At 38.6% G+C, this 144,179-nt stretch overlaps 6 protein-coding genes across 12 annotated transcripts; 3 read left to right on the plus strand and 3 right to left on the minus strand.

Annotated features, from left to right (window-relative positions):
* Nucleotides 1–55,784: 55,784 nt before the first annotated feature.
* Nucleotides 55,785–60,089, plus strand: LOC110606653 (uncharacterized protein At1g76660). Its single transcript, XM_021745565.2, has 3 exons — nucleotides 55,785–56,193; nucleotides 57,871–59,038; nucleotides 59,554–60,089. Exons 1-3 carry the CDS (start codon nucleotides 56,155–56,157, stop codon nucleotides 59,766–59,768), a joined length of 1,422 nt encoding a protein of 473 aa, XP_021601257.1. The 5' UTR covers nucleotides 55,785–56,154; the 3' UTR covers nucleotides 59,769–60,089.
* A 9,910-nt stretch (nucleotides 60,090–69,999) lies between these two features.
* On the plus strand, nucleotides 70,000–102,275 carry LOC110606404 (tetratricopeptide repeat protein SKI3). 4 transcript variants are annotated; one of them, XM_021745197.2, is made up of 20 exons: nucleotides 70,000–70,193; nucleotides 70,275–70,373; nucleotides 70,464–70,883; nucleotides 71,041–71,091; nucleotides 71,416–71,508; nucleotides 72,369–72,509; nucleotides 72,617–72,697; nucleotides 73,354–73,601; nucleotides 73,684–73,855; nucleotides 82,914–83,029; nucleotides 83,126–83,183; nucleotides 97,284–97,349; nucleotides 97,488–97,700; nucleotides 97,848–97,899; nucleotides 98,217–98,590; nucleotides 98,706–98,800; nucleotides 99,346–99,588; nucleotides 99,920–100,563; nucleotides 101,041–101,244; nucleotides 101,797–102,275. In XM_021745197.2, exons 1-20 carry the CDS (start codon nucleotides 70,182–70,184, stop codon nucleotides 101,976–101,978), a joined length of 3,564 nt encoding a protein of 1,187 aa, XP_021600889.2. In that variant the 5' UTR covers nucleotides 70,000–70,181; the 3' UTR covers nucleotides 101,979–102,275. The 4 variants fall into 4 exon arrangements, with proteins under 4 accessions (XP_021600889.2, XP_021600890.2, XP_021600887.2 ...); XM_021745198.2 differs by having other exon boundaries at nucleotides 70,278–70,373; XM_021745195.2 differs by lacking the exon at nucleotides 70,000–70,193 and having other exon boundaries at nucleotides 70,200–70,373.
* A 5,179-nt stretch (nucleotides 102,276–107,454) lies between these two features.
* On the minus strand, nucleotides 107,455–111,875 carry LOC110605802. Of its 2 annotated transcripts, none has more exons than XM_021744440.2 (9): nucleotides 111,386–111,875; nucleotides 110,882–111,109; nucleotides 110,690–110,811; nucleotides 110,496–110,556; nucleotides 110,140–110,280; nucleotides 108,883–108,990; nucleotides 108,523–108,751; nucleotides 108,191–108,442; nucleotides 107,455–107,886 (listed from the first exon to the last, which is right to left on the minus strand). In XM_021744440.2, the coding sequence occupies exons 1-9, from the start codon at nucleotides 111,521–111,523 to the stop codon at nucleotides 107,804–107,806; spliced, it is 1,362 nt and encodes a 453-aa protein (XP_021600132.2). In that variant the 5' UTR covers nucleotides 111,524–111,875; the 3' UTR covers nucleotides 107,455–107,803. The 2 variants fall into 2 exon arrangements, with proteins under 2 accessions (XP_021600132.2, XP_021600133.2); XM_021744441.2 differs by having other exon boundaries at nucleotides 107,455–107,841; nucleotides 111,386–111,874.
* A 4,339-nt stretch (nucleotides 111,876–116,214) lies between these two features.
* On the plus strand, nucleotides 116,215–119,443 carry LOC110606032 (UPF0047 protein YjbQ). The gene is made up of 7 exons (XM_043953545.1): nucleotides 116,215–116,518; nucleotides 116,658–116,718; nucleotides 116,825–116,919; nucleotides 116,997–117,030; nucleotides 118,419–118,473; nucleotides 118,558–118,600; nucleotides 119,132–119,443. Exons 1-7 carry the CDS (start codon nucleotides 116,294–116,296, stop codon nucleotides 119,201–119,203), a joined length of 585 nt encoding a protein of 194 aa, XP_043809480.1. The 5' UTR covers nucleotides 116,215–116,293; the 3' UTR covers nucleotides 119,204–119,443.
* Nucleotides 119,444–122,735: 3,292 nt separating this feature from the next.
* LOC110606350 lies at nucleotides 122,736–123,973 on the minus strand. The gene has a single exon (XM_021745118.2). It carries the CDS (start codon nucleotides 123,941–123,943, stop codon nucleotides 123,140–123,142), a length of 804 nt encoding a protein of 267 aa, XP_021600810.2. The 5' UTR covers nucleotides 123,944–123,973; the 3' UTR covers nucleotides 122,736–123,139.
* Nucleotides 123,974–127,877: 3,904 nt separating this feature from the next.
* LOC110605905 (protein RGF1 INDUCIBLE TRANSCRIPTION FACTOR 1) lies at nucleotides 127,878–130,053 on the minus strand. 3 transcript variants are annotated; one of them, XM_021744586.2, is made up of 5 exons: nucleotides 129,894–130,053; nucleotides 129,706–129,806; nucleotides 129,416–129,616; nucleotides 129,091–129,306; nucleotides 127,878–128,562 (listed from the first exon to the last, which is right to left on the minus strand). In XM_021744586.2, the coding sequence occupies exons 2-5, from the start codon at nucleotides 129,706–129,708 to the stop codon at nucleotides 128,263–128,265; spliced, it is 720 nt and encodes a 239-aa protein (XP_021600278.1). In that variant the 5' UTR covers nucleotides 129,709–129,806; nucleotides 129,894–130,053; the 3' UTR covers nucleotides 127,878–128,262. The 3 variants fall into 3 exon arrangements, with proteins under 3 accessions (XP_021600278.1, XP_021600277.1, XP_021600279.1); XM_021744585.2 differs by having other exon boundaries at nucleotides 129,706–130,053; XM_021744587.2 differs by lacking the exons at nucleotides 129,706–129,806; nucleotides 129,894–130,053 and having other exon boundaries at nucleotides 129,091–129,366; nucleotides 129,499–129,616.
* Between the last annotated feature and the right edge of the window lie 14,126 nt (nucleotides 130,054–144,179).

A 144,179-nucleotide genomic window follows, 5' to 3' on the forward strand; every position in this document is an offset into this window, starting at 1 on the left:
GATCCCGTAGCTGCTCCTTTGTTTTTAATTTTTCGAATCTTCACTCAAGACAGGGCAGGCATGAGGGGTTTGGCCGGCTATATCTGTCCCTAAAGGCTTGTTAACTCTTAATGTGTTACTGTCGATAAGTCAATATCTGTACATAGTCTTATGCAGTGAAGATGTCACGCACAAGGATATTCACATTTGTGATCTCCAAGTGTTTTCTTTCTGTAGCTCCTGTGATTACCCAATCTTGTGTAAGCCGTACGCTGTTCCTTTGATTACATCTCACTGAGGAGGAAGTCAAACAATGGCATTAATTGTTTTGCTTACATCTGAACTGCAATGGTTTTGGAGTATTGTGTTTGGAATCAACTACAAAGCCCAAGCATCCTTCTTCGTGCATATATATTATAGCCGTACACCATACCCACGGTAGCATTCAATTCCGCAAAGAGTTGGCTGGGACTGTGGGAGGCGGTAACCACCCATCCGAAGGCGGGGGTTCAAGGGTCGAATGCAAATTTTTTGAAAACTATTTTGTCTATTTTATGTTTTTTATGAACATATAAATGTAATATTATCATATTAGTGTATTTTGTTTAAAAATTTAAAAAAAATAAAAAAAAAATAGCCGCAATAAATAGCTAAATTGATAAATTATATTAAATTTATATTATTTTTTATATTTATCTTTTTTATTATGCGATTATTTAATTCTTAATACTTTTATTTTTATGGGTAGACAATGAGAATAATACAAAATGTGTATTTCTACATTTATTTTATTTGTTCTGTTAATGATTAAACTAATTACAGAATACTAAATTTCCTAACACAATTTAATTTTTTCAAAAAAATATATTTTCAGTAAACACAATTTAACTTTTTCGGAAAGATATATTAAATAAAAGAGTCGAATTTTTTTTTCTAATTATTTTATATTTATATATATATATATATATATATATATATATACCTACCTTACTAGTTTAGGATCAATGAATATTTCGTTCATTAATATCAAAGCAATCAAAGCATCCATCATTGAAGAGCACACTATCCTTCCCCTTGGGACAATGTTCTCCATCTGTGGAAGTTCCTCGATTTAGATGCTGGTTGATGTTCAAAAATTTTAATATTTTCCTAGTGCGGTTCTGTGGTTTGTTCGATTCCTCACTTTAAATATACTTTTAGTCTGAAGTTGACCTGCTTTTTTCTCTCTTCATGGACGTTGTTATAGTGATAATAGGACATTGTGGCCACTGTCCAAGGAGTTGCAGATACCACCATTTTCATTTCTAATAACCAGAGATCTGGAATATGAGACAGTTCTGAATTAATAAATTTTATTTTTTTAAATTAAAATTAAATAATAAAAAATAAATTATTTTATTTAAAAATATTTTTTATAAAAAATGTGCTTCATAGAAAATATTTTCTATAAAAAATATTTTTTAAAAAATATTTTTCAAATATAAATTAAAGTTCTTAATATATACTTCATTTGTCTTACTATATTATTAAAATATTTTTAAAAGAGCTGTTAACACTAAAAAATTGAAATTTGTGCCATTTTAATACAATAAATCAATTTTTCAAAACTTCCAAAAAATTTTATTTTGATTTCAAATTGGAATTGAGTGTGTCCTTATCTACGCGATGTAGAATAATTTATTATTATTTCAAATGGCCCTTTTTAAGATATCACTCCAATTATAGTAGAACATATAATTAATTAGTTTTTATACAAAATATTAAAACCCCTAATCTTGAAAATTAAAAACCTCAATCTAAATTTGAAATTAGTATAAAATTTTAAAAAATAAAAAAACTATTATCCGCTCAATAATTTTTAAAAAATTTATTAATTTATCCTATTTTAAAATTATTCAATTAAAATGGTCTTATATTCTATAAAATTAAATTTAATTATTTTTTTTAAAAGTAGTAATTTTATTTTGTCTAAATAATATAAATATTTTAAATTATAAAAATTACATAATATGTATATTAAAACTATTGAAAATAAATAATATAAGCAATTTAATAAAAAGGTTCAAAAAAATTGAATTTTGTAAAATATATGAACATTTGTATTGAGTAATGATGAAATAGAGATGATTTAGTTAATTTCTCAAAAATGTCAAGACTTGAAATTAAATGACAAAAGGATGGAAACATTATAATTTTTTTAGACCCTTTTTTTTTTTTCGCATAGCATTTAAAGCGAGAATCCAGTGGCCGTGTCTTACTAAACAGTTATGGTACGGTCAATGAATCGAAATCATTTGTGATTGCCAATCGGGATCTAGCAAGCAGAAAAAGTAAAGCAGAAAAAAGAAAAAAGAAAAAAGAAAAATTGCAATTGCCTATAGGGAAGTGTTAGGGTTTTAGAATTTTAGAGGTCAAAATTATAATTTTTTAATAATAGAGTTTTTAAAAAATGATATTGAAATAAATTAGTATAAAATAAAAATAAATTAAGAGTTATATCAGATATCTGTGATTCTCTTTAAATTATTTATTTAGAGATGTGTCGTTTAAAACATATTAATGTCTTCTCCTGTTACAAGCCACATTGTTTCTAAACCTCTTTGGAGAATAGTGACTAATCGACCACCAGTAAGGGTTAAGCCCAATTAGTCTACGGAGTTTCTGAATTTTTCACTCTTTGTAGACTGTCCCCTTATCTACTAGGGAGGTGAAAATTATTATAACGATTATATCGATGATGATGTATAATTACTATTTTACCCCTATAATAAAATAAATAGCATGTTCATGAATTTTCATGTTCAGTTCTTATCTCTTATACTTATTATGAGACTTCTGATTGAATGATGCATGTTGGCTTCATTGTTCGCTTATATAACTTTAAGAAATTATGTTGTTTATGTTCACAGAGTATCAGGTGATTCTTAAAGCTAACTTGGCTTGAATGTGTTCAAATCAAGTGTCGCATCGTCCAATATATATGACACTCAAGAGGAGATGGCACTAGAGATTGATAATATGTACAACTATGTAGTTTTAATATTCTAAAATATTTAGATATTGAGTTTGATTTTAGGTTGATTCGTTTAAATTTTGTTATCTTGGTAGGATTGGAGAATAATAAGAGAAAAATCCAATTTGGACTCTATATTCTGAGATCAAGCGTGGTCACACCAAATTCATGGAAGAATAAAGAACAGAGTCATACTTGAACTCTAATTTCTAGACGAGCTGTAATACTCGACTAGACCCCGGCATCGGAATTCCTACCTTCTGGCGGAATCTCCGTTGGAATCCGGAATTCTCGGATGTCAGAGTCTTCTAAAAGGGTAAAATAAGGTTTTCATAAAATGTTTTTAATGCTTTTATGGTTTTAATGAAGAAAGAAATTGAGTTTTGAAAGAAAAAGACCAAGGAGGGAAAAGTCAGGTTCGACCGCCGAACCTCATGTTCGGCCGCCGAACCTCATGTTCGGCCGCCGAACATTGGGCTCTTGCGGAAGCACCTTTGGCCCCCGAAGGTGGTCTGGCCAACCACCTGTAAAAGGCCCCTTGTCCTAAAATGGGCGAGTTTTCTCTCTCTATTTTCGGGCATAGGTGAGATTTCACCCTCCTTTGGTTGATTTTATGTTTTCCTTCATTTCTTTCAAGTTTTGATGAGTTTTTACCTTTGTTTTGAAGATTTTAAGCTAAGATCAAAGTTTTGAATCTTGGAGACCCCCGGAGCTCGATTTCTCCCAATCTCCAAGTTTGGATCACCTCTCCTCTCGATCTTCAAGAGGTAAGCGTAGATCCTCACCTTCTTTTATGTTTTAAGTAAGTTTTGAGGGGTTTTTAAGGGTGGTTAATGCATGTCTAGAGTAGATCTAGAATGTTAGGATTTATGTTAGTTTAATGATAAATGTGATGTATGTTGGGGTATAGGCTAGTTTTATGCCCCTATATGCTTGATGATGTATTTATGCATGCTTTTGAGTGTTGAGTATGAGTTTGGAGGGTTTTGGGAGGCTAGATGAGAGAGGCGAATCGGGTTCTGCCATTCTGGAAAATCCAGGTTCGGCTGCCGAAGCCATGTTCGGCCACCGAACTTGCCTGTGGAGGCAGTTTTGGCCGCCTAAACTCGCCCCCGAAAGTTGGACTTTCGGCTCTGGAGGGGAGTTTCGGCCGCCGAACCTGCCCCCGAAGGTTAGTGACTTTCAGATCTGTGAAGGCTTTCGGCCGCCGAACCTACCGCCGAAAGTCCCCTGTCCAGCCTTCCTTTGTTAGTTTTCTATGCATGTTTTGATGATGTTTTAGGGGGTTTTTGGGGAGTTGTTTAGAGTCATGTTAGAGTTTGTTTGGTCCCTCATTTGAGTCCACCTGTGTAGGATCGGACCCAAGGAGCCGAGGAGGCCAGCAGAGTTAGCTGTTTCAGAGTCAGTCTAGCGTCAGCCAGAGGTGAGTAGAACTAAACTATGTTTTAAAGTAAATGAAATTTTTAGCACGTTCATGCATCATGAATGCCATGATATGTACTAGGTTGTTTTGCATTAGAATTCACGAATATGATGCATTGCATAATATGATGTTAATGTGGATGGATATTGGATGACCCACTAGCCCTCGATATGATATGTTATGATATGGTATGAAAGTCCAGTGAGGCCCATTCTACGCCCCTGGCACGATGTGAGAGAAAGACCAGTAAGGCTCTGTAATACCCGGCTAGACCCCGGCATCAGAATTCCTACCTTCCGGCGGAATCTCCGTTGGAATCCGGAATCTCCGTTGGAATTCAGAATTTCTCGGACGTCGGAGCCTTCTAGAAGGGTAAAATAAAGGTTTTCTAAAATGTTTTTATATGTTTTATGGTTTTAAATGAAGAAACAAATTGAGTTTTGAAAAAGAAAAGAAAGTTTTGAAGGGAAATGCCAGGTTCGGCCGCCGAACCTCACGTTCGGCCGCCGAAGATGGCTCCCTTTTGTTGCCGTCGAACCTCAAGTTCGGCCGCCGAACATGGTGGAGTTGTGGAAGCACCTTTGGCCCCCGAAGGTGGTCTGGCTAGCCACCTATAAAAGGCCCCCTGTCCGAAAATGGGCGAGTTTTTCTCTCCATTTTCGGGCAAAGGTGAGTTCTTGACCCTCCATGGTTGATTTTATATTTTCCTTCAAATCCTTCAAGATTTTTATGAGTTTTTACCATGTTTTGAAGATTTTAAGCTTAGATCAAAGTTTTGGAGTTTGGAGACCTTCGGAGCTCGTTTCTCCTCATCTCCAAGTTGGGTCACGCCTACCCTCGATCTTCAAGAGGTAAAGGTAGATCCTCATCTTTCTATATATTTTAAGTAAGTTTTAAAAAGGGGTTAAGGGTATATGATGCATGTTTTAGAGTAGATCTAAAATGTTAGGGTTTATGTTAGTTTAATATTAAATGTGATGCTATGTTGATGTTTGTTGGGGTATAGGCTAGTTTTATGCCCTTATATGCTTGAGAATGTGTTTATGCATGTTTTAGAATAGGTATATGTGTGTTGGGAAGTTTGGATGGCTGAATGTGGGATGGCAGAATTGGGTTCTGCCCTTCGGGAGGACCCAGTTTCGGCCGCCGAAGCCAGTTTCGGCCACCGAACCTGCCTGGGAGGCAGTTTTGGCCGCCTAAACTCGCCCCCGAAAGTTGGGACTTTCGGCTCCGGAAGGGAGTTTCGGCCGCCGAACCTGTCCCCGAAGGTTGTGACTTTCGGCTCTGGAAGGTCTTTCGGTCGTTGAACCCTGCCCCCGAAAGTGCCTGACTTTCGGCTTTGAAGGGACCTTCGGCTGCCGAACCTGCCGCCGAAAGTCCCCTGTCCAGCCTTCCTTTGCCTGTTTTCAATGCCTATTTTATGGTGTTTTAGGGGGGTTTTGGGGAGTTGTTTAGAGTCATGTTAGAGTATGTTTGGTCCCTCATTTGAGTCCACCTGTGTATGATCGGACCTGAGGAACCGAGGTGACCAGCAGTGAGATAGCTGCTTCAGAGTCAGTAAAGCGTCAGCCAGAGGTGAGTAGAACTAAACTAATCTTTTATTTTTAAAGCAATCAAATGCTTTAAGCATGTTCATGCATCATGATATGTAATAGGTTGTTTGCATTAGAATTCACGAATATGACGCATTGCATTATTTATTGTGGGTGTGGATGGACAACAGGACGACCCATTAGCTCTCTAGATGCTATTTTTATGTAATAGAAGTCCTGAGGAGCTCCACCGAGGGCCGGGCACAGAGCACATGAAAGACCAGGTGTGGCCTGCACTACGCCCCTGGCACAGAGTTTATGTTATGTAATAGAAGTCCTGAGGATCTCTACTGATAGAGCATAAATTAGTCCATTTTATATTAATATTATTGATGAATATTTACATGATTTCTGCTTAATTTATTGCTTTTAATATTATTTTGCAGAAAATGGTGTTAAAGGACATTTTGGAGAAAATCCCCCTAAAACTGCCTTATTTGGGGCAAAAGAGAGCAAGCCTGCCAAATTGAATCCAAATCAAGCTAAATGAGGAAAAGACTTTGAACTTTAAAGCAACTTGGCACTTGAGCCCATATCCGCACCATGAACCAGTGCTCCTCATCAACTCACGCTCTTGCACATGGACCAGCGCAATGGACCTGCCACTCACGCAGCCCACTCACGCAATGGACCCGCCAAGGCGCTTCAATGGGCTAAGCACATGGACTCCACCTTGCACTCATGACCATTCCCACTCACGTAATGGGCCCGCCCAAGGCCAGCTCCCGCACATCAATGCGCAAATGGCCCGCACGTTCACTTGAAACCAAGGACCCGCAACCTTCACGCACGTGGGCCCGCTTCAAAGCTCTTCACGCGAACCAAGCTCCCGCCAAACCACTTCAAAGCTCTCTTCACGTGGATCAAGACCGCACCGTTCACTTGCAACATGGCCCACACCACTCACGCTTCACGTCAATGGGCTAAGCGCATTCTCACACGACGGACCCACCAACGCACATGGGCCAAACAGCTTGCACGCTCCCACTTCAGCTCAAGCGGACCGCACTTCAATTCCAACTTCACGTGGACCACTCGCGCACTCGATCCACTCCCACACGTGGCCAGCAATTCCAAATTAGGGCGCATGCCCAGCTCTATTTAAGGAGCCTTAGTGGCCGAAGAACCGGAGACATTCAAATTCAATTTGGCAATTTTCGCAGCCTGGCTCAAGAAGCTCCCCGCCTCCATCCTTCGGTTCCTTCTTTCTTTTCTTTTCCCTTTTTATTTTTCTGCTTTTAATTCAGCCATGAGTGGCTGAATTATTTTAATCTAGTTGAATATTGGTTGAAGTTTTAGTTGTTTAATGGGTTGTGAGACTTGATCAAATATTGTTTAATTTTTGGGAGTTCAATATTTATGCAATTTCATACTTAATTTTCATATTATTTTGTTATTGAGATCTACGTTGATTTTTAATTGCAAAATAATTATTTGTTAGTTTGAATGATTTAAGTCCGTAATTGCTTAGATTATTCTTACATAAGAGCACTTGGCATAAAAACCAAGAAAGTTGCATGATCTAGCGTTATCTCCATACGTTTGGGTAGCTAGGATTGGATCTCTCTATTTCTTAATGCAATTGATAGTTGTTTGTTGCCTGAGGCCCAAGGACGTTCCTTGGCAACTTATTGATTAGTAATTAATTAGAGGACGTTCCCTAATTAATTTAATAATAAAGAGAGATAATGGTGGTGAGAAGCGTCTTCTATCTCTATAACTAATCTATTGAATCAACCCAAAAGAGCAAAGTGTTTGTGATCAATCCCAACAACTAAAGTGGATCCAATACTTCAACTAGAGCTTTCTCATTATTGATTACTTTTTATTTAATTATTTGCTTTCCATTATTATTCTCATTATTAGTTTACTATAATCAATCTCAACCCCCCTGTTATTTTGTTGATAGTTTTGATCCCAATTTTCAGTTTATCTTATTTGATCCCACTTTCAGTCTTTTATCTCATTTTTAGTTTATTATCGTTTCAGTTTATTTTCTTGGTCATAAAAAGAGAAATAGGTGAGTTCTCAATTTCCTGTGGATTCGATCCTTTCACCACTATCTGCAGTTGTAAATTGTTGATAACCATAAAGGTTATTTTTGACCAGCTTCGACAACCGCGAGTCATCCACCTAGGGCCGGGCACAGAGTAGAGGGATTTTTGGGTCAGTCCATCCGTGATGTGAATTGTTTGTGTTGTGATGCATTTCATAAAAGTATATGTTTATTAAATTGTTTTTATTATTCTGCTCACTGGGCTCTTGTAGCTCATCCCTTTCCCCTAACCCCCAGGTTTGCAGGGTCAGAGGTAGCTGGAAGTCAGCAAGGGTAAAGGCTATGTTTATGTAATAGATTAGTAGTGGACATGAAATGACATGTACTGTAATGTAAGGTATTGTACAAAGATGTAATAAGGATTAGTATTGTGCTTGACCTTAATGTATGGTTAATCCCTTCGGTACATGATCTTTATGTAAATATTTTTAATGATGATACCTATTGTAACATCCTCTGGGCCCACACCAGTGAATATTGTCCGCTTTGGGTCAAGGGATTGAAACCCTGTCTTCCCTCACGGGTTTGTTTCTGGGTCAAGGGATTTAGTACCCTGTCTTCCCAAAATGCGTCCACTGGGGTCTCTTGGGCATAGGCTTATAAGGCCCTCTCCCTTTTAACCTCTTTCCGATGTGGGATACCTTTTGACTGGTGTGGTGCGGCTACTGGTACAGCTTCTGTCGTGGATGAGTGATGATCCAAAGATCCAAAGATGATTCTTCTGTTGGTTTCCTGGTCCTTTTATAGGCTGGAGTGGCTGTCCTAGGGTTTCCTTGTTGAGTTGGGACTCCTTTTCCTATTTGGACTTGGATTCTTGGAGGGCATTTTTGTCTTTTTTATTTTTGGCTTCCCAAATATATAAGAGAGAGTGCTGAGGTGGAATTATATGTTGCTGAGCTGTCCCACGTGATTGGAGTGTAAAAAGACTCGTGTTGACTTGGTCCCCAAGTTTGGCAGATTTGCTAATTTTCTGGTTGCTGGTGCTATTTGCCCGGTGTTGTTTGGGCAAACAGGCTGTCTGTCGTGACTGCTGTCTACGTGCCTGGTCTTTGTCTCTGTCTTGCTCCGCTGTTTGCCCAAACAGTCTGGTCAGTCAGTTATCACTTTTCCTCTTTATTTCAGCTTCACTTTGGTTTGGGTAAACAAGTTGGGCAAACCATGCTTGTGCAGTTTTGCTCTCTTTTGGGCAGATTTAAGGCCATTTTTGCCAAATTACCATTTTACTCCATTTTCTGCAAAATAAGATCAAAACCACAAAATTAATCAGAAAATGTGTAAATTAACATAAATATCAATATGGAAAATGGGTCTAAATTTGGCTCTATCAAATACCCCCACACCTAGTGTAATACCCGGCTAGACTCTGGTATCGGAATTCCTACCGTCCGGTGGAATCTCGAATGTCGGAAGCCTCTAGTAGGGTAGAAACATGTTTTCATAAAATATTTTAAGGTATTTCATGGTTTTAAGTAAAATGGAAATGAGTTTTTGCATAAAAACAACCTTGGAGGAAAACTCAAGTTCGGCCGCCGAACATGCATGCCTTCGGGAGTGCCTTTAGGCCCCCGAAAGCATAAGTGAGGAAAGTCTAGGTTCGGCTGCCGAACCTCAAGTTCAGCAGCCGAACATGGCATGCATGCGGAGGCACGTTCGGCCCCCGAACGTGGCCTGGCCAGCCACTATAAAAGGGTCCCTTAGCCCAAAACGGGCGAGCTTTTTCCCCATTTTCGGCCAAGGTGAGCTCTCTGCCGTCCCTCACCGATCTTGAGTTCTTTCCTTCCAATCCTACTCAATTTTCATGAGTTTTTACTTTGTTTTAAAGATTTTCAAGCTTTGAGCAAAGTTTTGGAGCTTTGAGGTTCAAGGGAACTCAACCCCTCCCATCTCCGAGTTTAGGTCGTCTCTCTCTCGATCTCCACGAGGTAAGAGCCGATCTTAAGCTCATTGCATGTTTTAACGAAAGTTTTAAGTAGATTTATGGGGTAGAATGCATGTTTAGCTCATGGTTAGGTTTATGGGTTTTACATGTGTTTATGAACAATGTGAGTTGCTTGTTGTGTTGTAGTTGGGATTTTTGTTGGTTTGATGCCCCTAGGAACTTGTATGCTTGTTTGTGTATGTTTGGGAATGTTGTAGAATAGGTTTAGGCATGATTGGGTAGTTTTGGAGGCAATGTGTGTAGAAGAGCTGAGTTTCTGCCACTAAGGGAGAAACCAGGTTCGGCAGCCGAAGGAACTTTCGGCCGCCGAACATGCTTGTGGAGGTAGCCTTCGGCTGCCGAAGCTTGCCCCCGAAAGGAGACTTTCGTCTCTGTCTGGGAGTTTCGACCGCCGAAAGTGCCGCCGAACATGCATGAGTTTCGCCTCTGTCTGGGAGTTTCGGCCGCCGAAGGTGCCGCCGAACCTACCTGACTTTCGGCTCTGGAGGGACTTTCGGCCGCCGAACCTGCCGCCGAAAGTGCCCTGTCCAGCCCTCTTGTAACGACCCGGAAACCGATACCCCTCTGTAACGGCCCGAACCGCCACCGGCGCTAGGATCCAGATCGGCTTAAGGCCGCCGGGACCTGTAGCAAGCCAAACATACCTCCTATCACCTGGTCAAATCCCATACATGATCAAAACTTTAACATAAAAACTGGAACATCTGATGTAATTACCGAGCTCGACCTGTATACAACATAACTGAAACATAAAAGGACCCCCTACTAGAGCCCTCATCAAAACTCTAGCTGGGTCAACATAACATACATCAAGCTGGGATTACATCCAAAGAACTAGAACCTAACCTGTGCATGCCTCAAACCACAAACATCAGACCTCCTCTAGGGTCCTCATCCATTACATAACGTGGTAAACAACACATGCCACAAGATTAGTTCAAAACATAACTCAACATTTAGCATAACATACATCATGTATTAAACAGGGACTAACCAAGTCTCAGGGCCAAGCACAGTACTAATCCAATAAACATAACTCTACTAGCTGTTACATACATTATCTCAATTTACATTACTTCAACTTATATTACATGTCCACTTCTAAAACTACTAAACTGAAACATAAACATAAACTACCACATTACAAACACACGTCACTATATCTTTACCCTGCTAACTTCTGAGCTCTGACTTAAACCTGCAACACTGGGGTTAGGGGAGAGGGGTGAGCTAAAAAGCCCAGTGAGTAGAAACATAGAAAACAGTTCATTAATTACATGCTTTCATGAAATGCATCATAACACAGAAAAATCACATAATCTTGTCCGCCTCGGGGCTTATGCAATATTTATTCCCCACGGACCCTGGTTTCTGAGAGTCTGTCTTTTTGCATGCATCTTTCCTCTCAGAGGATGGACATGACATCAAAAATCCCTCTGTCGGTGCCCGGCTCCCCCATAGGAGCTCACAAAGGCCTGTAACATACATGACATGGTGTCTGGTCCACAGAGAGCTCACATGGACTTTCCTACATGTACTTGTCCGACTCTCAAAGGACTAAGACAAGACTCGTGACAGATATGGGCTATTGAAGTCGCCTCGGTCCACCCTTCCTCCATCAACATCAAATAATGCAATGCGTCATATTCGTGAAACTAGTGCAATCAACCTACTACATATAATCATGATGCATGAACATGCTTTAGGCATTAGAGTTTGTGCATAAAAGATTAAGTTTAGTTCTACTCACCTCCTGGCAGACGCTGACTGACTCTGCAACTGCTAGCACTACTGTCCTCCTCGGTCCCTCGGGTCCGATCCTACACAGGTGGACTCGAATAAGGTGCCAAACACATCCTAACAACTTATAAACAACTCCCCAAAAACCCCTCTAATCATCACTTAAACATGCATGGAAAACACCCAAGAAACGGCTGGACAGGGCACTTTCGGCGGCACCTTCGGCGGCCGAAAGTCCCTTCCAGAGACGAAACTCGGGTAGGTTCGGCGGCAGGTTCGGCGGCCGAAACCCTTGGACAGAAACGAAAGTCCCTCCTTCGGGGGCACATTCGGCAGCCTAAAGACTGCCTCCCATGCAGGTTCGGCGGCCGAAACTCCTTTCGGCGGCCGAACCTAGTCCCCTCTGGACGACAGGTTCGATTCTGCCAAGCCAAAAACCAAACTCAAATATACCCAAATCCTCACATACTCTCTCCCAATCATGCATACTCACTCCCACAAGCATAAAGGAGCATAAACTAACATAAACTCCTCAACACAAACATCACATAACATACATTGGGTATAAAAACCCACATAAACCTAAACATGCATATCTACCCATACTCAACCATCAAAAACTTCATAGAACTTCATGAAAACACTAGGGAAGCAAGGATCTACACTTACCTCTTGAAGATCGAGGGTTGGTGTGACCCGAACCTTGGAGATGTGGAGAATCCAAGCTCCAAAAGCTCCAAGCTCCCAAAACTCCTTTTAAGCTTTAAATCTTCAAACACAAGGGTAGAAATCATGAAAAACTTGAGAGATGGGTAGAGAAAACACGAAAACGACCAAAGGAAGGCATAAACTCACCTGAGCTCGAGAATGGGGAGAAAACTCACCCATTTCCGATCTGAGGGCCCTTTATAGGTGGCCTGGTCAAAGACCTTCGGTAGCCTAACGTGCCCCCTAAACTCATGCATGTTCGGCGGCCGAACTTGACTTTCGGCGGCCGAACCTTGGCTCGTTTAAACAAGACTTTAGGAGGCCAAGGGCACACCCGAAACCAAACCATGTTCGGCGGCCGAACATCACTTTCGGCGGCCGAACCTGGCAGACTCCTCCTTGGTCGTTTCTCTTCAAAACTCGATTCATTTTCATTTAAAACCATTGAAATCATTATAAAAACATTTAGAAAATACATTTTACCCTTCTAGAGAGATCCAACACCCTAGATTCCGCCGGAGGGCAGGAATTCCGATGCCGGATTCTAGCCGGGTATTACATTCTTCCCCCCTTACAGAACATTCGTCCCCGAATGTTCCTCAACTACTCATGCATAAAAACATAACATAAGAACATATCATCGTACATACACATCAAACAAGCAATCAAGCAAGCAAGACCTCTAAACTTTCTCCTACAAGAGACACGGCATTGCCGGAGTCAAAACTCCCGGTTCTCCTAAGAACACTCCTCAAACTGGGGTGATTCTACAGGACCTCTCCATCTGAATCTCCTTGTTCCAAAACTAACTAACTGATGTGTCCATGATCCACAATAGCTGCTCAACTCAGGTGAGATCCCTTGGGACCTCCACCTCTAGTTCCTCAAGAACCCTACTTGGATCTGACACGAACTTTCATAAAGTGGAACGTGGAAATCTGAATGGATTCTCTCCCTCATGAATCACCCTTCACAAAGGAGACACCTCAAGCAATACCTCAACCTCCTCCTGAAACTCCTCCTGCTTCCACTGCGCTACTCTGATCTTCTCTTCTGATCCGCAAGGATCCATCCTTCTTTTCCACAAAAACCGGCACTAGAACACCCCAAGGAGAGTGACTAGGTCGGATGAAACTTCCATCTACTAACTCCTGCAGTTGCTCCTCCAACTCAAAACTCTGCAGGTGCCAACCTGTAGGGAAGGATAGAAATGGTTCTGGGTCCAGACACCACTCCTATTCCAAGCTCTAACTCCCTAACAGATGGTAAACCTGACAGCTCGTCTAGGCAGACATCTAAGAACTCTCTAACTACTACTATCACTGAGGCTGGTTCCCGACCCAACTACTAACTCTCCAGCAAGAACTAGAACCCTTTGACAACCCCTCCTACGCACCCTATGAGCCTGACAGGCTGACATCAAACTTCTAGGCAACCTACACCGTCCCCTCAAAAGACTACCTCTGACCCATCCTGTCCTCTGAACCTGGCCACCTAGTCTCTACGGACCAAGATAGCAGCACAAGTAGAAACCCAATCCATTCCGAGAGTGACGTCTGAACATTTAAGTCCAAGACCTCAAAATCGGGTGGATGGATTCTACCCTCAGTTGACACCTGAACTGAACCGGCAGACTGACTCTGCCTCAGATGGATCACACTTGGGTCCACTGACCCTGAGAGAACACTCTAGCCTAGAAGTTATCAACCAAACCCCTCGACGACTCTTTAGAGTAACTAAGGAAAGAGAAACACCAAGGTTCACAAAAGCATGCACATCAGAACATCAAAGTGAGCGTACCTGACACCACCGTGTTCGATGTGTCTGCCTCCTGCTGAGCCTGGACGAAGATCCGAGCCGGAGCTGACGGACCTCCTCTAAGGGAACCTGCTGAAGAAGAGGCTGCCCCTCTCCCTCTGCCTCGACCACTAGCCTGAAACATGGTTGAAGCTGCTGGCTGAGACGCTCTACCTGCATCTGTCCGCTGGGACTGAGCCAACCAGGGCGCAGTAGGACACTCACGTGCTATGTGCCCCTCCTGTCCGCACCTGTAACATAGATTAGTCCCATAACGGCAGACTCCCATGTGCGGCCTTCCGCACCTCACGCATCTTGAACTGCCTGAGCCAGAGCTCGAACCACCAAAACCCAAACTAGCCTTCAGATTCTGCCAAAACTTCTTCTTCGACTTTCTGAGGCCTCTGCCCCACTTCTTACTTCTCGTGGCAGCTGTACTCAGAGTGGAGGGATCAATCCCTCCTGAACCCGAGATTCTAGAATCCTGGGTCTGAGCATCTTCCTGAGAATCTCCCATACCTTCTTCAGGTACTCTGACTCCCATACTGACATCCCTTCTCTGAACATCTGACTCTACTTCTCTCATACTAGCTGACATCCTTCTTGGAGCCATTGCTTCTCTGCTTACATCAAAAGACCTTCCAGGGTCCCTTGATGTTCCCCATCTGCTGACTCCCCACGACTGCGCTCTTGGCAGAGCAGGGGGAAAGGTGTCCAAACCTTCCCTCTCAGATGGAACTCCAGTCGATTCCACAGATCGACGAGCATCTCGCATTCTGGCTCCTCTGAAGAACAACACACAAGCATACAATCAATCATGAGCATCATACGGTTCATATGAAAACACATGAACCTACATACATGTCATACATACATAACATTAATGCACATGCATAAAATCATGGCATTCCACGTCAGCATTACAAGACAGGACTCTACATCCTATCCTAGTGGACATGATTTTACTCTTGATCTTTCTTATTGTGCTTGCCCTTTTACGACCTCTAAGCCAACCTCTTTCCGATGTGCAACACACCGTACTCTCGAGGCCCAAAGCTCTGATACCATTCTGTAATGACCCGGAAACCGATACCCCTCTGTAACGGCCCGAACCGCCACCGGCGCTAGGATCCAGATCGGCTTAAGGCCGCCGGGACCCGTAGCAAGCCAAACATACCTCCTATCACCTGGTCAAATCCCATACATGATCAAAACTTTAACATAAAAACTGGAACATCTGATGTAATTACCGAGCTCGACCTGTATACAACATAACTGAAACATAAAAGGACCCCCTACTAGAGCCCTCATCAAAACTCTAGCTGGGTCAACATAACATACATCAAGCTGGGATTACATCCAAAGAACTAGAACCTAACCTGTGCATGCCTCAAACCACAAACATCAGACCTCCTCTAGGGTCCTCATCCATTACATAACGTGGTAAACAACACATGCCACAAGATTAGTTCAAAACATAACTCAACATTTAGCATAACATACATCATGTATTAAACAGGGACTAACCAAGTCTCAGGGCCAAGCACAGTACTAATCCAATAAACATAACTCTACTAGCTGTTACATACATTATCTCAATTTACATTACTTCAACTTATATTACATGTCCACTTCTAAAACTACTAAACTGAAACATAAACATAAACTACCACATTACAAACACACGTCACTATATCTTTACCCTGCTAACTTCTGAGCTCTGACTTAAACCTGCAACACTGGGGTTAGGGGAGAGGGGTGAGCTAAAAAGCCCAGTGAGTAGAAACATAGAAAACAGTTCATTAATTACATGCTTTCATGAAATGCATCATAACACAGAGAAATCACATAATCTTGTCCGCCTCGGGGCTTATGCAATATTTATTCCCCACGGACCCTGGTTTCTGAGAGTCTGTCTTTTTGCATGCATCTTTCCTCTCAGAGGATGGACATGACATCAAAAATCCCTCTGTCGGTGCCCGGCTCCCCCATAGGAGCTCACAAAGGCCTGTAACATACATGACATGGTGTCTGGTCCACAGAGAGCTCACATGGACTTTCCTACATGTACTTGTCCGACTCTCAAAGGACTAAGACAAGACTCGTGACAGATATGGGCTATTGAAGTCGCCTCGGTCCACCCTTCCTCCATCAACATCAAATAATGCAATGCGTCATATTCGTGAAACTAGTGCAATCAACCTACTACATATAATCATGATGCATGAACATGCTTTAGGCATTAGAGTTTGTGCATAAAAGATTAAGTTTAGTTCTACTCACCTCCTGGCAGACGCTGACTGACTCTGCAACTGCTAGCACTACTGGCCTCCTCGGTCCCTCGGGTCCGATCCTACACAGGTGGACTCGAATGAGGTGCCAAACACATCCTAACAACTTATAAACAACTCCCCAAAACCCCCTCTAATCATCACTTAAACATGCATGGAAAACACCCAAGAAACGGCTGGACAGGGCACTTTCGGCGGCACCTTCGGCGGCCGAAAGTCCCTTCCAGAGACGAAACTCGGGTAGGTTCGGCGGCAGGTTCGGCGGCCGAAACCCTTGGACAGAAACGAAAGTCCCTCATTCGGGGGCACATTCGGCAGCCTAAAGACTGCCTCCCATGCAGGTTCGGCGGCCGAAACTCCTTTCGGCGGCCGAACCTGGTCCCCTCTGGACGACAGGTCCGATTCTGCCAAGCCAAAAACCAAACTCAAATATACCCAAATCCTCACATACTCTCTCCCAATCATGCATACTCACTCCCACAAGCATAAAGGAGCATAAACTAACATAAACTCCTCAACACAAACATCACATAACATACATTGGGTATAAAAACCCACATAAACCTAAACATGCATATCTACCCATACTCAACCATCAAAAACTTCATAGAACTTCATGAAAACACTAGGGAAGCAAGGATCTACACTTACCTCTTGAAGATCGAGGGTTGGTGTGACCCGAACCTTGGAGATGTGGAGAATCCAAGCTCCAAAAGCTCCAAGCTCCCAAAACTCCTTTTAAGCTTTAAATCTTCAAACACAAGGGTAGAAATCATGAAAAACTTGAGAGATGGGTAGAGAAAACACGAAAACGACCAAAGGAAGGCATAAACTCACCTGAGCTCGAGAATGGGGAGAAAACTCACCCATTTCCGATCTGAGGGCCCTTTATAGGTGGCCTGGTCAAAGACCTTCGGCAGCCTAACGTGCCCCCTAAACTCATGCATGTTCGGCGGCCGAACTTGACTTTCGGCGGCCGAACCTTGGCTCGTTTAAACAAGACTTTCGGAGGCCAAGGGCACACCCGAAACCAAACCATGTTCGGCGGCCGAACATCACTTTCGGCGGCCGAACCTGGCAGACTCCTCCTTGGTCGTTTCTCTTCAAAACTCGATTCATTTTCATTTAAAACCATTGAAATCATTATAAAAACATTTAGAAAATACATTTTACCCTTCTAGAGAGATCCAACACCCTAGATTTCGCCGGAGGGCAGGAATTCCGATGCCAGATTCTAGCCGGGTATTACACCTCTCTTGCATGTTTTTCTATGATTGTTTCATGATGTTTTAGGGGGTTTTTGGGGAGTAGTTTAGAGTTATGTTCATGTTTGTTTGGTCCCTCATTTGAGTCCACCTGTGTAGGTTCGGACCCGAGGAACCGAGGACCTCAGCAGTGAGTCAGCTGCTCCAGTGTCTGGTCAGAGCTATCCAGAGGTGAGTGGAATAACTCATTATGTTTTAAAGCAAATAATGGACTTTTTAGCATGTTCCACGCATCATGAATGCCATGAGATGTACTAGGTTGTTTGCATTAGAATTCACGAATATGTTGCATTGCATACTTTATTATTGATTGATGTGGATGAACGTTGGATGATCCAAAGCCCTCGATCTATGATATGACGATGTGATATGTACAGTACGGAATGTAAGACCAGTGGGACCCATTCTACGTTCGCTGGCACCATGTAAGGGAAAGACCAGGACCCATTCTACGTTCTGGCATAGTTGGACTATGTAGAGGGCTATTGGTGACAAGTTCATCCTTGATGTGATTAGCTGTGATGTGATGCATTGCATGATGCCATATGATTTAAATGTTTTATTATTCTGCTCACTGGGCTTTAGTAGCTCACCCCTCTCCCATTTTCCCTAGGATTGCAGGTACAGGGTAGACCAGGAGGTCCGTAAGAGTAATGAAGTCATGTGTATGTAATAGATAGTGTGGACATGATAAATGTATTAATGTTATGTAAAAGTACAGTTTTAGTTATGTAATGACTTTGAGGATTAGAGGTTGTGCTTGACTATATGTATAAGATATCCCTTTTAATACATGATCTTAGATATTTTATGATGATTATGCAAACCAACTCAACTCATGATGTATCGCCCATTGGGGCATTGATGAGATCCCACTGAGGGGTCATGATTATGATTATGCTTATGTATAGTGCATGCACAGGTTGAGTTTGGTGTATGAACGAAAGAAAAGTTTTAAATTTTTATGTATTCTCTTGATCATGTATGGGATTAAACAGGTTTTCAGGTTGAAATGTTAGGCTTGCTACGGGTCCCGGCGGCCTTAAGCCGACCTGGATCCTAGCGCCGGTAGCGGTCCGATTTTCGGGTCGTTACAGAATGGTATCAGAGCCCTAGGTTCATAGGATCGGACCTAGAGTGTCGGGCTCATAGATGCTATAGAAGGTCAAGCACAATAGGAAAGATCATATCCACTAGGATAGGATGTGGAGTCCTGTCTTGTATGATGATGTGAAATGCCATGATTATATACATGTGCATTGGTGCTATGATATGAATGATGTATATGTGATGAGGGTTCATGTGTGCCCACATGAACCATATGATGCTAATGTTTGTGTGATGTGTACTGTTTTTCAGAAAACAGGATGAGAGGAACTCGTCGATCTGCACGATTGACTGGAGTGCCACCTGAGGATGAGGGCACGAGCGCCCGTCCTCCTACATTGCCTAGGGCAATGTTCTGTAGAGCAAACAGAGAAAGAGTGTCAAGGGACCCTAGAAGGTCTTTTGATGCTAGCAGAAGGGGGACAGATAGAGGAGGAAGTTCTTCAGATGTGAGGGAGGTTATGGAAGAGGATCAGAGGAGGGATGGGAATCTGGATGTTAGCATGGAGGAAGAGGGGACAGGGGAGTCACAAGGAGGCGCTCAGGCCTCGGGGTATGGTTTTCCACCCCATTATCCACCCTTCCCATAGGGTTCAGGGTATCCGATGGGAGGTACATCGGATTATTCCAGCTTTAACCCCTACCCTACCTACATGCCTTATCCACCTTTCTATTCACCTTACACACAGTACCCAGCTTATCCACCCTCACCCTTCTATCCAAACCCGGCAAACCCCACCTCGGGGAATGCTGCACCCCCACCTCCACCACCTACAGAACCAACAGCCCCAGTTACTCAACCTTCTAGACCTAGCTCCGCCGGTGGGAGCAAGGTAAAGATGACAGATTACCTTAATCTGGATGCTCCCAAATACAAGTCAGGGGATGACCCCTTTGAGTATCTGAGAGTAGTGAAGACAATAACTGATGAGCTGGGAGCGGATGATAGCAGGGCCATTCAGATGGTAGGGTTCACCTTAAAGTGCAAGAAGGCACGGGAATGGTTCAAGTGTTATGTGGATCCGAGACTAGACGGCATGACATGGGAAGAATTTGCGAATGAGTTCGCTGGATGGGCTTGTCCAGACAGTTCCAGAGAACTGAAGATGATTGAGTTTGAACAGCTGAGGCAGACAGAGCACATGAGTGTAGAGGAGTTTACGGATAAATTCTTGGAGCTATTGCCTTTTTCAGGGCAAGCTCTAGATACCGATTCGAAGAAAGCCAAGAGATATGTTATGAAGCTGCATTCCAGGTACTCCTCTTTGATTCAGTCAGTTGAGAGGGAAAGTTTCCACACTGTGGTGGATATGGCTCGAAGAATGGAGGCGAGTGCTATAGTTGAGGGGTCAGTGAAGCAGTCAGTGACCCAGTCTTCAGGGGTTAAGACCCCAGGCAGAGGAGGGCCAGGTCTCTCTTCTCAGGGATCAAGTAGCAAGAGGTGGAATAACACCACCAAGAAACCGAAGAAGAATAAGTTTTGGAGTAAGTTGAAATTCGGTCTGGGATTCGGCGGTGGCTCGAGCTCAGGTTTAGACGGTACAGAATGCCAAAGGTGTGGGAGGCCGCACAAAGGAATGTGTCGAGCTGGGACTAATTCATGTTTCAGATGTGGACAGGAGGGACACATGGCTCGGGAGTGTCCTAGAGCACCTTTTATAGGTCAGCCCCAGCAGACAGCTTCTGGTAGTGTGGCACAGCCAGCAGCTCCAGCCACAACTCAGGGCAGTGGCAGAGGTAGAGGGAGAGGGGCAGCCTCTTCTTCTGGTTCCCGAGGTGAAGGTCCATCAGCTCCAGCCAGGATCTTCACCATGACTCAGCAGGAGGCTAACACATCCAACACCGTGGTGTCAGGTAATCTCGTCATTGGGTTTTCTGATGTGTATGCATTAATGGACCCGGGTGCATCTCATTCATTTATTGCTTCGAGAGCCGTTGAGAGGTTGGGTCTGATAGTCTCTAGGTTAGAGTGTCCCCTATGGGTCAGTGGACCCAAGTGTGACCCGTCAGTGGCAGAGTCAGTCTGCCAGTACAGTCCAGTTTTTGTTGAGGGAAGATGCCTCTCCGCCGACCTTGTGGTTCTAGATTTGACAGACTTTGACGTCATTCAAGGGATGGATTGGCTATCTACCCATGGTGCTACCTTGGACTGCAGGGACAAGGTAGTCAGGTTCAGAGATCAGAACGGGTCAGAGGTCGTCTTCAGAGGAGACAAGAGGGGTACACCTAGAGGTCTGATATCAGCTCTTCAGGCTCGTAGGTTGCTTAGGAAGGGATGTCAGGGGTATTTGGCTCATGTGAGAGAGCTTAGTAGTCAGGTCAGGGAGCCAGCCTCGGTGCCAGTTGTCAGAGAGTTTCAGGATGTCTTTCCAGACGAGCTTCCAGGTTTACCACCTACTAGAGAGATAGAATTCGAGATAGAGTTGGTGCCTGGAACTAGACCGATCTCTATCCCTCCCTACAGGATGGCCCCAGCTGAGTTGAAGGAGTTGAAAGAGCAGTTGCAGGAGCTGGTAGAAAAGGGCTTCATCCGACAGAGTACCTCACCTTGGAGTGCTCCAGTCTTGTTTGTAAAGAAGAAGGATGGGTCCCTCAGACTTTGTATCGACTACAGGCAGTTGAACAAAGTCACTACCAAAAATAGGTACCCTCTGCCAAGGATCGATGATCTATTCGACCAGCTAGCAGGAGCGGGTTGTTTCTTCAAAATAGATCTAAGATCGGGGTACCATCAGCTAAGGATAAGGGATGAAGATGTGCCAAAGACAGCTTTCAGGACCAGATATGGGCATTTTGAGTTCCTTGTGATGCCGTTCGGGTTAACCAACGCCCCTGCAGCATTCATGGATCTCATGAACAGAGTATTTAGCCAATACCTGGATCACTTTGTTATTGTCTTCATAGATGATATCTTAGTGTATTCCAGGAACGCAGAGGAGCATGCCCATCATCTGAGGTTGGTTCTGCAGACCTTGAGGGAACATGGCTTGTATGCCAAGTTCTCCAAGTGTGAGTTCTGGCTGAGGAGCATTTCATTCTTGGGGCATGTAGTGTCAGAGAATGGGATAGAGGTGGACCCCAAGAAGGTAGAAGCTGTGGCTAACTGGCCTAGACCCACGACAGTGACAGAAATCAGGAGTTTCTTGGGTTTGGCAGGTTACTACAGGAGGTTCGTTCAGGACTTCTCAAAGATTGCAGCTCCTCTGACTAGGTTAACCAAGAAGAATCAGAAGTTTGTGTGGACCGACCAGTGCGAAGAGAGTTTTGAAGAGCTTAAGAGGAGGTTGACTTTGGCACCAGTGTTAGCTTTGCCAGCTAGCAGTGAAGACTTCACGGTCTTCTGTGATGCATCCCGAGTGGGTTTGGGTTGTGTGTTAATGCAGAATGAGAGGGTGATTGCTTATGCTTCTAGGCAGCTGAAGAAGCATGAGTTGAATTACCCCACACATGACCTGGAGATGGCAGCAGTAATCTTTGCACTCAAGATGTGGAGGCACTACCTCTATGGGGTTAAATGTGAGATCTTTACAGATCATAAGAGCCTGCAGTACATCCTGAGTCAAAGAGATTTGAACTTGAGACAGAGAAGATGGGTGGAGCTGCTGAGTGACTATGATTGCAAGATTCAGTACCATCCGGGTAAGGCGAATGTTGTGGCAGACGCCTTAAGCCGGAAATCACTCGGCAGTTTATCCCACATATCGGCAGAGAGGAGACCAGTGGTGAAGGAGTTTTACAAGCTCGTTGAGGAGGGTCTTCAGTTGGAGTTGTCTGGTACAGGTGCTTTGGTAGCCCAGATGAGAGTGGCACCCGTGTTTCTGGAGCAGGTGGCTCAGAAACAGCATGAGGACCCAGAGTTAGTGAAGATTGCCAGGACTGTTCAGTCAGGCAAAGATAGTGAGTTCAGATTCGACAGCAAAGGGATCCTCCGCTATGGGAGCAGACTATGTGTACCAGATGACATAGGGCTAAAAGGAGACATTATGAGAGAGGCTCATAATGCAAGATACAGCGTTCACCCCGGGGCCACCAAGATGTATCAAGATCTGAAGAAGGTTTATTGGTGGCCAGCTATGAAGAAAGAAGTGGCACAGTTTGTGTCAGCCTGCGAAGTGTGTCAGAGGGTGAAGCTGGAACATCAGAAGCCGGCTGGAATGCTTAACCCGCTACCTATTCCAGAGTGGAAATGGGAAAATATAGCTATGGACTTCGTAGTGGGGTTACCGGTGACATCCAACAGATTGGACTCCATATGGGTGATTGTGGACAGACTCACCAAATCTGCTCACTTCATCCCTGTCAGGAGTGGATATTCTGTGGACAAGTTGGCGCAGGTGTATGTCGATGAGATCGTCAGGCTGCATGGGGTTCCTGTTTCGATAGTGTCCGATAGAGGGCCCAAGTTCACCTCCAGGTTTTGGCGGAGTCTGCAGAATGCCATGGGTACTAGGTTGGATTTTAGCACTGCTTTCCATCCACAGACGGACGGACAATCAGAAAGGACCATCCAGACCATAGAGGATATGCTCAGAATGTGTGTGCTGGACTTTGGCGGTTCTTGGAGGCAGCATCTACCTTTGGTGGAGTTTGCCTACAATAACAGCCATCATGCTAGCATCGGGATGGCTCCATATGAAGCTTTATATGGAAGGAAGTGCAGATCACCTGTTTGCTGGGAAGAGGTTGGAGAAAAGGCCTTGGCAGGGCCTGAACTAGTAGAGATTACCAGCAGGGTAGTACCCATAATCAGAGAAAGGATCAAAACTGCTACAAGCAGACAGAAGAGCTATGCAGACATCCGCAGAAGACAGTTAGAGTTTCAGGAGGGGGATCTGGTATTGCTCAAGGTGTCTCCTATGAAGGGAGTGGTTCGCTTCGGGAAGAAAGGTAAACTAGCCCCACGATACATCGGACCCTTTGAAATCTTGCAAAAGATTGGGAATGTGTCGTACAAGCTGGATTTACCTGCTTCAATGGAAAGAATCCATCCGGTTTTCCGTGTTTCGATGTTAAGGAAGTTTGTGTCAGATCCGAGCAAGGTTCTTAGTGAGCCTGATGTGGAGGTCCAAGAGGATCTCACCTATGTTGAACAGCCAGTACGGATCATAGACACCCAGATCAGAAAGCTAAGAAACAAGGAAATCCCGATGGTGAAAGTCCTGTGGAACCACCATAATTTGGAAGAATGCACTTGGGAGACACGGGAGTCTATGCTCCAGCAGTACCCTCATCTCTTTTAAGGTTAGATCTCTATGTGTTTGTGTGCTATGTATGAATGTTTTGTTTTTATGCCATGCTATGTGCTAGTTGACGAACATTCAGGGACGAATGTTCTTAAGGGGGGGAGAATGTAATACCCGGCTAGACTCCGGTATCGGAATTCCTACCGTCCGGTGGAATCTCGAATGTCGGAAGCCTCTAGTAGGGTAGAAACATGTTTTCATAAAATGTTTTAAGGTATTTCATGGTTTTAAGTAAAATGGAAATGAGTTTTTGCATAAAAACAACCTTGGAGGAAAACTCAGGTTCGGCCGCCGAGCATGCATGCCTTCGGGAGCGCCTTTAGGCCCCCGAAAGCGTAAGTGAGGAAAGTCCAGGTTCGGCTGCCGAACCTCAAGTTCGGCCGCCGAACATGGCATGCATGCGGAGGCATGTTCGGCCCCCGAACGTGGCCTGGCCAGCCACTATAAAAGGGTCCCTTAGCCGAAAACGGGCGAGCTTTTTCCCCATTTTCGGCCAAGGTGAGCTCTCCGACGTCCCTCACCGATCTTGAGTTCTTTCCTTCCAATCCTACTCGATTTTCATGAGTTTTTACTTTGTTTTGAAGATTTTCAAGCTTTGAGCAAAGTTTTGGAGCTTTGAGGTTCAAGGGAACTCAACCCCTCCCATCTTCGAGTTTAGGTCGTCTCTCTCTCGATCTCCACGAGGTAAGAGCCGATCTTAAGCTCATTGCATGTTTTAAGTAAGTTTTAAGTAGATTTATGGGGTAGAATGCATGTTTAGCTCATGGTTAGGTTTATGGGTTTTACATGTGTTTATGAACAATATGAGTTGCTTGTTGTGTTGTAGTTGGGGTTTTTCTTGGTTTGATGCCCCTAGGAACTTGTATGCTTGTTTGTGTATGTTTGGGAATGTTGTAGAATAGGTTTAGGCATGATTGGGTAGTTTTGGAGGCAATGTGTGTAGAAGAGCTGAGTTTCTACCACTAAGGGAGAAACCAGGTTCGGCAGCCGAAGGAACTTTCGGCCGCCGAACATGCTTGTGGAGGCAGCCTTCGGCTGCCGAAGCTTGCCCCCGAAAGGAGACTTTCGTCTCTGTCTGGGAGTTTCGGCCGTCGAAAGTGCCGCCGAACATGCATGAGTTTCGCCTCTATTTGGGAGTTTCGGCCGCCGAAGGTGCCACCGAACCTGCCTGACTTTCGGCTCTGGAGGGACTTTCGGCCGCCAAACCTGCCGCCGAAAGTGCCCTGTCCAGCCCTCTCTTGCATGTTTTTCTATGATTGTTTCATGATGTTTTAGGGGGTTTTTGGGGAGTAGTTTAGAGTTATGTTCATGTTTGTTTGGTCCCTCATTTGAGTCCACCTGTGTAGGTTCGGACCCGAGGAACCGAGGACCCCAGCAGTGAGTCAGCTGCTCCAGTGTCTGGTCAGAGCTATCCAAAGGTGAGTGGAATAACTCATTATGTTTTAAAGCAAATAATGGACTTTTTAGCATGTTCCACGCATCATGAATGCCATGAGATGTACTAGGTTGTTTGCATTAGAATTCACGAATATATTGCATTGCATACTTTATTGTTGATTGATGTGGATGAACGTTGGATTATCCAAAGCCCTCGATCTATGATATGACGATGTGATATGTATAGTACGGAATGTAAGACCAGTGGGACCCATTCTACGTTCGCTGGCACCATGTAAGGGAAAGACCAGGACCCATTCTACGTTCTGGCACAGTTGGACTGTTATGTTATGCTATGTTATGTAAGAGAAAGACCAGGACCCATTCTACGTTCTGGCACAGTTGGTGTAATACCCGGCTGGAGTCCGGCATCGGAATTCTACTTTCCGGTGGAGTCCGGGATGTCGGAAGTCTCTAGAAGGGTTAGATTTATATTTTTCTATTATGTTTTGCTCTGTTTATCAAGTTTTAAGCATAAGGAAATGAGTTTTTGAGTGAAATGAACCAAGGCAGAAAAGCCAGGTTCGGCCGCCGAAGTTGAGGTTCGGCAGCCGAACATGCATGGCTTTCGGTTTCACGTGTGGCCGCCGAAGGTGGTCTGGCCAGCCACCTATAAATAGCCCTCAGTCGGTTGAAGCGGTGCAAGCACCGTTTCTTTTGTCTTCTGAGGTGAAACCCTGTCCTTTGTGAGTATTTCTTCAAGTTTTTATTGAATCATACAACGATTTGATTAGTTTTTATGGTCTTTTGAAGGTTTTAAGCTAAACACTCAAAATTTTGAAGTTTGGAGAGTTTGAAGGCAAGTTGCTCCAACACTCCACGTTAGGATCCTTCATCTACTTGTTTTCACGAGGTAAGTGAAGATCCTGAGCTTGTTTTTATGTTTTCTGAAGGTTTTATGGGGTTTGATGGAGAAAGTTGCATGAATAGGTTTTTTTTTTAGAGTTTTTGATGATTTATGTGTACAGCTTGTTTTTGTGTTGTTTGTGTTGTGTGTTTGGGGTTGTTAGCTAGTTTTTGACCCCTTTGAGCATATACATGAGTGTATGCAAGTGGAGGAAGTGAGGTGTTTGAGTTGGAGAGGGTTTTGTGCATTTGGCGAGAGGCAGGGCAAGTTTTTGCCCTGCTGATGAACTCAGGTTCGGCAGCCGAAGGTACATTCGGCCGCCGAACCCCTGAAGAGGTGTGAGGAGGTGGCTTCGGCTGCCCAAGCTTGCCCCCGAGCTTTTGGACTTTCGGCTCTGGAGGGAAGTTCGGCCGCCGAAGGTGCCGCCGAATGGTAGAGACTTTCGTCTCTGGAGTGCCTTTTGGCCCCCGAAACTTGCCCCCGAAAGGGTTCGGCAGCCGAAAGTGGAAGTTCGGCCGCCGAAGGTGCTTGAGTTTCATCTCTGGAGAGGACTTTCGGCCGCCGAACCTGCCGCCGAAAGTGTTCTGTCCAGCTTTCCTTTGCATGCTTTGCATGAGGTTTAGAGTGAGTATAAGGGGATTCTTGGGAAGTGTAATAGCGTTATGCATAAGTTAGTTTGGTCCCTCATTTGAGTTTATCTGTACCTATACAGACCAGAGGAACCAGAGAGAGCTGCAGTGAGTACTGCTCCAGAGATTCAGAGCCTGCAGAGTCAGTCAGTCCAGATAGCCAGAGGTGAGTGGAACTAAACTTAACTCTTTTAATTGCACAATGGAATGTTTTAGCATATCTCATGCATCATGATTATGCAATAGGTTGAGTGCATTAGTATCCACAAATATGTTGCATTGCATAGGTAGTTGTTGATGTGGGTAAATGCTGAATGATCCAATATTCTCAGACAGGAAGTCCAGGAGCCTTTGACTACGCCCTGGCAGGTATAGAGAAGTCCAGGAGCCTTTGACTACGCCCTGGCAGGTATAGCAAAGTCCAGGAGCCTTTGACTACGCCCTGGCAATGGTAAGTACAGAGGTGTTATATACACACATATACATATATGACAGGAAGACCAGGTGCTCGATTCTACGCCCTGGCATAGAGTTACTGGGACTATGTGGTGACAGGTTTACTCTTGATGTGGTTTGTCTGTGTTATGACGCATTCCATGATAGCATATTTTATTGAATTGTTTTACTGTTCTACTCACTGGGCTATAGAGCTCATCCCACTCCCTTAACCCCAGTTTTGCAGGTTCAGTGTACAGTGTACAGGGACAGTCCAGCAAAGTACAGAAAGAGTAAAGAGATTTGTAAGAGCTTAGAGTGGACATGTAATATTCAAGAGCTGTAATAGTTGTGTATAAAGTTAGAAATGTGCTTGACTTAGTGATGTATGTGTTGTACATGATCTGGATATGTATATAAACCAGGCTTAACAGGTATGAGTTAACCCATCTAGAGCAAGCTCTAGTCAGGGGTACAGAGTACAGAGTACAGAGTACAGAGTACAGAGTACAGAGATAGTGCATGCACAGGTTAAGCCTTGGTACAGAGAAAAGAATTTTTATTTTTCACAGAAAATGTATGATCATGTATGAGGCTTACAGGTACACAGAGAGTATAGCAGGCTTGCTACGAGTTCTGGCGGCCTTAAGCCGACCTGAATCCTAGCGCTGGTGACGGTCCATTTTAGGGTCGTTACAGATTGGTATCAGAGCCCTAGGTTCACATGATCGGACCTATAGAGACAGTGTCGGGCTCATAGAAGGTAGAAGTGGTCAAGCACAATAGGAAATCATGTCCACTAGGATAGGGTCTTGCGTCCTATCTGTGATATGTCATGAATTATGCATGTGCCTTATTGCTATGTGTTGTTTATGTGCTAAAGTGCTATGTTATGTGTTGTTTGCCAGAGAGTAAAGATGAGAGGAACTCGTCGATCAGCTCGATTGACTGGAGTCCCACCAAATAGTGAGAGACCAGCTGCTCGTCCTCCTGCATTGCCAAGGGCAAGGTCTCAGAGATCTAGCAGGGAAGGTACGTCAATAGACCCTAGAAGGTCTGTCGACGAGAGCAGAAGAGGTACAGCTAGGGGAGAAAGATCAGAGGAAGCTATGGAGATTGACCAATCTAGAGATGACAGCATGGGTATAGGCAGATTTGAGGAAGGTATGGGAGAGTCGCAGGGAGGCGCTCAGACCTCAGGTTTTGGCTATCCAGAGTATCCGATGGAAGGTATGTCGGAGTACTCTAGTTTTGTCCCATATCCTCCTTACATGCCATATATGCCTTATCCTTACTATCCACTATATCCTATGTATCCACCCTCCCCTACCCATCCAAGTGCAGCACACCCAGAGCCAAATGAACCAGTACCACCACCAGAACCAGTAGCCCCTGTTGTTGACAGACATCAACCTAGCTCATCTGGAGGTAAAGTGCAAATGACGGAGTACTTGAAATTGGATGCGCCTAAATACAACACGGGAGATGATCCATTTGATTACCTCAGAGCAGTTAGGATGATAACCAGTGAATTGGGAGCAGACGATAGGAGAGCCATTGAGATGACAGGTTTCACATTAAAATGCAAGAAAGCCAGAGAATGGTTTAAAAACTATGTGGAGCCCAGAATGGACAGCATGTCATGGGGAGAGTTCGCCAATGAGTTTGCAGGGTGGGCTTTTCCTGACAGTTCTCGGGAGATGAAAGTCATAGAGTTCGAACAGTTGCGACAGACAGATGAGATGAGTGTTGATGAATTCACCGATAAGTTCCTGGATTTGCTTTAGTACGTGGGTCAAGCCTATGATACTGATCAGAAGAAGGCAAGGAGATATACTATGAGATTGCATCCCAGGTATTCTTCCTTGATTCTTCCAGCAGAAAAGGAGAGTTTCCACACCATAGTGGACGCAGCCAAGAAAATGGAAGCTAGTGCCAATATTCAGAAATAGTCAAAGGCACAGGCTTCGGGTTCTAAGGCCCCCAGTGCAGGCACTACAGGCAGCAAGAGATGGGATAGAGCAAAAGGAACAAAGAGTAAGTTTTGGAGTAAAGTGAAGTCAGGTCTGGGAATAGGTAGTGGCTCTAGCTCTGGCACAGCTCCAGTCTGTAGAAGATGCAGAAAACCACATGGAGGAGTTTGTCGGTTGGGATCTACAGCTTGTTTTAGATGTGGACAGGAAGGGCATATTGCTCGGGATTGTCCGCAGGTGACATTTGCACCATCCCAGCAGATGAGTTCAGGCAGTGTGGTACAGCCAGTTGTACGGCCAGCAGCTCCAGTCATGCCTCAGATTAGTGGCAGAGGTAGAGGGAGAGGGGTAGCCTCTACTTCAGCAGCAGGTTCCCGAGGTGGAAATCCGGTAGCCCCAGCACGGATTTTCACAGTGACACAGGAGGAGGCTAACACGTCGAACACAGTGGTGTCAGGTAATCTCATCATTGGGTGTTCAGATGTGTATGCTTTGATGGACCCCGGTGCTTCTCATTCCTTTATTGCGTCGAGAGCCATAGAGAGATTGGGTTTGATCAGTTCTGAGGTAGAGTATCCTCTCTGGGTCAGTGGACCTAAATGTGACCCATCAGTGGCAGTGTCAGTCTGTCGTTTCAGTCCAGTGTTTATAGAGGGTAGATACCTTCCAGCTGACCTTGTGGTTCTAGATTTGACGGATTTTGATGTCATTCTAGGGATGGATTGGTTATCTACATATAGTGCTACTTTGGACTGTAGAGAGAAGCTAGTGAGTCTCAGAGACCAGGATGGGTCAGAGTGTGTCTTCAGAGGAGACAGGAAAGGTACACCCAGAGGTTTGATTTCAGCCCTTCAGGCTCGTCGTTTGCTTAGGAGGGGTTGTCAGGGGTTTCTAGCTCATGTGAGAGAGCTAGATAGTCAGGTTAGGGAACCAGCCACAGTACCAATAGTCTGAGAGTTTCTCGATGTGTTCCCAGACGATTTGCCAGGACTACCACCTGATAGGGAGATAGGGTTTGAAATCGAATTGCTGCCAGGTACCAGACCTATCTCTATTCCTCCCTACAGGATGGCGCCAGCAGAGTTAAAAGAGTTAAAAGAACAGTTGCAGGACTTGGTAGATAAGGGTTTCATCCGCCCCAGTACCTCACCTTGGGGTGCTCCAGTGCTTTTTGTTAAAAAGAAGGATGGATCCCTCAGACTTTGTATTGACTACAGACAGTTGAACAAGGTCACTACCAAGAATAGGTATCCTCTACCTAGGATTGATGATCTATTTGACCAGCTAGCTGGAGCAGGTTGTTTCTCGAAAATAGATCTGAGATCCGGGTATCATCAGTTGAGAGTCAGAGAGGCAGATGTGCCTAAGACAGCTTTCAGGACCAGATATGGGCATTATGAGTTCTTAGTGATGCCGTTCGGGTTGACTAATGCCCCTGCAGCATTCATGGATCTCATGAACAGAGTTTTCAGTGAGTTTCTGGATCACTTTGTTATTGTTTTCATCGATGATATTTTAGTGTATTTCAGAGATGCAGAGGAGCATGCCCAGCATCTGAGGATAGTTCTGCAGACACTGAGAGAGCATGGTTTGTATGCCAAGTTCTCAAAGTGTGAGTTTTGGTTGAGGAGCATTTCCTTCTTGGGACATGTGGTATCAACAGAGGGTATTGAGGTAGACCCCAAGAAGATAGAGGCTGTAGCTAACTGGCCCAGACCCACGATAGTGACTGAGATTAAAAGCTTTCTGGGACTGGCAGGTTACTACAGGAGGTTCGTTCAGAACTTCTCAAAGATAGCAGCTCCGATGACCAAACTAACTCAGAAGAACCAGAAGTTTGTCTGGTTAGACCAGTGTGAAGAGAGCTTTGAGGAGCTCAAGCGAAAATTGACCACAGCACCAGTGTTAGCTCTGCCTGTGAGTAATGAGGATTTCACCGTGTTCTGTGATGCATCTCGAGTGGGATTGGGTTGTGTATTGATGCAGAGTGATCGGGTGATAGCTTATGCTTCGAGACAGTTGAAGAAGCACGAGTTGAATTACCCCACCCATGACCTAGAGATGGCAGCAGTTATCTTTGCACTTAAGATGTGGCGGCATTACCTCTACGGGGTTAAATGCGAGATCTTCACTGATCATAAAAGTTTACAATACATCTTGAGTCAGAGAGAGCTGAATTTGAGGCAGAGAAGATGGGTCGAATTGCTCAGTGATTATGATTGTAAGATCCAGTATCATCCGGGTAAGGCAAATGTTGTGGCAGACGCCCTCAGCCGGAAGTCACTAGGCAGTTTATCCCATATAGCAGCAGAGCGGAGACCAGTTGTGATGGAGCTTTATAAGCTCTTAGACGAAGGATTACAGCTAGAGTTGTCTAGTACAGGTGCGTTGATAGCACATATGAGAGTGACACCTGTGTTTCTGGAGCAGATAGCTCAGAGACAGCATGAGGACCCTGAGTTGATGAAAATTGCCAGGACTGTTCAGTCAGGCAACAGTGCAGAGTTCAGATTTGACAGCAAAGGGATCCTCCGTTATGGAAGTCGACTTTGTGTACCAGATAGTAGCAGTGTGAAGGAAGACATTATGAGGGAAGCTCATAATGCGAGGTATAGTGTTCACCCAGAAGCCACCAAGATGTATCAGGATCTGAAAAGGGTCTATTGGTGGCCAGCCATGAAGAAAGAAGTGGCGCAGTTTGTGCAAGCTTGTGAAGCTTGCCAGAGGGTGAAACTAGAGCATCAGAAACCAGCTGGAATGCTTAACCCCTTACCGATTCCAGAGTGGAAATGGGAGAACATAGCCATAGATTGTGTAGTGGGTTTACCAGCAGCGTCCAACAGGATAGACTCTATATGGGTGATTGTGGACAGACTCACGAAATATGCTCATTTTCTTCCAGTTCGGAGTAACTATTCTGTGGATAAGTTGGCACAGGTATATCTGGATGAGATAGTGAGATTACATGGTGTTCCAGTGTCGATCGTCTCAGATAGAGGACCTCAGTTTACCTCCCGCTTTTGGCGAAGTCTGCAGAGTGCATTGGGCACGCGATTAGAATTTAGCACTGCTTTCCACCCACAGACTGATGGACAGTCAGAGAGGACCATCCAGACCATAAAGGATATGCTTCGTCTGTGTGTGTTAGACTTTGGCGGTTCTTGGAGGCAGCATCTACCTTTGGTGGAGTTTGCCTACAATAACAACCATCATGCTAGCATTGGGATGGTTCCTTATGAAGCTTTATATGGGAGGAAGTGCAGATCCCCTGTTTGCTGGGAAGAGATAGGAGAAAAGGCTCTTGCAGGGCCAGAGTTAGTAGAACTGACCAGTAGAATGGTGCCCATGATCAGAGAGAGAATCAGAACAGCTCAGAGTAGACAGAAAAGTTATGCAGACGTTCGTAGAAAGCAGTTAGAGTTTCAGGAGGGTAATTGGGTATTGCTAAAAGTGTCGCCAATGAAAGGAGTGGTTCGGTTTGGGAAGAAGGGTAAGTTAGCTCCACAGTACATTGGACCCTTTGAGATTGTGCAGAGGATCGGAAATGTGTCGTATAAGCTAGATTTACCTGCTTCTATGGAAAGAATTCACCCGGTTTTTCATGTTTCTATGCTACGGCAGTTTGTGTCAGATCCGAATCAGGTTCTGAGTGAGCCTGAGGTGGAGATTCGTACAAATCTCACCTATATAGAGCAGCCAGTGCGGATTCTGGACACACAGATCAGACAGCTAAGGAACAAGGAAATTCCGATGGTGAAAGTTCTGTGGAACCACCATAATCTCGAAGAGTGCACCTGGGAGACGCGAGAGTCGATGCTCCAGCAGTATCCATATTTGTTTTGAGGTTAGTTTCCTCCTTTTCTATATCTGCTTTGTTTGTTTTCGGACATTCGAGGACGAATGTTCTTAAGGGGGGAGAATGTAATACCCGGCTGGAGTCCGGCATCGGAATTCTACTTTCCGGTGGAGTCCGGGATGTCGAAAGTCTCTAGAAGGGTTAGATTTATATTTTTCTATTATGTTTTGCTCTGTTTATCAAGTTTTAAGCATAAGGAAATGAGTTTTTGAGTGAAATGAACCAAGGCAGAAAAGCCAGGTTCGGCCGCCGAAGTTGAGGTTCGGCCGCCGAACATGCATGGCTTTCGGTTTCACGTGTGGCCGCCGAAGGTGGTCTGGCCAGCCACCTATAAATGGCCCTCAGTTGGTTGAAGCGGTGCAAGCACCGTTTCTTTTGTCTTCTGAGGTGAAACCCTGTCCTTTGTGAGTATTTCTTCAAGTTTTTATTGAATCATACAACGATTTGATTAGTTTTTATGGTCTTTTGAAGGTTTTAAGCTAAACACTCAAAGTTTTGAAGTTTGCAGAGTTTGAAGGCAAGTTGCTCCAACACTCCACGTTAGGATCCTTCATCTACTTGTTTTCACGAGGTAAGTGAAGATCCTGAGCTTGTTTTTATGTTTTCTGAAGGTTTTATGGGGTTTGATGGAGAAAGTTGCATGAATAGGGTTTTTTTTTAGAGTTTTTGATGATTTATGTGTACAGCTTGTTTTTGTGTTGTTTGTGTTGTGTGTTTGGGGTTGTTAGCTAGTTTTTGACCCCTTTGAGCATATACATGAGTGTATGCAAGTGGAGGAAGTGAGGTGTTTGAGTTGGAGAGGGTTTTGTGCATTTGGCGAGAGGCAGGGCAAGTTTCTGCCCTGCTGATGAACTCAAGTTCGGCAGCCGAAGGTACATTCGGCCGCCGAACCCCTGAAGAGGTGTGAGGAGGTGGCTTCGGCTGCCCAAGCTTGCCCCCGAGCTTTTGGACTTTCGGCTCTGGAGGGAAGTTCGGCCGCCGAAGGTGCCGCCGAAGGGTAGAGACTTTCATCTCTGGAGTGCCTTTTGGCCCCCGAAACTTGCCCCCGAAAGGGTTCGGCAGCCGAAAGTGGAAGTTCGGCCGCCGAAGGTGCTTGAGTTTCGTCTCTGGAGAGGACTTTCGGCCGCCGAACCTGCCGCCGAAAGTGTTCTGTCCAGCTTTCCTTTGCATGCTTTGCATGAGGTTTAGAGTGAGTATAAGGGGATTCTTGGGAAGTGTAATAGCGTTATGCATAAGTTAGTTTGGTCCCTCATTTGAGTTTATCTGTACCTATACAGACCAGAGGAACCAGAGAGAGCAGCAGTGAGTACTGCTCCAGAGATTCAGAGCCTGCAGAGTCAGTCAGTCTAGATAGCCAGAGGTGAGTGGAACTAAACTTAACTCTTTTAATTGTACAATGGAATGTTTTAGAATATCTCATGCATCATGATTATGCAATAGGTTGAGTGCATTAGTATCCACGAATATGTTGCATTGCATAGGTAGTTGTTGATGTGGGTAAATGCTGAATGATCCAATAGTCTCAGACAGGAAGTCCAGGAGCCTTTGACTATGCCCTGGCAGGTATAGAGAAGTCCAGGAGCCTTTGACTACGCCCTGGCAGGTATAGCAAAGTCCAGGAGCCTTTGACTACGCCCTGGCAATGGTAAGTACAGAGGTGTTATATACACACCTATACATATATGATAGGAAGACCAGGTGCTCGATTCTACGCCCTGGCACAGAGTTACTGGGACTATGTGGTGACAGGTTTACTCTTGATGTGGTTTGTCTGTGTTATGACGCATTCCATGAGAGCATATTTTACTGAATTGTTATACTGTTCTACTTACTGGGCTATAGAGCTCATCCCACTCCCTTAACCCCAGTTTTGCAGGTTCAGTGTACAGTGTACAGGGACAGTCCAGCAAAGTACAGAAAGAGTAAAGAGATTTGTAAGAGCTTAGAGTGGACATGTAATATTCAAGAGCTGTAATAGTTGTGTATAAAGTTAGAAATGTGCTTGACTTAGTGATGTATGTGTTGTACATGATCTGGATATGTATATAAACCAGGCTTAACAGGTATGAGTTAACCCATCTAGAGCAAGCTCTAGTCAGGGGTACATAGTACAGAGTACAGAGTACAGAGTACAGAGTACAGAGATAGTGCATGCACAGGTTAAGCCTTGGTACAGAGAAAAGAATTTTTATTTTTCACAGAAAATGTATGATCATGTATGAGGTTTACAGGTACACAGAGAGTATAGCAGGCTTGCTACGGGTTCTGGCGGCCTTAAGCCGACCTAAATCCTAGCGCCGGTGACGGTCCATTTTGGGGTCGTTACAGTTGGACTATGTAGAGGGCTATTGGTGACAAGTTCATCCTTGATGTGATTAGCTGTGATGTGATGCATTGCATGATGCCATATGATTTAAATGTTTTATTATTCTGCTCACTGGGCTCTAGTAGCTCACCCCTCTCCCATTTTTCCCAGGATTGCAGGTACAGGGTAGACCAGGAGGTCCGTAAGAGTAATGAAGTCATGTGTATGTAATAGATAGTGTGGACATGATAAATGTATTAATGTTATGTAAAAGTACAGTTTTAGTTATGTAATGACTTTGAGGATTAGAGGTTGTGCTTGACTATATGTATAAGATATCCCTTTTAATACATGATCTTAGATATTTTATGATGATTATGCAAACCAACTCAACTCATGATGTATCGCCCATTGGGGCATTGATGAGATCCCACTGAGGGGTCATGATTATGATTATGCTTATGTATAGTGCATGCACAGGTTGAGTTTGGTGTATGAACGAAAGAAAAGTTTTAAATTTTTATGTATTCTCTTGATCATGTATGGGATTAAACAGGTTTTCAGGTTGAAATGTTAGGCTTGCTACGGGTCCCGGCAGCCTTAAGCCGACCTGGATCCTAGCGCCGGTAGCGGTCCGATTTTCGGGTCGTTACACCTAGCCCTTTGCTTGTCCTCAAGCAAATAGACTTAGTCCAACAAGCTTTCTTTACTACTTGATCCTTATTTCCACTTAAGCTCTTACTCTAGACCCCTACTTTGAAGCATTGTAGTGAAGAGTGTATGCACCAAGGTTACTTTCCTCTTTTTCTTGTCTCTTTTTACCTACCATGGTTAGGATTTATTTTTCTCAAATAGAGAGATCATACATGCATATATTCTTGTTTATTTAGACTCTTTCTAGCTTTCGGAGTGATTTGCCCTTTACTTGAAGTACTTTTATTTTTTTATTCAGCTTTTTGCACTTTAATTCTTACCTGAAAAAGTCACCAACCTTTTGACGTGAAGGTACATATTTGTGATACCCACCCTCAGTTACTCAGTTGGTCACTTGTCCAAGTGGCTACTAGCTCTGTTCATAGTCTTTGACCATTGGAACAGTTTTTACTTTGTGCTTTTTGAGGTCTTTGCCTTTGCTGAATTTTCTTTTTTTTTTTTCTTAATGATCGGGGCAAATCAACACCAATTGCTAAAACAAGTCATGTTTATTTCATTCACACAACTTTTCAATTTATTCTCTCTAATGCGGGTCATCAATATATTTTTCACCATGACAAGCTCAAAGATTTAATTCAAAAGGAAATTCTCAAAAATGAATACAACTTACTACAAGTGATTCAACTTAGTTTTAAAGAGTTATCACATTACTGGGGTCATGGAAAGAAAGCTCATTCAACATAGCCTATGTGTTTGAGTAAAGCAAACCAAAATAGAAAAACTATGGCTACATGTGTGTGAAGATTGTGGCTATGTAAATGTGTGTGTGTGTGTGTGAATTTAAAGCAAAAATTGAAAAAGAAAAAAAACTACCTAATATGTGTTAACTAAAATTAAAGCATAAAAGAAATAAAAAAGAATGCATGAAGTATCAAAATTCAAAGATATGCAACCCCACACCTAACTCATGCATTGTCCTCAATGTATGGAAAAATCAAAGTTCAAGTGAAAAACTGATACTTCCCTGGTGTGGTTGTTTGCCCAGTCTTTTTGGGCAAACAGCTGGATGCGTCAGGTATTTCTGTGTGCAGGTGGCAGGATGAGCTGGTCTGGTGGTTGGTGGCTGGTTGGTAGGCCTGCTGGTCTAGGCTGCCTGCTGATCTGCTGCAGTTGTTTGCCCAGTGTTGTTGGGCAAATAGCTTGGTATGCTGCTGATTGGGCTGCTGGTGCTGTTGTGTGATGTTCAGTCATGCTGTCATGCTGTGGGACAGCAGAAAAATGCAAAAGGTGCTACCCATTTTGTGCAGCAGCAAGAAGTTTTGAGAAGAAGAAGAGTTGTCATGGAAAGGGCATAAGATAATACTGAATATAGAGGAAATAGGTACTGCCCTGTTTTAATTTCTTCTTTGTCACTTTCTCTATCTGGGTTGTTTGTTCAGCTACGTGGGCAAACAGGCTTTGTCGAATAGGTGGGAATGCTGCAGCATTCTGCGTGAAGGCCTATTGTTTGCCCAGCTGCGTGGTCAAACAAGCTGGTCAAACAGGTAGCTTGCTATGTGGGCAGACGATATGCCAACCTCTTTCTGAGTTATCTCCGCTGTTTGCCCAATTTGTTTGGGCAAACAGATTGGCCAAGCAACTTCAACCTGCAAAAGAACTGAAGTTTGGAGGTGGGCTAAGGCACTTGCTCCTGTACATCTGGTTTTGTTTGCCCAGGTTTGTTTGGGCAAACGGTCACATATCTCTGTTTTTTTTTTTTTTTTAGGAATTAGATCAGCTCCTATGGTGGATGATTTAGTGGAACTTCTTCCACTACTCCCATCATAGGAGGTTTTAGCCTCCTTTGTGCATGGAATGAATATTCATTGAAGTCACTCACATATTCTGGAAGTTTCTGTATGAAGATTTGCTGTTTGGGCAAACAACAATCTTCTTGTACAATCTGCATAGCTTGTTTGGGCAAACAAGCTTCTGCCTTCTTTTCCTCTGCTGGTGGTTTGGTGAAACAGCAGCTCACCTGTTCTAGCAATCTGGTTGTGCTGGATTCTGCCCTTTCTTGCTGGAGTGACTTGGGCAGTCTGCCATTATTCTCAACTGGCTGCTGGACTTGTTTGGGCAAACAGTAATCTACCTGTTCTGCCTTTGCTGGCTGTTTGGGCAAACAGTAATCTGCCTATTCTGCCTTCTGTCTGCTTGTTTGCCCAGTTTGTTTGGTCAAACAGTAATCTGTCTTCTGAATGCAGCAGTCCATTGCTATCCGTTTCAGCTCTACTTGGCTTCTTTCATCTTCTTGGTTGTCCTCCCTACAAAAATCATTGGTTAGCATATCATTTTGATCCATGTCAAAAATTTCTTGGCTCATACAATCAATGATGTCTAAACCATAAACGGGGGACATGTCATGGGGGTATTTCATAGCATCATAAACATTGAATTTTATTACTTCCCCTTCAAATTCCATGGTTAATGTGCCATCATGAACCTCAATCTTAGTTCTGGCCGTGCTCAAGAAGGGTCGTCCAAGCAATATGTCTGAAGTGGTGTTGCTATTGTCTTCCTCTATGTCAATCACATAGAAATCAGCTGGAAAGACAAGTTGGTCTACTTAGACTAGAACGTCTTCGAGAACGCCTTTGGAATATACCACGGATCTATCAGCCAATTGAATAACCACTCTTGTGTCCTTAAGTGCACCTGCATTCAAAGAGTTATAAATGGAAAGAGGCATAACGTTAATTGATGCACCTAAGTCGCACATGGCCTTCTTTATGCCAACATTGCCAATTTTGCAAGATACCGCAAACATTCCTCGATGTTTGCACTTGGCTGGTATTTTTCTCTTTATGACAGCAGTAACTACCTCTCCCACGCTTACTTTCTCTTTCTCAGCAAGCTTCCTTCGGTTGGTGCACAACTCTTTTAAGAATTTTGCATACCTTGGTATTTGTTTAACCGCATCAAGCAAGGGTATGTTAATCTCCACCTTCCTAAAGATTTCAAGGATCTCTCTTTCTTCTTTTTCTTTTTGTGATTTTTCAAACATTTTTGGAAAGGGAGGAGGAATCTTGAAGCTTGGTTGCTGTTTCGCATTCTGCTACTGGTATGTTGGTGTTGTTTGCCCAGTCTATTTGGGCAAACAATGCTCTGTCTGCTTAGGCAGACTGTTTCTGCCTTCATGCTGTCTACTTGTTTGCCCAGTCTGTTTGGGCAAACAGCAGTCTGTTTCAGTTTCTGGCAGTTTTTCTTCAACTAGATGTCTTTGCAATTCCGAACTTCCATCATCAGCCTTGACTTCTTGAAGTTCTTTTCCACTTCTCAACATTATGGCACTTACATTCTGTTTGAGATTTGCCTCGGTTTGGGATGGCAACTTTCCTTGAGCTTCGAGCCTGTTTATGGAGGTGGCCATTTGTCCCATCTGTTGTTGCATCATTTGCATAGTCTTCACTACCTCATCAAGAGTGTCGTTGAAATTTGGAGGTGCTGGTTGAGCTTGATTTCTTTGGTAGTTCTGATGGTTGTTAGCTCTCCCATAGCTGAAATTGGGGTGGTCTCTCCAACCTGGATTATAGGTGTTAGAATATGGATCACGTCTTACCTGGTTGTTGTATCCTCCCATGGCATTGACTTGCTGGTAGTCTTCTTGAAGAGTAGGACATTGATCAGCCGGGTGTCCCACATATGAACATATCCCACATATGAACATATCCCACATATGAACATATCCCACATGGCCGAGGTGGCTGGGATGCTTAAACCTGTTGAACTAGTCCTATGGCAAAATCTTTCATAAAAGATGTTAGTTTAGAAAGCTGAGAAGAAATGGGAGGTGAACTTACCTCATGGACTCCTCTCTGCAGTTGCTTTTCTTCTCCATATTGCCTAGATGAAGCTGCAAGTGTTGAGATCAACTCTCTCATCTCCCTAGGTGTCTTGTCTGTAATGGATCCTCCACAAGCTACATCAATGAATCTTCTTTCTGATGATAGCAATCCTCCATAGAAGAACTCTATGAGTGCCTTATCTGAAATATCATGTTGAGGACAACATGTACACAGTCTTTTAAACCTTTCCCAATAGTCATATAAATCCTCAGTTGGTTTCTGTCTAATGCTACTGATTTCTCTTCTTATTCCAATGGCCTTAGAAAATAGGAAATATTTGTTTAAGAAGGTGACTTGAGGTCTCATAGATGAGCAGACAATGTTAAACTCTTTCAAGTGCTTGTATGGATTTTCATTTTCTAATCCTCTAAATTTAGGAAGAAGATGGATCAATCCTATTTTTAGTTCAAAGGGAACAGTCAGAGGTGGGTAGGTGATGCAAAGAGGTGCTTGATCACCTATAGGCGCTGCCAATTCTCTCATGGTTCTTTCTCTTGGCATTGGTGGTCTAATGGCTTGATTTTCTAGTTGAATTGCAGCATATACAGCAGGTTCTGCTGGTCTTGGGTAAGGTGTAGCATGTTGCATGTTGTAATCTGCCATATCAGCAGTTGTTTGGGCAAACACAGCAGTGGGCTATGCTGTTTGGGTAATTTCAGCAGGTTCTGCTTCAGATGGGGTAATTTCTGAGGTTACTGGTTTTTGGACAGCAGGTGCTGTTTCTGCAGTGTATATTTTAGGTTTTGTTGGTTCAACAACAGGCTGGGCTGGGAATGTTGTTGGTTCAGCAAGTTCAGCAGCTAGGACAGCAGCGGTTGCGGCAGGTGGACAGCGGTTGCGGCAGGTGGACAGCAGTTGCTGTCTCTATTTTCAGCAACTTGGACAGTAGGTGCAGAAGGTGTTTCAGCAAAAAATTATGGGTTTATGACAGTAGTTGCTGTTTCTTGAATAGTAGAAGCTTCAACGGGTGCTGTTTGGACTGCAGCTGTTGATGTGGGTGGCTTTGAGGCTTGGTTTCTCTTTCTTAGTTGCCTTGATGTGCGCTCAATTTCTGGATCGTAAGGTAGAGTTTCCTTGCGTCCAGATCTGGTCATGAAAGAAAACAAATTAGTTAAATCAACTCCCCGGCAACGGCGCCAATTTTTTACTCGCGGTTGTCGAAGCCGGTCAAAAATAACCTTTTTGGTTATCAACAATTTTACAACTGTAGATAGTGGCAAAAAGATCGAATCCATAGGGAATTGATACTTATTTTTCTTGTCAAGACCAAGTAAATAAAAAGACAATAATATAAAAAGGGAGTTTTGAGATTGTTGAGTTAAACTAGAATTGAAAGCAAGTAAGTAAAGTAAAGAGAAATCAATAAAGAGAAAAGCCTAGTTGAAGATTTGGGTCCCCTTTAGTTGTTGGGATTGATCATTGACACAAAAATTCTTTTATTTGATTCAATAAATTAGTTATGGAGGTGGAAGACGCTTCTCACCAACCAAATCCCTCCTTAAGCATAAATCAATTAGGAAACGTCCTCTAATTAATCACTAATCAACAAGTTGTCAAGGAACGTCCTTGGGCCTTAGGCAACAAACAACTGTCAATTGCATTAAGAGATAGAAAGACCTAATTCTAACTACCCAAACGCATGGTGATATTGCTAGATTATGCAATTTCCTTAGTTTTTACACCAAGTGTTCTTGTGTTTGAATAATTCCAGCAATTACGGACTAAAAACTATCCAAACTAACAAATTATTACCTTGCAATCAAGATTAAATGGGCCCTATTGATCTAAAATAACAAAGCAACAATGACGTTAAGCATGAAATTGCATAAATATTGATAAATAAAAGAAGGACAAATAGGTTCAGGTCTCCCAATCCATAAACAACTAAAGTTTCACCTTATTCTTCAACTAGAAAAAGGGTTTCAGCCACTCATGGCTGAAACTAACATGAAAGAAAAGAAAGAAAGCAAAAAGAAGGAGAAAAAGGGCCAATCGGCCTGCTGGTGTGGTGCGGCTACTGGTGCAGCTTCTGCCGTGGATGAGTGATGATCCAAAGAACTAAAGATGATTCTTCTGCTGGTTTGCTAGTCCTTTTATAGGCTGGAGTGGCTGCCCTAGGGTTTCCTTGTTGAGTTGGGACTCCTTTTCCTATTTGGACTTGGATTCTTATAAGGCATTTTTGTCTTTTTGATTTTTGACTTCCCAAATATGTAGGAGAGAGTGCTGAGGTGGAATTATGTATTGCTGAGCTGTCCCACGTGATTGGAGTGTAAAAAGACTCGTGTTGACTTGGTCCCCAAGTTTGGCAGATTTGCTGGTTTTCTGGTTGCTGGTGCTGTTTGCCCGGTGTTGTTTAGGCAAACAGGTTGTCTGTCGTGACTGCTGTCTGCGTGCCTGGTCCTTGTCTCTGTCTTGCTCCGCTGTTTACCCAAACAGTCTTGGGCAAACAGTCTAGTCAATCAGTTATCACTTTTCCTCTTTATTTCAGCTTCATTTTGGTTTGGGCAAACCATGCTTGTGCAGTTTTGCTCTCTTTTGGGCAGATTTAAGGCCATTTTTGCCAAATTACCATTTTACTCCATTTTCTGCAAAATAAGATCAAAACCACAAAATTAAGTAGAAAATGTGTAAATTAACATAAATATCAATATGGAAAATGGGTTTAAATTTGGCTCTATCAGGTCTCCAAACTTCAAAACTTCGGTTTTGAGCTTAAAAACTTCAAAACAAGATAAAAGCTTATAAAAAACTTGTAAGATTTGAAGGAAATCATAAAATTAACCAAAAGAGGGCGAAATCTCACCTATGCCCGAAAATAGAGAGAGAGAACTCGCCCATTTTCGGACAAAGGGCCTTTTAGAGGTGGCTGGCCAGACCACCTTCGGGGGCCAAAGGTGCTCCCGCAAAAGGGCCATGTTCGGCGGCCGAACCTGGGCTCTTTTTCCATGGTGTTTTCTTTCAAAACTCAATTTTCTTTCTTCATTAAAACCATAAAAGCATTAAAAACATTTTATGAAAACCTTATTTTACCCTTCTAGAAGGCTTCGACGTCCGAGAAATTCTGGATTCCAACGGAGATTCCGCCAGAAGGTAGGAATTCCGATGCCGGGGTCTAGCCGGGTATTACACTTTAAATGTTGACCCTTTGAAAGAAATTGGTGTGGTGATACAATTAGCTGATAGATCAATTATATACCCCGAGGGAGTTTTAGAGGATGTGCTTGTACAAGTTGGTAATTTAGTGTTCCCTGCTGATTTTTACATAGTCTATATGGATGATGATAAGTCCTCTAATACATCTGATCTTCTGTTAGGTAGACCTTTTTTTACAACTGCTAGAACAAAAATAGATATTTTTTATGGCACACTTACCATGGAGTTCGATAGGGAAATTATAAATTTTAATGTGTATGACAGTATGAAATACCCAAATGACTTTTCTAATGTGTGTGGTGTGGATATCATCGAGCTTTTATTTCAACAAGTATTTGAGTTGAAAGGTGAGGATGAACTAAGAACTGTTATGTGTGAGAACCTGAATAAAGCTAAATTAGCAACCAAAAGTACTAATTGTGTCTTACAGGGAAGGCTAGAAGATGTTGTCCATGAACTTGAAGCTAATAAAATTAAATGTAATGTCTCTACTTTAGAATTACCTACTGCTCATTCTAAACTTTTACCATCTATCGTGTAGGCCCCATAACTAGTGTTGAAACCACTACCTGCTCACCTCAAGTATGCATACCTTGGGGCTAAAATTTCTCTACCCGTAATTATCTCGAACAAGCTGACACCATATGAGGAAGAGGAGCTAATCTAAGTCCTAAAAGAAAATAAAGGTGCAATCGACTGGACTATAGCCGATATAAAAGGAATTAGTCCTTTCATATGTATGCACAAAATTTTGTTGGAAGAAGACAGCAAGCCCACCAGGAAAGCTCAACATCGTCTGAATCCTCCTATGATGGAGGTGGTAAAAAAAAAGTTCTGAAATTACTTGATGCAGGTGTGATCTACCCCATTTTCGATAGTAAATGGGTGAGCCTAGTCCAGGTTGTCCCTAAGAAAACAGGCATTGCTGTGGTAAAAAATGAAGATGGGGAATCAATACCCACCCACGTCCAAAACGAGTGGAGGGTTTGTATAGATTATCGTAAATTAAATACGTCCCCCAAAAAAGATCACTTCCCACTTCCTTTTATTGATCAGATGCTTGAGCTTCTAGTTGAGAAATCTCATTATTGTTGTCTTTATAGATATTCAGGCTGTCATCAAATTCCTGTGGCACCTTAAGACCAAGAGAAGACTACCTTTACCTGTCCATTTGGCACATTTGCCTATCAACGAATGCTATTTGGGCTTTGCAATACACCAGCCACATTTCAGCAATATATTGTTAGTATATTTTCAGATTTTGTAGAATAAATCATAGAAGTTTTCATGGACGATTTCACCGTATATGGTAACTCCTTTGATGAATGCTTAGCTAACCTTTAAAAAGTCCTTAAAAGGTATCTAGAATATGATTTGGTGTTAAATTATGAGAAATGTCATTTCATAGTAGATCAAGGGTTAATACTAGGACACATTGTGTCAAAAAGGGGAATTGAGGTTGACAAATGTAAGATAGATATTATTAAGTCACTACCTTACCCCGTTAATGTGCAGAAAATTCATTCTTTCCTTAGGCATGCAGGTTTTTACCGACGATTTATTAAAAATTTCTCAAAAATAGCTCAGTCACTCTGCAGGTTATTGCAACAGGATGTTGAGTTTACTTTTGATAATTCTTGCAAAGAAGCTTTTGATGCACTCAAGGAGGTATTAATCACTGCACCAGTAATACAGCCCCCTGATTGGAATCAACCTTTTGAAATTATGTGTGATGCTAGTAACCGGGCTATGGGCGAGGTCTAAGACAGAGAAAGGGAAAATATCCTCGCGTTACATGCTATGCATCCAGAACACTTGATAGTGCCCAGTGCAATTACTCAACCACATAAAAAGAACTGTTACCTATAGTTTTTGCTTTAGAAAAATTTTGTTCATATTTACTTGGCACTAGAGTAATTATTTATTCTGACCATGCAGCTCTAAAATACCTTTTCAAGAAGAAAGATGTAGAGCCTAAATTGATTCGATGGATCCTTTTGCTTCAAGAGTTCGATGTTGAGATTCGAGACAAGAAGGGAACTGAGAACTTAGTCGTTGATCATCTTAGCCGGCTGCCATTATTGGTTGAAGAAACCGCACCACTTAATGATGACTTCCCAAATGAATACCTATTCTCTACCTCAGAGCAAGTTCTATGCAAACAACCTATGGCTCCCAAACGATGATCTGCTTCCACCACTGATGGCTGGCGAGCTCGCACCTTCACCGATCGCAACCCGCCAGCACCAGCAGCCGCCATTGCTACCTCTCCATCGCCACAGCCAGCCATGGCCGATGCATGTGATGCCACAGCTGATTCTCCCATCGCCGCTGCTCACGTCTCACCGGATCACGACGTCCCTCTTGCTGCAGGTCCCTCTCGCTGTGGGTCCCTCATGCGAAGCCATCGCCTCTGCTCACGTCTCACCACTGCTCCGCCCGATGCCAACAACCTCCTCTCGCGACCACCACAGTAGTCTCACCCTCCGTCGGTCCATCCCCCTCAGCCACCATCGACGATGAGCATATTTCTAATGGGTTGCATCACTCTACCTCTACTTCTTCAGAAGATCATTCTCCTACCTATCCAGTAGATAACCCTGCCGCAATAAATGCGTTTATTGCTGGTACATGAAAATGCCTTGGGAGGGGCAGGCATCACCTACCTCCGGCTCCATTACAGTTAAATGGTAACCTTCATTTTACAAATGCAAAAGACAAAGCAAGGTATGCCTTAGCTACAACTTTTCCTATTGTACAAGGAAAAGTCTTACATGATCCTACTGTATAGGAATTACATTTAAATGTTAATATGTTGATTGCGAATATTGGTTGGGAAAATTTCTTTGCCATTAACTGTCCCATCTACTATGAACTTATTTGGGAATTTTATTCCACCTTCTCTGTTCATTCACTGACTGAGTGCATACTAGATACTGTTAGGGTTGTCAAATTTATATTATTGGGTTAAAGATTTGCATATTCACTTACTGAGTTTAATAGGATACTTGGATTAATCAATGATGAATCTGCACATTCAGAAGCTTATTTGCATGCATACACTGATATATGCGATGACTTTAACCCACAGGCAGTACATGAACTACTCACACACTAACCACCAGTATCTTTTAATCCTGCAAAATCTAGTGATTCATATTTACATTCACTTGCACTGGTCTATTTGCATCGTCTGCTTGCATATTCTTTCTCAAGAAGGAAGGATTCTCCTGGAATCCTATCTAAGATTGAATTTTTTTTTTTTTTATGGTGCATGACTAAGAGTAAAATGGTCAATTTGAGTTGTTTTATTGCTTCATAGATATGCACTGTTTTTAGTCGTCGTAGACCCTTAATTCTAGGACACATAGTCACCCATATTGCTTTACATGAAGGATCAATTGACTTAACAAACAATAATTTGCATAAAGCTTGTGACACGTCACCCTTAAATTTAATGAGTCTCGATGAAATGGGTCTACTATGCAAAAATGGTGTTGCATTTTCTCTTTATCCTCTAAGTCCCATCGTCCCGCGACTCGACTGAGTGTTCAAAAGGGGATGTGTTGTACGCATGGCTCCTATTGCCCCTGCTGTTAGTGCATTTCCTCTAGAACATTATCTTGGACCTTTTTGTATGTCATTTTGTTTATTAATAAAAGAGATTTTATTATCATTATTATTTGTTTGTATATTACATAATAATGATTAACATCCCTGGTTACTTATTATTATGATGATAATAATGACTAGTATGATTATTGATTGATAATCATAAGTGGTTATGAACATAACTCCTTTACGAAAAAAAGTATGGGAAAATGAAAAAAAATTGAGAAAAATGAGTGGACATAAAAGACCTTCTTTGAATTGCGGGAGCAAATTTTTTTTTTTTACGTAATCATTTTTCAGGGTTGCAGATTGGGATCACATAGCTAATTCATTCGTTCAGAGAACTAGCACTCCAGACGAGAACATTCGTGTGGATACCATTGAAGGTGTTCATTTCAGAAGCAGCACCATCAGTCCGGAACAGTTTCTTTTCGTCAAGTCTAAAATGTTAGTCTCTTATCCTTCCTTTTGAATTAAATGAAGCACTCGGATCCTAAAAAGAGAAAACATAGTTTTTTTCCACTGTGTAATTTTGGGTTGCAGTAATCTCTGGGTTTCCTTACACCTGCTCCATTTGTGACTAATCTTCCATTTGATGCCCAGCAAGCTTTTCAAGCCCTCAACACCAGAATTGATCAGATGGAGATTCGCTTCGAAAATATCTTAGAGTGTCTTGCTACTCATCTAGTACGCCTAGCGAATAACGTCAATGATATGCGGGTTACAATTCATTCTCAACATCGGCAGCGGTAGTAGGAGGCCATGAAATCCTTCTGGGTCATATTCTAAACTCTCTTCTTGCTTTTTGTTATGATCCAGGTATAGGAGAAAAGCTAAACATATACCTGCTTTAGTTGTCTTGTATTTTTTATCACATTGAGGATATTGTGATCCAAGTGTGGGGGAGAGTCTGTTCATATATATGTTGTTCATTTGTTTTTAGTTTTAATTATTTTTTTGTTTTGTTTGATTTGTTTATTCTCTTTTAAAAAAATGACTTTCAGAGTTAAATTAAATTATTTTAAATAACTAGCACAAATGACATTCTCTTATCTTTTTATACAAATCACTAGGAGATTCTAGCATTTTTCTTTATGAGTTGAAATGTGCAAACTTATATTTAAGTGAATTGATATTACTTGATAAAAAAATCAATAGTGCATTTTGGAACTCTACTTTAATCTACTACAGTGAGTCTTAACACTATCCCAAGAAACTAAGCTTTCAGTAAAAAAATAAAAAATAAAAGATTTGTTAATAATATTGAGTGGTTTACCAACATTGATTGGTTCAAATGGTACGGCATTTGTTCCCCTTAAACAAGGGATGTGCCTTGTGAATGGAGAAAGCTGGTGATTGGGAGAATTCTACCCTGTAGGGACCGTCAATAGTTTGAAACATACTACTAATAATATGGTTTACCATCACCTATTGGTTTGGGTGGTTTGGGCCTAATAACCGCCGGGCTTCACTACCCTGGAGAAAGGCTGGGCCCAAGGAGATAATGCTGACCCAAAGCCTTGGAAGCCTTCTCTTAGCAGCCGGCCCATAATTTTAGCCCTGATCCAGGCATGCCGAATAGGCCGGGTCATGTATGAGCCTGGGACTAGTAGAGAGAAATCCAGCCCGGTAATGTGACATGATGAGAACTCGCAGGCCCAGTCATTTCGCAGCCCTACCCGCATGCGCGCCGGAGGAAATCAAATGGCCGCCTGACATGGAAGGAGACTCTGAAATATCCGTACATACAGGCCCTCGTGATAGGACGGGTGGCACTATAGCAGAGGGTCCGTTATACGTCACTAGTAGACAAAAGGAAAGGGGATAAAAGAGGAGGCACGCCTTCCTCACAGATCAGGGCCCATTCCTTTTAAGTAAGGAATGTTCCTTGTGAATGGAGAAAACCAGTGCTAGGAGAAAACCAGTGCTAGGAGAGTATATCCTCATAGGAGCTGAAAAAAATCTTGAATCAAGACCATAAAAATAAAAATGATAAAATAAACAAAAATTGGATTTCTGGTTCCTTGGTGAAAATTATAACTTTAAAAAATTTTCTTGGTTAGTTGGGTATATGTTTTTTTATGCACTAACTCAAGAATTTGATTGAACTTAATTGCATAGTCACATATTAAGAATGAGTTTGCTGTATTTCAGCTTTGAAGATTGTATTGGTATTTCTTTTATGATTTGTATACATTGATGAGATTTTATAGTGATATGTTGGTTGCTTAAAGTAAGTTAAGTTAATTTTGTGAGCCATTGATTATGGGTAGCTTTTGTGAGTCTTTTCTGATTAATGAGTATATACTTGAGGACAAGTCTGATCTAAGTGTGGGGAAATTGATAATATGCACAATTATGTGGTTTTAATATTCTAAAATACTTAGATATTGACTTTTATTTTGTTTAAAACAGGTTGATTCGTTTAAATTTTGCTATCTTGGTAGGATTGAAAAATAAAAAGAGAAAAATCTAATTTGGACTTACATTTTGAGATCAAATATGGTCACAACCAAATTCATAGAAGGATAAGGAACATTTCTAGACGAGCTGTGTTATGGACTACGTTATGGGCATAACATACTTGACGAACATAGTCCAACTTCAAATCTGAAGAATAAACATATAACTCTCATCTGCCAAGATGTACTCAACTTTGATTTTAGCTACTTGTATTTAGGTTAAATTATGATTCTTACCACTATAAAAAAGAAGACATTATGATGTATCTGACATCTCATCTCATCTTTCATCTCCCATTCTTAGCCATGTATATGTGTGGCTAAGTTTCTTCTTTTCAGTTAAAGGATAATTAAAGTTTCAGTTCAATTGTTTGTGAAATTTGTGTGATTCTATTGTTTCCTTAATTATTCTTGGTATTTATATTATTCCTATGTTTATTGATTACTATTATTTTGTTGGTTGTTGCATTAAAGCGCCATTGCTCAATTGATAGAATGATATATTGCTATTCAAGTTAATTAAATCCGTAATGATTTAGTTAAATTGAAATAAGTAGTGAATTAGGTTGCGTAAGGCCTTCCTAAGGAATAGTATAATCTAACTTAAATGAACCGAGCGTCTCGTATTTGTTAGTTAGAATCAAGTCTTTTTAATTCTTAACACAATAATTGGATTAAATCCTAGGAGCGTCTCCTACGGTTGTCCAAGAGTTAGAGCTAGTTAACGAACGTCTCTTAACTAGTTTAAAATCTAAGAAAGAATTGGATACCTAAAGCGTCTTCGATATCTATAACTGGTTTATCAATAATTAAATTGAAATTATTTTATATCTATGATCAACCAACAAAGACTGAAACTAAAATTATTACTTTAATTGAATATTTCTCATCTTGATTCTTTCTCTTCAATTTAATTGCTCCTTTCTTTGAATTTATTTTATTTTATTTCTATTTTTGTTCATTCAATAGCATTAATTTACTTACCAGTCTCTGTGGGATCAATCCTGCGTATCATTATCACAAGTTTTTTTTTTTAAGTAGAAATTTATTTTTGGTGGTTTCGACACCCATCAGAGATTGATACTGTTTACTAGCGCATGATGGTGCTAGAAGAGAAAATGGAGCAATTATTGCCTGTGATAGCCAAATTGTCCAGAAGTGAGAGGGAGCCTACGGTAGTGGAGCCAACCCAAAATCCTTCTTTTGGGAATAACATCCGGTGGGGTGATCTTGAGACAAAAGTGAATAAAAGTGAGGCAGTGGCCTCCTGAGGTAAAATTGAAATAGTGGCTTTCTTGAATAAAAAGTGAAGCAGTGGCCTCTTGAGATAAAATTAAGGCGATGGCCTCCTTGAATAAAATTGAGCCAGTGGTCTCTTGTATATTCTGTTAGAATTGTGCAGTAAGCCTGTGGGGATTACTCTGAAAATGAACTAGAGGATCAAATAGCATTGACGAGAGTTGCAGGCTAGTTGCTACGAGAGGGCCAATGAAGCAGGCCAGGCTGAAACCAATGGTGAAAGTTGCTAGCCAATACTAAGGTGGACTCCTATGAGGTAGGCAATATTGAAAGCCTAGAAAAATAAATCTTAGCGCGATGCAAGTGATGTGTTGGAGGTAAATGATTTTCTCTCCATTACAAATTTATTTCTTGGTGCTATTGAAAATTGTTATTGTGTAGACAGATTGAAAGTTGTGTCCATGTATTGGATCAACAAGGCTTACCGATATGGGAAGCTGAAAGGGAGATTCTATGGAATGGGATGTATAACTCACATCCACAAGATAGTGAAAAAGGACATGCAGATGCAATTTTACTCTAAGAATGTGACATTTAATTCTCGAGGGAGTTGGTAAACTCCAATATTGAGTTCATAAAGAAAGTATGCAAGTGACATTTTCACCTCTCATTGATAACATAAAGATGTGTTGGAGCTTATTGGGTTAGATGATTTTTAGAGATGGTTGAAATCTGAGACAAGGAATGAGTGTTAAATAAATGTGAAGAAGGGTTGTACAGTGGGGGCGATAGCCAAGAGTTAGTCAGTTAGGCTAACACCGAGTTGAAGAAAAGTTCAATTCTCAGTATCTCATTATGAGCAACCCAAATAGAATTGTCAAAGCGATAAGTGGGGGAGCCACCAAAAGTGTCAAACATGATATAAAGCAAGATGTGTGTTAATCAAAACAAACTAGAGCGAAGGTGACAAAGAAAAATTTGGTAAATAGAACATTATGAAGGTAAAACCGTTAAGCATTATGAAATGCTCTCCATAGAGAAAGCTGCATTAGACTACAAATTGCCTATGCAGAAGTGCTTCAAGAGGATGAAAGGACCTTGTGGAGAAATATAGGAAAATCAGATAGGAGGAGAACATATAATAAGAATCAAAAAGTTATCCAATATGGATGGCTTATGCATTCTTCTTTTCCCAAAGTAATATTATTCGCATGTAAGACTATATCGAGCTGCTAATATTAACGAAGGTGAAGTAGTAAAGGCTTTCACGAACGTTGTAATTATAGATAATTTGATGAGTGATACGATAGCTATAATGCTGATACAAAAAGGGATGCAATAAAAAAAAGAGTTGAAACGAGCTTGCAAGAAGATCGAGTCATATAGATATGAGTATCAAGGTAAAAGTAATAGAGATAGTTGTAGGTACTAGGGTTGTTGACCAATGTGTCATTGGTACAATCACATCGAAGCTAAGATTAAAGGTGTAATAAGACAAAACAAGAGAAAATGAAGTAGTCAAACTCAATACATGAAACATTATTATAGGTTCTTGAGGTATCCATTCAATTGGGGACTTAGAAAGGTGAAATAGAATCGATGAAAACCCTCTTAATGATTTAAGGTGTTAACAACGATGGATTTTCACAAAAACTACAAAAGTGATCTCCATTTCAATTGGTGAATACCTTTGTTAATGGAGAGAGGACTTGGCATGGAATAAGAAGAGTCTAGTGGTTACCCAATACAAGTGGGTTAGGAGTAAGCTTAACACCGATTATCAATGTGTAAGGCTGAACATTGGTATTATTAGTTTCTGAGTAAGTTTGTTATTTTCCTATTATAATTTCTTTTTGTAAACAATACAAGCTTGATACTTGTAAACAAAGTTGTTTTCTTATGGTTGGCATATCTAGCTATAAAGTGATATTGGTGTTAAAGTGAAAAAAGAGTTCGAATTACTGATTTTACAGAAAGCAAAAAATAAATGCTAAAAAAAGAAGAATGGTGTTATACAATGACAATCAGAAATAGAATTTTCTTGAATTGAGAATCAGAACAAGTACGAAATTCTAGAAGTGGAATCGATATAATAAAAATATATAATTTAATTTCTCTAAAATTAACTATAGTAATTATTTAATTAATTTATTAATATTTGCCGATCTAATTATGAATTGAGAAATTAAAAGGCAATAAATGAGAAATAAATATATAGTAGTACTAAAATTTTTATATAAAAATGTTTATAATTAATAGTAAAAGTTGAAAAATAAAGATAGATTTTAACCTTAGTGTCTAATTAATGCCTTCTCTAGTAAGTACCAAGCCTAAATAATAATTTTTCCACAAGGAGATGCTGAGATTATTGTGATAAGATGATGAAAAATATACATAGGAAGACCAGGGGCCAACGGAAGCGAGCAATATAATAATTTTCAATTGGCCATTTTATATTCTAAATATTTAAATGAGTTTTATTTAATGAAATTAATTTAATTACTAATTATTAAATAAAAATTTCTCAACCCAAAACACAAGTAATGATTTTTAAATTGAAAATTGAAAATTTTCATTCCTATAATGTCCTTTAAATTAATAAAACAATTGTGGAATCATATGAAAGAATGTTAAATTTGCTTGTATTACATTTTTATAAAAAAAATATCGATAAAAATAATGTGAAGCAATTAATTTTAAATTTTATTTAGATTGAATTTAACTTTAATTTATAATATAAAATTTTGAGATAAATGATTTTGAAAAAAGAAATTTTAATTTTTAATTTTTTTTAAATTTTATTTTAATAAAATAATATTAATTAAAATTTTTTAACAGAATTTAAATATTCCTGTTTATACATAATAGGAATTGCTTAAATTTGAAGGGAAAATCATTATCATGGAGGGATAAAATAAACATATCATTGATATTCAGTTTAAGTGAGCTTCTCATAAAGATTAGTAAAGTTGTCTAAAAAACAAAAAGGGGAGATTTACAATTTAGTCTCTAGGTATTGTCATTATTAATAAGTCAGTCCCTATATTTTTAAAAATCTATTAAAACATCCTTATGTTTTCTTTCCATCAACGAAATAGTCTTTCCGTCCTCTTTTCCATTAAAATTAGATAAAGAAGGAGAGAGAAAATTTTTAAAATCTAATTTTACCCTCAAATAAAATTCTTTATTTAGTCCTTGTATATTGTTATTATTAACAAGTTAGTCCTTATATTTTCAAAAATTTATTAAAACGTTTTTATCTTTTTCCATATCTATTAAAACGTCTATATCATTTTTTTTGTTAATAAAATAGTCCCTATCTTTTCTCATATGTATTAAAACGTCCTTATCGTTTCTTTCCATCAACGAAATAGTCATTTCTCATCGTTCCTTTCTCATCGTTCCTTTCCGTCAACGAAATCGTCCCTCCCTATATTTTTAGAAATCTATTAAAACGTCCTTATCGTTTCTGTTTATCAACAAAATAGTCCTTATTTTTTCTCACATCTATTAAAATGTCCTTATCATTTTTTTTCAACGAAATAGTCCCTATCTTTTCTTTTCTCCTCCTCCTCCTCCTCCGAAAAAGAAGAAGAAGAAGAAGAAAAGGGAGAAGAAGCAGAAGGAGAAGAAGAAGAAGAGAAAGAAGAAAAAGAAGAAAAAAAACAAGAAGAAGAAGAAGAAGAAGAAGAAGAAGAAGAAGAAGAAGAAGAAGAAGAAGAAGAAGAAGAAGAAGAAGAAGAATAGAAAGAAGAAAAAGAGGAAAAAAAAAAGAAGAAAAAGAAGAAAAAGAAGAAGAAAAAGGAGAAGGAGAAGAAAAAGAAGAAAAAGAAGAAGAAGAAGGAGGAGAAGAAGAAGAAGAAGAAGGAGGAGAAGAAGAAGAAGAAGAAGAAGAGAAAGAAGAAAAAGATGAAAAAGAAGCAAAAGAAGAAGAAGAAGGAGGAGGAGGAGAAGAAGGAGAAGAAGAAGAAGAAGAAGAAGAAGCAAAAGAAGGAGGAAGAATTGATGAAGAAGAAAAGGAAGGAGGAGGAGGAGGAAGAAGAGGAGGAGGAGGAGGAGGAAAATAATGGAGAGTAATTTAGTTTTTTACTATATTTTTAATGGCAAAAATAGATGGAATAACTATTTTGTTGACGGAGAGAAAAGATAAGGATATTTTAATAGATTTATAAAAATATAGGGACTGACTTGTTAATAATAGTAATATTCAGAGACTAAATTATAAATCTCCCAAAAAAAACCAGAAAAAAAGAGCAGTAAGGTTGCAAATCTAATCCTCATCAGAATCCCGCTGAATATTGTATAATGATATGAATGCAATTAGGGCTGGATTGTTAACAAAGTCCTTCATACGGGCTTGAATGAGCTGGGCTCGCCATACGATCACAGAAACCCCATAGGAAAAGTGAAAAACGAAAGGGGGTATGATTGTGAAATGAGAATGTTTTGAGAGCACGCCCAGATACCCCACTTCTTCCCAGCTCCAACTTTAATGCTCCCTCCCTTCTTTTTCTCTTTTTTTTTTTTTTTAAATCTTTTTAATCTCATCTTTATTATAAATAATTACTCTTAAATATTGCTTTCTCTTCAAACTTTAGTCGCCCTAAATATAAAAATGAGAAAGAAAAGAACAATTTATACTGTGACTTGAGTCGAGTGACTGTCCATGTCGGTCTCTTAGTATACCTATCACTTCAATCTTTTTCGGTTTTTCTTTTAATATTCATTTATAATTGATCCAATTTGCTATTTAGTTTTTAAAAATTATTATTAATAATAAATTAATTTTTTAATTTTAAAAAATATATTAAAATATTTTATTTTTTTAACAAAATAATACTTTCATCTAAAAAATAAAAAAATGTTAATAAATTTTTAAAAATATAAAAAATTTATTAATAATAATAATATCTAAAAATTAAATAAAGAGATTTATTAAAAATAAAATAAAATTTTAAAATTTTTTATTTTTTATTTATTTTTAATAAAGGAGGGGATGTATGAATTATTTTATTAATAAAAAAATATTTTAATAAATTTTTAAAAATATAAAAATCAATTTATTAATAATAATAATATCTCAACACTAAATAGTCTCCGTTAATAAATTTCTAATTGCTTATCTTTCTTTCTCTTTTTTCAAGGTTCTTTTTCTTTGTTGCGTTTTTGTATCTGTCTCTCTCTTTAATTTTGTTGGGAGCAAAATCTACACGCTGTCAGCTTCTGGGTTTGCGGGGACAGAGAGAGAAGAGCGTTTATTCGCGTCCGGGTATAATCTATAAACCAATCAACCTAATCTAATTCTCATCTAATCTTAATCTCATCTGATAATGAGAGGGGAAATAGAATTAAGAAAGAAGAGAAATGTGAGGAGTGGGTTTTTGCGGCTTCACCAATTCCGGCAAACCCTTTCCTCACTGCTACTATAGCAGCTTATCTCCTTCATTCTGCAAGTAAAGAGCTACTGTTGCTACTCAAACTCCTATTACCAGCAACCTTTTTGTCAAAGTTTGTAATGGGCTCCGAACAGAACAGGTTCCCTCAGCAGGAACGGGTATGTCTCACGCTCATCTATATTATCTCCAAATATTTGCTGTTTTGGATCAGATCTAGATCTGGTACATCTTATCATATTCCATTTCTTTCTCTTCTCCTTTTCTGGTTTAAGCTTATCCATACTCAATCTTCCTTCTCAGATCTGTTTATTACGCTCACATTTACTTTGCTGCTAATCTCGATTTTCTCTAATTTCCCATTTCTTTTGGATGGACGAGTCACGCTTTTGCACCTTTTTTTTCACTTAGTTTCTTTCGGGAAAATTTTATGTGTGACTTACACAGATCTGAGGAGAATGTCCCTCGGGATCACTTGGTACCTCTTAATCCAGCCCGTAGCAATTCAATTGCGGATTGGGTCTTCCTTTCTGTATATTTTGAAGCTCTTCTCTAATTTTCATAATCGGCATTTTATTTTCGAATCAGCATCATACGCTAGCAATTTAACTATGCATAGCTGGCAGTCAGTTGCGTGGCTGAAATTTTTCTCTCTGTGATAAACCGTATTCTTGTTTTATAGGGAAAGAGGTGAAAGAGTGGTATTTTGATAAGTAATGGAATAGTCCAGGAATAGATATCTTATCAAAGGACATGCCAGTTTTACTTACATAAGCTAGAGACCTCGTTTAAACTTTTATCTCCTCAGGAAATTTTCCATCAATGTTAGGCTGAAGCCGTTGTCTGGTTCAAAAATACTAAGGTGATGTTGGTTTAAACTCTGAGTGGAACTTATATAAGTTGTGGTTGGCCGTTTTATTATTTATTTATTTATGGAATATTCACAACTCAAGATGATTATGTCAATGAACCTTGAGGCGACTGATTTAGCTTCAGTTGCCTAGTCCTTCTTGTCAAGTAGCTAACAAAAATTTTGTGCAGACAAATTTGGATTTGGGATGGGTAACTGGGTTAATACTTGCTTTCTACAAATGAGATAAACGTAGACTTCTTGCTAACTTAGAGTTTGCCATTAATGTTAGAGCTGCTATAAGAAAAGCTCTTCTCAAATATGTTCAGAGGGTGTTAAAAATTAGTTTAAAATAAATTTGGCATAATACCTGCTGTTATGTAATAAATTTGGTATTATTGTGAGTCCCCCCCCCCCCCTTCCATTATGTTCTTAATGAATTCATTTAATAATTTTTAACCTTCAAGTGCAACCAAATATGTATCAAATGAAATGAGGGAATTTCTACTTCATCATTGATACACACCTATGCTCTTAATATGCAAGCAAGTAACTTTTTTTAATTGATGCATTTGTTGAACCTTGCAGCATTTTCCTCCGAATTATGTTGCTTCTTGCTTCTTTTTGTATTCATATGTTTTTGTGTCTGTACATGCATTTGTGCATGTAGTTGTATTTGCAACATTTTCTCTAAGCACGCTAGGCCTCCGTTTCCTTGTTTGCACTTCCACAATTTTTATACTTTCTGTTGACCAAATTTCTTCTGTATCTGTCATATAAGTAGCTGCAAGCCTGCGAATTCTATATCCTGAGTTTAGCTATTAGTTGTGAGTTATGTGAAGGTTTTCACACTATGCGAAAAGCCTATGCCAAGTTTGAAAATGGAGATGATTTTATTGGTGTTGATCTATGTAATTCTATTCTCTCTCTCTCTCTCTCTCTGTTTTTGGTTAACAATGAGGGTTATAATGCTTTACTCTAATGGCAGGATAAGAGATGGGGAGGATGCTGGGGTGCATTTTCTTGTTTTGGCTCGCAGAAGGGTGGAAAACGTATTGTGCCTGCATCTCGTATTCCAGATGGTAATGCAACAGCAGTGCAGCCAAATGGACAACAAGCTGGTGGCCTGACCAACCAACCTCCGGCACTACCTCCATCACTTTTAGCTCCACCTTCTTCACCAGCGTCGTTTACTAATTCAGCTCTCCCTTCTACGGCTCAGTCACCTAGTTGCTTCTTGTCTTTATCAGCCAGCTCGCCTGGTGGTCCTTCATCGACAATGTTTGTCACTGGGCCATATGCCCATGAAACACAACTAGTTTCTCCTCCTGTCTTCTCAACCTTCACAACTGAGCCATCTACTGCTCCTCTTACTCCCCCACCTGAGTTAGCTCACTTAACTACACCCTCTTCCCCAGATGTGCCTTTTGCTCAATTCCTCTCATCTTCTACAAATCTCAAAAACACTGAGAAGACCAATTACATTGCTGCTGCTGATCTTCAAGCTACATATTCACTTTATCCTGGCAGCCCTGCCAGCAGTCTCATTTCACCAATTTCTAGGACCTCAGGTGACTGCTTATCATCATCCTTTCATGAACGAGAGTTCCCTCCTCAATGGGATCCTTCAGTCTCTCCCCAAAATGGAAGATATTCAAGGAGTGGTTCTGGCAGTCTCTTTGGGCATGACACATCTAATGCCTCCTTGGTATCTCAAGATACAAATTTCTTCTGTCCTGCCACATTTGCACGATATTATCTGGACCATAATCCACCATTTCCTCATACTGGTGGGAGGTTAAGTGTTTCCAAGGATTCAGATGTTTATCCTGCTGGGGGAAATGGCCACCAAAATAGGCACAATAGAAGTCCCAAGCAAGATGTGGAAGAATTAGAGGCTTACAGAGCATCCTTTGGGTTCAGTGCTGATGAAATTATCACAACTCAACAATATGTAGAAATTTCTGATGTTATGGACGACTCATTTACCATGACTCCTTTTACTTCAAATCAACCTAATCAAGAAGAAAGTGTTGAAGCTGCATCTAAGGGTGAAAGCCAAAAGGCACAAACAACACAGATGAACTTGCCGAGCCTTAAATTGAAATCAGATACTATATGTAGTGAAGTGCCATTCTCATGTGACAGGCTTGAAGGTAAGCCTTTGTTACCTGTAGCTATATTAAGGTATAGTTTGTTTCATTCTCACAAATCTGGGGAAAGGAGAAAAGAGAACTTGAATCCCAACAGCCCTGTGACTTGTAGTCCAACCCAAGTTTTTGTAATATCCTTCACTCTGAAGGTTTCTCATGCAGAACAGCCTTTGTGATTTTTGTATTTCCAATTCTCCATACCAATTTATGCTGTGTGACATTAGAAAAAACATTAAGGGACGTAGAAAAGGGGAGCTCTGGCATTAGAGTGTTACATCGTCTGAAAAAGTGTGGAAATCTGTGTGATGGCTGTAACTTTTGCGTTCCATGAGAAAAGGTGTCATATTGTGTATTGTTTTTCCTGTTGGGAATTGGGATGTGTTTACTTTCTTTAATCCTCTATTCTCACCTTGCTTCCTCCATCATATTGGGGCATTATTTCTGTGCATTGCTGAATTTGTTTATCCATGCTTGAATAGTTTCTCTCCTAATAATTTCCCTTCATGTTTTGAATTCAGATCCTAAATCAAGAAAGCAGGTTGGAGATGTCTCTGCATCAAGCACACCTGGTATCCATGCTTTGAAAGATGATGATGGAATATTTTTAAAGATGACATCCTCTAAAATCAGTAGGAAATATGATCTTGGACCATCCTGCTCTGATGCAGAAATTGATTACAGGAGGGGAAGAAGCTTAAGAGAAGGCAAAGGAGATTTTGCATGGCATGATTAAATTAGAGAAAAAGCAAGTTCTCAGTTGTGTCCAATGTATTAAGTCGCTGTTTTCCATCATATTCTTCTGTTTGGATTTATCGATGATAGGTGGATGATCTAACATGTGATCTAACGTGTCTTTCGTCCTTTCCTGCTCTTTCAGGTTTGTGGCCTGATATCCCTGATTGATGAGTGTATTCCCCGTGTTCCTAACTTCCCACTTTCTTATAAGTTACATATAAATATATATGTATGTGATGCATCTACTTATAAATATTATGTGCAAAATGAAATTTTTGGAGATATAATATATAACGTCTTTGGCCAAATCATTTAGCTACAGCATCTTGTGCTGAATGTCATCATTCAGATGAAGAGATGTCCGTGTGATTATTTGTGAGCTTTTTATTTGGTAATCTGAATTGCTTGACATTGCCTCGTCAACTCTTTAAAGCAGGCATCCAAAACCCTCACTCTTGATATGGAATGAAGGAAGCTTATATCCCTTTGCAGTAATAATTAATTGTAGAATTTCAAGTGGGAATTATTTGCTATTCCTGAATTATCAGCAAGGTTTTACCGTTTTGCACTGCAGCTTTACGTGTATATGACAGTAGTTGATAGCGTGTGCAATTATACTATGGATTAACAAGATGGAAATCGAAACTAAGTCGACAATTTCTATTTTTCATAAAGTTGCGAAGTACATGTGTGATAGCATATAAATAATAGGGTTAATTAAGTTTGTGATACGTGTATGACTGGTCCGACCGGACAGCAAAAAGTCTAAGATATAAATATCAGAACAACACCTATGACTTCAATAAAGTCCGAAACGGATGGATAGACTTTTTCAAGGCTCAGTCTTGAATGTTAGCTTGACTAATTATAGGTGATTAGGGGAGATTCACCTCAATACAAATCGAGTAAGCCAAGCAAGCACTATATGATGAGATCAGAGTAGAATATTGTCGGTATATTAGTGGTAGATGAGGTACGAGCTTGTCAACTTTACATTTGTTAGTTAACCATTCGTTATTAATAAGTTGTCTGACACGCCGACAAGAGGATATTTCATGTAATTCGATGGGACATAACACGAGTGGTGTCAAAATGGTCAATTGGTGTATATACCACTGGTCTCGCTCCTAAGAAGAGGGCCATGATCACCATGACAAAGCACCATCCTCTCTCGCTCCCTCTCTCTTTCCTTTCCATAGCTTTTTATTTCTCTTTTCTATTTTTTTTTTATGTTCCTTCTAACGGAAGGCATCACTTAAAAAGCTCTAAATCTGACTTGAATGTTAGAGAGTTTCTACTGAGGAATTCTTATTAGGCTCTTGATCATTTTTCCATATCTTGCAGACCCTTTTTTCGAGATCGAGCACAGATGGACTCGAAAATAGTGAAAAAGGACATTTTGGAGAAAATACCCTTAAAACTGCCTTAAATGGAGCAAAAGAGAGCAAGCCTGCCAAGTTGAAATCAAGTGAAGCTAAATAAGGAAAGTTCTAAATAAGGAAAGTGGCAAAGAAGGAAAGAACATTCAACCAAAGCAATTTGAAATTCAAATTTCAAATCTCCAAATAGCCTTTTCCTTATTCAAGAAGCCAAGTCTCAAATTGCCATATATGAAGAGCCAAATAAGAAAAGTATTTTGAAATTCAAATCTTCAAGATTCATATTCAAATTTTGAATTTCAAAATCCAGCTTATTAAGGAAGCTAAATCCAAAGATCACATGCTTGCCACCTCATACCTTGCACATTCAAAATTCAAATTGCAAAGGAGGCTCCACCTTCCTTATTAGTGCATGGGCGGCAAGGAGAGTGTGAAGGCAAGTCTTGGGCACCTTGGGCAACAACTTGAAGACATTTGGGCAACAAACAAAGACCAAAAGACCCATTCTTGCACAAGCCACACATGCCCCACGTTTTTCCCTTCACACATGTGCATGGATGGCACATCTTGGACCAAGGGCATTTTGGGCAGCCTCTAAAATTGTGGGCAGCCTTTTGAAACCCTAAGACAGCACCTTAAAACATATTTAAAGATGTAACGACCCGAAAATCAATACCCATCTGTAACGGCCCGAACCGCTACCGGCGCTAGGATCCAGATCGGCTTAAGGCCGCCGGGACCCGTAGCAAGCCAAACATACATCCTATCACCTGGTCAAATCCCATACATGATCAAAACTTTAACATAAAAACTTAAACATTTGATGTATATCTCGAGCCTGACCTATATGCGACATAACTGAAAACATAAAGAAACCCCCTACTAGAGCCCTCATCAAAACTCTAGCTGGGTCAACATAACATATATCAAGCCGAAGTCACATCCACAGAACTAGAACCTAACATGTGCATGCATCAAACCACAAACATAAGACCTCCACTAGGGTCCTCATCAAACTCTAGCGTGGTAAACAACACATGCCACAAGTTTAGTTCAAACACAACTCAACAATAAACCATAACATACATCATGTACTAAACAGGGACTAACCAAGTCTTAGGGCCAAGCACAGTACTAATACATAAACATAACTCTACTTTACATCACATTACATTATCTTACAATTCATTATATCAATTTACATTACATCATGTCCACTCTAACAGTACTAATCTATTACAAAGCAACAACCTTAACTCTTGAGACTTCCCAATCTTCCTCAAACCTGCAACACTGGGGTTAGGGGAGAGGGGTAAGCTAAAAAGCCTAGTGAGTAAAAGCAGAAAAACAGTTCATTAATTACATGCTTTTATGAAATGCGTCACAGCACAAACAATTCACATCACGGATTGGACATGACCACCAAAACTCCCTCTGTCTGTAACATAACATGGTGCCCGGCCCTTCGGGCTCCTCAGGACTTCATTATGCCCGGCCCTTCGGGCTCCTCAGGACTTCATTAACATAACATAACTAGGGCTATTGGGGTCGCCTTGGTCCATCCACATCAACAGTAAATAATGCAATGTGTCATATTCGTGTAACTAGTGCAATCAACCTATTACATATAAACATGATGCATGAACATGCTTTAGGCATTTGATTTCGTAAAATAAAAGATTAAGTTAGTTCTACTCACCTCTGGCAGACGCTGGACTGACTCTACAACTGCTAACACTGATGGCCTCCTCGGTCCCTCGGGTCCGATCCTACACAGGTGGACTCGAATGAGGTGCCAAACATACTCTAAACAACTCATAAACAACTACCCAAAAACTCTCTTAAACATCACTTAAACATGCATAGAAAATAACCATGAAAGGGCTCGACAGGGCACTTTCGGTGGCACCTTCGGCTGCCGAATGTCCCTTCCAGAGACGAAAGTCATGCAGGTTCGGCGGCAGGTTCGGCGGCCGAAGCCTCACTCCAGATCCGAAAGTCAGGCACTTTCGGTAGCCGAACATTACCTTCGGCGGCCGAAAGTCTGCTCCAGATCCGAAACACAACTTTCGGGGGCAAGGTTAGACGGCCAATCTATGCATCCATAGGCAGGTTCGGCGACCGAAACCACCTTCGGCGGCCGAACCTGAGTTCATCCAGAACTCAGTCTCTTATGCATACAAGCCTCCCAAGCCTTCCAAAAACCCCAAACAAGCACCCAACCTTTCCAAAACATGCACAAAGGAGCTTAAACAAACTTAAACTCCAACAAAGAACATCATAAAGCACACATAAATAGCTTATGACCCACATAAGCCAAAACCATCAAAACTACTCAAAACCTCACTTGCTCTCTCCCAATCATGCATACACTCTCCCACATACATAAACTAGCTTAAACCTTCAACATAACATCACATAAACATACATAAACAGGCATAAGCATACATTGGGCATAAAACTCACATTAACCTAAACATGCATATCTACCCATACTCAACCATCAAAACATCATTAAACTTACTTAAAACTTCATTAAAACACAAGGAAAGCAAGGATCTACACTTACCTCTTGAAGATCGAGGGGTGGTGCGATCCCTAACTCGGAGGTGTGGAGGATCCAAGCTCCAAAAGCCTCCAAGCTCCCAAAACTTCTTTTTAAGCTTCAAAACTTCAAAACAAGGGTAGAACTCATGAAAAACTTGAGGGATGGGTAGAGAAATCATGAAAACGATCTAAGGAGGGCATAAACTCACCTGAGCTCGAGAATGGGGAGAAAACTCGCCCATTTCAGATCTGAGGGCTCTTTATAGGTGGCCTGGTCAAAGACCTTTGGCAGCCTAACGTACCCCCTAAACTCATGCATGTTCGGCGGCCGAACTTGAGGTTCGGCGGCCAAACCTTGGTTCGTTCAAACAAAGCTTTCGGAGGCCAAAAGCGCTCCCGAAACCTTTCCATGTTCGGCGGCCGAACCTGGCAAATGCCTCCTTGGTCTTTTCTTTTCAAAACTCAATTCTTTTTCATTTAAAATCATGAAATCATGTGGAAACATTTTAGAAACACGTTTTACCCCTCTAGAAGCCTCTGGCATCATCAAAATTCCAGATTCCAATGGATATTCCGCCAGAAGGTAGGGATTCCGATGTCGGAATCTAGCCGGGTATTACAAAAGATCTCAAAGAGGCCATCCAAGGCAAATTGCCCATCCGGCCAAGCAAGGCGCACCAAGTCTCTTCAATTCGGTTCATCTTCCTTTGTGTTCTCCTTTTATTTTCTGTTTTGTTTCAGCCATGAGTAGCTGAAACCTTTTATTCTAGTTGAAGATTGGTTGAAACTAAGTTTGTTTTATGGATTGTGAGATCTGAACATAAACTATTTGTCTTTGATTTGTTCAATATTCATACAATTTAGTGCTTGAATCTATGATTGCTTTGTTGTTTTGATCAAATTGGCCACTTGATTCTTGATTGCAAAGTAATAGATTGTTAGTTGGGATAATTTTTAGTCCCTAATTGCTGGAATTATTCTAACATAAGAACACTTGGTGTAATAACTAAGGAATTGTATGATCAAGCAACATCTCCATGCGTTTGGGTAGCTAGGATTGGATCTCTCTATTTTTTCATACAATTGACAATTGTTTTGATGCCTAAGGCCCAAGGACGTTCCGTGGCAATTTGTTAATTAGTAATTGATTAGAGGACGTTCCCTAATTGATTTAATCATAAGGAGAGACATGGTGGTGATAAGCGTCTTCCACCTCCATAACTAATCTATTGAATCAATCAAGAGAACATAAGTTTCAATGATCAATTCAAACAACCAAAGTGGATCCATCTCTTCAACTAGACTTTTCTCATATTGAATTTCTCTTTTATTTAATTACTTGCTCATTTAATTGCTTTCAGTAGTTTGCTAATCAAATCAATCTCAAACCTCCCTTTTTACTTTTATTGCACTTCACTTTTGTTCCGCTTTCAGTTACTTGCTTTCAGTTTCTCATTCAGTTTAATCTCTTGGTCTTGTTGAGAAAAATAGATAAGTTTTCAATTCTCTGTGGATTCGATCCTTTACTACTATCTGCAGTTGTAAAATTGTTGATAACCGGAAATGTTATTTTTGACCGGCTTCGACAACCGCGAGTCAGATGACTCTTTAAACTTATATTGAATCAATTGCAGTGAGTTATATTCATGTTTGAGAATTGCCTTTTGAATTGAATCTTTGAGCTTGCCATGGTGAAAAATGTATTGATGACACTCATTAGAGAGAATGAATTGAAATTTGTGTGAATGAACTTAACATGACTTGATTTAGCAATTGGTGTTGATTTTTCCAATGCATTGATTAAAGAAATTCAGCAAAGGCTTAGACTTCATAAGCACAATTGAAAACTGTTCCAATGGTTGAAAGACTATGAACAGAGCTAGTAGCCACTTGGACAGGTGACCAACTGAGTAACTGGGGGTGGGTATCACCAATATGTACCTTCACGTCAAAAGGTTGGTGACTTTTTCAAGCAAGATTAAGGTGCAAAAAGCTGAATAAAGTACTTCAAGTTAAGGGCAAATAACTCTGAAAGCTAGAAAAAGTCTTAACTGAACAAGAACATGTGCATGTATAATCTCTCTCTTGAGTAAAATAAATCCTAGCCATGGTAAGTAAAGGGAAACAAGGAAAGAAGGTGAGTAATCTTCATGCATATATTCTTCACTGCAATGATTCAAAATAGGTGTCTTGAGTAAGAGTTTAAGTGGAAATAAGGATCAAAAGCAAAGAAAGCTTGTTTGACTGTGTTTATTTGCTTGAAGACAAGCAAAAGGGTAGGTGTGGGAGTATTTGATAGAATATATTTTAGTCCATTTTATCATTATGTTCTTGATGTTTGCCATCCCTCCTCTGATCCACATCCATATCATCCCCCACATCTTTTGACATTCCACCTTGAACTGTCCCCCTTCTGCTCACATCAAAAGACCTTCTAGGGTCCCTTGACGTTCTCTCCCTGCTAGACCTGCAGGACATTGCCCTTGGCAATGCAGGAGGACGGGCATCCGTGCCCTCGTCCTGAGGTGGTACTCCAGTCAATCGTGCAGATCGACGAGTTCCTCTCATCTTGCTTACTGAAAAACAGCATACATCACATAGAACATTAGCATCAAATGGTTCATGTGGAAACACATGAACCTGCATCACATACATCACATATCATTAATGCACATGCATATAATCATGGCATTTCACATCATCATTCAAGACAGGACTCTACATCCTATCCTAGTGGACATGATTTTCCTATTATGCTTGACCTTCTAGAACATCTATGAGCCCGACACACTATAGGTCCGACCATATGAACCTAGGGCTCTGATACCAATCTGTAACGACCCAAAAATCGGACCGCTACCGGTGCTAGGATCCAGATCGGCTTAAGGCTGCCGAGACCCGTAGCAAGCCTCACATACAACCTGTATACCTGTTAAATCCCATACATGATCAAACATATACATAAAACTGTAAACTTTTTCTTTCCTTTACCAAGCTTAACCCGTGCATGCACATAACCATAAACATAAACCACACACTGGAGCCCTCATCAAATGCTCCAATGGGGTATCATAACATACATTAAGCTTGGTTAAGCATAAACAATGATAAAACATTTTATATACCATGTACAAAGGGATTAACCAACATATTAGGGTCAAGCACAACTATAAACCTCAATAGACATCATTACATTACGTTACTATACTATGCTTTACATTACATCATGTTCATGCCCACATCTAGCTATTACATAACACATGACTCCTCATTCTTGCTGACCTCCTGATCTATCCCGTACCTGCAATCCTGGGGGATTAAGGGAGTGGGGTGAGCTACAAGAGCCCAGTGAGCAGAATAATAAAACATTACATATAAAATTCATGCTTTCATGGAATGCATCACATCACAAACAAATCACATCAAGGATGAACTTGTCACCATTTAGCCCTCTACACATTCCAATCATGCCAGGGGCATAGTGCAGGCCACACCTGGTCTTTCTCTTACTCATAACATATCATACATATCCAATCGTGCAGGTGGCGTAGTGCAGGCCACACCCGGACTTTCTCTTACATTGTGCCAAGGGTGTAGTGCAGGCATGCCTGGACTTCCATATCATATCATCATTATATCATGTCATAACATATGAGGGCTAATGGATCATTCAACATTCATCCATATCAACAACATAATATGCAATGCACATATTCGTGAATTCTAATGCAAGCACCCTAATATATCTCATGGCATTCATGATGCGTGAATCATGCTAAAACTTTCAATATTTATTTTGAAACATAAAGAATCATTCTACTCACCTTAGGCTAGCTCTGACAAGACTCTGAAGCAGCTATTTCACTGCTAGGGTCCTCGGTTCCTCGGGGTCCGAACCTACACAGGTGGACTTAAATGAGGGACCAAACATACAAGAACATGACTCTAAAATACTCCCAAAAACCCCCTAAAACACCTTAAAACAATCATAAAAATCATGCAAAGGAAGGCTGAACAGGGCACTTTCGGCGGTAGGTTCGGCGGCCGAAAGTCCCTCCAGAGCCGAAAGTCATGCACCTTCGGCGACACTTTCGGCGGCCGAAGGTTCCTTCCAGATCCGAAACTCATGCATGTTTGGCGGCACCTTCGGCGGTCGAAACTCCCTTCCAGAGCCGAAAGTCCACTTTCGGGGGCAAGGTTCGGCAGCCAAAGGCTTGCCTCCACAGGCAGGTTCGGCGGCCGAAAGTCCCTTCGACTGCCGAACCTGAGTTCTTCCAAATGGCATAACTCAGCCTCTTCAATGCACATTTGCCTCCTAAACCATTCAACTCAAAACCAACACTTCCAAAACATGCATACATACTTCCATAAGCATTTAGGGGTCTCAAACTATCCTAAACCCCAACTAAACACATCAAACATACATATTGCTCAAAAACTCAACATTTACCCTAACAACATTCAACTAACTTACACATGCATTTCTACCCCATAAACTTCATAAAACTTGTTTAAAACATGAAATGAGCTAAGGATCTACCCTTACCTCTTGAAGATCGAGAGGAGAGGCGATCCAACTCGGAGATGGGGGAGATCTAGCTCCTTGGGTCTCCAAGCTCCAAAACTTGCTCAAAGTTCACAAATCTTCAAAAGCCAAGAAAACACTTGTTAAAACTTGAAAGATTGGAGGAAAAATCATCAAAAACAACTATGAGAGAGCATGGACTCACCGTTGGCCGAAAATGGGGAGAAAACTTGCCCGTTTCGGCCATGAAGCCCTTATATAGGGGCAGGCCTGACCACCTGCGGAAGCCTAAAGTGCCTCCAAAACTCATGCAAGTTCGGCGGCCGAACATGAGGTTCGGTGGCCGAACCTGAGCCACTTTCGGAAGCCTAACTTGCCCCCCTAAACTATCCCATGTTCGGCGGCCGAACTTGAGGTTCGGCGGCCGAACCTGGAAATGCCTCTATGGTCTTTTTCATTCAAAACTCAGCTTCTTTCTTACTCAAAATCATAAAACACATTAAAACATTCTATAAAAATATTATTTTACCCTTCTAGAGGTTTCCGACATCCGAGATTCCACCGGACGGTAGGAATTCCGATACCGGAGTCTAGCCGGGTATTACATTTATCACCTTCAAATCTAAAGACTCGAAAACCAGCGGGGAACCTCTGATGCTACATGAGACTTGCCCAAAGTAGGGAGTCTAAAGAATCGAAAACCAGCGGGGAACCTCTGATGCTACATGAGACTTGCCCAAAGTAGGGAGTGAGCTGTCACTATAAGTCAGGCCTATGTGATAAGGATTTGTTAAACCTATACGCGATCCCCCGTAGAAAAAAAGACCCAAAAACTTCAAGTCGGTTTTAAGACAACTTGGCCTTAGGTCAAATAGACCCACCTTCTGAACTTCAGGGCGAGTCTCCATAAGGAAGTTACCGCTAAACAGTTAGAGTTCAATGGATCTCCTTTATACTTACGATCATGGAATTTTGACTAATTAGCCGGTGAAGATCATTTACCAATGAGTCGACCATATTATCATTTAATAATTAGAAATGCTATATGTATATCCATCTTCTATTTTCTTACAGTATAAAACGAAGAATGATTATAGAGGCAAAGGTATACTATTCTACACAAATACTCTCAAGTTTTATATTTGTTTTATTCTCTAGATTACCAACTTGAGCGTAAGAATGGCTGCTATGAGAGCATCCACCGTCGTACTTTCTCTATCTTGTAGGATTAACCAATCACAATATAGTTCCATTCCCACCACATCATCAATTTAGTCTTTGCCACATCAAAAATCATTATTACTAATAAAATTAATTACATATGTATATATATATATATATATATATATATATATATATTGTTCTTTTTTTATAATTTTTAGTTATATGAGTGAATAGCTTATTACTCATATAATATAATTTTAAATATTAATTACATATATATATTTTATATGATATATTTTTAATATTAATATTATTATTATTTAAATGTTAATATTGTTATTTTTATTATTGTATTGACGTTAATTGTTTACTTTGTTAAGATAAATATAAAACAATTGTAAATTTATGTGTAATAATTAATATTTAAAATAAAATTAAAATTAAAATTAAAATTAAAGTTAAAATCAAATAAGAATCAAAACTTACCGAAATTATTTAAAACCAAATTAAAAATATATCGGAATTTAATTGTAAATCTGATTTCTTAAATTTAAAGAATGGGAAGAGCAAAAACCGTGGCCCTTTATTACTACTAGTGTGACGGGAGTAACTGCAAATTTCAATCGCAGAGACGTGAGTTGCACTGAACTGCGTGGTGGAGCCGAACCTGACGTGGCAAAATATAAGTGGTATTGTTCGAAAGCGCCATTCATCTGCGGGAACTGCGACGGAAAACTGAAAAAGACTGCCTTCTTTATGTTAGGGTTTTAGCACTTCCCGAATCCTAAATCTTAACATGTCAAAAACGGTCTATTCCTATCCTGTGTATATTTAATTCCAATGCTGCCTTCTGTTTATTGAAATTAATATGATCGCGGCTCTGTTTCAGCAGGAGAAAGAAGAAGACGAAGAATTCAGAGCTCAGTTGACGCACTTGGAGGAGTCTGTGGAAGACCATCCTGAAGACCCCTCTCTACGTTTTAATCTCGTAATTCTCTTTCTCAATTCCTATATACTAGCGGCTCCAATTTGCCTTTAAAGTTCCACTGGTGATTCCAGATTCGTCCATATACTGCAGGGACTCCTACTGTGGGAGAAAGGAGGTCAGTTCAAGGAATTCAAGGAAAAAGCCGCCGAACATTTTGTTATTTCGGCCAAATTGAATCCTCACAATGCAGCTGCTTTCGCATATTTGGGCCATTACTATTCTCGCTTTACCGCTGATTCTCAGAGGGCTCTTAAGTGTTACGAGAGGGCTATCACCCTTAACCCTGATGATTCTGAGTCTGGGGAATCCCTCTGTGATATGTTGGACCATTCTGGAAAGGAGACCTTGGAGCAGGCAGTGTGTGGGGAAGCCTCAGAAAAGTCACCCAGGGCCTTTTGGGCTTTCCGTAGATTGGGTTACCTCCATCTCCACCACCGCAGATGGTCGGAGGCCGTTCAGAGCCTTCAACACGCAATTCGAGGTTATCCGACCTGTGCTGATTTATGGGAAGTAAGTATATTCTCTGATTATTAAGTATATTCTCTGATTATTTAGTTCTCCCTTCCCCTACTCACCCTGCCCCCGCGCTCAAAGAATCTCTTATGTTTTGCTTAATTTTCCTCCTCCTTTCTTTCTTTCTTTCTTTCTTTCTTTCCCTTTTATATAGGCTCTGGGTCTAGCCTACCAGCGACTTGGCATGTTTACTGCTGCTACTAAGGTATTTCCTTTTTTCTTTTCTGACCTTCCTCTTATCGAATGATTTTATCCTTGGTTTGAGTCATTGAGCAAAACTACTGCCCCCCAAATTTGAACTTTTGATTTCATTTGCTGTTTTCTTTCCGGGCAACAGAATAACACACGTTGGGTACAAACCAATCATTACAACATTGTCTTAAATTTTATCTTTAAATCATGTCCGTGCTTTACAAAAGCCGCCCTCTTCTCTAGTTCAGTGATTGTGCTTCCGAGGTGCAGTTGAATTTAGATTCTGGTTAAGGTTCTCACTTAGTTTCTTCTCTCTCATTTTGTTCAATTTAATCAGTCCTACGGGCGGGCCATTGAGTTGGATGATACCAGAGTCTTTGCTTTGGTTGAAAGTGGAAATATCTTCTTGATGATTGGTTCCTTCAGAAAGGTATTACTGGTTTATTTTATTTTTCATAGTAGTTTACATGATATCCCTCTGTTTCCTTGGACCTCCTTTCCTTTCCATTTATGTTTCCACTTAGAAGTAGAAGAAGTTGGCGCGACCTTTATCAATGCAGACACTCAAAACGATGGTGAAATGAAAATAAGAAACAAACGTAAGAGAAAGGAAGATATCAGTAGAAAAGGACGGTGCTTGAGAGCATAGATTGTTCGGCAAGCAAACACTCTGTATAACAAAACATCTGCAGTTGGCTTCATACTGTGATTAGAAACTTAGCAAAAACACTAACTTATGGCTGTCCATGTTTTAGAAACTGCATCTCTTAATTTAACGGACAACCTTTGCTCATTCTTTTTGTGTGCTAAATTTCTCTCTCTCTCTCTCTCTCTCTCTCTCTATCTCTTATTTGAAAGAAACCAAAGGTGTTAGACATTTGATGAATTTCTTTGCAGGGAAAACTGTTTCAAGTAGTATGTATCTAACTTTGTTTAATACTAAGGTAGGTATTTTAGATTTGCGTGAAGATTATTAATTACATGTGGGCATCCAAATTGATGGCTTAACGATATCCTGATATCCTATAAAATAATGTAAGTTAAGACATTATCAATCAAACTTATCCAGTCATATTAACTAACTTGTGAGAACAAGTATGCTAAACTTAACACCAAATTGAATTACTTCGATCGATTCCAAGTCGTTTCTAATTAATAAGATTTCATATATATATATAAAATATATATTTGCAAATCTTATATAAAGTTCTACCTCCATATTTTGTTCTGGCTTTGTTCAAATATAATTCCTCAATATGCATATGCATGACGTGGTCTTTCTGCAATTAGGGAGTTGAGCAGTTTCAGCGTGCACTCGAGATTTCACCTCAAAATGTGTCTGCAAACTATGGGCTTGCTTCTGGACTCCTTGGTTTGTCAAAGGAATGTATGAATTTGGGTGCATTCAAATGGGGAGCATCATTATTAGAGGTTGGTCAACTTTCACTTTTAAACAATGTTTTCTTTTTCCTTCCCCTATGATATCTTTCTAACATCAAACTGAAAGTATGTAATAGTTTGTTTCTAAATTATTTCAGGATGCAGGGAAAGTTGCAGAAGTAAATGGTCAGTTGGCTGGAAATGTTTCTTGTATCTGGAAGTTGCATGGTGACATCCAAGTAAGCCTATCTTTGGTTTGCTATCTGTTTCCATTCCTACTATCTATAGATCATTTAGTGAAGTTTTTTCATGGAAAGTGGCACTTGTTACTTTAGAAGCTTTAGACCCTTTTTTCAAAGGTAGCTGTAAGACTAAGCTGTCAACAGGGCAAAAATTTTAATTTTAATATCTTGACATGGTCATTGGAGAATGATTTTCTCAGTTTACTTTACCTATTTAATTTCTTGGAACTCTGGTAACTATATCACCCATTCTATGTGTAAATTTTTATCTAATATTTTCGAACTTCATTTTATACTATTTTCTGTTCTCTTGTGAAATTAAAATATAAACTAGTTTGATTTGTGCAATTTCTTATATTTACCAATTGAAATGAATTGGCTTGTAGAATTTTAACTGTATATACATTCAAGTGTAGTGGACCATTTGACGGTATAAATGAGGATTATTGCTTTTATTGGCTAAGTGATACCTTGTTTTCTTAAGCACACTGCACGCTTGTGTAGATATGTACATCTCTTATTTGGAAAATTGGCAAGTCAATTATTTCTCATTGCTTATATAATTAAATGTTTAGATGAAGCATGCGTGTAAAAAAGCATTATATTCTTAATGTGCTGATTAGTAACTGAAGCATTATTTTCTTTCTTGCTAGCTCACCTATGCAAAATGTTTTCCCTGGACGAAAGGGGACCATAGTGCAGAATTTGATGTGGACACTTTTGAAGCTTCCATCTTTTCCTGGAAGCAAACCTGTCATTTGGCTGCTATGTCTGCAAAAAGGTCTTATCAACGGGCTCTGCATTTGGTCCCATGGCAAGCTAACCTCTATATTGATATTGGAATAACATTGGATCTCATTTCTTCTATGAATGAAAATTATGGGCTTGACTTGTATCCTTGGTATGATATGAGTTTATATTTTTTTCCATTTGATCTTTGTGTTACCATACATTTTCTCTCCTAACTTATTCTCTTTTACCAGGCAGCTATCAGAGAAGATGGCTTTGGGGGGATTGTCACTTGAGGGTGACAATTATGAGTTCTGGCTGGCACTAGGGTGTTTATCTGGACATAATGCAATGAAACAGCATGCTTTGATCAGGGGATTGCAACTGGATGTATCATCAGCTGTTGCTTGGTCATATCTGGGGAAGGTACTTTCCTATGCCTTTTGAGTCCATATCTCTTCTCTCCTAAAATGTACTCGGGGTCTATAATTGGAATTTCTGTTAACTTGTAAGGCATTCTTCATTTTTTGTCAGGCCATGTTTTATTTGGTACAAAGTAAAGTTTAAGTTCTTAAATTATATTCTATTCCTTCATGTTGTCATGTTTGGGCTTTATTTATTTTAGTACAGATGGTCATTATTTGTTCTGCTTCTGCATCAATGCCATTTTGGGGTTATACTACAGTTAGTATGAGCATGCCCGAGGTTCAGTCTTCTTGGTCAAGTGCATCATGCCTGCCCCAGGATGGTTCTGCTTTGGGCTTATATTTGAGGTTCTAGTTTGACCTGGATTTTGTCTGAATAGTGAACATGCATTCATTTACAAATTTGCATGATGTTGTTACATGCGATGCATGATGGAATGAGGAATTGAGGACATAGCATAGTTGCTTATCACTATATTGATTTGTTTGGCAAGGACCTTGTTTCTTCCCTCTTTCTGAGACCTGTATTTTTGTTCTCTTCCTTAACCCATCTCTACAGTATTCTCTTTAACTCTTCTCCTAAAGTCTTTGGTTAATGTTTTACTTAGGCTTCATTTATATTGTGCAAAATAATTTCCTATGAATGATATCGTAAGAGAATTTTATTGTTTTGTTGAAAGCAGTTGGATTTTCTTTTCTAGTATTTGAAGCATATTGTAGACAAAGATTCCATAAATGAGAAAGTTTGGAGTATAAAGGCTATTATTCTGCTTGTTTTCAATATACTTGAGCAGAAGATCAAATCCCTTAAAGGAGGATTTAACTTTGGTGGCTGGCTAGACATTTTAAGATTTTGCAAGTTCATTAGAACTCCAGAAAATGGCTTCTCATTTGATAATAGTATCTTGAAATGACTTATTTTCCTTTAAGAAAATTTTTTCTTGATAAATTTTCTTATATTCATTAAATATTTCCAACAGTACATTCATGGGTGAGAGTATGAATATTTTTACATGGGGATATTAAAACCATAACAACATCCCAAACTAGTTGGGGGCTATATGAATTCCATTCAGTTCTGCTGAAATCAATCTGCATCAATATCTGAAAATTGTAAATCTTTTTAGACTACTTCTGCACACCATTTTAGTTCTCCTTGTTTCCCTTCTCACCCTTTTAACCATTAACATAGCACAATGGCATTTGATCCTCTATGTTGGACATTCGATCCTCTATCTTAATTGAGACTCTTCAATTTTATCTCAATATATACTATATGCATTATTTGGTTAGAAGTTGTGAAGTTCTTAAAAAGTAGTAAGGAGGAGAGATGAAAAGAAGAGAGGAGAGAAAGGCAAAACACAAAAGACTACGTTTCTATTAACTTGTGTTATTTTCATATTATATAAAACTCCATATTATAATGGAAGATGCATGATATATATGAAGTGCTATTAATCAATCATAAGTCACTTCTAAGATTTTGTTAATCAGTCTCATGATTTTTTCATAACCATCATTATTCTTCAATGAGTTATATTCCATTAAATGAAGAAAAATCTCATTCTCCCTTAATGAGATTTTTGCTAAAGTCATGGAATTATTATCAAGCACTTCTTTTTTATCCATCACTTTTTCTTTTCTTTTTAATACCATGTGAAAAATGAGAAAGGTAGAGAGATTTGGAGAAAAATAGCTTGGGACTCCAACTGACAGCTTTGGGACTCAAACCCAGAAGGAGAAATTAAGCTTCGAGACTCAAACCCTTAGTTGGAAAGAAGAAGGAAGACAAGAGAATGATTCATCAAAATGTTTAAATACTGGGAGTCTGGGAAAGCCATAATTGAAACACAATAAAATGAGAATTCCCAACAGAATAGTAGAAGAAGAGAAAAAGTGAGTTGGAACTTCAAACCCAACTCTGAAACTGTGAAGAAGGAAAGGAGGATTTTTATGTGAGAAGAAAGCAACAGGAGGCCCAGAATTTCAAAGCTATGATACCATACCATGTAAAAAAAGAGGGAGAGAGGATAAAACACAAAGGCTAAATCTTTCATTCACACCACTTGCTAATTAGTAAATAAGCTTCCATATTTATAATGAAAGATATAAAATATAGTTCCAGAAATTACTCCTAAATTATTGATTTTGGTAATTGCATAAATTAAGGAGATTTGTCTTCCATTATCCCTTGACTTATGGAGACATCTTATCCATATGTTAGCAGTAATCTTCACCTTTAATGAAAGAAAATCTCATCAATTCTAATGCTCCCTCGTGATGAGATTTTTCTAAAGTTATGGAATCAACCTTCTTTTAAAGAGTAGAAAATGTGGAGCTACATGTGGGCTTAACACACCTTTTGATCTTATAGAACTAAGGAAGTCAGCCAACATTTGGTTCTGCTTACATGATGGGTGGTGAATGTGAAGGTGGTCTTCTCTCTATTTTATTGTTCTATATATATATTTTTATTTTTTGAAGAGTATTTTTTTTCTTGAGAAACAGAGGAGATAAAAAATGAAGAAATAGAGTAAGGAATTTAACCCTTGGCTCTAATGAAGGAGAAGTAGAGATGGCTCTCAAATCATGAAGAAGAAGAAGAAGAATAGCTTGAGACTAAAGCTCACAGCTTCAGTACTCAAATCCATGAGGGAAAATAGCCTTTGGGAGTCAAACCCATAGCTTAGCGAAGGAGGAGGAGAATAAGAATGTAGAAAATCCATTGTTTTTTTAGGTTCTAATACCAAATGAAGGTTTTAGAAAGATAGTAAGGAGGAGAAAATAAAGGAAGAGAGGAGAGAAAGACATATAGAGCAATTCAAAAAATGTCTCACTTTGTTTCTGTTTAATAGTCTCTAGGTCCTTTAGAGTGATTTCTAAGGCAGTGTTGCAGGAACACTATTGTATGAATCGTTTGACCAGTTCATCACAATCTTTGCAAAGAGTAGCCGTTAGTCTATAGTACTATGAGAATGCAACTTCTTCGATTGATAAAGTAAAGAATTAAGTGACATGCTTTTTCTTAAGCTCGGTGGTTTTCATGGCAATCAAGTATGACCTCAAGTGGGATTTTGGATCCCCAATGCCATCGAACTTGGACAAATAAGGCATTTTGAATTTTTTCGATAGTCAAAGTGCTCTAGCTCTTCAACTTTTTTTTTCTTTCAAATAAGCTTAAAGTTTCTCAAACTTCTAACTCGATAATTCAAACTCTTTGCTAGTTTCACTCTCAACCTTAGCAGTCTTGTCCTTGTAGTACTAAGCATCACTCAAGTTGATAAATATTGTTGTAGGTCTGACAGGGGGCTACTGCTACATCAAGATTTATCAACTTGAGTGATTCTTGAGTTCTTGATGTTGGTGAGTACTATAAGGACAAGACTTCTAGGGTTGAGAATGAGATTAGCAAAGAGTTTGAGTTAAAGAGTTAGAAGTTTGAGAAACTCTAAACTTATTTGAAAAAAAAAAGGCTGGAGAGCTAGAACACTTTGACACTAAAGACTTTCATAGTTAAGTAGCAGGGGGGTTATATGAGAAATTCAAAATGCCTGATTTGTCCAATTTCAATGGCAGTGGAGATCCAGAATCCCACTTGAGGTCATACTTGATTGCCATGAAGAATATCGAGCTCAAGAAAAAGCATGTCACTTAATTCTTTGCCTTATCAATTGAAGAAGTTGCATCCTTCTGGTACTATGGACTAAAGGCTACTCTTTGCAAAGATTGTGATGAATTGGTCAAGCGGTTCATACAATAGTATTCCTGCAGCACTGACTTAGAAATCACTCTAAGGGACCTAGAGACTACTAAACAGAAACAAAGTGAGACATTTTTTGAATTCCTTCTTAGATGGATGAAAAAGGTGATGAATACTTGCTATGAAGGATTTTCTTTGTTTTTACATCTATAGTAAACATTTCTTTTAGTATCGATGTTGGAAATTTGGATCAACTTTTATGATCTAATTCTACATTTCTACAGGGTTCCTCATACAGTATCACCACCTTATCAACATATAAAATTTAGGTTTTTAGCGTTCACTTTTGAAATGACAAAGCATATCCCTTAGTGGGAAAAATTTGAAGAAGTCTTCCATTGTGTTATTCTCCCGGAAAGACCTCATTTAACATACCTTATTGTCAAGTATTTTAGAAAGAAGTATAGGAATAAGAGGTTGTGGAAAGGTTGAAAAGTCTACAAAGTTTGGCTGAGGTTTTAGAGGGAAAATCCAGGACAGCAGTTATTCTGTTAATAACTAATGCTTGGCGGGATGAGAAGGATAAATATAGCTGCTACAGATTATATATTCAACGTTAATCAAGAATCAATACAATCTTCCTTCTCTCTCCCTCTCTACTCTTCTTCTTCTCTTTTCCTCTCTAAATTCTTTAGGATTTCCATCCTAACATTTGGTATCGGAGCTTTGGAAATGAACGATGGCCAGATTTTCTGTGTTGAGTGAAGAGGCTGTGGGAGTAGCGGAATTGGAGGTGAAATTCAGAGCCTTTTAGTCAAAATTCCGAGGGTCTCAAAAGGACATGGAAGCCCTAAAATCTGACTTTAAGCACCTACAATTAGGGGTGAGGCAAGATATGGATGGCATGAAGAAATATGTACAAGAAACCAAGAGCTTCATTGAAGAACTGAAAATGTTGGTGATTGGGATGAATGCCCCATTTGGAAAGTAAAATTCTATAGGTTCTCAAGGAGATAACAGAATGCAAAGTAGGGGAATTTTGCCAAGGCGTAAAGAATCTTTACCTGCTCAAAACAAAGAATCGGGAGGAGCTGAGTTCTGTAAATCAAGTAACCTTGAAAAGATTCTCCCTAAAATTGAATTGACTAGCTGTGATGGCAGTAACCCTAGAGTCTGGATTAGGATTAGGAAGTGTCAAGTATTTTGAGGTTTATGGGGTTCTGAGGATAAAATGGTAGTAATTGTTGGATTGTATCTGGTTGGTAGGGCTCATTCTTGGTTTTGTAATTGGAGTAAGAGAAATAAGGATCAATCTTGGGAACAATTTGAGGAAGTTTTATGCAAAAGATTTGGGGATCAGGTTTGGAAGATATTACTGAAGAATTTTTGAAATTGAGACAAGATGGGACTCTTGATGAATATCAAGATAAATTTGAAAACCTTAGGATAAGAATGGACAGGGTTTTGCTAGAGCTAGGAGAATCCTATTTTTTGTCAAGGTTCACTTGTGGATTGAAAGATGATATTAGACCAATGGTGAGGATTCTGAGACCAACTAGCCTCAGCCATGGGTGAGCAGTATTCGGTTTAAACCGAAAAAACCTACCGAACCGAATTAATTTTAAAATTTAGTTCGGTTTTTAAATAAAATCAGTTCGATATGGTTTTTAATTTTATATTTTTCGATTGATTTAGTTCGGTTTGGTTTTGAGCTAAAAAAAATTAATTAAACTTAATCAAACCAATATATTTAATAGGAGGAAGAAATATGCATCTGATTGTTATTTAGCTTAGTTGTAAAGTGTGCTTAGAAAAGCATAGCATGTCTAGGTTTCAATACTTCATGCAAACGTCTTTTCTTTTTCTTCTCTTTTTTTAACTTTTACTAATCTTAATAAATGCTATCCATTCATTTTAAGACAATCCCAACCATTCAATTTGTCATATATAAAGATTCTTTCTACCATACCTTACCTCACCTATCTTCTCCATCTCTTTCCCATGCCACCCATCACTCTTTCCATCTTCTGTTTTTGTTTTGGCTTTTATTTATTCCTCTCAATTTCACCCTCTTCTTTGCCTCTTCCCTACCAAGAATTACTCTTTTTATTTTTCACTTCCATCTTGAGTTCTTTCCCTCGATCTTCCTTCCCTCATTTATTATTCATCTGCATGTGCTCCATTTTTTAAGCCCCGGCATGATAGCACTTCTTTGCCCAGGTTCTCTGCGCCAAGCAGATTTCTAGCCAGATTCGGATCACCTCGTGGTAGTGCAATGCAACTAGTCTAGCAATCATTCCTCAATGTCGACAACCCACGATAAAGCAGCCTAGAAACACCCTTGCGCAGTTACATGGACATTCATTTTTTTCCTTTATTTTTTATATTTAATTTATGTAGTATATCCTATGGATTTTTTATTTGATTGTGATTTTGAATCTCTAAAAAAATATTGTGGTTCTGGTTGAATTAATTAATAAAAATTCTATTTTTGGTATTTATTTGGATTTGCGATTGAATATGTGACCATATGCATTTTTGTCTTCCCTATACACAAAATGTTAAAGAACTAAGTATGAAACTGAACCGATTTATTTCGGTTTGATTCAGTTGTATATATAGTTTGGCTCGGTTCAATTTTTAATTTGAAGTAAAATTCAGTTTTCGGTCTTTTTGGTTCGATTCGTTTTTAAACTGAACCGACTGAATGTTCAGTCCTGGCCATGTCTTTAAGGCTGCCAAGTGGCAAGAAATGCTCATATTGAGCACAGGAAGAGGCAGTTATCTTAGCACCAGGAATTTTCCACTATTGTAAACCTGTCACAAATTCTCCAGTCATTTTTTGTATCAAAGGCTTCCCAATTACACCAAAACTTATGCCCCCAAACCACCAAATAAACCTGTTCTAAACACCCAAGCCAGCATAATAACTAAACAACCAACCACTTCCCATAGCTCCCAAAACTCTGAAAACCAAACCCCGAGTAAAGCAGCTCAACAAAACAATACCTTGTGAACCAGAACATCAAAATCTTGTTTCAGATGTGGAGACAAGTACTACTCTGGTCACCAACATAAACAGAAGGTTGTCATGCATATCCAGACTGAGAACCAGGAGATGGAAGGGCAATTGGATGGAAGTATGGAGGAGGAAAAGGAAAGTGAAGTGCTGGAAACTGAGCAGGACATTGCCCTATTTGTTCATGCAATAGATGGGAAGCAAGGCCTGGATACTCTAGGAATTGTTGGAAGAAGCATGGGTAATCAATTGATGATATTGGTGGATAGTGGAAGTACTAATAGTTTTATTGATGAGAGGATAGCTAATGTATTAAAGTCGCCACTCATAGTACCTAAAACTGTGGTGACAGTAGCAGATGGGAGGAAATTGCAATGTTCTAGTGTGTGCATGGAATTTAAATGGAAGATGGATGAGATTAAGTTTTCATTCCCAATGAGAGTATTAGATTTGGGAGGATTTGATGTAATTTTAGGGTGGATTGGATGAAGAGCTTTAACCATGTCATTTTTTGTTTTGAGAAGCTGCAAGTAACCCTGCTAAAGGAGGCAAACCAGTGACCTTGCAAAGGATTAAAGAAGAAAGGGGAGCATGCCAACAGCTCAGATGTGAGAATATTTCTCAATTACTGCAGAGACAAGGTGATGATTTCCATTCTCAATTGATATATTGTGTCCAATTCAATTGTAATGAGGAGGAGCAAGCATTGCAATCTTCAAAGCCCAGCAACTTCCTGTTTATCTTGACTGAAGGGGACACTCATCCTGAAATATAGAAATTATTAAACAAATATTCTAAGGTGTTTGAAGAACCCAAGTCATTTCCTCCCTTCAGAACACATAACCACAGTATTCCCTTGCTAGCTAGCACCAAGCCAATAAATGTAAGGCCCTATAGATATCCTCATTACCAGAAAACTGAGATTGAAAGCTTGGTAGCTGACATGTTTGTCCTTGATTGTTGCAGCATTTACCAGTCCCTCGTCAAGCTTGGCAGCACATTTCCTTAGATTTTGTAGAGAAATTACCCAAGTCTGGAGGTAAGGATACCATACTAGTACTAGTTTGTAGATTTACAAAGTATGGTCATTTCCTAGCACTTCCCAATCCTTTTTTTGCATAAAAAATAGCAAGGCTCTTTGTGGATAATATTTACATGTTGCATGGAGCACCTACATCAATGGTGTCAGATAGAGACAAACTCTCCACAAGGCTGTTTTGGAAAGAGTTTTTTAGACTCTGGGGCACTACGTTATCATTCAGTAATGCTTACCACCCACAAACGGATGGTCAAACCATTGGTCAAACTGAATGCTTGGAGTCCTATTGAGATGTATGGTGCATCAGAACAATCCTCTTGGCGCAAATGGTTGAACCTAGCTGAATGTTGGTGTAATAACAGCTTCCACAGTGCCATCAAGATGACCTCTTTTGCGGCCTTGTATGGAATCAGCCCCCCTCGTTTCCGGGTCCTCTATCTACTGACTCTCTCGTACAAGCTATGGAAGATATTCTTGAACATAGGCAACAAATAACAGAATTGCTTAAAGCAAATCTGGAAGCATCTAGATGCAGAATGAAGCAACAGGCTGATAAGAAAAGAAGTGAAAGAGAATTTCAAGTAGGAGATTGGATGTACTTAAAACATCAGCCTCATATGCAATCATCCTCACGTATTATAGCAAGAAGTATAGGAATAAGAGGTTGTAGAAATGTTGAAAAGTCAATAAAGGTTGGCTGAGGCCGAGGAGCAGTTATTCTGTTAGTAACCAATTCTTGGCAGGATGAGAAGGATAAATACAGTTGCTACAGATTGTATATTCATTATTAATCAAGAATCAATAGAGTCTTCCTTTTCTCTCCAAATTCTTCTATCTCTCCTTCTACTTTTCTTCTTCTCTTCTCAACTTTCTAAATTATTTTGTTAGGATTCCATCCTAACATTTATTTAGGAATTTGCCTTTTGTGGTGTTAATATGTCTTGAATCATACTGCACAAAGTCTAGGCTGCATATAGAAATCTTTAACTTGTTGGACTAACCCAGTTTTTCTGGACAATGCCAGAAAGCTAGTTCCAAACAAACCAAGAAACGAAAGACTGCCCATAAACAATATAGATGAGTTGTACTAGTAGGGTTGTGAATTTTATGTTAAGCCTTAAAATGATTAGTTTTAAATTTTGTTGAAACTTGAGGAAAATGTGTAATTCCACAAACAATACTTATTACCCCTTGCCCAAGCTATTAGTGTTGGTGCATCTTGCAATATAAAACATTTTGGATATATCTCAGAAGGTGGTTGTTCACTTAAGAATAGGTCTCTAATGTTGTTTTTTCTGTAGCTTTATAGAGAAGAAGATGAGAAGAAGTTGGCAAGACAAGCATTTGATTGTGCTAGAAGTGTAGATCCCTCACTTGCACTGCCGTGGGCAGGAATGGCCGCTGATGCTAATGCTAGGTAGGTTTTTAAGTTCATTTAGAGGGTGAAATGCATGGTTCTTAATTTTATTCTTGACAGGTTTATTAATGTTCAAATGGTTATTTTGATCCTCAGGGAGCCCACAACAGACGAGGCTTTTGAGAGCTGCTTACGAGCTGTGCAAATATTTCCTGTAAAAATTTAATCTTCTCACACACACACTCTCTCTCTTGAATATGCTTTGAGAAGGAAACTTTAATTTAATGACACAGTGTAGCTAATTAACACTAACACACACTTGTGAGAAAGAAAGGGTATGAGAGAAGTTATATGATGTATGCTTTATTAAAGTGAAAAACTGAATTCTAAAATATAAAATAATAGGGTATTTATAGAGTTTTGATATTAGGATAGGAATAGAACTCTATAATGTAGAATAACAACTCCTACCAAAATAAGGATAAACTAATTTTAACTAAGGTAGGGATTACAAAATAGCTTCCTAAATAAAATAAAGATCCTTAAAAAGTAATATAGAAATAGTAGGAAAGTTTAACTATAGGAATCCCAAATAATATCAGAATAGAAAAAAAAATAATTCTAATCAAAATAGAAGCAAAAAATTCCTATTAAATTAGGATATAACTACTTTCAATTCTCCATGTTAGTCTCCTCCACTTGAGAAAAACTCGACCTTGATTTGAAGTCATCAGTAGAATACAAAGACTCATCCATAGAATGGAAAGGATATAAATCAACATTGAAGGTTCTTGAAATTCCTAAACTTTCCAACAAATAAACAACATAGGCATTATCATTAATCTTGAAATTCCTAAACTTTCCAACAATCGCATAAGGATTATACTTCTTTGGTTTTAGCTTGTGATAAGTGCGTACAGGAAATCTCACACGCCTTAGGAACACCATTGTCCCCAACTTCAAATACTTATTTCCTTTTATGCTTATCAGCAGCATCTTTATACTTGTTAGTATCTTCAAACTTCGATTTGACTTATTGATGCACTTCAATAATTTGTTCAACCATGTGTTGGCTGTCAGATGCTTTTCTTCCATTTTTAGTAACTTCACCAAGTCAAATGCATGTTGAGCCATTTTAGTATAGACTATTGAAAATGGTGATCTTCCAATAGCAGTATGCACAACACTATTGTATGCAAATTCAGCTTGTGGCAAAGTAATATCTCTCTGCTTTGGTTTATCCTACAAATGCTTCAAATGAAGTATCTTATGGTGCAATTGACCAATTCGGTTTGACCATCACTTTGTGGATTTACGGTGGTACTGAAATTCAAAGAAGAACCAAATAATTTCCACAAAGTCCCCCAAAAGTGACCTAGAAACTTACTATCTTGATTCGAGTGGTGGATTTTGGTACCCCATGCAAGCGTACTACTTCTTTGAAGAAGAATATGGCAATATGAACTAAAATTCATGGACAAATCTTCCCAAATATTTTCAGGAATAGGCAAAGGTATGTATAAACCAATATTTTGGGAATACCTCTCTTTCAATGCCGCAATGCTCTTATCTCTTCTCAAAGCTAGTTTTCATGCATTAAATACTCATGGAGCACATAGAAATTATCAACAGGATGGCCATGAGAACATTTATCCAAATTTCTTTGAAATTTTTGTAATACCCGGCTAGATTCCGACGTCGGAATTTCAACCTTCCGACGGAATCCCCGTTGGAATCCGGAATCTCGGATGCCAGAACCTCTTGGAAGGTAAAATAAGGTTTTATAAAATGATTTTTATGGTTTTTTTTTAGTTAAAAATTTTAAAAGAAAGAAAAATGTTTTGGAAGGAAAACCCATGTTCGGCTGCGAACATGGTGCTGCCGCGGGAGCTCTCCTTTCGGCCCCCGAAGGTGGTCTGGCCAACCATCTATAAGAGGCCTCCAGTCCGAAAATGTGAGAGTTTCTCTCTCCATTTTCTGGCAAAGGTGAGTTCTTGCCCTCCCATTGTTGATTTTGTTGCTTTTCCTTCAAATCCTTCAAAATATTCATGAGTTTTCTCTTGTTTTTGAAGGATTAAGTTTGAATCCAAGATTTTAAAGTTTGGAGACCATTTCTCCTCAATTCCAAGCTTGGGTCGCATCTACCTTAGATCTTCAAGAGGTAAGGGTAGATCCTTGCCTTTTCCTATGTTTTAAATAAGTTTTTAAAAAGGGTTAAGGGTTAAAAATGCATGAAATGGTTAGATCTAATGTTATAGAGTTTGAGTTGAGTTGTTTATGAATGTTTGCTCTTGTGATGTTTTATAGTTGTTTGTTGGGATTTAGGCTAGTTTTTATGCCCCTTATGCATTTTTAAGTGTATGCATGTTTTGAGGGGTTGGATGTGAGGATTTGGAGAGTTTTGGTGGCTGAGTGCATAAGGCAGAATCGGGTTCTGCCATCCTGCAGAACCCAGGTTCGGCCGTCAAGCAGAGTTCGGCCGCCGAACCTGCCTGTGGAGGCAGCCTTTGGCCGCCGAACATGCCTGTTGAACATTCGGGGACGAATGTTCTTAGGGGGGAGAATATAATACCCGACTAGACTCCGGCGTCGGAATTCCAACAAAATCTAGTACACACATTCTTAACATATCTTCTATCGTTTGGATGGTCATTTCTGACTGTCTGTCAATCTGTGGGTGAAAGGCAGTGCTAAAGTCCAACCTCGTGCCCATAGCATTTTGCAGACTCCGCCAAAATCTGGAGGTAAACTGGGGTCCCCTATTTGACACTATTGATATTGGAGCCCCATGAAGCCTGACAATCTCCTCCACATAAACTTGCGTCAATTTGTCCACAGAGTAGCCACTCCTGACAGGAATAAAGTGAGCAGATTTGGTCAATCTGTCCATTATTACCCATATAGTCTAATTTGTTGGACGTTTCTAGTAATCCCACCACGAAATCCATTGCCACATTTTCCCATTTCCACTCTGGAATTGGTAGTGGGTTGAGCATCCCAGCTGGCTTTTGATGCTTTAGCTTCACCCTCTGGCATATCTCGCAAGCGGACACAAACTACGCCCCTTCCCTCTTCATAGCTAGCCACCAATAAACTCTCTTCAGATCCTGATACATTTTGGTGGCCCCAGGGTGAACACTATACCTGGCATTATGAGCTTCTCTCATAATGTCTCCCTTCAAACTTACGTCATCTGGTACACATAATCTGTTTCCGTAACGGAGAATTCCTTTGTTGTCGAATCTAAACTCATCATTCTTGCCTGCCTGAACAGTTCTAGCTATCTTCACCAACTCAGGGTCCTCATGCTGTTTCTGTGCCACTTGCTCCAGAAACACTGGTGTCACTCTCATCTGAGCCACTAGTGCATCTGTACCAGACAACTCTAGCTGTAAACCCTCGTTAATGAGTCTGTAAAATTCTCTCACCACCGGTCTTCTTTCTGCTGTAATATGGGATAAACTGCCAAGTGATTTCCGGCTAAGAGCATCTGCTACTACATTTGCCTTACTCGGATGATATTGGATCTTGCAATCTAATCACTAAGTAGTTCCACCCATCTTCTCTGCCTCAAGTTCAACTCTTTCTGACTCAAGATGTATTGCAAACTTTTATGATCTGTAAAGATCTCACATTTTACCCCGTACAGGTAATGCCTCCACATCTTGAGTGCAAAAATCACAGCTGCCATCTCTAGATCGTGTGTAGGATAATTCAACTCGTGCTTCTTCAGCTGCCTAGAAGCATAAGCAATTACCTTCTCATTCTGCATTAGCACACAACCTAGTCCCACTCGGGACACATCACAGAACACTGTGAAATCCTCATCACTTGTAGCCAGAGCTAACACCGGTGCTGACGTCAGTCTTCTCTTTAGCTCTTCAAAACTTTCTTCACACTGTTCTGACCAAACAAACCTTTGATTCTTTTTGGTCAATCTGGTCATAGGAGCATCAATTTTTGAGAAATCCTGGATAAATCTCTTGTAGTTACCTGCCAAATCCAAAAAGCTTTTAATCTCTGTCCCTGTAGAGGGTCTGGACCAGTTAGCTACAGCTTCTACTTTCTTGGGGTCCACCTCAATTCCCTTTTTTGACACCACATGCCCCAAGAAAGAGATACTCCTCAACCAGAATTCACATCTAGAGAACTTGGCATACAAGCCATGTTCCCTCAAGGTCTGCAACACAATCCTCAGATGATGGGCATGCTCCTCTGTGTTTCTGGAATACACCAAGATATCGTCAATGAAAACAATAACAAAGTGATCTAGAAACTGGCTAAAAAAACTCTGTTCATGAGATCCATGAATGCTGCATGAGCATTGGTTAGTCCGAACGGCATCACTAGGAACTCATAATGCCTATATCTGGTCCTGAAAGCTGTCTTGGGTACGTCTTCCTCTCTGACTCTCAGCTGATGATACTTGGATCTCAAATCTATCTTCGAAAAATAACCGGCTCCTGCTAGCTGGTCAAACAGATCATCGATCCTGGGTAACAGATACTTGTTCTTGGTAGTGACTTTGTTCAACTGTCTGTAGTCGATACAAAGTCTTAGGGATCCATCCTTTTTTTTCACAAACAAAACTGGAGCACCCCAGGGTGAGGTACTAGGTCGGATGAAACCCTTATCTACCAACTCTTACAACTGTTATTTCAACTCCTTTAACTCTGCAAGTGTCATCCTGTAGGGAGGAATAGAGATGGGTCTGGTTTCGAGCATTACTTCAATTTCAAACTCTATCTCCCTAGCAAGTGGTAAACCTGGTAGCTCATCTGGGAAAACATCAAGAAACTCCCTGACTACGGGCACTGAAGCTGGTTCCCTAATCTGACTGTTAAGCTCTTTGACATGAGCAAGAAACCCCTGACAACTCCTCCTAAGCAACCTACGAGCCTGCAGGGCAGATATCAAACCTCTAGGCATCCCTATCTTGTCTCCTCTGAAGACAACCTCTGACCCATCTTGTTTTATGAACCTGACTACCTTGTCTCTGCAGTCCAAGGTAGCACCATGAGTAGAGAGCCAATCCATCCCTAGAATGAAATCAAAATCGATCAAATCTAGAACCTCAAGGTCAGCTGGAAGGCACCTACCCTCAACAAAAACTGGACTGAACCGGCAGACTGACTGCCACAGATGGATCACACTTGGGCCCACTGACCTAAAGAGGACACTCTAGTCCAGAAGCTATCAAACCCAAACTCTCTACGGCTCTCGGAGAAATAAAAGAATGAGAGGCACCAGGGTCCATAAGAGCATACACATCAGAACACCCAATAGTGAGTTTACCTGACACCACTGTGTTTGATATGTTAGCCTCCTGCTGTGTCATGGTGAAGATCCGCGTCAGAGCTGAAGGACCTTCCCCGTGGGAACCTGCTGAAGAAGAGGCTGTCCCTCTCCCTCGACCTCACCCTCTGCCCTGAGATGTGGCTAAAGCTGCTGGCTGAGCTACACTGCTAGAAGCTATCTGCTGGGACTATGCCATTATAGCTGCATTGGGACACTCACGTGCCATGTGCCCCTCCTGTCCACATCTGAAACATGCTGTAGTCCCAAATCGACAGACCCCTTTGTGTGGCTTACCGCACCTCATACATCCGAAGCTATCCGAACAAGAGCTTGAACCGCTGTCCATTCCCAGACCAGACTTCAATCTGTTCCAGAACTTGTTCTTCTTGGACTTGGATTTGTTCCACTTTTTACTTTCTGTAGCGGTTGCACTCAGAGAAGAGAGATCAATTTTCCCTGTACTCGGGATTTTGGAACCTGAGGACTGTGCCACCTGCTGCTTAATTGTTCCCTGTATGATGGCACTAGCATCCATTTTCCGTGCTGCATCCACAATAGTGTGGAAACTCTCTTTCTCTGCTGCCAGAATCAAGGAGTACCTAGAGTGGAGTCTCATGGTATACCTCCTAGCCTTCTTCTGGTCAGTGTCATATGTCTGACCCACAAACTGAAGCAACTCCAGAAACTTATCTGTATACTCATCTACACTCATGTCTTCAGTCTGTCTCAACTGCTCAAACTCTATCACCTTCAACACCCTTGAACTGTCAGGAAAAGCCCATCCTGCAAACTCATTTGCAAACTGCTCTCAGGATAAGCTATCCAGTCTCGGGTCCACATAGTTCTTGAACCATTCCTTCGCTTTCTTACATTTCAAAGTGAACCCCGCCATCTGAATGGCTCTACTGTCACTGGCTCCCAACTCATCAGTTATCATTTTCATCGTCTTGAGGTACTCAAACGGATCATCACCTGTTTTATACTTGGAAGCATCCAACTTCAAATAGTCCATCATTTTCACCTTGCTCCCAGCTGATGGGTGAGGTCTGGATGATTGGACTTCAGGACCACTGGTGGGGGAGGAGGAGGTGCAGCATTCCCTGGGTTGGGGTTTGCTGGATTCTGATAAAAAGGTGGGGGTGAAAACATCGGGTAGGGTGGATATGGAGGATAGTAGGGAGGATAGGACATGAATGAGGGATATGGGTTGTAGCTAGAGAAATCCGATGTGCCTCCCTTCGGATACCTTGGTCCCTGTGGGTAGGGTTGGTACTGTGGTGGGTAGGCAAAACCTGAGGCCTGAGCGCCTCCTTGTGATTCTCCCATATCCTTTTCTGACATACTCACACCCAAACTTCCATCTCTCCTTTGATCATCCTCTATTGTTTCCCTCACATCCGCAGACATCCTACCCGAATCTGTTCTCCTCTTGTTTACATCAAAAGACCTTTGAGGGTCCCTTGATGTTTCTCCTGTGCTAGTTACTTGACCGTGCTCTTGGCAGAGCAGGGGGTAGGGCATCTATGCCCTCGTTCTCAGGTAGAACTCCAGCCAATCGTGCAGATCGATGTGAGTCTCGCATTCTGTTTTCTAAAAAACAACATATAACACATAAACATTAGCATCATATGGTTCCTGTGGTTACACATGAACCCACATCATATACATAACATATCATTAATGCACATGCATACTGTCATGGCATTACACATCATCATACATTCATCAAGACAGGACTCTACATCCTATCCTAGTGGACATGATTTTGCCTATTGTGCTTGCCCTTCTATAACATTCATGAGTCTGACACTCTCTAGGTCCGACCATGTGAACCTAGGGCTCTGATACTACTCTGTAACGATCCGGAAACCGGACCGCTACCGGCGCTAGGATTCATATCGACTTAAGGTCGCCGGAACCCGTAGCAAGCCTATTATACATCCTGTGTACCTGACAAAATCTCATACATGATCATACATTATCATAAAAACTTAAACATTTCATGAAACCGAGCTCAACCTGTGCATGTATCATACTGAAAATATAAAACCTATACTAGAGCCCTCATCAAATGCTCTAGTACGGTAAACATTACATGCCTCAAGCTTGGTTCAAACATAACTTATAATTAAAACTTTTACATAAAGATCATGTTAACCGGGATTACAAAGGTAAAAACTAGGGCAAAGCACAATTCTAATCCATTAAACAATACATGTTCACAACTATTCTATTACATCAGCTATACCAGCCACTAAGCTGACTCCCCGTGCTATTTCTGATCCTACAAACCTAGGGTTAGGGGAAAGGGATAAGCTACAAGAGCCTAGTGAGCAGAACATAAAAACAGTTTAATAAACATATGCTCGTATGAAATGCATCACAACACAAACAATTCACATCAAGATGGACTTGTCACCAGTAACTCTCTACATAATCCAATGTGCCCGGCCCTCGACGGAGCTCCTCAGGACTTTCGCTTAAACATAACATAACATATCCATAAATGCCAGGAGTGTAGAATGGGCCTCGACCTGGACTTTCTCTTATCATATTGCCAGGGGCATAGAATAGGCCTCGACCTGGACTTCCGTATCATATCATATCGAGGGCTAGTGGGTCATCCAACATCCATCCACATCAACAGTAAATTATGCAATGCATTATATTCGTGAATTTTAATGCAAAACAACCTAATACATAAACAAGGCATTCGTGATGCATGAACATACTTAAAAAAATTTGATCACTTTAAAACCATAGATTAGTTTATTTCTACTCACCTCTGGTTGACGCTTGCCTAATACTATAGCAGCTGACTCACTGCTGGCCTCTACGGTCTCCCAAGCCGATCCTACACAGATGGACTCCTATGAAGGACCAAACATAGCTAATACATGACTTTAAACAACTCTTAAAAAACCCCCTAAAATATACCAAAACATGCATAGGAATCAAGTAAAGGAAGGCTGGGCAGGGGACTTTCGGCGGCAGGTTCAGCGGCTGAAGGTCCTCCACAGATCCGAAACTCACCAACCTTTGGGGGCAGGTTCGGCGGCCGAAAGCCTTCCCAGATCCGAAAGTCTATCCTTTCGGGGGCAGGTTAGGCAGCCAAAGTCTGCCTCCACAGGCAGGTTCGGCGGTCGAACCTGGGTTCTCCAGGATGGCAGAACCCGATTCTGCCTTATGCACTCAGCCACCAAAACTCTCCAAATCCTCACATCCAACCCCTCAAAACATGCATACACACTTAAAAATGCATAAGGGGCATAAAAACTAGCCTAAACCCCAATATACAACTATAAAACATCACAAGAATAAGCATTCACTATCAACTAACACAAACCCTAACACTTTAGATCTAACCTATTCATGCATTTTTAACCCTTAACCGTTTTTTAAAACTTACTGAAAACATAGGAAAAGGCAAGGATCTACACTTACCTCTTGAAGATCTAAGGTAGATGCGACCCAAGCTTGGAGTTGAGGAGAAATGGTCTCCAAACTTTAAAATCTTGGATTCAAGCTTAAAACTACAAAAACAATAGAAAACTCATGAATATTTTGAAGGATTTGAAGGAAAAACAACAAAATCAACAATGGGAGGGCAAGAACTCACCTTTGCCCGAAAATGAAGAGAGAAACTCTCCCATTTTCAGACTAGATGCCTCTTATAGATGACTGGCCAGACCACCTGTGGGGGGCCGAAAGGAGAGCTCCCGTGGCAGCACCATGTTCGGCGGCCGAACCTGGGTTTTCCTTCCAAAACATTTTTCTTTCTTTTAAAAATCTTTAATACAAAAACCAACAGTAAAATCAAAAATTCATTTTGTGAAAAACTTATTTTACCCTTCTAGGAGGTTTCGACATCCGAGATTCCGGATTCCGTCGGAAGGTTGGAATTCCGACGCCGGAGTCTAGCCGGGTATTACATTTTTCGTCATCAATATAGAGTTATTTTAGTTAGTTAAACCCCACAATCTCATTTCTCAATGTCACCAACGTCTCTCGTCTGCGCAAAGCATCTATCACCTGGTTTGGAACTCCAGATTTGTGCTTCAGCCGGAAAGGGAATTTCTGCAAGAATTGGTACCACCTTGCGTGCATGTCTTTGCTAGTCATCTTTTGGCTATTGAGGTATTTTAGGGCCTCATGGTCAGAATACAATACGAACTCTTTCTCAAATAATGCTTCCAAGTTTTAAGAGCACGAACTATGGAGTAGAATTCTTTGTCATAGGTGCTCCACTTTCTTCTAACATCACTTAGCTTCTCACTGAAGTATGCTACAGGTCTCTTCTCTTGGGATATAATAACACCTATCCCAACTCTATTTGCATCATAATCTACTTCAAATAGCTTCTCAAAGCAAGATAGAGTTAACACTCGTGCGACGCATAGCTTTTCCTTGAGGATGTTAAAGCTATTTGTGGCTTCATTACTCAATTAAACTTCCTTTTCTTTAAGCATTCAGTTATTGATATTGAATAGCTTACACATTTGTTGGGATTGGCCACTCCTTTATTACTTTTATTTTTGCTTCATCAACATGAATGCCTTTTGCACTTACAATATACCCTTGAGAATAGTAGTCTGTTAGTTAGGAAACTACATTTTTTGAAGTTGATGTATAATTTATTTTCCTGCAAGGCTATCAAGACCTTTCTCAAGTGCATTAAATGTTCATCTTCTGAGTTGCTATAATTCAGGATATTACCAAAATATACAACTTTCTCTCCTTGATCAGTCCTTTCCGCAAAAGCTCCTCCACTTTCTCTTTGAGTGTCTCACTCTCCTTCGAATTCATGCGATAATGTGGCAAGTTTGGCGAATTTGCACTGGGGATAAGATCAATTTAATGTTGAATGTCTGGCATGGGAGGTAGTCCATCTAGTATGTCTTCTGGCATTAACTTTTCAAATTCTTTCAACAATAGTCGAACAAGCTCAGGAAGCTCCTCCACTTGTGGCTTTGACTCCTCCTGTAGTACTTATTTCGCCACCAACACATGGACTTGCTTTGTCTCTGTTGAGATACTTTCTGTAAATAGCCTAGATTTGTAGTGATTGTGTGCAAAATTAGGTGCTTAGACTATGTGATATGATTAGGTTATAATTAGAGAATTGAATTATTTTCTTACCTATTATATATTCTTGTAAGTAGCATATATACCCCAATTAATTTGACCTCCTTCTCAAATTCTTTGGTAATGGTCAAGAAAGTATAGGCCTCTTTTTGCATCTTGCTCTTTTATGGTAGCAAGTCATATTTCACCCCCTCCTTCTAATGCAATAAGTATTGGTTTTTCCAAAGTGTTGTACATTAACATCGTATTGTCATGGCTTTCCAAACAATAAGTGGCATATATCCTTGTCCATCACATCACAATAGATCTCGTCGTTGTATTAGCCTATGGAAAAAGGTACTTTGCATCTTTCATTCACCTCAATGGAACCAGCTTCTGTTTTAATCCACCTCAAAATGTATGGATTGAGATATTTTTCTGTTGGTAGTCTCAAACTTTTCATGGTCTCCCTTCCTATAATATTTTCACAACTTCCACTTCTAATAATAACACCAAAAATTCTTTTTTTTAATTGCGCAACTGGTACGAAATAGTTGGTGGCATTATGTTTGATCTTCTATTTTTAGGGCTAGCATCATCCTCCTTACGATATAAATTTGCCCTTCATCAAGCTCCTCATCACAATTATCTTCAGCTTCGCGGCAAATTTCAACATCTTCTTCCCTAGTAACGCCATGCACCATCTTCCTTAAAGGGCAATCACTAGAATGATCCCCCTTGTTGATTGCAATTGAAACACTTTCCATGGATCAGTCTAGCATAAGGGATGGCAGCCTTTGGCGTCTCTTTCTCCTTTCCTTTATTCATGGGACACTTTCCAACAGCAGACATATTGTTTGGTGTTTCTGTTGTAACCATGGTTTTAAATCGTGGTCGCAGTAGTGGGTAACGGAAACAAGCTTGTAAGGATGTAACAATTGTAATGTAACGGTAACGGCAATGGCTTGGCACTATGCTAAAAAAAGTTCTTAAATGAAATGATATTGATTAGATTTAATTCAGAACAATGCATACAAATGTATAATAAACATAAATACATAAAATATAGATTATTTAACTTAAAGTTAAACATTATATAATTTCAAATAAGAAAAATCAATATAATCTTTATAGATCGAGTAAAGTAATAGCTCAAAGTGCAATTTTAACTCAAAACTAAAACTTTAATTCATAAAAAATTTTTAAAAAAAGAAAAAAAAACTAAAAACTAAAATAGATAAAATTTAACTAAAAGTTTATATAAGAAATATGCAGGAAAGATTGAAATTTGAAAGAGAACGGGAAGAGAAAACTTAAAAAATATAGCTTTTAAAGCTATTGAAAATTGTAGAAACTAATAAAACTGAGAATAGGAGGTAGAAGAGAAAGGATTATCGACCGTTACGTAATGGTAATGGCCGCCTGCAAATCAGCGGGGTTGTTGTACAAAAGGGTAACGAGTAACGATCATGGTTTTAAATCGCAGTCATGGACGCATTTGCAGGTAACGGTAACAGAAACATTCCTGTAACGATCATAACATAACGATAACGGCCTGTTGCTATGCAAAATTAATGAAATTAATAAATATTTAAAGATGCAATCAAAATTAAGTTGTACAACTTAATAATAAGTATAAATATATCATATAAACTCAAAATTTACAATTTTTAAACATCATGCATGATAATTAACCTCAATTTCCATCAAAATGAGCGTTTAGCATATTCTTGAGTAGATCCACTTTGATCTTCTAATAAAAGTTATCGAACATTTTAACTTCTAATCATTTTTTATTTATACATTCACTACAAAGTGAAAACTCAAGGGATTCAAAAAAATCTAAAAATTATTTAAAAGTAATAAAAACTTAGTTGTGAGTTTGTAATCAAAGTTATCTAACATTCTAACTTCTAATTATTATTTTTTTTGCATTAACTACAACAATGATTCAAAAAATATCTAACATTTGTTGAAAAAAAATAATAAAAACTAACCTTTTTGCACAATAGATTTTTAAACCACTCTAAAATATAGAGTTCTTGAGTCTTGAAGAAGTGAACGGAGAAATCTGCAACCTTTATTAGTCAAGCTTACAGAAATTTAGGAGAAAGTTGAGGAGAGAGTTTGAGAATTGAGAGAAATCTAATGTTTTTTTGTTTTAGTTTTGGCAATTTGGCTTGAGAAAATGAAGTGATAAGGCTAAAAAGAGAGTTTTCAAGCCTTCAATTAATCAAACATCACATGAAGAAGGCTGTCCCAGCAAGAAGACAGCATTCTCTGCAAATTCCTGCAGAGAAAAAAAGTAACGGCCGTTAAAACCGTTAAGTCGCGGCCTGTAACGGCCGTAACCGTTATGTAACTACCGTAACACTCGTTACTTTAACAAAATTTTATTACCGTTAAATAACGGCCATGACCTTTTCCAAAACATGTAAATAATAACGTAATGGCCGTTATTTAAAACTATGGTAACGGCCCCCCTAAAACTCATTACATAATGGCCATTACGTAATATTTAAAACCGTGGTTGTAACCATATCCCTGATTGGACCCACCTTAGTCATCTGTGTTTTAGTTCTAGCACTAGTGTTTGTTGTTTTATAATGATCAAAACTTCTTCTTTGTATCATCTCGATTTTCAAGGCGACGTTTTTAGCCTCGAATAAGGTTCTCAATATTTGAACTCCAATTCTATCCCTTAGACCGGTTTTAATCCATCTAAATACCTTGCAACTTGCTACCCTTCAAATTCATGGAGGTTGTTTCTCTTGGCCAACCTTAGAAACTCCGTCATATAGTCATGCACCATTCATCCTTCTTGTTGGCATCTTTGGTATTGCTGGAAAAGAATCTGCTCATAATTTGGAAGCAAAAACTCATGTTGTTGCAAGTGTTTCGTTCGGTACCTTATTTGCATCGGATCTTTCCCTTCACATTCCTCCTAGATTGTAATCTCTCGTACCTAGCAGAGGCTACACCCTCAATCGACAAGCTACAATCTTTACTTTTCATTTTAGGGCTGTTTCATATAGTCAATTATCAGCAATCCAATCCAAGAATTCCTCAACATTAAAACTCCTATTGAAGTTGGGAATATTATCTTTGAGGTGAAAGTCCCTGATATCCCCTTTATCCTATCCATCAACGCTGCCTCTTCCATATTCTCCTTGGCATTAGTACCTAGGAAAATCACATGGTTCAAAGTCCTCTTCCTCCGAATCCTCCTCATAGGCATAGTGCCTATATGCATGAATTCGTTAGTCAACATGGTCACTACGGATTGCACCACCCCTTGGCCATCTATTGTCTGTGCGATTCTTGTTTCCTTCAATTCCCCAAGCATCAAAACGGTCCGCAATTTATTTAATACATCGTTCTATGCCCTCAAATTTGAGATCCATCCTTTGCTCAAGACATTGCTCCAATTGCCCTTTGTTGAAGGGCTCTAGCTCTCTTGATTGCCGTTTTGGGAACTATTGCCGTCTCCTCTAGTTGTCATCCTTGCTCTAATACCACCTGACGCAGCATAGCTAATTAGCACTCACACACACACTTGTGAGAAAGAAAATGAGAGAAATTCTGTTATAGATGCATTCATGGGCAGGACATATTAGCTACATGGACTTTTTAGCAAAACTGATTAACAGGATGTTTATCTTGTTTGGATTTTGCTGTTATCAGATTATGCTGCTATAGTTATCTTCATTAGTGTTCAAATATTTATTCTGTTGCTATCTTTTATCTAGTAGGACGTCATCTTTTCTAGTAGGAGTTTGTTATTTTTTAATTACTATCATGTCTTTGTAATCTCTCTATTTAAAGGGAGATAATTTCAGTAATAAAGCAAGCAAATTTTGAATAATTCTTAGATCTAAAACTCTCTCTCAACGAGTCTTGAGGTGGAAGTAGCATATCATCTGATTTTTTACTTATTGTTCACATATGTCAGCTTGCGGAATTCCAAGTTGGTCTGGCTAAGCTTGCTTTGCTTTCGGGGAACCTTGCATCTTCACAGGTATGTTCACTTAAACTGTTACATTAAAATTAGGTATCTGGAAGAAACAAATGGTTTCCTGTCTTCTGTCTTCCAACATCCAAGAGGTAACTGGCTGACTTACGAAGGTGTTCATTCAATAATTTGGCATTCATGTAGGTACTTGGAGCTATCCAGCAGGCAGTCCTGCGTGGCCCTCAGTATCCTGAATCTCATCATTTGAAAGGGCTAGTTTGTGAGGCACGGTCTGAGTATGAAGCTGCTGTTGCTTCATATAAGCTAGCACGCTGTGCAATCAACATTTCACCAGGCACTGCTTCAAATGCTCACCTCCGGGATATAGCAGTTAACTTGGCCCGATCTCTTTGTAGGGTAAAGTAGTTGGCCTTGTTTTTTGTTTGCGTTTTTAAGCTTTTGTTTATACCTGTAGAAGTGTGTATATCTCACCCGAGCCCCACTTGCAGTTCAACCCATGTGTGTGTATTTATTGTCTTAATCAAATGATATCATTTGGTGCAGGCAGGGTATGCTGCAGATGCTGTTGAAGAATGCAAATACTTGAGGAAAGAAGGTGTGGCTCAGTATATGCATATTTATATCCAGGAAACAAGTGGACTGATGTGTAACTGCTTCAGTATTCTTGTTTAATGCTCTTTCTTGTTATTTGTTCTCCTAAATTTGTGAAAATATGAGGTAAAATCATAAGTGAAACAGCAATTAGATTAACAAGTGAAACTCAGGTGAAAAACCTAATTTATCAAAATGTATAGGTTGGTGTTTTCTTTGTTTCCACACAAGTCATATCATTACTGGTTTATTTGGAAGTAAGAAAAAATTTGTGGAGTTGTTTCTTGATCTTGCAATTTGATGAAGTTTTACTTGTTTAAGGTGTCCTTGATGCGGAAGGCATACAGATATATGCTTTCTCACTATGGCAACTTGGTAAGTGCGATCTTGCCCTCTCGTTGGCAAGGGATCTGGTTTCCAGTGCCAGTTCATTGGAGAAAACATCTGCAGCCGTTTCTGTCAGTTTCTTCTGCAGATTGCTTTATTACATTTCTGGACTAGATTCAGCAATTTCTAGCATTTTGAAAATGCCAAGGGAACTGTTTGAGAACTCAAAATTCAGCTTTATACTGTCTACTATACATGCTCTTGACCAGAGTAATAGGCTTGAATCAGTTGTTTCAACCAGTCGTTACTTCATTGTATCTCATGAAGATGTCACTGGAATGCATTGCTTAATAGCACTTAGTAAATTGGTAAATTTCTTGCTTTTGTTATTGGAACTTGAAGATCTTAGGCTAAGCCTGAGGCAGCACTTGTGTATGGGTTTTGAAGTTTAACGGTATAAACTTTACTTCTTGGTCTGTGCAGGTGAAGCATGGATCAGATTCTTGCCTTGGATATCAGGATGGAATTAGTTACCTTAAGAAAGCCCTTCACAAGTACCCCAACAGTAAATTAATGAGGTACATGTAACTTGAAACAAAACGCGTTGTACCTGGCAATGCTGAAATTTTCTGCATCTGTCATTGTTGTCCACATTCCCTTTCAGCCTGTCTCCAGCTTTCTTCTACTTGGCTAGAACCTATCTAGCTGTTCGAGTCCATTAGTTTATTTATAAATAGTTTGCAGGACCTAAGAAAGATCTCACTGATAGAATAAAACATATTCTAAATCATGATTGCCAATCATTGTTAAACTCTTCTTTCATTAGGAGTGGAATGGATTGGCCATATTGTCCTCGTAAATTTTGCATTATGATTGTTGCTTTAATGCCTCTGTGATCATACTATGCTGGATGCATGATGCATCAATTCCATCATAACTGATGTTTTCTATAGACTAATTTCAAGAAAAATCAAAAACTTTAATTTTGCTGATTTTCGCTGCAGTTTCTGTACAAATGCTTTCATATGGCAATCAATCTGGCTATTAGCAATATTTTGTGTTATGGTTGTTGAGATTTAGCAGTTTTATCTTTCTTGGACTCTGACACACATTATGGGAACAGGAACTTGCTCAGTCACCTTTTGCTATCCACCGAGGAAGGGGAACATACTCATGTAGCAAGTAGGTGCTGCATTATAGATTCCTCCTACTATGGCAGTAAAGTAGGTCTAAAGTCTGGGTGGGAGCTCCTTGGTGCCGGTTCAGTTGCTTGCTATGCAATTGGCAATAAAGATCCAAAGTTCTCTTTCCCAACATGTGGTTATCAATGTATGAAAGGACCTGGAGCCATTCGAGAACTCCAGAAGTATGGTAACTTCTGTCTTATCTTTAAAATCTGAGTTTTACAATGCGTTGTGATTTCTCATAAATCCTTTATGAGAAAGCTTTAAGTTCCTTGGGTTGTTAGGATCAGTATACTGGTATTGGTTATTTTGTGGAAATATACGATGCTCCTGAATCCTTGTGTACATTATAATAATTTAGGTACATAGGTCTATGGTAGTTTCCTCTCATTAAAATGTGCTCTACCTCCAAGTTGCCTATTAGTCTCTATAGTAATGAAAAACCTTGAAAGGCATCTTGCTAATATTAGGCGCAACAGGTGTGATTCTCATGTTCTTATTTTGAATATGCAGGTACTTGCGTCAGGAACCATGGAATCATAACGCACGATATTTGCTAATACTTAATATTTTACAGAAGGCACGTGAAGAGAGATTTCCTCGGCAACTTTGTGTCATACTCAAGAAACTACTTTCTGTGGCACTTTCCAATGAGCTATATTCTAGAGAAAGCTTTTCATATCAATATCAAAAGTTTCAGCTTCTGCTATGTCTTTCTGAAATTAGTTTGCAATGTGGGAATCAATCTGACTGTATTGAGCATGCTAGACGTTCTGTGTCCCTTTGTATCCCTAATAACTACCGTTTTTTTGGGCATTTACTGTTATGTCGAGCCTATGCTGTTGAAGAAAACTTTGTAAATCTTCAGGAAGAGTATATTAGATGCCTGGAGATCAAGACAGATTATCATATAGGATTGATATGTCTTAAGATCATGGAATCCCAATACTACATTGAAACTGATTCAAATATCTCAGAGCTGAGTTTCAAGGATTGTTTAAAGGAATGGAAGAATTCATGGAATATGTGGGCGGCTGTATTTAATTTGGTTTTGGGTTTAATATCCATATGGAATGAGGATTTTTTATCTGCTGAAGCATTTCTTTCGCAAGCTTGTTTGCTGGCGGGCACTGACAGCTGTCTTTTTCTCTGTCATGGTATTTGTCAATCAGTAGTTTGGTTTGAAGTGTTTTGCTATTATTGCTTTCGACTTGAATTACTTTAGATATAACATGTTTTGATATAAATTTAGCAAATACTGCATCAAGTTGTCTTTCTGTATGTCTAATAAGTTTCTACAAGTCTATCAAATTAGTGACAGACATGGTTTAGAGTTGCATCTATATTCATTCGGATTATTATTATTTTTATATATATAAAGCAATGATGATATGTCTTGAACATATTGGAAAAATTAGTTTTACTCGGTACTTAGGAGAACTTAAGGGTCCTCTGGCATGTTCTATTTGCTATTGTGAAATCAATGAACACAGGCGAGTTTTACTAGTTTTCGACTACAGATATTTTTTTCAAGTTTTAAAGCTTGAGTTTTTTCTCTGTACTTCTGCTGCTTATTGATAAATATAGAAAACGGATTGATGACTATTGCATGTCTGATCTGAGCTAATATCCAGGTGCCATCTGTATGGAGCTTGCCAAAATGTCAAGTAGCTACCAAATTTTATCATTTGCTATAAGGAGTCTTACCAAAGCTAATACAAATTCTATCATTCCATTGCCTATTGTGTCTTTATTGATGGCACAAGCAGAAGGGAGCCTTGGCTCTAAGCAGAAATGGGAGAGGAATCTTCGCCTTGAATGGTATTCTTGGCCACCAGGTATGATTATATGTACGAACGCGAGAAAGTTATTTATAAGGATGATTGTGTTTGAATTCTGATATATTGTGCTTTCCTCACAATTTGGGATTACCATTAACCTTGAAAAAGAAAGTGGTGCAATCAAATTATACCTTATTTAGATGATATTTTTTGGGATTTTTGTACAATTACTGGGATGGGGAGTAATTGAAAATGATTTATGGGGTGCAACATCCTTTGCCTTTCACATTTTCTTCTCGAACAAAGACACTGATGAACATGTTTTACAGCAGATCATGTTAATATGTTCTCCCGTTTTGAATAAATAAATATACAGCAAGAGTAAGTTGTGTGTAAATTTGAATCAGCATGGAAAATTTTACTCATGTAAATTGATATAATAAATTCGTGGATCTTGTCATTCTACCATTGATTATGATCCATGCCAAAGGATTGGGTGAGAAGGTTGGGAACTGATATGATTTGAAATTAATCAACTGCGAAAGACGGCTAATGTTATGCTTCTACATCCATTTAACGTTTGTTCTCATGTGCTCATATTTTTCTCAGAAATGAGGCCTGCAGAACTGTTCTTTCAAATGCATTTGCTTGCACGTCGATCAGAAGTGCAAATTGACTCTTCATCCAATGTGGAATTTTGTCAAAGCCCGCTGAAATGGATTCTACGGTCTATTCATACAAATCCATCTTGTTTGAGATATTGGAAGGTTTTACAGAAGATTACAGAATGAGTTGCACTCTAGCGAAAGACAAGGGTAAGATGTGTAATTTTTCAAGTGCTACTGTTAGTCTAGTTGAGATTGTAGTTGGAAACGTAGTGATAGTTTGTATTTAGTTAAGCCTTATTTTCGGGTTGTTGTACCTTAATTTATGTTGCTGTACCTGTTGTACAGAAACTTTGTTTCTGAAGTTTTCTGGAGTTGTCTTATGAAAAGTGTAAGTAGCTTTAAAAATTTTGTATAAAAGCTTTCTTTTGTAACTTTTACAGCAGATTAATACCAGATCAATAGAGAAGTTTCTTCTTCAAATTCTTCGTATTTTTCTTTATTTTTCATTTTCTTTCTTTGTTCTCCATTGTTGCAATTGTTACTAGTGGTACCAGAGCTTTTCATGGGCTTTGTGTGACCCTTGAAGGGGAAAATCAACAAGGAAACCTTCCTCAAAAACCTTAAAACACTTGTGAGTGAAAATATGGTTTCAAGTAGCTATTTAACTCCTACTCCACCTATTTTCTCAGGAGAAAATTATTCCATTTGGTCAGTGAAGATGAAAGTTTACTTAAAGGTCTATGATTTGTGAGAAGTTGGGGAAACGAGTAGAGATCCATCTCCCTTAAGGCATAATACTATGGTTGTTCACATAAAACAATACAGTGAAGAGTGCAAAGAAGTTTAAAGCGCTCTCTTGTCTTCATTCTGCAATTTCAAATATTATTTTCACTTGAATCATGGCTCATGAGTTAGCAAAAGAAGTTTGGGACATGTTGAAGGAATAGTTCCAAGGAAGTGATAAAACCAAAAAGAAACGTGTAAATTTCAAATATTATTTTCACATGAATCATGGCTTTTGAGTTAGCAAAAGAAGTTTGGGACATGTTGAAGGAATAGTTCCAAGGAAGTGATAAAACCAAAAAGAAACGTGTAAATTTTAAATGTTAAAAGAGAGTTTGAAGTCCTTAGATTTTGAATCTATTAACGAGTATGTTCCCTTCCATTGATAGTAGTTGCACTTATCACATATGTTCCCTTCCATTAATAGTAGTTGCACTTATCACATGGCAAGAGATAAAAGCATGTTCTCTTTCATTGATAAATGGGTGAGGTCAAATAAATAACAATTATGTCGCGTTAGAGGGGAAGCCAATTGCTTTGAAAATGCTTAGTAGCATTTTTGGAAATACTTCTGAATTGTGTGATAGTTATAGAAATGCCATTTAGAGTTTTTTAAAACACTCATCACTTCTTTGACATGACAACTCAAACTAGCTCTAATTGTCATTTTTTTTCTTTAATATTTTACACTAAATTCTCTTTTCTATAATATTTCACTTATGCAGCTCATAATCTCGCTTTCTTTACTTCTTCCCCGATCTAGAGTTTTATATTCATTTGCTCCCTCTTTTTGATTTTTTTCCCTTTCATTCTTTTATATGTTGTTTTTCCATCCAGCCCTACGTAGTCACTGCAATAACCACCTTAGCGCCGGGATACCAACACATCGAAAGGCCGCCACACTATTGCGGATGCTCACAATTCCTCCATTTCATTCTATTTTATGTTTTAATTTATTTTTTTAACATGTAATAATGGTTTATTATTTGTTTTGAATGATGGGCAGTTTTGAGTTAAAACTTATTAATGGAAATTTTGTTTTTAATTTTTTTATTTTAGATATACTTTGAATAATTTGTTTGTACATAGAAAATATGTAATCTTAATTTGTTTATAAGAATTAAACCAAATTAATTTATTTCCACTTGATTCGATTTGATTGTATATAAAATTTAGCTCATCAATAGACTTTGAGAGGAGATGAAAGAACTAAAATGCCAACAAAGTACTGATTTTATTGTGAGAACCTCCAGTGCCAGACGGAATGCTCAGCGCAACCTACACACTTCATCTTCTTATAAAATTTAGTTCATGGTGCTAAATTGTTAAAAGTTAATATGGCAAATAATAGCTTCTCTCTGAATTGGAATTCAGTTGAATAACACATCTCATATGTTGCTAGAAATATTGAATCTAATTTGTGGCATGAAAAATTTGGTCGCTACAATCTGAATTATCTCGAGTACAAACAAAGTAAAGAGATGGTTAGAGGTATGCCTGAAATTATTCTTGATGATAATGTGTGTGAAAATTGATAACTGGGCAAGTCTTATAGGCAATCTTTTTCTTGTAATTAAACATTGAGGCTAAGGCAAAATTAAAATTAGTTCATACCGATGTATGTGGACCATTGAGTATAATTTCTTTGAGTAATAAGTTGTATTTCATTATGTTTATTGATGATTTGACAAGCATAATTTGGATTTATTTTCTCATCAATAAGTCCCAAGTTTTTTTAGTTTTTAAAAAGATTAAAGCTCTTGTTGAACAAGCAAAGTGGTTGCATTCTAAAGGCTTTAAGATTGGATAATAGTACTGAGTATATTTCTTATGAATTTAATAAATTTTATGAAGATTTAGGCATCAAGCATTCACTCTCAGTTAGCTATTCTCTTGAACAAAATGGTGTCTCAAAGAAAGAATAGAATAGTAATAGAGATGGCTAGATGCATAATGATTGAGAAAAAATTTTCGAAGAGTACTTTTCAAAAATTATACATACAACTATTTATCTTCTCAACAAACTTCCTACAAGGTCAGTACAAGGAATGATACCTATGGAAGTTTGGTTTTGTTCAAAACTATCAGCAAAACACTTGAAAGTGGTAGATTCAACTTGTTACATCCATGCTCATGCAGTTAAAAAAGGCAAACTTAATGATAAGGCAAAGATTGACATCTTCTTGGGTTATGCAGCTCAATTAAAGGGCTATAGAGTGTACAAAGTTGAAGCTAGTAGGGTAGTTGTGTATAGAGATATGAAGATTGATGATGATGTATATTGGAACCGAGAAATAGATTAAGTTGAGTATTCTTGTTTAGATTAGTAAAAAACTAAAACCATTCTTGTAGTTCTAAAATTAGAAGTCGTAGATTCTCATACCGATTCTGATATTGATTCATCTCCACTAAGAACCAATTGTGTTGGTGAGATTTATAAAAATTTTAATTTGGCTATTTTAGAACTTTCAAGCTATGCTGAAGATTATTAGTTGAGGCTACAAAAACGGAAGATTTTTCACTTGGACATCAAGTCTGTGTTCCTTAATGGCTACTTGGAGGAAGAAATCTTTGTTAAATATCCTGAAAGATTTGAGATTGATGGCTGTAAAGGTCATATCTACAAACTTAATAAAACTTTATATATATTAAAATAAGCTCCAAGGGCTTGATATAGTATAATGGAATTTCACAACTTGATCAAGACTTTTAAAGTAGTTTTAATGAGCCTAATTTATATGTGAAGAACAAAAGTAAGAATTTGCTTATTATCTCTTTGTATGTTAATGATTTATTGGTAATAAGAGACAACTTGGAGGAAATTCAAAATTTCAAAGAAAGGTTTATGTACGAATTTGAAATGTCACACCTTGATGTGATAAAATATTTTCTTCACATTAAAGTCCATCAATTTGAAAGTGGAATATTCATCTTTCAACACAAATATGCCCTTGATATATTAAAGAAATTCAACATAGAGAATTTCAAATAAGCTGCAGCTCCATTGCTGAATAGAAGCTTCATACAAATGATAGAGAACCAAAAGTAGAAGGTTCTATTGTTGTATTCGACTGCTACAAGGCCTAATTTTAAAGCCTAATTTGATGTTTTTAGCTCGTCTATTATTTAGATTCATACAATTTGCTAGTCTAAAGTATTTTGGCATTGGTAAAAGGATCCTCATATATTAAAAGGTACAGCAAACTATGGCATTCTCTATACTAGTATTCAAGATGCTATCTTGGTTGGGTATTTTAATAGTGATTATGCTAGTTACTTGGTTGATTATAAAAGCACCTTAAGGTATGTTTTTTCCTTTAATCTGGAGCTTTTACTTGGAATTTAAGAAAATAAGACATTGTAGCTCAATTCACAGCAAAAACAAAGTACGTTGTAGTTGCATCTCTACTAATCAAACTATTTGATTGAAAAAAATTCTAGTTGATTTGCTACAACCTGAAGAGGAACTGTGATTTATGTGAATAATAAATAAGCTATTTTCATAGCTGAAAATTCAATTCAACATGATGAGATCAAGTTAGTGTATAGTTCATTGCATTTCTGATTTGCAGCAGGCTGAGATCTTTATTAAGGTATTATCAAGAGCAAAACTTAAAATTATGAGATCTTTATTTAGTATTTTTAATAATAATTTTAAAAAGTGTTAGTTTAATTGTGGTTGTAATTAGGAGTAGATATTATTCTTCTTGAATTGAAAAAGTTGAGCGAATCAATTTAATTTGATTTAATTTAATTTAAAAATTAAAAAATTTCAGTTTGTTGGATTGGATTTAATTGAAAAATATTCAACAAAATTGAATTTAGCATAGTGCTAAATGTGCCACTCTGACCTTGAAGGTCATGGGTTGAAGTCTCAATGTCAAACACTTATTATTTTTTCCCCTTTTTCCCTTACCTTTTAATCTTAATCGTTCATTAGTAATTAATCTTAGCCATTCATTTCCTTAGTATATATTCATTATTTTCTTTCACAGAATACCTATCCGCCCTTATTCTTTTTACTCCTTTCTCTACCGCCAGCCACTCTTTTTCTATTTTCTTCTTGCTGCATCATCACCTTCACAACTCCAAGCCACGCAACGCTAGCCACAGCCGCACCCCTATAGCGCCAGTCCGCAGCGTCGCACCCCCAGTTGGACGTCGTGCCTCTCATTTGTAGTGCCTGTCACACCGCTCTATTTCTCCTCCACTGCGCCAATTATCGCCGCTGCTCCAATGCGTCACAGCCGGCACCTAGCACAACCGGCAGTGATCAGCCGTAACATTTCCATCACAACAGATTGTGTCTTCCATCTTTAACTTGTTCTGTAATTTAATATATTGATTTATGTATTATCTTGTTTGGATGTGAATGATTTTGATTTTGGATGAAATTTTGTTCAAATGAAAATTTTTCTTGATTTGTCTTGGGTGTTTAAAATTAGTTGAATTTGTGGTTTTTCGATGTGTAGGTGTCCCGGCGCTAAGGTGGTTATTTATTGACTACGTAGGGTTAGATAAATGGAAAAACAATATACTTTGAATAATTTGTTTGTACATAGAAAATATGTAATCTTAATTTGTTTATAAGAATTAAATTAAATCAATTTATTTCCAGATGATTCGATTTGACTGTATATAAAATTTAGTTCATCAATTGATCACGAGAGGAGATGAAAGAACTAAAATGCCACAAAGTACGGATTTTATTGTGAGATCCTCCAGAGCCAGACAGAATGCTCAAGCCAACCTAAACACTTCATCTTCACAGTTGCTGTCTTGCTAAATGGTCCAACAAAGAACGCGAAGCAAAATTGAGTTCTAAACTTATTCAGTCCTATTGGCTACTACCTCCATGAGGAAAAAAAAAAAAAAAAAATTCAATAGTACGCTGAGCTAAGCAGCAAACATAAATTTCTCACAGGAATCAAAAGTTTACTGCAATTATGCCAATGGAGTTCTAATATCATACAATTTCAAAGATCATCTCATGTTGCGCCATAAAACTGATGACCACCAAAAAGCAATTAAAGTGAAAGAGAGGAGAGAAGAACAGTGGCAATATTTCGCTTGACTTTGAAAAATGTCACGCAGTGCAGCGGAACAGTAGAAAAAGACTTGAATCTATTAGAAAAGACTCAAACATTTGCTACCAAAATAACAAATCAGCTTCCTGATGAGAAAACCTACATCCTAAAAGCTTGGTGTCACCATCAAGACACAAGTCAATCAAACTTGCACTTGGGGAAGCATTGCCTGCATGCTGATACAAATGCATACATTAGTCCTATCACAGCAAGCAGCAACACTGCAACATACAATTGGAAACATCACAATTTAGTGAAAATAGGAAAAGGTCATTTCAGTGGAAGCCGAAGTCATTATTTAAGCTTAACTTAAACAACAAATTTACTAAAACCATTCAGATCAAAGAAAGCCTAAGATATATTTGCATAGTGATATTGTACTCTGCTTGAGGTAAATATATTGGGAGAATTGGCTTTTCATTAATATTTAATAGTAATAAAATGTTTTTCACGCCTCCATGGTGGGTTGATTGCCATGGAATGCAAGCAGAAATTAATAATTTAGCAAGGGTATGTAAGACGTACCAGTCACAGAGAAATAAAATAAAATTGCCAGGCGATATCTGACAATCCATGGTAAATTTACTTCAAGAGTACAATGCCTTCTATGCGTTCCTAATTTAATGGATGGCACAGAGTTCATGCTAAGTGATTGCAGCTCCAACAATGGAAACTTTACACCAGTCACAGGGTATCCATTCACGTCTCTCACTTCAAGCTTCAAGGTCACAGGAGTTGTACTCCAGTCTATTTCAATTGCTCTGAAATTGGGTTGGCCTACAGAGAAATAGATATTCAAAATATCAAAAAATGGACCAAAAGGAAATTACATAATGAGAATGCTACTCCTCGCATACCATATGTACATGACCTGAATCTGCAGTTTTGGTTCATTACTCTCATTGTAGTTGGTGTCAACCATGCCACGAATCTCACAATTAAACTTAATGACCCTGGAACTGCCTTCTCAACGGCTTGGGAAAGTCCACTTGAGGTCACATCATACAGTGGATATCCTGTAGCACAGTCATACCGATAGATTTCTCCAAAATGAACATCTCCACTAATAAAAAAGATGCCTTCTCTCTGCATAAGAAAATATTAAGTGGTAAATTTGGAAAATTGGGAAAAGCAGTGCATGTTTCCGTTCTGGAAAATAGTAAAAAGTATGGTTTTTCAAAAAAAAAAAAGAAAGAAAGAAAAAGAAAAAGACTAACCTTACTATCTAGTATTAATTTAAACAGGCGATTCCTCTCCTTTGGAAAACGTCCCCACGACTCCAAATAAAACAATGGACCAGTGGTTGCTGAAAGATTTGATATAACCTAAATTGTGAGGGCAAAATGAGAGCATAATTAACCCATAATAACAGAATAAAAGGCCCTATCAGTGAGGAACTGGATATGCACATAGAAATATCACAAAAATGTCAAAGGGATTCAGGATAGAAGGAGAATGTGGTATTAGCTTAATAGTATCATATCAGGCTAATCACCAATTATGATGTGCAGCATATTAAGTAATGAGTCCATGGGGAGGGAAAAGGCTGCAAATGCCAGAAATCAACAGCTGGAAAAAATTTCAGCATGCCCAGAGGCAGACACCCCAGAACACATCCTGGGGGCAGGAAGGGCATGAATCCCCAGTCCTGAGGCGAGCATGCCTAAAGGAATTCCACAATCCACACGCTCTAGGGAATTTTCTGCACAGTGAAGAAACGGGAATTGCTGTTTTTGTCCAGTTTTTAATGTCTTTAGCTTTATTTAGGAGTTATTTTGTAATCCTAGTTTTGTTCAGACTAGTTTACTCCTATTTTACTTATGTATTTTATTTATTTAGCCTTCCCATATCGTAGAGTTCTATTCCTACTCTGTTTAGGGATTAAAACTCTATGGGATAACTTGGATTTTGGCAACTTTGATTGATACTAAATCCCAGCAGAGATTTGTCTCTCAATTTTCACTGGTGTGTGAGTGTGGATTATTTTATGAGCTTAACGTGTGTCAAATTATTCCTTGAAAACCAAAGGAAGGCAGCCATAATGCAATGAACAGCTATAAAACTGCCTCCTTATGCAGAAGCATAAAGCAGCATCCACAGGTGATTCAAGATGTGAACATGAAACCACATACCATAATTTCCATATATTTCACATAGACACTATAGCATGTTAACACAACCATTGCAGGGTTCTGGAAAAGGTGACAAGAATCTAAACCACCAGCCAGGGACGGACCACACATATATGTAAATATATGAAAAAGAATGCTGTCAAGATAGATCAATTATGAAGTAAAACATAAAATATATGGTAGGATCTATCTACTTTTACATGTATTTGATAAATCATTTAAAATGGATTTATAATAATATTTTTATAGTGTTATAAACCTATAGTCACTAATTTTCTCCTACATTATTATGCTTACTTGTATCTTCATAAACCTGATCAAGGGTCAATTGTAAAATAATACCTGAACGGAAGATCCAATAATGGTGATGGTTGTTTTTGGTCCATTCAACTCTTTCTCTAGCCATGCCCACTGAGAACTTCCCAGCACACTTCCATCACTACGCAAGGGGTCTCTGTGGTATCTTGTATCTAAGAGAATAACCTAAATAAGTTTATTCGCCATTACTCAGCATCAATTGAAAGTTTGTCCCCTATATACAAAAAAGACAAGCAATATACAGCTCCCAGAACACCTCAGAAATTACAGCATATTACCAAAAACAACAAAATCATAGACACAAATCCCGCTGCAGATACCACCTTACGAAAATGAAAGCGCAATAGAGCATGTGGTAGGAAAGAAAAACCTTTTTATACCTTAATTTGCCTGTTTGTTGGGCCAAAAATATAAGACGCATATACACCTTCCTGTTTGCGCCTACAATATTGAAAACCATGGCAAATTAAACTGGTCTCCAAACCGAAGCAAATGGAAAAGAAAAATACTTAAAACAGAGTAAACTTTAATCAGCCCAGGACAAACAATAAGTTATTATAGGACAATTCCTCACCGAGGACTGTCTTGAGGTTCATCTAAGAAATTGAGGAGAAGTCTCTGGTTGTTGACTTTCCTACTAAATTCTTTTCCAGCATCATTTAATCCATAATCATGGTCATCCCAGGTGCCAATTACCTGCAACACCCATGCATTATCACTTAAGACAGTATGAGGGATTAAAGTAGAGAAGTTCAGAGGAAAGAACCTTAGCAGTCTGTGGAAGTCGAGAATAGCCAGGAATAGTCTTAGCTTTATGGTATCTGGACTCCATTTCCTGCTGAGAAGAAGGGACAAACCTGGGAACATTCTTCCATGGCCCAATTGTCCTTTCCTTTCCGAAGAGTTTAAAAGGGCGTCTAACGTCTCCATAAATGTTGTCACCGAGCCAAATAAAAAGTTGGGGATCAAAATCTATTATTGCATTCCAGATTGGCTGCATAGAAGCAGAGTCACATTAAGAGCATCCATGAAGTAGAGGGCAAGAAGCAACGGATGCTACATTAATCAAGCTTGCGTTTTTATACACACAAAAAATAAATAAAGAAACTCTTAAATCACTCTACAAGGATTCTAATCAGAGCAATCATTTCTACGGGATATGCGCTTTTAATAGCGAACAACACAAACATGGTTAATGAAGAAAAAGGACATAAAAGTAGAGAGTAAACAAAAGAAACTTATCATCGCAAAATAATCAAACTAGAGAAACCTGAGGGGCACTTTGGTTGGCGCATGATCCAAAAGCAATTCGCGTGACGAGAGGTTCTTCCGGTTTAGAAGCGCCGCCGCTTACAATTATTGTACATAGTACCAGCAACCACCTTCTCCACCGCCAATTGCTGCCCATCCTGTATGTATCAGTAGGGGAAATAAGATTGATCGCAATTAAAAAATATATTTATATATATTTGTTTGTCTCAATTAATACACGTGCTACATCTTTAATTTATAATATAATTTTAATAATTTTATATTCTCTTTAAAATGTTACTACAATATTTAAATTAGGGTTTTTTGAATATAAATATTAAAAGCTCTTGTAATCTGTGATTTTTTTTTTCTTCAAATTTATTTAAATAAACTATTTTTATAACAGTGAAGCGGTGGAACAAGCGGAACGAAGAATATATTCAAAGAATCAAAATGGAAAATGAATGCGAATCTATCAAACAGCCTCCTGCTGCTGCTGCGTCAACAATTATCCATCACTTCACTAGTGCATATATGCCTGCTGCGTCAACAATTAACCATTTTGTTGTTTCGTTCGTGCACGTCAATGCTAAACAAGGAAGGCCCTGCCCAGCCTACTTTTTAGCCTTTGCAATTGGGCCTAATAATTGCAGTAACCAACACTAACCATAGCTAATAAATTTAAGTTTTAAACATTTCAAAAATTTAAAATTTTGGCCTTTTTATCATTCATAGTCAATTTTTTTTTATTGATTTTAGTTTAATTTAAAATTTTAATATTAAATTAAAATTAATAATTATTGATGTAACTGCTGATATGTAATAAATATTAATATTTATTTAATATTATTGACCAAAAGTTTTATAATAAAAATTTTAAATTTTTTTTGATATTTATCAATTATAATTTAATTTTAAATGATTGTTTTAATTATAGTTAATTAACTAATTTTGATTTAAATTATTTAAAATTAATATTCTTTTATTTAGAATAATGAAAACTAATATATTTATTTATTTTATTAAATATAATTGTTATATTTTTAATGTATTTATTACTATTATTTATGAAATAAATATAATATTTTATAATTAAAAATATTATATTGTTTAAAACAGTGTTTGAAATCATTTTTACTTTTTTAAATTAATTATTTTTTCTTAAAATTTAAGTGTACATATATAACTAACATTTATAAAATATAAAATATTTTTTAAATTTTAGTATAAATTATAATTCTGTAAAATGAAATTCATTTATATGGTAATAGAAAAATATCACAATAGATATATATAAGATATTATTAATTTTTTTATATTCTCTTAAAAAATTGGTAGTAATCACGTATTCATTATTATTATTAATTATTTAATATTATTTATCATATTTTATATGTGTATTTTTTTCATAAGTATTATTTATTGCAATATCTATGATAATTTTAATAATAGTAAAAATATAACTAGGTAGAAATTAGTATCACGTTAACTGAATTTCAATCAATGTTTAAATATATAGACCATCTGTACACAATTTAAAATATCTATACTTAAATATTTTCTCAGAAAAATGAGAAGAAATTACAACCATTAGTTAATATATATTTTAATTGAAAATAAAATATAGTTGATCAGATATTATATTAGAATTGAATTGTACTACCATAAATAATGTATTATATGATAGTAAATTATATTAAATTTAACTAATTTAGATTAAAATTAATTAATTTGTTGTACTTGAAATAAAACTTTAAAATTAGATTATAATTGATATCAAAAGTTTTAAATTTTGTTTATTATAAAATTTTTATCCACATTAGTAATAACGATTAAAATATTAATATTCATACTATATTATCAATCCTAATCTCAATTATGATTATGGACTATAAATAATGCAAAAGTTTTAAATTAGACTAAAATTAAAAAAATAATTAAAATTAATAAAAGTGCTAAAGTTTTGAATTTTTTAAGATAAATTTATATGAAAATTTTAAAATCTTTTACCATTTTATAATTTAATTTAAAATTCAAAAATTATAAATTAAGATGCAATTATATATAATTTTTAACATTTGAATCGTGAATGGTAAACGCGAATTATTTTATTATATTTATATGTCATATAGATAAATGCTAAAATAAAAATTTTAATTGGAGATAGTGAAGATGACTCGAATTATTTTATTATATTTATTTATATGCTATTGGTAAAAATATGGGAGATTTATAATTTAATCTTTAGGTATTACTTTTATTAACCGGTGTATTTTCAGAAATCTATTAAAACGTTCTTATCTTTTCTTTTCATTAACAAAATAATTATTTTATCTATTTTCGCCGTTAAAAATATAGCGAAAGACCAAATTACCCTCTTAATTTTTCTTCCCCTCCTCCTACTTCTTCTTCTTCTTCATTGATTCTTTCTCCTTTTATTTTCCTATGATTCTTTTTCGATTTTTTTTTTTATTCTTCTTCTTTAGGGAGGAGGAGATTTTTCTTTTTTTTCTTCTTCTTTTTATTCATCATCATTTGTTTCTTCTCTTTCTTCTTCTTTTTCTTTTTCTTCTCCTTTATCGTTATCATCTTCTTCTTTTTTAAGGAGGAGAGACCATTTCGTTGATGGAAAGGAATGACAATGACGTTTTAATATATATGAGAAAAAATTAGGATGTTTGGATATATTTTAAAAAATATAGGGACTGATTTGTTAATAATAGCAATATCCAATGACTAAATAAAATGTTTTATTTGAGGGTAAAATTGAATTTTAAAAATTTTCTCCATCATTCTTTATTTATTTTTAATAAAAAAAAATGACAGAAAAGTTAATGACGTTTTAATAGATTTTAAAAAATGCTCAAATTAATAATGGTAATATCGAGAGATTAAAATATAAATCTCTCTAAAAATATTTAAAATTTTAATATTTTTATAATTTAATTTAAAATTTTAAAAATTAATGTAATTCACTTCAAAATTTTTAAATTTATTTTGTTTATTTTTATCTAATCTGGTGTAAAATATTACAGTTTCAACTTATTTCTATTTGTCATAGTTCCAATAAAAATTACAATAAATTTCATATTTTTTATTTTTTCTTTTAAAAATATCTTGTTAAGTCTCCATTATAATAAATGTGATTATATTCATTATAAACAATCATGTTAATATAATAAAAAAATAGAAATTATACTATTATTTTTTACCATTATACTATTAATTTTCTATTACGACTTAATAATATAAAGTAGCATTTAAAGATATAAACGTAGATATTGTATTAAGAATGGACATAATTAAAACTCAATAGAATTAAGAGAATTATAACTAAAAAATAAAAAAAAGTCTAATTATAATTTATTGCAGTAAATAAATGAAATTGAAATATAATAGTAGAATCATAAAAATTTAATAGGAAAAAGAAAATAAATTTTAAGATTTTGAATTAAATTATTTTAATTTTTAAAATTTTAAATTAAATTATAAATTAAATAAAAATTTTAAATTATTTTATATTAATAACATTTATTTATATATATGACATATAAGTATAATAAAATAATTCACATCAATCTTATTCATTTAGCAACACACAGTTGATTTAATTTAAAATTTAAAATCAAATATAATTATAATAAAATTTATGATTTTGAATAATTTTCTTAATTTTTAAAATTTTAAATTAAATTATAAAATAATATTAAATTTTAAATTTTTTTATATGAATAGTCATTTTTTAAACATTTAAACCTAAATTTAACACGGATCCATAAAATTTAAACCGTAGCCAATAAGTTTCCTCAAATAAATCTACATGTCATATGCTGTTTTTTTTTTTTTCACGGGTAATTGCAATGCAACGCTCTAATGGGCAAAATACATAAATGAGTCTAAAGACAAAGCTCAGAAATTCAAACTAATATTTTTTTTTCAGCAAATTAACTCATAAATTAGATTATAAAAAAAAAAAAAAAATTCAAACCAAACTCAGCAAAATTAAGGAAAAATTAAGGAACAAAACAGACGATGATGGTTGCCGCTAAACCACTCTTCACACTAAAATTGAGAAAGGGCTAAAATACAGTAAGACTCCACTTTCATCCAAAGAAAAAAATTAAAATCAAATTCGTAAAGCTAACAAGCATCAGAATTGCAGAATAGTCTAAGTTTCGTAATCAATAAAAGATCAAGTTTTGGCTTAAAAACTCATTCAAAAAGTTCTGTTGTACTGATAGATTTAAAACAAGACCTCTCCCTTTAGAATCCACATCTAAAATAACAAATAAAAGCAGAAAGGGAAAATAAAAAGTCTAGCTCTAACATAAAGAGAGTGATCCATCGCTGAACAAAAAAACCAAAAAAGAAAAATCATAAGCAAATAACCTTCCTCCTCCCTAGAAGACATCAAACAAGCTGGGGACTTAGATTTTCCAAGAGTTTCTCTTTTATTTTCACTTCCACCCACTTATTTTCCAATAAATTTTACAATGTCATAAGCCCTGTAGGTAGGAGAAATTATATAAATAGGATTGTTTATTTAGAATGATAAAAGCGATTCATAAATTGATATATCAATAATTAACAATTATTTTTCTAAGAAAAATATAATTATATCTATTCACACATTAATTTATTATATTATATTATATTATTATATATTGGTATGATATCAACACTTACTTCACGTTATAATTACTCTTTTGATAAAAAGGTAAATTGTGGACCATCAGATGTCAGATGAGGTTTTTCTACATGTAATAAACTTGAAACAGTGAATTGGAGCAAGGTCAGCCACTAGTGACTCGAATTTAAATCAGTGTGCCCCGTCGATTCTCAAATAAGCCCATCTTAAGATTGAGGTGTAAATATCTGCTCTGGGCTTCCTTGGACACCTGGGCTTAGAAGACTACCACCAACGCAAATGCATGTACGAGCTGCTTCCTCCTCTGTGTCTTTCTCAGCACCAAAGCCCGTCAGGGTGTGGGCGTTGGCTCCATCGGTGGTTCGCGTCAATTCCCTCTACACTGCTAAACCTTCTTCTGTCAACAGCGATTCCAACTCCATGGCTGCGGCCGTACCTAAGTGGGCGCAGAAGACTATTACCCTACCCCCACAGCGCCGAGGCTGCCATCTTATTACTCCCAAGGTTACTGTATTTTGTTTTATCGATTTAATTCTCTTTCCAATCCGTAGTTCTTTGATTTTGATTTCCGAATTCAGATTTCTTATCCAGCTTCACCAATTTTTAACAAAATATCTTGTCCTTATTGATGCTTTGAATCCAGATTTTGAATGAAATTGGTTCAGACTTGTCAGAATTCAAGTGCGGCCTTGCTCATCTCTTCTGTAAGTCTCCAAAGCCCCCACCTTTTCTTTCCTTCGCTTCCAAATTTGATTACTGATTTTTTTTTTTGCTTCTCTCTCTCTCTCTCTCTCTCTCTCTCTAAATCAGTACACCACACAAGTGCCTCTCTTACTATCAACGAGAATTATGACTCTGATGTTCGAGATGACACCGAGACGTTCCTCAATAAGATAGTTCCTGAGGTTATTTTTTTTTATGCTATGGTCTTCTTACTACTAATGGCCTTCTTTTGTTAATTGCTTGTGTTTTCACTTTTCAGGGGAGTTCTGCACCTTGGAAGCATACGTTGGAAGGTTAGCTCAGCTTCATATTCAATTTTTCCAGTTGCGGGTTGCCTTTTTCCAAAATCCAATTAACATAACCCTTTGTTTGGTGCTTGGATGCTTAGTTGTGAAGGGAAAATGAAGAGAAATTGAAGAGGAGAAATAAAGAGAAAAGAAAATAATAGAAATGTGATTTATTTATTTTTATTTGGAGAGAAATGTTTTGGACTAAACACAGAAGTTGAGAAATATGATTTTTCCTCATTTTTCTTCATTCTCTTCTTTTCTCCCCTCTAGTTGATGTCCAAACAAGAAAATTTAGAGAAATCAAATTTCTTTTATCTTCTCCATTTCCCTTAGTCCAAACAAAGCATAAGTGTTGGCTAGCATTTCACATAGAAACACGACTTTAATGCTCCAGATTTTTTTTTAGTTAGTTACCAATTTGGAACAAGAGAGGAACTATGGTTATGTTTGGTTGGGGGTAACTTAGCGAGGGAAGTTCAACTTTCCGGAAGTATGAAATGTTTACCTGTTTGGTTGGCATGATTTTATGACTTTCTGGAAAATTATTTTGTGGATAAGGGAAGTAAATTTCCCTCCCCAACCATTACTTTCCTTATTTCCTATTTTACCATTTTTGTTTTTTTTTTTTCATAATTAAGTATTTAGGTGAAAATTAATAGAAAATTGAAGGTTATGTTTATTGATTGATAATAATGTGCAAAAAATTTCATTATATAATTTTATTTAAGCTGTATATTCATTCAAATAAAGAAAGAAATTAATTAAATTAAACATAAATATTTTTTATATTTTATGATAATTTTTATTATTATCATAAAAAAAATTATATATCGATTATTACGTGAGTTGAGTATTTACTTTTTAAAATTTGAGTATTTGGTCAATATATAATTTTCTTTATTAAATTGAATATTATATTTTAAATATTATGCATAATATATGAAATATTTATGTCATTTTTTTAGTCACACACTATTTACTTTTTGAGAATTTAACATATCAGTCGAACGCATTCAAATTATGCTTCCTAGAAAGGAAGTACACTTCCAAGGAAATTGAATTAGACCATTTTGAACTAATGGAGGCCTATGATGAAGCTCAAACTTGTTTGGGAATAACCTCTAGCCTACAGCAATCCTAAAGAGGATCTTGAAAATCTCAATCCCATAAATGGAGACCCGATGCAATTATTTTTCACTTCATTTCTCTGTTTTTAGCAGCAGAAGGTTGAAGGCTTCACCTGCGTGGTTTGCCAAAATGTGTATATGCATATACTAGCATTGACATCATAAATTTACAACTCATGATTCTGGCCCCTTTCCTTTAATTCTATCTCTTGTTACTTTTTTCTAGTGTGTATGTGCTGATGTTGTTCCATGAAACATTTTCAGGTCCAGATGACATGCCAGCCCACATCAAATCATCGATTTTTGGATGTGCACTCACGTGAGAGTACTCCATACGCAGTTTCTATGTTTTTACACTTAAATTTGTAATTTTCCATTTTATCAAGTTTATATTCCTATGCAGGATTCCAATCACAAATGGAAAGCTTAATATGGGCACCTGGCAGGTGTGTGGAATTGTCTGTTAAACGATAAGCAATGCTCGTGTTTTGGTACAATATAGTCTTTAGTGAAAATAAACAATAAATTTATCTTCCTTTAAAATATAGAAAAAGGTTATGAGCACAATCGGTGACTTAATCTGTTTTTACTTGTTAGCATATGCAATGAGGATATTTGATAGAAATGCTCTAGACCAGTAATAGCATGATACTGATCTCCTGATCCCTTGGAAATTTTATGGAAGTGTCTAGAGTGGCCTGTAGGATGATTTTCTTGTCTTTCACGTGTCCGGTGATAAACCAGGTTTCCACCCCTCATGAACCAAACTAAGCATCATCACAATCTGGAGCAGCCCTTCTCTGTATTTTTACCTGCAAGATTGTCCATTAAATTGCAAGCTTGTCCACCAAAATCAATTATCATATTTCTTATTGTCAACTTCTTGTGGCTTCATTTTCTCATTTACTTTTCTATATTCTTTTCTACCGTGGTAATACAATCGTGTAATGTATCTGTCTTTTTCTTGGGTCGTCCAGGGAATATGGCTGTGTGAACATCGTGACCAACCTACTGCCCGCAAAGTTGTGGTTACTCTTAATGGGATATGAGGATTTAATACTTGAGACATTCTGGTTCTACTTATCGTGATATGTTGGTAATCTTTGGTGTTTGTAATGTCTTTACGTATTGTCTTTAGAGGGACAAAACAGCATGTTTTTCTCTGTTACCCCTTTTTTTTTTTTTTTTTTTTTTTTTTTTTTTTATATCAAGGTTCTCTGTTACTCCATTGAGACCTGGCATTTTTTAAATGAAACAACTAGAATACCATGCCATGAAATTATTGTTAATTTGTGTCATTTTTATTAATGAATTTTGAAGGTAATCTCATGTATGTTAACTGTATCTATACAGGGGAAAGAAAAAAAATAGAAATCATTTATAAAAAAGGGATGGAAAAAAGAAGGCAGAGCATATACTATACGGAGTATGAGGAATCAAACTATGAGAGACATTAGCATGCATCGAGACACTGGCATGCACCAGCCAAGGACTATACCCAATTGGTCTTCTGGTTTAACCTGTATATCAATGAATGGACTTAGAAGCACAACCCAACGAAAACAAAACCCGATAATAGTAATAATAAGGAAAAAAAAGATATCTATGGCCTCACTCAAAGATGAGAAGGAAAGACGCACTATTCCGACAAAAATATAGAAGTTGTCTCTTATTTGGCTGGGACAAGTGAAAACTGACTATAGGATGGAAAGGGAAAAAAAAATTCTATAATAAAAAAGAAAAAAAAAATCGACGGTAAGTACAAGTTAATACTTGCTCTCAAAATTAAGAGATTTATCACACTGTATATAATGCTTGAAGTTAATTGACCATTATCAATTGATAGATATAAGAGATGTCTCAATTCCATTTATATTCCTTTCTGGAATGCTTGATGTTTGTCTTTTCCGGTTATTAGTTTTATTAGCTTGTGTTGAACGTTATATATATATAATTTAACTTGTATTATTTTTTTAATTAATTGATATGCAAAATGTAATATTGTATTAATTTTAACTACTAATTAAATTTAATCCTTTGTTATTCTAATAATGGATTATAATAATTGTATGTTAAAAAAAATTCATTATATATATATATTATATATAAATAAAGTGTAAACCTTACTACAAATTAGAGAAAATAGTATTGTAAAAGGAGAGGCACATCAATCCAGCTCCCAAGTCTTAATAAAGACCGTATTGCCCGTACTAAAATATGGGCTACATTATGCGCAGAACGCTTAATAAAGTGAACAAAAACATTTGATAACTCTGATATAAAAGTATAAAATCTGCTAAAACAAAACCATTAGAGAATTGTAAAGAGGAATTAGATAGACTAAAGAGCAGCCACCACACTCGTTGCATTGGACTCGATCAAAACTATTTAACCCACAACTCTTGATCAAGTAAGTGCCTCCATAATGCCCATCGCTTCTGAAACTTTTGGAGAAAAAGAACTCATGAGAAAAAAAAAATCTAGCAACAACAAAGCATCCCATATGATTTCTAGCAATTAGGCCAACATCTGTACACATGTTGTACATACTTGTTACAATATCCATGTTGACCTTCAAGAATACAACTAAAGGACACTGCCAATGATCCACAATAAAAGAGCTTTCCGAACTCGAATTGCTTAATAATGCTTGAGCAAGAACCCAATTCTCAAGGCTCCTTTCAGTGAACTAAAACACTGATTGTGGGAAAAAAACAATACAATTCCATATCTTCTTATTGCGGTGATACTATAAACTCCAACAAACAGTGAGTAAAAGACCACATTCCTCTGCATTAAAACGAGAAAAATACAAGGAAAATCTATATGGAAACGAGGTACTAGATCTCAAATAAAATCCAACCATGAAGTCTCCCAATACCGTCTAGCGACTGGACACTCAATAGTATTGATGATACCATAATTTTGAGTTTTATCATTTTATTATATATTGAATGTTATTTTTTTAATAGAAAAATAAAATTCACAACTCAAAATTAAAAACCAAAAACATAAAAATATTCTTTATCAAGTCTAATATGTAATTATTATTCCTTTTCTTATTTAAATTAGAGGGCTTTTTTAATATATTGCTAAATAGTATTTGAAATTTTATTAGTTACATAAAAATTATTAATTATTAGATGTGGGTATTGTTATTCGGTTGGTCATAGTTAAATTACTATAATGTTATAGCTTATAAATATATGAGAAAGTTCAAATAAGAATTTTAATATAACAAAGAACGCATCAATGTGACGTATGTGTATTATTAAATACAGTTCAGTCTCGGAGTATTAAATAGTCCCTGTCCATTTGTTCAAACCAAATTCATCCAAAACAGTGAAATGTCAAAGCATTGAATACCTAAATGGCCTCTTTTAGGTTGGCAGGAGAAGGAGAATAAATTTTCCTATTTTTGTGATGCTTGTTAATTTAGTTGTTAGGATGAAATTCGGTGTCTGATAAGAACTTAATGTACATATTGTTTGCACTAAAAGATTAAACTTTTGTCCCAAGGAATAAGGCCTTCATCCTTAGTAGAACTAGGCTTCAATACCTTTTTCCTCTAAATTAAGCAATGATTTCATGGCTCGCGTACCACATTTCCTACCTCCACTTGCAAAATAGAAAATATATATAATAAATATTCTAGAGGGAGCTGAGAAGTGATGATGTTGGATTTTTTCTCATTAATTTTGTGCATGATTAAGATTATAATTGGACCATATTTTGGAGGGTTTCATTACGGTATTTTAAAATAAACGAGACAGATTTCTCTGCTGGATATTCTTTTAATAAATAAAATTTTGAATTAAATCTTAATGATACAAACTAAAGTTTATGTAAAGACTAGCGATTAAAGGTCTTTAAACATATGTAGTTTTTGCAGTAAAAAATACTATTGGATCTAAGTAGAATCAAATTGATTTTGAGAATAAGTGATTATGCAAGTTAATGCTGCCTAATGTAAAATAAATAATTAAAAATATGCATAGTGGGATAAGAGGAAAAAAAAACAACGTAAATATTAAAATAAAAGGAGGACGGTAGTCATGTTATTGTTAAGCGAAGTTGCCGCGAATGCAAAAAGTCGCAACTCTGACTTTGAAAAGAGGGTGCCAACTAGAACGGCTTAATCTGGAGAAATTGGCATGCGGACCGGTGCTTACATTTCCGCCTTAATTCATACTGAGGACGTGTTTGTTGTACGCAACTGTATACGAGATTTCAGTTGTCATGTCCGCGTTCTCTAGATACAAATATGGCTGCAGGGACCATTCAATCTTTACCTTCTCCGTGGTTTCATAACCATATTCACGCTTTTGAATTAAGACCCTTTCTCCAAACTCACTCTCCTTTTGTTGAATGGTAAAATGTCTTGTCTACCTAAAGACGATATATGCACGCAAACCTACATATGCATTATTTTTCAATAATGAAATTTATAAGAATTTTGATTTAATTAATTCTAATGGAAGAAGTCTAACTTTTTAATTTGAAATTTTTATTTAAATTCATTTATTTCAAATCAAACTATAAACTCAACAATCAATTAAATTAAATTGCGTGAAAAAGTCGGGACATATAGAGTTTCAATTATTATAAAATCTAAAAAAAATGAGATTAATAAAAATACTCAATAATTGTTTTTACAGGAACTGTACATAAATTATATAATCGATAGTTAACATATGAGAATTGACTTACGCAGCCCTTTTTTTCCTCCAAAATTGAATTAATGTCTTCCAAATTTCACGTATGAAAGATGACACTTCCACAATCTCTCTAAGGTGGTGGTAGTAGGCTTATGGATGACCAAATAACCCAAAAAACGAAATTTCCAAAATAATGAAGGGACAGGCCAATCGTTGAAAAGAAGTAGCAATGGGGCTACTAGATTGGTCTATACTGCCAAGGGGTAATTCTGTCAGGAGTGGGCTGGTGGCACAACACATGGAATAAATGAAAAAGAAAAAAAGAACTCAGAGCACTGTCCCTTCGTAAATGGTGCTTAATCTGAGCTTAAAGGAGCGAACAGCTAATTTCGCTCGTCTGGAAGTATACTTTCGTAATCTTCCGACAGACCCGGATCTGGAAAACCCCACAGGTGATTGCTGCGGTGCCTGTGGTTTCTCGAACGACTTAATAACATGGGCATCATATGATGAAGCTAAGGACTGATTGCCTAACAGAACAGGGGAAATCCTGGCCTTCTTACGCCGATAAGCGTCTTTCTTAGACGCATTTTGTATGGCTATGCTAGCTTTTACAGCCAAAGCTGCCATGTCAGAAGCGTTAAGCCTGTTTTGGAGTTTAGATCTAGGAAGAACAAAATATAACTGGTTGGCTTTTAGCTGAGCGTTGGAATCCAAGACCGGTATGTAATCATCATAGGATAAAAAGTCAGAATTGCAGAGGAATAAAGAAGGCGAAGAAGATGATGAAGACGAGGATGATGCAGCTTCACAGTTGATGACTTGAGAAACAAATACAGGAACATTGTATTCCTGGAGATTCCCATTAACTGAAACAACCTTTGCAGTCGGGGGAAGAAGCTGAGATTCACTGAAGACTGAGCAAGAGAAACAGGTGCCCATTTCTTTCGATTTGGTAGGCCCGAAATCAACCAAAGTGAGAGTAGCAGAGGGAAGACGGAAGAGAGAGCAGAGCAAGCGAGGGAAGGTAGGAAAAGAGAAGTTGAGGGAGTCGTCAATTGGTATGTCTAATAAAGGAAGAGCGCAGGTCATAGCGAGTATACAAGGCAATGACGTGTGAGAGCCCGTCATAAGCGAATTCCCCTGAAGAAGGTTTGAAATAGACAGCAGACAACTGCTGACTCTCTGATCAACACATGGATTATGGCCTTATAACTCATCAATGACGTGGCACGCGGCCTGTCCTGTAAGAATTTTCACCCATCCAAAGCTCGCTGGCTTGGGCTACAATAATGTACCAATGTTCGCAAATTGGTGGTAAGTCAAAAGTCATCGGCACTTGCCATTGGCTACCAGTAACAGACAAAATGGCAAGTCCATGTCCACTGGTCTGAGTTTTTTCATGGGAAGTTGGTTCCAAAGTCCCATTTCCCATTTGCTTGCAATTAATTACCTATGCGTCAAGTTCTTCATCAACATTTTTTTAAAGAAATAATTAACAATTTGAACATTTATGTTATATAATGTGATGGAAGGAGTATCACCATTCACATATCATATGTAGCGGAAGGAACACCTTCTCCAGTTACTCACACCGTTAAACCCAACATCAACATGGTTTGTTTTATACCTGAAATTAAATCAATATTTGATTCAAGTCAATTAGTCTGATTTCAAATTGACAATTAAATTAAATTTACTAAATCTAAATTTAATTAATAAAATCAAAACTAAAATATTAGAAATTAATCTTATTTCAATGCTAAAACTACGTACAACAGAAATTTTCACTGCCTTTAGGAAATGCGATAAGTTCTTTTCTTTTTATTTTAACTTTTTTCTCAGCAAAATGAATTTATTTTTTTGCTCATTAAATAATCGTTTATAAATAATATTGCAGCTCCAATTGTAATTTCAAACAATGGATGATCCTGCTACCTGAATTAGGTTAAAGAAGTGTCAATGCCAAGAATAAAATATTGGTAAAGCGAATTCCATTTAGGTTGTATAGAGGATTAACCCAAGTGCAAATCATCACTTTGGAGAACCCCGAAACTTTAAAAATATGGGAAAATTTTCATGATATCATTTACCAGCCATTAGTATTCTCATATGTTTCAGAAGCAAGGTAGAGGCCAAACTCGATGAATTAATTTTCAGTTTCAAGTTACAATTTCAAAGATCATAAGAAACCAAACAAAACAAGAAACATTACCTACACAATGCCGCTGTAGAACATTTCAAGCATTAAGTAGCTAGGAATATACAATTGTTCCTAAATTTCAATTACCTTGATGTAACACAAATCCCTCTGTGGCATAATCATGCATCCTGGAAAGCTATTGTCATAGATAATGAATATGATCCCATTTGAAGACTTAAATTCTCAAGTATTTCTACCAATCTCTCAGTACCACTTTCAAGAAAGCATCTCACCAGTTCTACATCAATATCTAAGGATGCCATGTGAATCCTAGATATCTGATCACATCATACAAAGTAATAATTACCAGAAGACTTTAGAAAGAACTTTCACACGATAACATGCTGAATGCTAAAGTTGTATGATGTTGCTAACATATTGAAAAAATAAATAAAAAGGGAGTTGCAAACAATGTGGATATCATTTATATACAGTGGGCTTAACGAACTGGCAGATTTTTATGTTATTGGTCCTAATTCCCAAAACAAATTACTAATAATGATAATACAACTAACTTCTAAAATAGTAGAATAAAACTATCAATTGCTATAGCTTAATTGATTTTCTTTCAATTTTTTTTTAAAGGGGAAGCTTGTCTCTTGTTCATTTAGCCCAATGAAGAGACATGAAAGTCCACTCTTGCAGACCTTAAAAATTATTCCAATGAGGATTTTGGTTTTCGTTGATTTTATCTCGTAAATTAAAAACTATTTACACTGTGGATATTAAAGAAGAATGTTGAAGTAAATTTATAAAAATAAAATAAAATAATTATTTCCATGAGATAAAAAAAAAAAGAAATTAAATTGAACGGAACGGAAAGAGTGGAACAATTAATACATCCGTTTTGAGGAAAGCAAGAAATGACGTCATGCCAGAAGCCGAAACTAAGCCTTATCCACCCCACCCCTTCCCCTCTCTCAAGAACCATTTAATATATTAATATGCCCATCCCATCAATTCTGAGTTTAGAAATACTATGAAATAGCAACAAAATTTATGAAAATTAGAGAAAAAGAAAATCTATGAGTGGAGAGGGCAGATTAGTTTATTGGGTTGTAGGTAAATTTGATGATAAGGATGGTGATGAGTGATCCACCCACTACATGCCAATTTCAATAACATCAACCCTCTCAGACTCATGCTGTAGAAACACCACAAGTAGCGGTCTCAAATCCCTTCTCTTCTATTCGGACGACATGTGTCCACCCACACTCTTCCATTTAGTACAACGTGGCACTTTCTCAGACAGTGAGGGAGAACTTCAGGAACAGACAAATTAAGCAGCCTCTCCCTTCTCGCAACACCCGTCGAGTTATTTTCCTTTAACATTGGAAACGTCACTCCACCTCTCATGTTTAACGCATACGGGCACGGCAACCGTCTTCGGCCTCCAATAATTCTTCTCATTTTCTTTTACAATAACAATAATCATAAAAGGAAAAGAAGGGAAAGGCAGTAGAGTAGAGGTCGCATACGCTGCCTTTCTGATTCCTCACGGCTCTCATCATCAGCCACTTGTTTATAATCCTTTACTTTTTACTTGGAAATTACATGTAAAAATAATAATAATAATAAAGGTTGGGAGCACCTGTGGGGCTTTCGTGTCACCCAAGCTTTTATGTGATTTGAACTTAAGCTCATCCAAAGCTTCTCAATTCCCTGCCCTTTCATTCTTATCATAGTTACTCACCTTTCTCCTACTCCACTCCCAAATATCTTTTTAATGTTCTTTAAATTTCTTGAAAAGTAATTTACTGTATCGTTTTTAAAATTTAATTAAACTTATAATTCTTTATTTTTTTAATATTAAATATATTTTTTAAATTTTACTTTTTTACAAGATAACCATTTTATTATTAATTAATCATTAAAAAAATAAATTTAAACTAAAAAGATTAAATTGTTGTAAATATATTAAAAACTAAATACTTATAAATTATTAAAATTTTAAAAAATTAAATTATTATAAAAAATAAAATTTAAAGAATTAAATTAATATAACTTAACAATAAATTTTAATAAAAATATAATTTTATTAACAGTATAAAAACATTAGAAATTAAATTATTCTCATAAAAATAATAAAAACTAAATTATAAATTTTACTAAACTTTTAAAATCATATTATAAATTACTCTTTCTTGAAACAAGAATCAACAAATTTAGAAAATATCTGGGATCACTGGTAAGCATTAATTTAGAAGCATACATGCAGTTGCTTCGACGAGTAACCCCTCACACCTAGACCAACCTCTACTGTACGCGCAAAGCCTACATACATTGGATCGGTAGTGGATTGTGTCTATCAAAAAGAACTGTTCGTCCACCCAAAAAAAAAAAGGGGAAATTCCAAAGGGAGGGTTGGCCCCCGAAATTGTATTAGGTTTTAAAGGTCCTCGAATAACACACCTTGGACCATGTTTTTTCCTATCCACAAGACATTTTATGATACCTCGGTTATATATTACAACTCCATAATATCAAAATATATATAATAAAAAATAAATAAATAGAAAAAATATAAAATAAAAACAACTATTTTTAAAATCTTTTTTAATTATGAATTTTTTAGTTTTATTTTTATTCAAACTACCGATATATAGTTCTCTTCATTTTATTTTCATTCGATTCATCATTGACACAGTATCTTTAAAATTATCTTTCTAATTTTTTTTTGCAAAAATATAATTATCTAAAGATTCGTCCCAAAAGCAAGCAAATTGCGAAATCAATGTTTTCCCGTTGATGAGAAGCACACAATATAGGAGCTCCTCAATCATGCTACTAAATGGCTCCTCCACAACAAAAACTCGCCAGATATTTGCAAATTCATCACCGAGTACCGGGGGGAAGAGAGAATGCACATAATCCATCATAATTCCACTCAATTATTACTATCTTTCCAACCACCTAAACCCAACATATATATCATATGTACATACACGTATATTTCATACTAATATCCTAAGATTTGTTATTTTCATAAATTTCCCCACCACTATGAAGGAACTATTTCCCTTGCTCCATAGTCTATAACTTACAGAAAATAGTATTTTCTACTATTTACACAAGAAAAAAAAAATACTATAACAAATCATGTCCTCCCTAATTTTTCTTGTCTATCTTTCATTGCATAATAAAACACTATTGCCTACCACCCCTTCATTTCTTCCCCCCGTTTTAATAATATTTTTTCCCTTCCCTTACTATATCTCCCCCTGACCCCGCCAATTGTCGAGAAGTCTCAAAATGGAGCACGATGAGGAATACCCTTTCTCCTCCTTGCATTGCGGTGATTATAAATGGGAGGAGTAGATGGAGAAAGGTTGGTTGTGGCGTCATCTCCCGAGCTAACATCATTGTTATGCCCATCTAAAGAATAAATAGAAAGTCCATCCATCAACCGGTTGAACGCATGCGTCTTTCTCATCTTCTTTGGGGTAGAGGACTCATCGGATTCAGACTCGCCAAGGATCGGATCCCGATTGGGCTTCACCCTGAGCGAAAATGTGAGGTCCGGGTCACCCCGCTTCATGCCTCCAAGCTAAAGAAGGAAAATGAACATGTAAATGGGCACACTTCAATAATCGATTATTAAAACAAGAGTAGGTCAGAACAGCCGAACAGGGCATCAAACAGAACAGAGACCCCCCAAAGGCCATTCAAACACGAAATGCATCAACAACCATACCAAAGATCACGGAGAGGGAAATGTGCGTACAAGCAACTAGAGTTTCCCAAATCAAGATACCAACACAACTTCAATTCTCCTCTCTCTCAAGATTTTGGGGTTCGGTCAGATATAGAACTCAGTTTATTGATAGAAAAACTCACCAAAACCGATTTCTCTGATATCAAACAACCAACACAAAAAAAAAAAAAAAAAAAAAAAAAAAAAAATCAAACTGAAGTAAACTGAGGCAAAATTGATGTATTTGAGCCCCCCACACACACAAAAAAAAGAGAGAGAAAAAAAAAAAAGAACTTGAACCTCTAACTTAAGCGCAGATAAAGCAAGCAAGAAACATTCACATTGAGAGAGAGAGAGAGAGAGAGGGAGAGAGAGAGAAACCTTGCATCCAAGAGAACAGAATCTGAAGGAATCAAGGAGGCTTCTGCAACAAATCTCGCAAGTGTTAGTGACTCCTTTTCCAGGCCTTGGCTGAGGCCGCTCGTTCAGGAATACGATTTTGGCGCTATTGATAATGTAGGTCTGGACGCAGGATATATCTATGTACTTCTGCATTTCACTTACCCTCACCACGTTATGGTACGAAGACCGCCTTATCTGCAACAATCCCCCGACCAACAATATATTATTGCAGCCGACTCTTCCAATGTGATTCAACTGAATTGAAAATTATTCAAAGGGAGAAAGAATACATTTTAAGACAAACCTGAACAACATGGTGATCTTTATGATCAATCAAACAATAAGAGCAGAGGGCATTATCCATACAATCTAAGCAAAACATATTACATTCACTTTTATTAGAATCCCCATGAACTGCGCAGGGAATGAAATAGCTGGCTCTCAGCATTGGTCTCAACCATGGTGGACCCAAATCCTGCTTGCCCATCTGCCCAAATGGACTCACCTGATTATTAGGAAAAAGAAAACGTCAATTGAAGTAATACAACCAAAATAAATAAAGCAGAAGCAGAGATATCCAGTAAAGTGAAATACCATGATTTTTCTCAACAAGCGTCGATAAATGAAACACTCCGATCTCCTGCTGCTGTTGTTAATCGATAAAGTGACCAAAACCCTCAAAGATTTTAACGAATCTGGAAGCAGAGAGTAAAACAATCCTGCATTAGCAACCCATCCGATTGCCAAGATAGAAGCGAGCGAACAAGAGAGGGAGTCAAAACCTTTTGCAGAAAGAAGCCGGCGCACGGAAGAGAGTGTGGAGCATAGGATAAGAGAGGGAAAGGAAAGATAAGAGCTAAGCAACGAGTGTATTAATATGTATAGGAGCTATTAGGGAAGCACGAGAGGAGAAACCTAAAGATGGAAAGAAATTTATAAGGCGGTCATGAGAAGAAAAATAAAGCAAATAAATTGAAAGGGAAAAATCAGGAGTAAGCAAACGTGCCCGCATTTTATAACATAGCAGAATATATCAACGGGCATCAATAAAGACAGCAATTTGCGAAATTCCCTTTTTATTTTATTAATAATCGGGTAGATGAATTTTCCAAGTTTAGCTGATAAACCGTCTGATGAGGGTAGGTCCCGGGGGTAGATTTGGCTGATGGAACACAAGCTGACAGCCGCTTTTTTCTTACTTTCACAAAACCCACGTGTGAGATTCTGTGTCAAAAGACAGAGGCAGCCCCCTTTGCCCTCCCCAATTCATTTCCCAACAGCCGCAGCAGGTACCGCAACTTTTCGGACTTGTTTCTCACGTCAGTTTTTACTCGGGAGGAGGAACAGGTGGACGCTCCGCCAACGTGCGTGAGTTTTGTGGCTTCACAATTCCTTTGGCGAATGGCTGCCCTTTTTGCCGTATAATTCTTGGAAGTTTGGAAACACATTGCAACCAACTTACTGTAATTCCTGGATTTTCTAATGTAAGAATTGTTTGAATGAGGTTACCTTGGATTAGGAACTTCAACTTTCCAAAAACTATAAAACTATAGATTGTTTGATTGTCTACATTTAGTAATTACCTGAGAATTCAAAGCGTCTACTTTTTTATTTATAAAAAATCAATTACTTTAATTGTGCATCCACAGACATATTCTGATAGTAAGTGTACTGGTAGTAAGTGTATCTAAATAAATTTGAGAGATCTCATATTTTACTCTCCAATTTCCATTTCAAAAAAAAAATATTCTAATTGTATTTTATGACTACATCAATGTAAGCATGCCGCATCAATTAATTTTAGTATAAATTTGATAATAATTTAAAAATTTAGAGTAGAATAGTAACAAAATTAAAAATATAAGATTTTTTTTATAATAATTTTTTTTATTAATATTTTTTTAAAAAATAGAAATAGAAATTGAATTTATAATTTTAGACGAATTATGTATTTCTTTATCCACTTATTCAAGTCAGATTAAATAATTAAATATTTAATATAAATATTATTAATATTTTTTCTAAATATTAGTAGAATTTATAAAAAAGTGATAAATTAATATTATATTCGAGAGATAAAAAATAATCAAAAAATAATTTGAAAATTATTTTTTTATTTTTAATTTTTTAAATTAAATCATATTAATATTATTTTAAATTACTTTTCAATATTTTATAATTAATATATTTAATAAAATTATTTTCTTAACAATAATTTTAAAAATAATATTAAATAATAAGTATATTGGATAAATTAAAAAAAAATCGATTTGATAATACTTTTAGTCAAAATAAAATCAAGAACAATTATTATTATAAAATTATTGATAAAAATTTAAAAAAATTTAATAATAATATAAATAATAATTTTTAAATACATTTAATAATAAAAAAAATAATTTAATAATTTTATAAATTTTCAATTATACAAGTAACGGTAAAATACATTTAGTTACATATTAAAAAAAATATTTAATTGATAAAAAATAAAATTATAATAAAAAAAAATACATGAACTTTTGTGATTAATTCTAAATTTTAGTACACTATGGCCGATATATTATTGATATGGCAAAGGGATATAATAATTTTGTTAGTTTTTTAACGGTATAAAAATAATAAAAAAATATAATTAAATTATTTTTAAAATATTAAATTTTAATTGATAAAAAAATATAAAATATAATTAAAAAAATTAAAATTCATATTTTTTAACCATTAATTATATTTTAAATAATAAAATTTTAAATTTTAAGAGTTATTTATGTTATTTTTATAGTGACTTTCTATTAGTACATTTTTATCTTTTTAAAATTTAATAGACCAATTAAATAAGTTCATAGCTTTCCAGTAAATTAATTTTCTAAAAAAGTTATTTTTTAAAAAAATAAATTATTTTGAACGAAAGGAGGCCTATAAAGCTTTCAAGGGACTGTACGAGTTATAACTAAAATCCATCCATTTTTGTTTGGAAATAAACATTTGTAAGCGTTGAATTTATTTTTTATTATTATTTTCATATTTAAAAATGTAATAAATGAAAAAATTAGGTTATCTTAATTTTAAAAAGAACTTGTCACAAAAGTGTAAAATTTGAATGATATGATTATGTGAATTAAAATTCTTTTTTTTATCACATATCAACATTAATATATCATAACATATAAACAATTTCCGCTGTTAAAATTTGATACATATATGTGAGATTTTAAAGTGAGGTATAAACCTTTTCATTTATTCTGATCGCGTTTAAGCAATAGAGTATGAAAATCGGACTATCAATACTCTGACTTTATCAAAATTCAGAATGGACAGACAGATCTCTTGAAAATTTATACAGCAAATGAAAATTAAATACGGACACTATCGACCTTGGTGATCAAGGGGACTCCATCTCGGTACTGACCAGATGAGCTGAGCATGACATGGTGAAATTAGGGTAGGATATTGATCTCATATGCACTAGTCGTCTCCTCAATACATCAGCGGGATAATAAATGCACGTGCGATGAAATAGATTGATGTGACGCACACGATAGACAAGGTATAAACTAGCCGGTTTTGCATTTATTATCCAACCGCCCATCATTAATAAGCCGCTTGATACACTTGCAAGAGGCCATCTCCGTCCAGTCTGATAAGACATAATACAAGGGGTATCAAAACAATCAGAGGTATATATATTTTGATCTAACCTAAAAGAGCTCTCTCTCACACACTCAAATAGAAACTCTTGATCATATCCTCTCTCTTCTCTCTGAAGCTCTCTATTCTTTTTCTTCTCTATTTTATTTCTCTTTACACCTCCCATCAATAAGGGATCACTAAAAAAGTTCTAGATCTGACTTGAGCATTAGATGGTCTCCACTGGAATATCCTTGATAGACCTCTGACCTTTTTTTTCCATATTACTTTCCTCAAGATCGACCATGGAGAGACCCATATAAAATCTCAAAGGCATTCACTTCTCATCGAACCAATCACAGTTTATTAATCTGCCCATTAAATCAAACCATTATCCAAGTGTCCGCATCTGGTGACGTCGCGGGATCTAAGTTTATCAATTGGCATCGTCTCACTTCTCATCGAACCAATCATAATTTATTGATCTGCCCATTAAATCAAACCACTGTCCGAGTGTCCGCATCTGGTGATATCGCGAGATCTAAGTTTATCAATTGGCGTTGTATGTGGGAACGAAGGAGACTATTTTATCGCTGGAGTTTCCAAACAAATCCCATTAAGATCCACATGGCAAACCAGAAAAAGCCAATAACAACAATAGGAGAGACTAGAAGGAAAAGAGATAGAGAAAATAACAAGGGATCATAGGTTAAATCTAGAAGCCTCACGGTGAAAGCCCAAATAGAAGAAGACGTGGGTGTGAGGAGGAGTACAACACAAAGACAGTCAATCAATCGTTAGAGAAAGTGACTGCGCTGTAATACCCGGCTAGACTCCGGTATCGGAATTCCTACCGTCCGGTGGAATCTCGGATGTCGGAGACCTCTAGAAGGGTAAAACCATGTTTTCATGAAATGTTTTAATGTTTTTGATGATTTTAAGTAAAGAGGAAATGAGTTTTTGCATGAAAACAACTTTGGAGGAAAACTCAGGTTCGGCCGCCGAAACTCAAAGTTCGGCCGTCGAACATGCATGCATTTCGGGTGTGCCTTAGGCCCCCGAAGGCAAAAGTGAGGGAAGTCCAGGTTCAGCCGCTGAACCTCAAGTTCGGCCGCCGAACATGGCATGCATGCGGAGGCACATTCGGCCCCCGAACGTGGCCTGGCCAGCCACTATAAAAGGAGTCCCTTAGCCGAAAACGGGCGAGTTTTTCTCCCCATTGTCGGCCAAGGTGAGCTCTCCGCCGTCCCTCACCGATCTTTGATGTTTTTCCTCTAGATCTTTCAAGTTTTTCATTTGTTTTAACTTTGTTTTGAAGATTTGAGCTTTTGAGCAAAGTTTTGGAGATTTGAGGTTCAAGAACTCAAATCTCTCCCAACTCCAAGTTTGGTCGCCTCTACTCTCGATCTTCAAGAGGTAAGAGTCGATCTCTAGCTTATATTATGTTTTAAGTAAGTTTTATGAAGTTCATGGGGTAGAAAATGCATGAGTAAGCTTATGTTGAGTTTATGGGTTTTGATGAGTTTTTTTAGCAATGTGGCTTGTAATGTGTGTTTGATGTGTTGTAGTTAAGGTTTAAGGTAGTTTGAGACCCCTAGGAGCTTGTATGCATGTTTTGGTTGAGCTAAATGCATGATGGTTTGAGTTTGGAGGCATTTGTGCATGTTTGAACCAAGTTTCTGCCCTTTGGGAGAAACCAGGTTCGGCAGCCGAAGGGACTTTCGGCCGCCGAACCCTCTTGTGGAGGCAGCCTTCGGCTGCCGAAGCTTGTCCCCGAAAGGAGACTTTCGTCTCTGTTTGGGAGTTTCGGCCGTCGAAAGTGCCGCCGAACATGCATGAGTTTCGCCTCTGTCTGGGAGTTTCGGCCGCCGAAGGTGCCGCCGAACCTGCCTGACTTTCGGCTCTGGAGGGACTTTCGGCCGCCGAACCTGCCGCCGAAAGTGCCCTGTCCAGCCTTCCTTTGCATGTTCTTGCATGGATGTTTTGAGATGTTTTAGGGGGGTTTTTGGGGGATGTTTTTAGAGTTATGTTCTAGTTGTTTGGTCCCTCATTTGAGTCCACCTGTGTAGGTTCGGACCTGAGGAACCGAGGACCCCAGCAGTGAGTCAGTTGCTTCAGTCAGTGTCAGAGCTAGCCAGAGGTGAGTGGAATAACTCTTATGCTCTTAAGTAAATGAATCAGTTTTGAGCATGTTCATGCATCACGGATGCCATGTGATATTTTAGGTTGTTTGCATTAGAAATCACGAATATGTTGCATTGCATAATATGTTGTTGATGTGGATGAATGTTGAATGATCCATTAGCCCTCATATGTTATGACATGATGATATGATATGGAAGTCCAGGTGTGGCCTGCACTACGCCCCTGGCACTATGTAAGAGAAAGACCGGACGTGGCCTGCACTATGCCCCCGGCACCATGGATTATGTATGTTATGTTATGTATAAGAGAAAGACCAGGTGTGGCCTGCACTACGCCCCTGGCATGGTTGGAATATGTAGAGGGCTAAATGGTGACAAGTTCATCCTTGTTATGATTAGTTGTGATGTGATGCATTCCATGATAGCATGTGTTTTAAATGCTTTATGATTCTGCTCACTGGGCTCTAGTAGCTCACCCCTCTCCCAAATTCCCCAGGTTTGCAGGTACGGGTTAGACAGAGATGTCAAGAAGAGTAATGAAGTCTTATGTATATAATAGTTAGAATGTGGACATGACAGATTGTATAATGATGTATAGATATGTAATGTAACGATATTAAGGTTAGAAGTGTGCTTGACCATAGTATATTATAATCCCTTTTTGATACATGATCTTAATGTTTAATGATGACTATGTTTAGCCAACTCAACACTTGTTATGCCACACATTGGGGGCATCGATGAGATCCCACAGAGGGGTCAAGTTTATGATTATGGCTATGTTCAGTGCATGCACAGGTTGAGTTTGGTGTATGATAGAATGTATGAAAGAAAAGTTTTAAATTTTTATGTATGATTGTTGATCATGTATGGGATTAAACAGGTTTACAGGTTACATGTCAGGCTTGCTACGGGTCCCGGCGGCCTTAAGCTGATCTGGATCCTAGCGCCGGTAGCGGTCCGATTTTCGGGTCGTTACAGAATGGTATCAGAGCCCTAGGTTCATATGGTCGGACCTAGAGTGTCGGGCTCATAGATGTTATAGAAGGTCAAGCACAATAGGAAGATCATGTCCACTAGGATAGGATGTGGAGTCCTGCCTTACATGATGATGTGAAATGCCATGATTATATGCATGTGCATTAATGATATGCTATGATGTGTGATGCGGGTTCATGTGTGCCCACATGAACCATATGATGCTAATGTTTATGTGATGTGTACTGTTTTTCAGAAAACAGGATGAGAGGAACTCGTCGATCAGCAAGATTGACTGGAGTACCATCTGAGGATGAGGGCACGAGCGCCCGTCCTCCAGCATTGCCTAGGGCAATGTCTAGTAGGTCTAATAGAGAAAGAGCAGTAAGAGACCCGAAAAGGTCTTTGGATCTGGGTAGAAGCAGATCAGTCAGAGGAACAGTTCAGGGAGGAGCGTCAGAGGACATGGGGGATGATATGGATGTAGAGCAGAGGAGGGATGGCAGTCTGGGAGTTAGCATGTCAGAAGAAGGAATGGGAGAATCCCAGGGAGGCACTCAAGCCTCGGGATTTGTTCAGCCACCTTACTACCCACCCTTCTCACAAAACCCTGGGTATTCGATGGGAGGCACATCGGACTACCACAGCTTTATCCCTTATCCCACACAGATGCCATACCCACCTTATTATCCACCATATTCACAATACCCAATGTATCCACCCCCACCTTACTATCCAAATCCAGCAAACCCTACCTCAGAAAATGTTGCACCACCTCCACCACCTACAGAACCAGCGGCCCCAGTTGCTCAACCTTCTAGACCTAGCTCAGCCAGTGGGAGCAAGGTCAAGATGACCGACTACATGAAGTTGGGTGCTCCCCAGTATGAAAAAGGGGATGACCCGTTTGTGTATCTTGAGAGGGTCAAGGTGATCACAGATGAGATTGGGGCTGATGATAGTAGAGCCATTCAGATGGCTGGGTTCACACTTAAGTGCAAGAAGGCACGAGAGTGGTTCAAGAATTATGTGAACCCGAAAGTGGATAGCATGTCTTGGGAGGAGTTTGCAAACGAGTTTGCAGGATGGGCTTTCCCAGATAGTTCAAGGGAGCTGAAGATGTTAGAGTTTGAGCAGTTGAGGCAGACTGATGAGATGGGTGTAGAGGAGTTCACAGACAGATTTTTGGAGCTGTTGCCATTTGCAGGGCAAAACCTTGACTCAGACCAGAAAAGGTCAAGGAGGTATATCATGAAACTCCACTCCAGATATTCCTCCTTGATCCAGTCAGCAGATAGGGAGAGCTTCCATGCCATAGTGGATATGGCCCGAAAAATGGAGGCCAGTGCCATCGTTTAGGGGACAGTTAAACAGTCAGTGGCACAGCCTTCTGGTTCTAAGACCCCAGGCTCTTCTTCAATGAGTGCAGCAGCTTCAGGTAGCAAGAAGTGGGACAGAGGTCCCAGGAAGTCTAAGAAGAATAAGTTCTGGAACAAGGTTAAGTCCAGTCTGGGACTAGGGAGTGGCTCTAGCTCTGGTGCGGATAACGCAGTTTGTGCAAGGTGTGGTAAGCCACACAGGGGAGTATGTCGATTTGGGACGACAGCCTGTTACAGATGTGGTCAGGAGGGGCATATGTCTCGAGAATGTCCAAGAGCAGCCCCGATGGCACAGTCCCAGTAGACGGCTTCAGGTAGTGTAGTGCAGCCAGCAGCTCCAGCCACGACTCAGGCCAGTGGCAGAGGCAGAGGGAGAGGGGCAGCCTCTTCTTCAGCGGGTTTTAGAGGTGAAGGTCCATCAGCTCCAGCGCGGATCTTCACGATGACTCAGCAGGAGGCAGATGCATCTAACACCGTGGTGGCAGGTAACTTAGTCATTGGTTGTTCAGATGTGTATGCCTTGATGGACCCGGGCGCATCTCATTCTTTTATTGCACCGAGAGCCGTCCAGAGGTTAGGGTTGATGATCTCTGAGTTAGAGTGTCCTCTCTGGGTCAGTGGACCCAAATGTGATCCATCAGTGGCAGAGTCAGTCTGCCAGTGTAGTCCTGTGTTTGTTGAGGGAAGATGCTTGTCCGCCGACCTGGTGGTTCTAGATTTGACAGATTTTGACGTCATTCTAGGGATGGACTGGTTATCTACCCATGGTGCTACCTTGGACTACAGGGACAAGGTAGTCAGGTTCAGAGGTCAGGATGGGTCAGAGGTAGTCTTCAGAGGAGACAGGAGGGGTACACCTAGAGGTCTGATATCAGCTCTTCAGGCTCGTAGGTTGCTTAGGAAGGGATGTCAGGGGTATTTGGCTCATGTGAGAGAGCTTAGCAGTCAGGTTAGAGAGCCCGCCTCGGTGCCAGTGGTTAGAGAGTTTCTAGACGTCTTCCCAGACGTGCTGCCAGGTTTACCACCTGCTAGGGAGATAGAGTTCGAGATAGAATTGATGCCTGGAACCCGACCGATCTCTATCCCTCCCTACAGGATGGCTCCAGCCGAGTTGAAAGAATTGAAAGAACAGTTGCAAGAGTTGGTAGACAAGGGCTTCATCCGACCGAGTAACTCACCCTGGGGTGCTCCAGTCTTGTTTGTCAGAAAGAAGGATGGATCCCTTAGACTTTGTATCGACTACAGACAGTTGAACAAAGTCACTACCAAGAACAAGTACCCTTTGCCAAGGATCGACGATTTATTCGACCAGCTAGCAGGAGCGGGTTGTTTCTCCAAAATAGATCTGAGATCTGGGTACCATCAACTGAGGATCAGAGATGAGGATGTGCCAAAGACGGCTTTCAGGACCAGATATGGGCATTTTGAGTTCCTTGTAATGCCGTTCGGGTTAACTAACGCCCCTGCAGCATTCATGGACCTCATGAACAGAGTGTTTAGCCAGTACCTGGATCACTTTGTTATTGTCTTCATAGATGATATCTTGGTGTATTCTAGGAATGCAGAGGAGCATGCCCATCATCTGCGGTTGGTTTTGCAGACCTTGAGGGAACATGGCTTGTATGCCAAGTTCTCTAAGTGTGAGTTCTGGCTGAGGAGCATTTCGTTCCTGGGGCATGTAGTGTCAGAGAATGGGATAGAGGTGGACCCCAAGAAAATAGAAACTGTGGCTAACTGGCCTAGACCCACTTCAGTGACGGAGATTAGGAGTTTCTTGGGTTTGGCAGGTTACTACAGGAGGTTCGTTCAGGACTTCTCGAAAATAGCAGCTCCTCTGACCAGACTAACCAGGGAGAATCAGAAGTTTCTGTGGACCGACCAGTGCGAAGAGAGTTTTGAAGAGCTTAAGAAGAGGTTGACTTCAGCACCAGTTTTAGCTCTGCCATCTAGTGATGAGGACTTTACAGTCTTTTGTGATGCGTCCCGTGTGGGACTGGGTTGTTTACTGATGCAGAATGAGAGGGTGATTGCTTATGCTTCGAGGCAGCTAAAGAAGCATGAGTTGAATTACCCCACACATGACCTTGAGATGGCAGCAGTAATCTTTGCACTCAAGATGTGGAGGCACTACCTCTATGGGGTAAAATGTGAGATCTTCACAGATCATAAAAGCCTGCAGTACATCCTGAGTCAAAGAGATTTGAACTTGAGATAGAGGAGATGGGTGGAGCTGCTGAGTGACTATGATTGCAAGATTCAGTATCATCCGGGTAAGGCGAATGTCGTGGCAGACGCCCTAAGCCGGAAGTCACTAGGCAGTCTATCCCACGTCACGGCAGAGAGGAGACCAGTGGTGAAGGAGTTTTACAAGCTCATTGATGAAGGTCTACAGTTGGAGTTGTCTGGTACCGGTGCTTTAGTGGCCCAGATGAGAGTGACACCTGTGTTTCTGGAGCAAGTGGCTCAGAAACAGCATGAGGACCCAGAGTTAGTGAAGATTGTCAGGACTGTTCAGTCAGGCAAGGACAGTGAGTTCAGATTTGACAGTAAGGGGATCCTCCGCTATGGGAGTCGATTGTGTGTACCAGATGACATAGGGCTAAATGGAGACATTATGAGAGAGGCTCATAATGCAAGATACAACGTTCACCCTGGAGCCACCAAGATGTATCAAGATTTGAAGAAAGTTTATTGGTGGCCAGCAATGAAGAAAGAAGTGGCACAGTTTGTGTCAGCCTGCGAAGTGTGTCAGAGGGTGAAGCTGGAACATCAGAAGCTGGCTGGAATGCTTAACCCGCTACCTATTCCAGAATGGAAATGGGAGAATATAGCTATGGACTTCGTAGTGGGGTTACCGGCGGCGTCCAACAGATTGGACTCCATATGGGTGATTGTGGACAGACTCACCAAATCTGCTCACTTCATCCCTGTCAGGAGTGGCTACTCTGTGGACAAGTTGGCGCAGGTATATGTGGATGAGATCGTCAGGCTGCATGGGGTTCCTGTTTCGATAGTGTCGGATAGAGGGCCCCAGTTCACCTCCAGGTTTTGGCGGAGTCTGCAGAATGCCATGGGTACTAGATTGGATTTCAGTACTGCCTTCCACCCCAAGACGGACGGACAGTCTGAAAGGACCATCCAGACTATCGAGGATATGCTTAGAATGTGTGTGCTGGACTTTGGCGGTTCTTGGAGGCAGCATCTACCCTTGGTGGAGTTTGCCTACAATAACAACCATCATGCTAGCATCGGGATGGCTCCATATGAAGCTTTATATGGGAGGAAGTGCAGGTCACCTGTTTGCTGGGAGGAAGTTGGAGAAAAGGCCTTGGCAGGGCCTGAGCTAGTAGAGATCACCAGCAGGGTGGTACCCATAATCAGAGAGAGAATCAAGACTGCTGCAAGCAGACAGAAAAGTTATGCAGACGTCCACAGAAGACAGGTAGAGTTTCAGGAGGGGGACCTGGTATTGCTCAAGGTGTCTCCAATGAAAGGAGTGGTTCGCTTTGGGAAGAAGGGTAAACTAGCCCCACGATACATCGGACCCTTTGAAGTCTTGCAGAAGATTGGAAATGTGTCGTACAAGCTAGATTTGCCTGCTTCAATGGAAAGAATCCATCCGATTTTCCATGTTTCAATGTTGAGAAAATTTGTGTCAGATCCGGGCAAGGTTCTTAGTGAGCTTGATGTGGAGATCCAAGAGGATATCACCTATGTTGAGCAGCCAGTGCGGATCATAGACACCCAGATCAGAAAGCTGAGAAACAAGGAAATCCCGATGGTGAAAGTCCTGTGGAACCACCACAATATGGAAGAGTGCACTTGGGAGACACGGGAGTCCATGCTCCAGCAATACCCTTATCTTTTCTAAGGTTAGTTTCTTATATGTTTCATGTGTTTTATGTGTATGTTATGTTGTATGCCTTGCATGTGCTAGTTGAGGAACATTCGGGGACGAATGTTCTTAAGGGGGGGAGAATGTAATACCCGGCTAGACTCCGGTATCAAAATTCCTACCGTCCGGTGGAATCTTGGATGTCGGAGATTTCTAGAAGGGTAAAACCATGTTTTCATGAAATGTTTTAATGTTTTTGATGATTTTAAGTAAAGAGGAAATGAGTTTTTGCATGAAAACAACTTTGGAGGAAAACTCAGGTTCGGCTGCCGAAACTCAAAGTTCGGCCGCCGAACATGCATGCATTTCGGGTGTGCCTTAGGCCGCCGAAGGCAAAAGTGAGGGAAGTCCAGGTTCGGCCGCCGAACCTCAAGTTCGGCCGCCGAACATGGCATGCATGCGGAGGCACATTCGGCCCCCGAACGTGGCCTGGCCAGCCACTATAAAAGGGGTCCCTTAGCCGAAAACGGGTGAGTTTTTCTCCCCATTGTCTGCCAAGGTGAGCTCTCCGCCGTCCCTCACCGATCTTTGATGTTTTTCCTCTAGATCTTTCAAGTTTTTCATTTGTTTTAACTTTTTTTTGAAGATTTGAGCTTTTGAGCAAAGTTTTGGAGCTTTGAGGTTCAAGAACTCAAATCTCTCCCAACTCCAAGTTTGGTCGCCTCTACTCTCGATCTTCAAGAGGTAAGAGTCGATCTCTAGCTTATATTATGTTTTAAGTAAGTTTTATGAAGTTTATGGGGTAGAAAATGCATGAGTAAGCTTATGTTGAGTTTATGGGTTTTGATGAGTATTTTGAGCAATGTGGCTTGTAATGTGTGTTTGATGTGTTCTAGTTGGGGTTTAAGGTAGTTTGAGACCCCTAGGAGCTTGTATGCATGTTTTGGTTGAGCTAAATGCATGATGGTTTGAGTTTGGAGGCATTTGTGCATGTTTGAACAAAGTTTCTGCCCTTTGGGAGAAACCAGGTTCGGCAGCCGAAGGGACTTTCGGCCGCCGAACCCTCTTGTGGAGGCAGCCTTCGGCTGTCGAAGCTTGCCCCCGAAAGGAGACTTTCGTCTCTGTCTGGGAGTTTTGGCCGCCGAAAGTGCCGCCGAACATGCATGAGTTTCGCCTCTGTCTGGGAGTTTCGGCCGCCGAAGGTGCCGCCGAACCTGCCTGACTTTCGGCTCTGGAGGGACTTTCGGCCGCCGAACCTGCCGCCGAAAGTGCCCTGTCCAGCCTTCCTTTGCATGTTCTTGCATGGATGTTTTGAGATGTTTTAGGGGGTTTTTGGGGGATGTTTTTAGAGTTATGTTCTAGTTGTTTGGTCCCTCATTTGAGTCCACCTGTGTAGGTTCGGACCCGAAGAATCGAGGATCCCAGCAGTGAGTCAGTTGCTTCAGTCAGTGTCAGAGCTAGCCAGAGGTGAGTGGAATAACTCTTATGTTCTTAAGTAAATGAATCAGTTTTGAGCATGTTCATGCATCACGGATGCCATGTGATATTTTAGGTTGTTTGCATTAGAAATCACGAATATGTTGCATTGCATAATATGTTGTTGATGTGGATGAATGTTGAATGATCCATTAGCCCTCATATGTTATGACATGATGATATGGTATGGAAGTCCAGGTGTGGCCTGCACTACACCCCTGGCACTATGTAAGAGAAAGACCGGACGTGGCCTGCACTACGCCCACGGCACCATGGATTATGTATGTTATGTTATGTATAAGAGAAAGACCAGGTGTGGCCTGCACTACGCCCCTGGCATGGTTGGAATATGTAGAGGGCTAAATGGTGACAAATTCATCCTTGTTATGATTAGTTGTGATGTGATGCATTCCATGATAGCATGTGTTTTAAATGCTTTATGATTCTGCTCACTAGGCTCTAGTAGCTCACCCCTCTCCCAAATTCCCCAGGTTTGCAGGTACGGGTTAGACAGAGAAGTCAAGAAGAGTAATGAAGTCTTATGTATGTAATAGTTAGAATGTGGACGTGACAGATTGTATAATGATGTATAGATATGTAATGTAACGATATTAAGGTTAGAAGTGTGCTTGACCATAGTATATTGTAATCCCTTTTTGATACATGATCTTAATGTTTAATGATGACTATGTTTAGCCAACTCAACACTTGTTATGCCACCCATTGGGGGCATCGATGAGATCCCACAGAGGGGTCAAGTTTATGATTATGGCTATGTTCAGTGCATGCACAGGTTGAGTTTGGTGTATGATAGAATGTATGAAAGAAAAGTTTTAAATTTTTCTGTATGATTGTTGATCATGTATGGGATTAAACAGGTTTACAGGTTACATGTCAGGCTTGCTACGGGTCCCGGCGGCCTTAAGCCGATCTGGATCCTAGTGCCGGTAGCGGTCCGATTTTCGGGTCGTTACAGCACGATTTGACTAAGTTGTATAGTTGCCTCTCTAGATCAAAATATTTTGCTATCACGGCTAGTTATGTAAGTTAAATTTTAAATAAGATCTTTTTATATCTACATAGACACAAGCATTATTTTATTTTAGCCTAGAGAAAAAATTTTATTGTTAGTTGAAATCAGAATGAACATTCCTGAGAAAAGAAAAGAGATTATGTATTCCAACAAACCACTATATGAATTGAAAAATTTTGAAAAAACTTATACATATAAAATATTTTTTATCGGACTCTTTGGACTGTACATTATTAGTTAAATTTAATATTTACATTCATCTGCAATATGAAAGTAAATGTCATATACTACATGTTATTTATGGATAAATATTGTCAAACTCACAGTATGTATTCTCATTGCGTATGTATTGTGTAAACTTTTATTTTGCAAATAAGCTTTTAAAATAAAATGAGGGCCAATGAATTTGAACATAAAGCAAGGCTAAAAGCCTAGAAATCACCGGTAGGGTCATGAACCTTAATACTTGGAAATTACCAATGAGATCACGAGTCTGAATCCTTGAAATCGTCAATAGGACCATGAGCCTGAATACTCAAAAATTGCTAGTAAGGCCACGATTTTGAATTCCTGAAAATTGCCAGTAACGCCATAAGCCT

This window comes from Manihot esculenta, chromosome 18 (genome assembly GCF_001659605.2).
Source record: "Manihot esculenta cultivar AM560-2 chromosome 18, M.esculenta_v8, whole genome shotgun sequence".
Taxonomy (NCBI): domain Eukaryota; kingdom Viridiplantae; phylum Streptophyta; class Magnoliopsida; order Malpighiales; family Euphorbiaceae; genus Manihot; species Manihot esculenta.

Bases quoted from the DNA above. Each gene is read 5' to 3' on its own strand.
- LOC110606653 (XM_021745565.2), top strand. From the start codon at position 56,155: ATGGGCTCCGAACAGAACAGGTTCCCTCAGCAGGAACGG. The intron at 56,194-57,870 runs GTATGTCTCACG...CTCTAATGGCAG, and splicing joins GGTTCCCTCAGCAGGAACGG to GATAAGAGATGGGGAGGATG. The intron at 59,039-59,553 runs GTAAGCCTTTGT...TTTTGAATTCAG, and splicing joins CTCATGTGACAGGCTTGAAG to ATCCTAAATCAAGAAAGCAG.
- LOC110606404 (XM_021745195.2), top strand. From the start codon at position 70,254: ATGATCGCGGCTCTGTTTCAGCAGGAGAAAGAAGAAGACGAAGAATTC. The intron at 70,884-71,040 runs GTAAGTATATTC...CCTTTTATATAG, and splicing joins CCTGTGCTGATTTATGGGAA to GCTCTGGGTCTAGCCTACCA. The intron at 97,900-98,216 runs GTGTGGCTCAGT...TACTTGTTTAAG, and splicing joins CAAATACTTGAGGAAAGAAG to GTGTCCTTGATGCGGAAGGC.
- LOC110605802 (XM_021744440.2), bottom strand. From the start codon at position 111,523: ATGGGCAGCAATTGGCGGTGGAGAAGGTGGTTGCTGGTACTATGTACA. The intron at 108,991-110,139 runs GTATTATTTTAC...CTCACAATTTAG, and splicing joins TTATTGGATCTTCCGTTCAG to GTTATATCAAATCTTTCAGC. The intron at 108,443-108,522 runs GTATGCGAGGAG...ATTTCTCTGTAG, and splicing joins ATTCAGGTCATGTACATATG to GCCAACCCAATTTCAGAGCA.
- LOC110606032 (XM_043953545.1), top strand. From the start codon at position 116,294: ATGCATGTACGAGCTGCTTCCTCCTCTGTGTCTTTCTCAGCACCAAAG. The intron at 116,519-116,657 runs GTTACTGTATTT...CTTTGAATCCAG, and splicing joins GCCATCTTATTACTCCCAAG to ATTTTGAATGAAATTGGTTC. The intron at 116,920-116,996 runs GTTATTTTTTTT...TTCACTTTTCAG, and splicing joins TCAATAAGATAGTTCCTGAG to GGGAGTTCTGCACCTTGGAA.
- LOC110606350 (XM_021745118.2), bottom strand. From the start codon at position 123,943: ATGACGGGCTCTCACACGTCATTGCCTTGTATACTCGCTATGACCTGC.
- LOC110605905 (XM_021744586.2), bottom strand. The intron at 129,307-129,415 runs GTTTGTCTTAAA...GGATTGTTGCAG, and splicing joins AAGATCACCATGTTGTTCAG to ATAAGGCGGTCTTCGTACCA. The intron at 128,563-129,090 runs GTTTCTCTCTCT...TTCCTTCTTTAG, and splicing joins TCTGTTCTCTTGGATGCAAG to CTTGGAGGCATGAAGCGGGG.